Here is a 105,555-nt window from a genome sequence, read left to right on the forward strand (position 1 = left end):
TGAAATATCAATACCATCATCTTAAACCACAAGGTTTCATGATGTTAAGTGACTTTAGAATGTAATACATAGTTATTGCATTGTAACTACACAATGACTTTGGATAATTAGTGTGTAATTACAAATGGTGCTACAAGCAACAAGAAAGAAATCATAATACAAAAATGTTTAGTGTTAGGGCTGCAATGATTTCTATTTGTAAATGTGTAACCAACCTTCCAATAGCTGAAAGGCAACATTTAAACAATGGGCAAGACCATCTCAAGCAAAAACCATGGTCTAACAATTAGGAATTGCATGACTAAAGCATTAGTCGCTCAAACTGTACTGCATTGTATTAATACACTAATACATAACACATTTATTTCCAGTGATAAATACATTATTTAGAAAATGTTATGTGCACGGGTTCTTTTTGAAGAGTGACCCTCCAGTACAGTGCACAGCTTTTTTCAATGCACAGTGTTAACCGATGATAATAAAGTAGGACATATTGTAATAATAAAAAAGTAATTCAATACAGTTTTTTTTTTTTTTTTTTTTTTTACAAATAGCCGCCAACTAATTTGTACCATCGACAATACTTTATGACTAGAGCCCTGCGAAATTCACGGTTAGATTAGAATGACAAAATTAACCTGCAATTCAGTTCTTAACCTCCTGATGTCCGTGTTGCCACTCCAGCTTAATCTAAATAATAATTAAGGAATCAACACATTACATAATTAGAAAATACAGAGGGGCAATTGATGCGTTTAAAGAAAACGCTTGCCTCCAGACTTGCTGTTTTAGAAAAAATGGATGCACCAACAAAATCAAAAGCATTTCTTTGAGAGATCGCACGTGTCAATATCCAGCTAGCTCTCCCTGATTGTAACGCATGGTAAGGGACTAGCAGATTTTATACAGTGGTTTGAAAGCCGCAACGTTAGAGCTGATCAAACGTATAATAAATTTGCAGTATTAAAAAATACATACCGAAGACTGCCACAACAGTTACACAGCAAATGCCACTATAAACAGTGTGCTCATACCTTCCATAAAGTTTATAAAAAAATACAACCCTGATCAATGCAGAATAAAACCACATTCTATTCAACTGCTCACAATCCCTTTATACTTATTCACAGGGATGTACAGTTAAATAAATGTTAGTAGCCATCTACAGCATGCTGTTTATTAATCTGCTCATGCGTACTTTGTAGTAATGGAATGAGCAAATCAAATGGGTAGAATAATGTAATGTGATGATTGTTGAATGGTTGCTCATTACGTGGCAAAGGCTGCTACCCACCAGACGTGATGTGGCAAGCGAAACTGTGCAGCAATGCAAGAAAATGAATAGAACCTGTACTTTTGATAAGTATCTTTCACACCACAAGATTGAATCCTATTTTTTGTGATTTGTCGCGCATCAACTAGGGCACTGAGCAATCAGAGAACAGCTTCAATCACGTGATCCAGCAGGGTGAAGCAGCATCCAGAATGACGGAGGAAACAATAATGCTTGCCGTTGAAAAAATACTCAGAGCTTTAAGACAAAGGTCATCACAATTATAACATACAGATCTGAAAGACAATGTATGGGAGTCCATTTCGAAGGATAAGCCTGGATTGCCATATATGTTGAAATACCATCAGAGAAGACACTCATAATTTCCACATCATGTTGATGAATGTGTACCAGTTTTGATCATAGTTTTGTCAATAGCAATTTGTAATAGATGTATAGATCTGGCAGTTTTCAAACCTGTCACACCGCCTCTGTGTCGCTTCTGTTGCGTGTGGTCGTGTCGCTGCGAAAGTGTCGCGTCGCCAATTAAAAAATCTCATCGCGTCTGCTGTGTGGAGACCTTTACAGTGCAGGCTATATCAACATCATATGGCTAGAAAACTAAACTGCAAGTTAAAAAAACAAGTGAAAAACGCAGGGCCCCATTTAAAGCTACTATTGTATTCTATTTCTGTTGAATAAAAAATTCTGTGTTAAAATATTATTGTTTTTACCTTTTGATTGTCATTTTTTTGTAACTGCTTTTCTGGTGCATGTATTTCCACAGACACTGCCATCTGTCTGCAAGTCAAATGACAGTACTGTACAGCTTGTGCTTCACCCTATAGAATTAACAAATGTTCCTTCATAAACTCACATGAAACCTGCTAAATAATGTTATGCTAGCATATTGAATGACACACTGTTTTGTAGTTTTCCATATACTGAACAAAAAACTGACAAAAAATGAAAAATGTGGTGTTTTTAAATCTAACGTGAAATACTGTACTACTGTTATGGCTTCTAGTAGACTTTTACAATATAATTGTATAGTCTTTTTAATTAAATAAATGATCTATCTATCTATCTATCTATCTATCTATCTATATATATATATATCGTAGTGATAGATAATATATATATCTATATAATATATATATTCAAAGTTTATTAATGTGAAACATTTGGCCATATCTGCACATTCAAACAATGAAAGATAAAATGCTGTATGAGTAGCAGGATTTTCTTTCAGCTTTGGACAAGTCAGTCAGGGGCAATTCAGTTTGGAAGTGAAGTGATTAAACTGTAATTCTTACAAATAAAATAGTAGAAACTAACTAACATTTTATAAAGCTTGATAAAAAAAAGTTAAGAAATGAAAGTACATCCTGAAACATTGACTACAATGATTCCGATGGGAAAATGGGAAAATGTATGGCTTAATTTCAGCTCATCACCATGATTTCATAAAGAGGGTCTCTCGGAGGACTAGTTACCTCGCCATATCCTCTTTCCTCTACCATCATTCTATGAATCTTTACAAGCAGGCCACCCCCGTATCTCAATCCTCCACTCCCCACCCCCAGCTCTGCAATTCCCACCCAACCAGCTTCCCTGCCACCACAGCAGTTACTACCAGGCTCTCAGCCTACCTTATTAAGAGTAATGGAACTAAGTATGCAAGAACAAACACAAGGGAAATAAAAACCTTCTTCCATCGGTGCCGCTCGTAATGAATTGTTATGAAAACCATGAATATCCGTTGTCTGTGAATATTGCTCTTTGATTTGAAAGGATCATTATAAGCAGTAATCTTTGTCATTAAAGCTGTTAATCAGTTCGGCACAAGTTTTTTATGAGAAAAAAAAAAAAATCCCATCTGCGCGCACGTCCGTGCAGCAGGCTTCAGCGAACATTTGCAATAATAGTTTTCTTCTGATAATTAGCAGTAATTATTGTTGATGATGCTCCTAGTGGCACCTCCCCTGTGACAGTGGTACCTTTGTGTGCAAAAGAAACCCAGGAAAGCTGCTAGCCCAACATTGCTGTATCATACCAGCCCTGGTGATTGATTGTGACAGCTGATGCAAATGCAGAATAAAAAATTAATGTTCTGTGGTTTGGGTTTTTATATCTTTTTTTTTAATTTCTATGTAAAGCTTGTAAATACCTCAGCCAAGCAGAAGGCTTATTTAATACTTTAAAGCCAGTGCTTTCCTTTTTTTCCAGAATAGACATGTCAGCACAAAGTCCTGCATGTGCATGCTTTATTGTTTTTCTTCTTTACACTGCTGATTACCTTTGTATTTTTATGACATTTTCTCTCTATGGTTTACGAGCTTCTGCAGAGAAATCATATAAGCTGGAGATTTCCTTGCAATACGAAAAGATGGTGCAGGTTTAACAGTATTGGTAATATATGCAGCTTTTGTTATGCTAATGAGTTATAAAAGATGCATCGGGTTGTGTAGGTGACAAAAAGACTCCATAGCTTGAAATCTAATGAAAAGCCTGACGGTGTCAGGTTTGGAAGTTGAGCTTTCTTTTTTCCCTGCTCTGTTTTTCCCTTTGCCTTTCTTATACAAAGTTTTTGTAAAACACTGAAATATTGTGCTTTGTTCTGTCAGGGAGCACTCACAGAAGAAGAATTCACAAAGAGAAACCTAAAAAAAGAACAGCAGAATTCCACTGCTGCGGTGCTTCAATCAGTGCTATTTGTTTATCTCATATTATTATAAGCAAGTGTGTAGCATACTGAATGTCACATACTGTATGTCAAATATACGTAACTCAGATTTTGGGAAGTAAAAATTCTGCTATTTTAATCAATTGCCTTTGAAACATACAAGGAACCTGCACACCTCCAGTCTACTCTTCTGATGCTTTAAGCTTTGCCTCACATGCAACCATGTCACCAGCCCAGTGAATTTTCTGAATACAAATTATACAGGTTTTACCTTTCTATTATTATTATTATTATTATTATTATTATTATTATTATTGCTCTGTGCCTGCATTGCAATGATTCATTAAAAATGATAGGATAACTAAAACATTAGAGGAATTAATTCCTAATTATTCAGTGAACAACATCAATATTAATAAAGAATTAGCATTTTCCAGTTAAACATATATTTAGTATTCCAAACGGTATATCTGATTTTACACAACAGAGTATCATTATATCGGACTGATGAAAAGAACACAATATGCTTATGGGTTGCAAATAAACAACCACAATCAAAGGTTCAAAACAGGCATTAGCAAAAGCAGCAAATTACTGAGGGAAGTTCATTTTGAAAAGTAATTACAAGCACCTTGTTAACATGTCATCAGGAAATAATAGTCATCACAAAAATAATAGCCATCGGAAAATTATAGCCATCAGAAAATAATAGCACGCATTGTTATTTAATAAGTATGATTGATAGACAAGGGCTCCTCCATTGCAGAACAGTACACAGCATTATGCAGAATTATTGATTCCATGTGGTAGGTGAATAACCAGGATAGTGGTTTTAAGGTATGGCCTGGAGTCCTGGTGTGTAGACGGTAAAGCAAAGTCATTTGCAATCAAGGTCTGTGAGCACCAAGTGAAAATATCTGCCCCACTTGTGCCTTATTTATGAAGGATTAAAGAAGGGGGTAAAATAAAAAAAAGATCAAGTCGAATGTGTGCTGCCAAAAGTTTCAGATCACCATGTTTTCAGCATAATTGGGTACCTTAGCTTATATGAAAAGGAATATCCTTTTTTAATGCATTTGTTTTTATTAAAACTCCGTTGTTTATTTAATTCTGCTTTCACATCAAATGCAGTTTTAATTAGTACTGTCATTTTAAGACGGTGGAAGCTGTTCAGCTCTTTTAGTGGTAGTTAGTTTAATTGAGTGATGTTGTTGTTGCTTATCCTCCCACTGGGGTCCTCATTGCCAGTCAAGATTTCTAAAAATGGCCAATTCCCACTGCTGACCAAACACTAAAGAGTACTACATGAAAGTTCAGTGATAAATGATCCAATCACTGTGTGAAGTTTCAGTAATCCCTGTAGGAGCACGCAGTAACCACACTGGAAAACTTTATACCTATGATTAATTCCAAAGATGTTACACAGGTACGCAGGTTACAAAAAGTAATTTATGAAAAATAATTATTACGCAGAAATTGCATATTATTCCAGTACATTCCTCTACTATATTCTTACATGTTTTTGTGGTTATACAGCACTTTGTTATAAACTTTATTAGAGATATTTACCTGAGGGAGGTCAAGCAGGAATTGCTAAACTAGTAACTTTAGCGGCAGGAATGATCATCTTACTTCTTCAGCTAATGGAAGGTCTTGACTATCTCAGCTCAGGTAATCTCTTAACCCCCTTTGAATTTGTGTTAACAACTCCTTGTGTGAAAATCGGGGGGAAAAAAAAGAAATGTGGGAAGTTTTCCATACGTGCTCATTGGCTCACAGAACCAACCTGGAGGATTATTTTTAGGCTCCTTACTTTTAAGCACCACTGTCTTAATGTTCAGTATACAGACTAAACAGTTTCAAATATCCCTGTTCGGTATAGTTCTGCAATTTGAATTTGGCTTCATGTACATAGAGAGTTTAAGTAGATAGACAGATATTATGTTACTTATCACCGACAGTGAACGGCATAAGTAGTATTTCTCTCCAAACACCTTGATTAAAAAGCAAATGTGAGCTTGTAAACTTTACACTGTGTAAACTTTACACAGTGTAAAGTTTAAAATAACAACAGGTTTAAATGGTGTGATGTGTACATCCTCCAAAGCAAGCACAGTTCTGCAATTAGTTTATACTAGAGGTTGGGAATGAATGAGTACTTATCCCCATGTTTTGCTTACATGAAGAAATGTCTCAATTGAACCGGATTGCTGTGGTTTGCTTGTATTTATTTCTGTGTTGCAATCCATTGTGAAAGCCGCTGGCAAAAGGTAAGTATGAAAAAAAGGGATTTTCGGTAAGCCCTGTATATCCTGTATGTGTGCCATATATTTAGAGGGAGTCAACAGTAAGCTGAAGAGTGGACTGCAAAACCTAAATCGCGTCTCTGATTTGCTCAGTCAAGGGATCCTTTTAATTGTGCGTGATTGACACAAGTGGCTTGTTTCACTCACAAACATGCGGCTAAAAGCACAATGGGGTGGTCTCACTGCAAACCCAATGCAACTAGAACTACAATGTCATTGTTTCTCAATGAGAAGCTGATTTATAGGATTTGTGAGTTTACTGCAGAAGTAACCATCAATAATTAAACAAATCATCTTGAAAACTCACCTTAAATCTTGATGCAAAAACCATTGTAAAATACAGTGGTGACAAAAACATCAGACAGTGAATCAATGTTTGTGTTGCTTTGGGTGCAATCGGTTCACTTTTTGTTTTGTCAGTAGTGTTCTGTCTTTAAAACAGTCCTTACAAAATTAATTGTTCAATTGTTGATTTTATAAGATTCAATATACACCCCCACCCTTTCAGTATCAAAATATCTTGATATTGAAGGGATACAGACGTCTGAAATCTTTTTGTAACAGACAGATAGAAATTGTATAACTATTTATTAGATGTTTTAAAAAGTATGGTGTGGGAACTGGGGAGGCAGGATGCTGACTGTCAGTCTCAGTTAATGCATTACATCTGGGCCGCTTAGAAATGTTCATAATGACCAATGCATGTATAATATTGGACAGGGTGCTGTAAATACAAGCTGATTTACAGCCCACTCAAGGCCATTTAAAAGCAGCCACTGTGACCTAGGGTGGAAATCATTGGGTATCATACAGCACCCAAAATGATATTCTACATGTATATTACAATATGAATATTTCTACATAGCAGGCTTTATTTCAGCTGACCACCTAGCCCTCTAAATGGTTAAAGGCTAAAGTGGTCTGTGCTGGACAGTAGTGGGTTGGGTCTCTCTCTCTCTCTCTGTACAGATGCAATGAATTAACCAAGGCTGCCAGTCAGCATCCTGTCTCCCCCAGTTAACTCCAACACTCCTCCACAGTTCTCATAGCCTTTATCACTAAGATGTTCCATTGAAACATTTCAAAGAGACATTTTTTGGACCCTCACGGTCCTTCCATTCAACAGCTGAAATTCATTTATATCTTTTTTTTTTTTTGGCACTTGATACTTTCTTTTTGATTTCCATTTAGAAAGTGTGACTTTCGTACACCTGACACCACTGTAGGCCAATGATGTGGGGGGAAATAAATATAATATAATAAAATATAATTTAATTTAAAAAAATAAGTTACATTCTAAATTCCTCCCACATGATTGATTCAATTGCTGCACAAGTTTGATTTGAACACCTCTCCATTAGTTGTGGCCCTACGGCTGGGAGGAGGATTTTTGTGACGTGGGCGACTGACCTCTGAGTCCATCAAGCTTGTGATCATAGCCTGACTCTCACTCTAGCCTGGATATGGACTGTATTCATGAGCAATACTTGCTTCTATTCTGCAATAAACCTCGAAAGAAAATGACACGTTTCTGGAACATTTCACTGCAATGCAATAACGGAAAACTTTCTGTGCTCATGACACACTTTGAAATAAAAAATGAATTCAGGGGCTAGCACATTCGTGTTTCAATGGTGATGTAACCTCCATCATTCTGTGTCATTTAGTGTTTAGCTCATACTGTGACTTCAAACAACATCTGTAGTCAAGCATACGGGAAGGGCACCAGAGTAGAATTTGAGATTTTCTGCCAACTCTCTTGCTTTTTCCCAGCTGGTCTATACTTCAGTATAGTTTCCCCCAGTTACATCTTCTAGAAAGTTCCTTGAAATGCCCTCCAACTTACTCTCTAGCCGCTGATGGGAGTGGCCTTGGTTATATATTATATGTTTCAAATATACCAGGCCATATTTTATGTTTTATGTCAGTGTTATCATTGCACAAGGATGTATTCAATGTAATATTGTTAATTCATCTCAACAGGTAAAAATCCCCTGACCAGTTTATGGGGAAAATGCAATGAAACTTAGCAGGCCATAGTTAAAGGGCTGTGAACTAATCGACTGATTTTTTAATCATCTTCAATGTAATGATCTATTAACAATATACATACTAAACAAGCATACAAATAGCACAGCTGAGCTCAGAAACTGTGTTTGGTACTGATAAGGTCAGCTGTAAAGTGTTTTTATTTTTATTTTCATTGAACTGACACAATAGCACACGTCAAAGGGCTGATACGCTTGCTGCACAAGTGTGTTGTTTTATTAAACCCGTGTTTAAATGCTTTAAGTATGTTTTAGTACTGGCTTTTGTTTTAAAACAGACTAACCGTGACATACAACCTTTTTCACCCACTGGTGGGAATGGTTTATAGCCTAATGGATATGAACTCAGACCTCAGTCTTTTATCCAGATGCTTTCTGACAGCATTTATCACCACCCATTATAACTGTCCAGAAGAGCCAAGGGTTTCTGTTTTTGTAACGAGGTGCTTATTATGTGGTGTGTAATTCAAACGGGACTGCAAGTTGAGAACATCTATACAATAATCCCAAAATTCTTACAGGAAAATATGCAAAGATGTATTTTTATTTTGATGGCGAACATTGCTCAACATGGTTATGAAATAGGGATCCCTTTTAACAATTCTGTTCTTTGTGAAGAATATTAGAAAACCATCTCCAGATTTAACTTTTGGCAATACCCACATCTTTATATTGGCCATGCTCTGTATGCATTGTTTGCCAGGGCAATTAGAGCATTCTTGCATTTTTCACATGAAACTTTACATGATGTTATGTTTGTTGTTATCCACAAATTAATTTCTGGCATTGTGATAAATTCTAAGGGAAACCAGAAAAACCACTAACTGACAACAGCATTTCATTTTTTGCTGTGGGAACCTGAGAAGTATTTTGTATCCATAAATGTTGTTCGATATCTAAGGTCGTTTCGTATAGCATGTCGTGCAACTATTTATATTATATATATATATATATATATATATATATAATATATTATATATATATATATATGCTATAGATATATAAAACTATATGCCTACGGTTTGATTTCCAATTTGTAAACATTTTCATAGGTCACAAGTGAAATGAGCTGGCCGGTCTCAGCTGGTCTGTAAGGAATTGAAAGGGGCGTAGAGATTTGCAATGAGGCTACACTTCACGTCTTGATGGATAGGCCTGGGCTCAGTTCAACTGGGCAATCTTTAGCAACACACACTGTGTTTAGTTCTCCAAACCCTCAGAAACTAAAAGTTGAGTTTATTTGGAACTAAGCCTTTTCTATTAAAAGCTATGGCTGTAAGCTGTTTAACTAGTATGAAAATATATTAAATGTAATTTTTATTTAAGAAAGTAAACTTTTACCTTTTATATTAGGCTGGCATATACCATTCAGAATGCACTAGCAATGGAGCTGGCACATTTTCTGAAGCAAAGCTCTATGTGATTTATATATTGACATTCAAAATTAACCTAGAACCTTGGTTGACTGGTTATTGTAATTAGCATAGTCCCCTAGAACCAAAAAAACAAATATCCACCAGTGCCCCTAATTTAATAAGAGCCTCATTTTGAGAGGCATGTAAAATTAAAGACCCTACTCATGAGATAAAGAGTCCTAGCACCTATTTAATGGAAAGCTGTCATAATAAAATATGTCTCTATTTTTCATATAATTATTATTGATCAAATCTCACGAAAGAAGATGCTATTGTAGTATTACTACAATTAGTTTTTGTTTTGTCTTTTCTCACTGTTAATTGGATAATAACTTAAGATGCAGTGCCATCTAGTAGCTGAATGTTGTAATTGCTGCTTCTTTAAAAGGGAATGGTACTTAACACATCGTACAACATGGGTTGGTTTGGTTATGGCTAATAAAAAAGTAGTTTTGTGGCTAAAACTAAGTTCCCTTTAAGTTGGCCACAGTATGTTTATTTAGTAGTTGTCAAGTCTAAATACCTCAAGTCTAAAAAGTGGCATTTTTTTAGTTAATGAACTGTTAACAGCTAGCAACAGATTTTTTGTTCATCTATAGCTACTTTTTTAATAACTAATAAAAAGGTCAGCTAAATTTCACAGTCCATCATATTGAACAATTCATATTGAACTGGGGCCCATCTGTTTAAAAGTCTACAGTCTTGAAAAGTTCTCTTTGTCAATTCTGTGATAAGTACAAAAAAATGTTTCTGTCTAATTAAAAATAAGCTGGTTTTAGTGAATGCCATATTCCTAACAAAGTGCAGAATGACATGTAATTGTGGCAGGGAAACTGTGGTGACGACATGCTCCATACTGAGCTCAAGGTTATATGTGACTCCGCGCTTTCTTCTTTTTTTTGTGTGGTTTCTATTAAGAAAGGGTGATTTGGTTTCTAACCCCAAAATCTCTGGAAAAACTTAGACATTCTTGCAATAATTTGCTATATTTTACAAGTGACATTTTGGTGACATGCTTTGATGGCTAATGATAGTGACAAAGAACAATACAGGTTTTTTTATTATTATTATTTGTTAAACCTATCCTTGTAACTGTACCACCTCATTCCCCAATGTAAAGCAAACTGTTAAGAACGACATTCTAGCATTTGTGGATGAGGGATGTTTCTGGATTGTTAAAAGGTTAGAAAGCATCTTTCACATTGCATTGTGTAACATGGGCCCTGATTCACGAAAAAAAGGGACTGTTATCTGGATTTAATTTTTTATTAAAAACATTATCTTAGGTAAAACAGTGGTTTGAAAAACGAGGTTCAGCTTTTAACCCTCTATAAGACAGTTTTAAGGAACTGCAAATATGATTTAATCAATCCAAATGCACTTTCAAGAGACAGTCCATAACAAAGCATTCCTTAAAACCTAAAGTTTTGTGTATAGGGCCTATTTGTTTGGATGTTATAATATAATAATAATAATAATAATAATAATAATAATAATAATAATAATAATAATAATAATAATAATAAAGTAGAACAGCACATATATCCCTAATATATTATAGTTTCACCAGTACTGTATATTATTTATAGTCTAGTTCATGGTATAGTCCTTGCATTTAAATGTCCGTTTCCATTGAGAGTACATTGTGTATTTGTATTTAACAGGGTCGCTTGGCAATGTTCTGTAGGAAACATTACAATCAAATTAACGTATTTATATAAAAAGGAGAGATCCTAGATCCAAGTGATTATTTGTTAATTTCTAAGCCTTTTCATGGAGCGGTGCTGTTTACCCAGATGAATTTCCCATGACAAATGTGGTCAGATCATCATTTGTGGTAGGGAACATGATCCAACCTTCTTTATAGAATAAAAACAAGTAGAATAGCGATTACTCTATTTCGGCATGTGTTTCCACTTTTTGCAAACACTGTGAAGTTATTTTTACAGTGCTATTAGAAAACAATGTGCTTTGTTCGTGATATTAGCTTTAATTTTACAACATTAAAAGTTCCATGCCCACGACCAAGTTCTCAGGTCTGCTATCACACAATTAGCCACTCATATTTTTTCCCTTTCTCTGCTGTTTTATTTCAGGATGTTTTTGTTGGCTGCAGCACAGACCATAATCAGTCCTAAGGTCTTTTTCCCAAGCGAGATAGCCACCCACGTGTCATACATCATCAGACCACTGACTGCAGGACATCTCACTTTTTGGACTTCTTTAGTTTTCCATTAAAGATTCTAGTTGCAATAGTAAAAAAAAAAAAAAAAATCTTTCTATTGATGTGTGTGTGTATGTGTATATATATATATATATATATATATATATATATATATATATATATATATAATATAATATTATATGATATATATATATATATGTGTATATATACACTACTCTAAGTTCAATTTTTTATTTTTAATATGAAACAAAAAGTAGTAAGAAGCGTTGAAATATCTATTCTTTAATAACTTTGTCATAGCCAACACTTCAACATTGAAAACTTTAATTTTATCTATCCAACGTCATAATGTCTGGGACAATCACACTGTTACATACATTGCTAAGCAGATGCAGAACGTGACAAAAGTAATTCAACTGTTTAATTAATGTTTAAACAAACTTTCTTTTTTATACACTGTGTTTCTTATTTAAACTGCAAACTACAAGACTACATGAACATACATGTGCTGCTGTTTTTATTAAAATAACCCTCTTCAGTTACTCAGCCCTTCTGATTAGGGGAAGAGCCACCGTAATAATTAGAATTATTCTGAAATAACTACCAATAATAATAATTATTATTATTATTATTATTATTATTATTATTATTATTATTATTATTATTATTATTATACCAGTACAATTTAGACGTTAAAAAGAATGTCACTAGAAGCAGAGAAGTATTTTGTTATCCCATTAATAGTGTATGATGAGAATGATTGTAAAAAGACTACAATGCTTACACAGACTTAGAGCTCCCCCTATTGGAATTCTAATGAGTTTCAACTCTCGTCTCTGTTTCTAGGCTGCTGTAACACCCTGCGCAGTGTTGTTTAACGGGAATTACTTGAATGGAACAATGAAGTTCTGCCAGAGTGGAAGATGAAAGTTACTCTTCTGGTTGAATTATAACTATAAAAGAGCCATGGCAGTTTAACTGTATGAGTGTTTTTGAGCAGTAGTATGTAATGCATTTTAAGTACCCTTTCTGGTTTGTATTGTTTGATTCTGCAGATCTACTGTGATCTGAATACACTTTTTTTTTTTTTTTTGCTCTTTTCTCAAAGGTAATGCTGAAAGCGTCATGATGACATTTACCATAATATTTCCTGTATAGCCGAACAGTTTTACCATCTTCATTGATGCTAGCTAATACTCATAATATAATTCTAGTAGTATAAAGAATGAAGTAAGAATTATATTAAGTCTACAAAGGCATAAATAAACCATAGCCTTTCTCATTTTTTTTATTTGTAACGATACCCAGTGCTGTACAGTGACTATCTAACCAAACCAGATATGTACTGTTCAGTTTGCTGCAATATCAAATCTATTATGTTTTTATTGACCAGTGCCAGCCACGGCCCCCCCAGTGGAAATGAGGTATAAGGGATCTAGTCCAAAATATAACCTACAAAAACACATTTCAAAAACATAATTGTTTCTGTTAATAACACCCTGTTCTGAGTCATTAATTATTTGCAGGTTATGGCCACTGTGTTGAGCATTAATGCTTTGAACTGCTAACGTGACACTGCTCAGCTTTTATTTTACATATACAGAGTTAAACAGTGCTTGAGGAGTATAAAGGAGCTGTGAATTGTGTTGCTTTCTTTCAGTTTGATAAGAATCTAGCTGTTATTGTAATGATGTTGGTTTGAATGTTGTTTTCTTAGGGACATTTCCACCATATTGTGTATCAAAGCAAAAAGCTTGAAACTCAGCCACATTCTTTGTGGCCGGGATTATGACAATAAATGCGCTTTGAAGTCAATGCCCATTTATTTATTTATTTATTTAACTTTGCTACCGTTTGCTTTATTTGTGCATTTAAACTTGGGGGATGAACAAAGAAATGTGACCGGGACCTGCAAATTTTAAATATACAGAGTGGCAGGAGAGTCGATGCAGGTAGCATCGCAAGGAAGTGTGCTTGAGTGCTTTCAGTGCCATTTTATTAAATGAACTCAAGATAATGTGAAAATAAAAGTAACCTAAATACAGGCGTATAACTTCTAGCTCTCCGTTTCAGGGCTTTGTGAGGACACGGGAAGCTCTTCTCCCCTGTTAAGCCTCACCTGAACCAACCTGCTGACCGAGTCAGGTTAAACTGGTATTAAACTGCTGTTTAACCTGACCACAATTCACACCTGTATTTCTAGTTCCCTACAGTTAGGGCAAGCTTTTAAACCAATACATTTTAACACATAAGGTTGGTCTACCAGAAACCACACAATAAATGCCGCGTTTGTGTCACAGGAAGACCAAAATGTTTATTTATTAATCATTTATTCTTAATATAAATTACTAAGCTTGTTTTACCACTGCAAATCTCAATACATTTTACATTATATTCTCTATTTACCCAAGTATATAGTTTGCCCCATTTATAATAGTGATTTTCCTTTATCTACAGGTGTTCAAGCGAGGAATCTGACTGAGGTCATAGACAATACCAGCAAAGTGGATGGTTGCAGGATTATCTTGGACTATGTCTTGTACTGTATGTCAAACCAGGGAGCAACATATTTGTATAGTGTAGGAGAGGTCCACGAAGAGGCATGGGGACTTCACCTTCGAACTGCAGGTAAACAGGGGGCTCTGTGATCCAGAAATTAGCTACCATGGGTACTCCCTAAGCACATGCAAATTGGGGCCTATTTGCCTTTGTTTGAATTGAATGCATGCAGGATCTGAAATTTGATTCATTTGAAAGTGCCTGTGAGTAGCTCTGTGTGGGAGGTTAAAATGAATTAGTTGGAGAAGCTAATAACAACGCATTTGAAGGGATTGTGGTCTATTAATGGCCTGAGCTCTGTCATAAAATGACAGCTGTGAGACTCTAAGCATAATGGTGCTGCAAAAATCACAATCTTACAGTAGTTGAACATTGATTCTTGTTTCTGTACATGACTGTTCAACCCTGCTTTCAGTTAGCTGTATTACAAAAAAAATCTGAATCAGATCCTTGATTAGTTATTTGCATCTTAGCAGGTTCAATTAACTATTTTAGAACCTGCTTGGAGTAGAAACTTGGACTGGTGTGGATCTCGAGGGTCAGAATTGGGGTCTTTCTAGTTTCGGTCTTCTAAATTGAGTCCTTCTAGTGTGGCGCATGGAATTGCAGTTCCTCCACAAATTTCAATTCAGTTGTGTGGCTTCTTTTAAAATTCAAGCTATGCTGTCATTACAGGTTTCCACTTTAACCGCTGTAGGCAACTAAAACACTGCCCTGCCCCTTCTACATTCCAGAGGACTGAATAAAAAATGCCTGCTAATGAGATACGCGTTCTTGAGAAATTGATTGTTTAGGACTGAGCAAAATTGTTTCAGGGCACCGGAAGTCGTCACTGAAGGAATATCTCCAGGTTCATTACCTTGTGTTGGTCTTCTACTATAACAAGACCAGGGAACCAGCCTAACAACTCCAGTGTGTATTAGATATTACTAGTCTGTTAGTACTATGAATATGGCCCTGAAATCAGCTCTTGGCATCTTACAAAAACTGAATCAAATATTAATTAAACTATTGGGAGTATGGCACTTACAACCAGTCAGAATGAATGCAGAAATCCTACAAATGGCACTAAACACTTGTACTATTCACTCTTTTATCAGCATGTAGATCTACTCGAGAGCAATGCTTCCAAACTCCAGTTCTTAGGGATCACTGCTAGTCCAGGTTTATTTTTTAACAGAGGGTTTAATAGTTATTTAATCTGCATTGCTTTCAAGTACACCCAAGACAGCACTTGCAGCCTCTTCAGTTTAGATAGGCTATGCTAATTAGTTTGTGTACACGACCAGACTACAATACAAAACAAAGTGGAAGCAAAAACCTGCTCTGGAACTGAACCGAGCCATGCATCCTTCCACAACACCGAGAGACTCAATCCACCTGTTGGATAGAACATGCAGTTTGGCAGAAGTGGAAATGCAGAATTATGGACTTACAAGTTTTATTGTTTGTTTGCTTGTTTCGGTGCAGAGTTTATTGTTTTGAACACAGTATTGGTTTTTTTTTTTGTTTTTCTTCTTTCAGGAATAGTTTGTCTAGCCAAGTTTCGGAGATCACAGCTGGTCAGGCTTCCGACAATACCATGTCAGGTGAAAAGAACTGATTGGCCGAACCGATAGAGCAGAGGGTGTCTGTTTATCCTCAACACTGCTGATCAGTAAATGTACTGTAGTGGTGAAGCAACATTTGTATTAGGCATTTCAAATTGGGTGGAAAAAATGCAACAGAGGAAAAAATGTAACAATCAATATGATGATTAAAATTAAAATAGTTTAAGACCATCTTATTGTAAACAATAAAGAGTACACCTCTGACCTACCACTGGACACAATGCAACAACATTTCTAAATACATTTTTTAAAAAGTTATATGTCATGAAATTGTTCAGAGTGAAAAAAACATGGTTATTTTTATGAGGCTGAATGCTTTTTCCTCGGGTATGTTTGTGAAAGCGTGCACAACTTAGAAGGGATAGCGTCTTCTTAAAGTGAACCAGCTAATGCAAACTGCAAGCAAGTCTCTCACCTGAAAAACACCCAGGGTTTTGACTGGAAAGTGCATAGCTTAGCCCGACTTTTATTGACAGTGTTGAGCCGGCTGTCAACTAAGTGTATTTGAAAGACAGCATTTACTACTTAAAAACCCTCTCGTGGTCTCAGCACTTCTGAATACTTTATTGAAGGCTGGAACAGTTTTGTAGAGAAGTGCATGTCAATCACTGCCATTACTCAGTGGCAAAAAGCGAAATTGTTTTTGAAGGATCTGATTACCAAATGGTTCCCCCACTTTTAACAATCTCTTTATCCGTGGGTTGTTTCATCGGATGTGCAGCTGTAATTGAGTTGGCTCCCGTGGGTGAAGCACATTCGATGGCTTAAAGTGCTGTCTCTTGTCACGTTGTGTTTTTCCCTCACAGTTTTTTTTTTTTTTTTTTTTGCTTGTTTTTGTCTGCTCTCCGGAGGGAGACACATCAAGTTGATATGAGCCCACATCTGAACGTTACCAAAAATCAGTCTCATATTTTCTATGAAGCGTTGTTGGCTAGGAATCAATGCTGACATGCACCTGCTTGTCTTGAGTTCCAGTGCTGATGGCTCCACTCCCTTTTGAAACCTGTGTGATTTATTCCCCATGACAAACTGTGCTATTATGGACATATTTTGATGCGAGCTAGGAATCTGCTGCCACGGAGGATTTATAGAATAAAAATGCAGTTTTTCTCTCTCTCTCAGAGACCTGTTTATTTGCTGCTCTGCCTCCTTATAGAGATGGTGTTAATCACAGGCTTCTAAAGGCCATTAAGACACCCATTGATGTGACCTTGGTGGCGTCAGCTCAATCACTAGAGACAGCGTGTCACATTACTTTTACTCAAAAACCGTGAACTAGTTCAAACACACTATGATAACATCTTTGGGTTTATTTTCTTTCAATTTTGTTGATTTTTGTGGTAACTGAAGTGAAACTTAGCAGAAATGAACTGCACAGTCTTAGGGATTTATGATATATTTCTGTGTATTTTTTTACTGTATCTTTCTTAATGTAGTTTCAAAATGCGGGATACAAAAACACAAACAAACACTGACTGTTATGAACCAGTTTGCTGTGGAAAAAAAAAAAATTCCAGAAACTAAACTCCGTAAAGCAGTGTCCTGTGTCGCTGCGGAAATGCCACATAGTGTTTTAATGCTATCGTGATGACGGGAGCCTTATGGCCCACAGCAATCCATTTTTTAGTACCTCCATCTGCTAAGTTTCATTGCGGTAAATATATTCTCCAAAAATAAGTTACAAGTGGCGGAGTTCCTTTATAAGCACCCTGTAGATTTCCCCAGTTTATTTTTTAAGGTTAGGATTGTAATGAATGCAATTAGCATAACTTTTTGTACTTCTTCAATAGGCCTCCTCCACGTTGGTCTCATGTTTTCATTACCTGTACTAGAGCCTGCTGATAAAATGCATAATAATCAACAAATATCTTTGTAACCGTCGCCATGGCTGTGCATACAACACTAGAGCAGTATCATGAAATAGATCAGCATCCACTGTATGTATATGTAAACATTACTTCATAAGAGTAAACAGGTGGATTCCATGACTTAACCAAAGACAGGACTGGCATCTCCTTATACCCCACATTCTGACACTCTCAAAAACGTAACCAGGTTTCATCACAATTGCATATGCGGTTCTCTAGTTACAGAAGTACATGTAGTCACCTCCACTATACTTGTGTTTCAGTGGGGGATGAGAACATGAATTTAGTTTTTGTGATGTATTTTTCACCAGGCTTTATTAGTTAAACAATGGTATTGGAAGTCAATACCATTAATGGTTTTAAATAATGATAATAATAGCAACACTATATATATATACTGATGTTTGTGTGTATAGTTTTCAAAATGAAAGTCTTGAAGAATTTAATGCAAGACAGTTGAAAGCTGGTTGCTGTCAGCTAAGCCAGTTGGAGAAGCCCATGACTTATTGATGACCTGCATGCTTTGGGTGAGGGGTGTGCTTTGTCAGTGTCTGCTCTCTACAGTCATTTCAAAACACAGTCAATCTTCTAGCTTCTGAATCCTTTGGCAGCTGCTGAGCATGTCCAATTTGCTCTTTTATTGGTGTTATAATGGTTATGGCCAAGCTCAGTACAACTTGTGTTCAGGTTAGATTTATCCATGCACATTTTAGGAAATTATTTATTTCTTACAGTAATTCATTATTACTTTTCTAAAGGCTCTATTAAAAGTTTGCGTGACAAATAGGATGAACCGAGCAATAATTTTACCACTGGCATTGTAGGATTATTCTTGCATTTCATCACTTTCACATAAAGTGCAACTCTAACAGCTGTTACCGCTTTCATTGGACACTGGTCAGGTATTCCGATTTACTGTGTCAATGATATTCTAAAGGAACACACAGGTACAGTGAAATGTTTTTTTGGATGGGTGTGTTATACTGGAATGTTGTCACGGTGCAGGTAGAACAGTTTAGGTGCATAACAAGGAGTGAATTTAAACTCAGATAACACCATCATCAGTGGTGGGATATTTTCATGAGGCTAATTATGCAAAAGGGAATTTACAAGAAGACAGTGTGGCTGCTCTGAAACCACAGGAAAGAAAGACAGGAAACACACAAAGCCAATCCCTTCATACACTTAATAGGAAACATTTTAGTTATGGGGAATGGGCTGCAGGGAAGTTACAATAATAAGCCAATACCATAGGGTGTGAAACACACTATTTTACAAATCAATCAACTTTGATATACTGAATATGTATTTGGAATTACTGAAAATATGTGGATCATCTGCTGGATGCTTGTCATGTTCTTTCTGCTTGTTGTGTTCACTTTGTATGCGGGGGAAGTGGTGCTATATCGTCAAGACCTTTCACACCAGCGCTTACTGTAAATACTGCCATAGTCAGTGCATAAAAATAAATACATAAATAAATTATAAAAATCAGTAATAGGCATCTAGCTAGCTAGTGGACATGTGTTTACAGTTCATTCTAGTTAGAACTAAACAGTATCTGCAGAATGTTGTTATTTTAACTAAGCCACTCACCTCTCAACTTGTTCGACAAACTATTACGTCAGAATGACGTTTTTTAAGTGCATATAAAACTACAATTCCCAGCATGCGCGGTATTATTGTAGTGCACGTCGATACGCCTCCCCCGCCCCTGAACGTCTATGACGTTCGAGGACGTATCCGTAGTAACCTGACCGGCTCTGCTGCCGCTGTGTGAGTTGGAGAGTTTCAGGGGAGTCGGTGCGGGAAATCCAAGGCCATCGGCTGGTTTTGACAGCGGGTTACTGAGGAGGAAAGCCCCTTTTAGAGAGACGAGATGTTGAATATGTGGAAAGTGAGGGAGCTGGTGGATAAAGCGTGAGTATTCGTGAAATTTCAAAGCCGAAGTGTATTCTTGTTATTGTGAGGCCCCTGGTTCTACCTGTTCAAGAGAGACACGTAACCAGGCGCTGACGTCACACCGTAGACTCAGCTGATACAGGACCGTCATGGCTACCCCGATAGACTTTCAGAGGAAAGCACGGAAGTGTTGTAACGTATCCTATCTGCGCTCCAGTTGTTTTAAACTTGAATGTATGCATAATTATCCCCCTATTCGAATAACAGCAAAAGTAAACACTCGCACAATCTATTAACCATTGTATTCGCCTATTCTGTTTCAAAACTCGTGGATTTATTCTAAACGTTATGAATAAATAAATAGCCCCTGTTCTGTATGTAAACGAAACGACACTTTCCGTTAACAATCACACATATTCTGTAACGTTAGGCATTAAAGTGGTGTTTAGTTCATGTGTAGCAGTGAAATATTGACCAGTATGTAGTAAATACCTGTAATATGTATGTTTGACCTCCCAAGTTCAGTTGACATGAAATGTGAAGGGGTGTTTTATTATCAGTTAAAAGACACTTCAGATGTTGTTATCGTTTAAGAACATCTCAACGTCGTTCAACATGAACTGATAAGAATGAAAAAAATGATTAACACAACTTTCATTATGTATGTACTTGTTACAAGAATACTAAACCTTGAGAATGCTAGGGGAAACACGTCACATACCGTTAGTTAGAAAATAAATACATTATGTTTTAAAAATACGATAACGGGGCACTGAAATCTGTGTTGCAAAAAGCTAATGTCATCAACTTGCGGTATTGTAATCAGTTGGGTAAAGGATTTAAAACGTCCCAACAATATGAAACCCAATTCAAAAGATGTTTGGCACGCTGGCATTTTCGTACCAGTCTTGGTTCTTTCAAAGTTGCACAATTATACATAAATAACAAGTGTAGGATTACAACCAGTGGTTTGATTTAGATAACATTCAGCACAAATATTCAGTTAAATACAAACTTTGTTCCTGTTAATTCTCAAGGAAATTCTTCCTCTTCACAAGACACAGAGCAGATGATTAGAATGAATGGCTTCAGAAGCACATTATTCTGTTATCTGCTAGGTTTCTCTTTTCAGTGTTGTGGGGTACTGTGCCATTGCTCCCAAGCATGTAGGAGGGCTTTGTTAAATAACTGACAACTACTTCTGACGATGGGTTTCATAATCCAAACCCCAGCCTGCCGTGTATTCTGATGAATTAATATTGAATAGACTTTCAATAATGATTTGTCACTGTGACCTTGGCCTTGTTTTAAGAATGGAGTATTATCACTATTTGCCTCAAAGCCCACAAAGTATATTACCAGCTATTGGATGGAGAGTGCTACTGGGCCATTTGGTCAGAATAGTATGCTTTCTATACTGATAAGTCATCGATATCAGATAAACAAGCCTAGATTTGCGTGGTGACAACAGTATCCTTATTCGGAGGTCTGTGACTTGCCAGTAGTCTGATATCCTTTTAAACTTTCCTGCCCTGATCACCACTGTATCTGGATTGTTATTCAGTTTCATAGAAGATGACATTCAGCAGTAACCAATGTTTTTATATTTAAACTGATCCTGATGGCTTATATTTGTCTGATATGAATTTCACCACTTCTAGAATTGTTTCTACATGTCAGCATTCTGTTTAAACTGTTAATGGGAGCTATAATTCTCTGTAAAATTGAAATCCAGATTTTAAAAAGAATCCAGTTTTCCCTGTTTAACAGAGCTGCTGATTGGACAATCAAGATTAACAAAGATGGCTCTTGGGTTACATTTAGCTGGGCAATAACAAAGGTTTTGTTTTAAGGAGGTGCAAATCACACAAGCTTGCTTTTGAGAAGTGTTTCACCATAGTGTATATAATGACCTAGGCATTAACAGTTAATGACACACCTTGAAGTTATTCTTTTGTATTTTTTTGTCCACCCCAATGTTCCAGTCTTTATTACAGAGGCAGCGTTTGTTTGCTTTCTGATGTAATGTATTACCTTTTGTTGTAACAGAGCACCTGTAGGAGCCCACTGAATTGGTTTGATGCTAAAGTAATTGAATCAAGGGACTCAGCAAACAGACAGATTGATTCCTTTATGCTGCATCAAATTTTGCAAAGCTCAGTTCTAGGGCAATGCTGTTTACAATAGCGTACGATATGGTAAACCGGAAATGGTTTGAGGTAAAAATAAACACTTGCTCCACTTCCTCTTTCTCACTTATATCCAAATCACTTAGCAGGACTACACTTTAATGTATATTTATTTTATTTATTTATTTTTTCAACTTTTTTTTTTTTTAATAAGGTCTGTCTTTTTTGAAGACCTTGTCAACAACATGTACAGTAATAACATGCTGCGATTGGTTTTCAGTTAAAAGAAGGCCCAAAACCTTGAGCTTTACTCCCCGTGTTAAAGTGAGTGATTTCCTGTTAACAAAGGGACTTGATGTACCAAGTAGTATCGCCTTCTTCTGAGAACGTTACAACATTGTTACTCTAACGCATTTACAATTTAATTGTATTCTATTTCTCTTTTTCTGTTGAACTGTGAAACTCAGGACTGGTAACTGTTTAACCCCAGTTAATGTAGCCATAATTTCTGTTGGAACATGGCATTGAAATATTTTGTAAATCTACTTTTTTTTTTTCTTTAATCTTTTCAAAGTCATTGTATTTATTTTGATAACTAGCTGTGTATTTGGCATTTGGATGTTATCGTCAGACATACCTGTTAGTTTTGTTGTTAAATATTTAAAATACAGTAGTTTTTGCACTAATTAGCATATTCTTTCAGCACAGAATCAGTGTTAGAATCTGGATTGTCTATTTATGTACAAACATGTTAATGAAAAATTATGGAGGAGTTAACGTTTATCAAGTGCAATAACAAGAGGCTGTCTGCACTGAGCGTTCTTAGCTTGGCATTCAGAGTGGTTATTTTCTTAGACATTGACCCTTGATATTTAAACTATTGTAACTGTCTTGGCAGTAAGATAACTTTTTCAAGATGTAATGATTCTACTCGAACCAAAAAAATTACCTGAACAAAAGTACACACTGTCTAATGCAGTAGTTCAAAAACATGCAGTTTGTAATGACTCCCACTTCTGTTCAGTTAAACAAAACCTGGTTGGAGCATGGCTCAGGACTACTCAATTTAATAGTTAATCATCTGGTTGGAACAAGGTCCTATATTGATCGGTCAATGGTCTAAAGACTACTTTTAATTAGTCCTTAATGGTTGCTGTAAACAGGTTTGGCTGTATATGGCATTTTAAATAAACAAATTATAGTATTTTTTAGACAATACAGCCACTACAGTAGATCTGCAACAGTAAGAGATTGTGCTGTTTTAATTCAATTTTAAAGTTAGTCTAATAAGACTGTATCTGTTGTCCTAACTCTTCGATGATGAGCATTTGTTTTGTGCTTAAACATTCCTTGCACTCTCAACAGTATGCTAACGTTTTGAATTGTGTATTGCAGTTTTCTTTCCTTTTTTTTTTTTTCTTTAGGGGTTGGGGGAGCAGTTACCTAACTATTAAGTTCCTTTGCTGCAAAGGCTATTGTACCTGTTAGGTGTTGCAGAAGCATGTTAATAGTTGTCTTGAGATGGGTGTGGTTTCTTTCACTTGCTGCTTTCACAACTTAACAGCTAGTGTTCTCCCACAAGGGCCACAGAGTACTGTGCCCTGGAAACTGAAGCATCCATTTTCAATCCAGGTGAAGTCAGTTGTAGGTATTTTACATGTTTCCATACAAAGAGATGTAGGTAGCAGTCCAGATAAGGTTTTGGGTATGTGACTAAAATGTAATATTACTTTGAGTACTTTCAATAAATACTGTCCATACTTTAATGCTAATGTATGAGTTATGCATTAACTACAAACTTACATTTTAACTGTAATGTTACTTTGCATTAATGTACAAAAATTTAGACATGCAATAAAACTAAAAAAACACAATTATTATTTTCTATTCTATTTCCTTTATTGACCAGAAACAATATGGCTACCAAGCAAAAAAAAACACAGAAACAGAACATATTTTCCAACACTGCAGATGGAATATAGGCCTACTTACATACTATATATTTATAAAGACGCGATACTATTGTATTCCCTATTGATCGCCTGACTTTCTCCAAACACAGAATATTGTATTTATGATATAGAATTACCTCCCAATAATGTGGTTGACAGATAGGTACATTGGTAGGTTAAGTTGAGGGGCTTTGTTTCTTATTGTTATTGAGGAGAAAAATTGTCAATTGAATGAAGAGAAATATATTTTCAGTGGGAGACCCAGAATTTCCTCTGGGACATAAGAGCATAAGAAAGTTTACAAACGAGAGGAGGCCACTCAGCCCATCTTGCTCGTAGGTAAAACCTAGCCCTGGTCCAGACAGGGGATAAGTTCTGTTTGAGATTAATTATCCCAGGTTTTCCACTTCTTGGGTCAGATGGATGCCTCTGTTGCAGGGCAATCTGTCATGTAATAGCTTGGATAGTCTTCCGGATACTGCTCTATATACAGTAAGTCCTTGGTGGAACAGCCTCAGTACAGCATTAACTGTTAATGTACACTTGCTTTATTCTATTGTCCTGCTTCAAAGCTGTTCCATAACGTAATATATATATATATATATATTTTCATTTTCTAGAGAACTTTGGCTCTGGGTAGATTTATAAATGAATGGTTGCTATCTCTGTATTTTCATTTTAACTGAGGGAGCAGTTCAGTATGAACCAGGAAGTAGCTTTCTCATTTCCTTCCCTGCATTGCTGTAACTCGCCAGTGGATAGCAGGATGTTGTCTTTGGCTGTCTGTCGCAAAGTGTAAAGTGACTGTATTACAAGGCTCTTCTACTTTTTATTCATTGGATTAAACCATGACGGAGAGCCAAAAACCTTTGAATGCATAACATTCAGGAGATGGAACTGCAGTGCCTCACGACGGCATGGATTCTGCCTGCATTGTGATTTCTTTTGGCCAAAGGCGTGTGTTAAACGATGGGAGAGATGGAGATTCCTTCAGAATAAAAGAATGATTGAACTCCGTGGTGGATACAGCAGTGTTAGGAACAAATATGTACCCGAGTAAAGGCCAGTCTCAGAAGTGTCTGTGTTTGGGGGCCCTTTTATAAGACACTAGAATACAACTGGCCAAGAATAATAAATTAATACACATACTGTAGCATAAAATAAGTATATCAAGTAAAGCTGCAAGGATTGGTTTGCCTATTTAATCGATTAAAGACACTTGACCCTTGCTTTGTAATTGGCTGAACTATGTCTACAGTGTGTGCAACAGCAATTTAAGCCAGAAGACCATCTGTGTACTGTACCTATTAATAGGACCAAGACAACCTGTATGCATATTATTTGAAAGCTGTTTCTTAAGTCAGAATTGTGTTTGGATACCTGAATACTCCTATTTTGAAACAGTTTTGTTTGTGTCGTGACTTTTGTCTTTTTTCCTATAACTGTGGCAAGTATACTTATTTAATGGTATGGTATAGACCCAGTTGATGCATTACCTGACACCTTTTTAATTAGTTTTTTCATCTATAGTGAATAGAAAAACAAATCTTTTAGAAAAAGAATAAACTAAATCATTCATATTTTGTAAATTGATTTAGCTTTGCTCTCCTTGCATTCACTATTTAAAATAAATTATTTTATTGCAAAATTATTTTGCAAATGTAGGTTAAAACATGTTTACGTCAGTGTTTTGCAATGCCCTGGTTTTATTCTACAAGCAGATTAAACGATCATGATGAGGTTTTTTTTTGTTTGTTTTTGTTTTTTTCACAAAAAATAGGCCTGCATTGTATTTGCAGTGATACATCACTGGTGCTTTAATCTGACATTCTTTTTAGGCTAATGTTCCTCTGGGATGTGTGTACGATAGGAGGGGAGTGTTGTACTACTTTTACTGTAGTGAGGGTCGCCATGTCCATTAATGGTGCTGTGTATGTGTTGCTGTAGTTGGGATTGACAATGGTAGGACTTTGGCTAATGTTTTATTAACTGTACAGCGTTTTATTTTGTTCATGGAATTATTTTTTTAAATCGCTTTTGTTTTGTTTTTAGATAAACAAAGTTCATTACCACTTCTGAATTTTTTTGCCTTAAAAAAAAAAAAAAAAGTCTGTTGGTCTGGGCAAGACATTTCACCTGCTGCATTTACAGTACAGCTTGTCAAAAGTGGGCAACTTTCACTAATTTAAATAATTAATAAACCTCTTGCTGCTGTGCAGGAAGTGGGAATAAATGTAAACTTTGCTGTACAAAAACATTTGAGTCATGCAGTGAGGGGTTTGTGGTTAAGTCACAGTGCAGCTTTTAAAAGATTAAAATGCTCATACCAATATACCATACATGTAAGAATAATTCAGATGCTGCAGTAATTATTTTATATAATTGAGCATAACATTGCATGCAAGCTCAGAAAATTGATGCGAGTCCTGCTGTTTTATTTGAGAACTGTAAGGTGGCACAATTTGAGGCATCTGACACTACTGTACAGTAACAGACCAACTTGTTTGCCTACACACTGTAGATTGACATTGTACAGTGCTGTAGTTCTGACCCTCATGCAACATAAAGGGTGAATTGTCAGTAGATTGGATGCTCAAGTATTATAATTAATCCAGTTAAACAATTTTATATTTTTCTTTAAAATATTAGGTGCATTTAAACAGCCAGCATTTGCTTTTGGCTGTCTGTTGTACTGTATGTGTTGTGACAATTGCGGGTCGAGTTTACTTTGTTTTTGTTTTGGTGGAGGATGTGTCAAAACAGTAAAACCATAATTCACTGGAAGAATCCCAGTATAAACTAACCAGAGTGCTCCCTCTGGCCTCAAACTGTCCTCCAATATTACATTTCTATCAATCTCAGGAAGTCTCACAATCAAACCAGTAATTTTTCTCCTCACATCTGGTCGAGAGAAATTATTTTCTGGTGAATAGGTCACAAGAATTGTGGGTAGGGTGCAGAATAAAAGCTGAGTAAAACATGGGGAAAGGAAGAATAAATCTACATTGCCACCTATTTTTAAAACTTTTTTAATCTTCCTGGTTGAAAGCCAAGCTAACTTTTTAATTTGTTAATAAATTAACTTTTTGTGAGTTCAGACAACCATGTCTGCATGTTGGGGTTCGACATTAACCATGGCCGATAGAGATCAGTTTGGCCTGTATTTATAACGCACCATAGGCCCAACTGGGCCAGTTACATTTTGAACTGTATTTAATACATGTTTTAAATCTTAGTGTTAAAAAATGAACACGAGAAACCGAAATACTCAAACGTAGAACTGTTTACTTCACGTGTGTGTAAAGCAAAAAAAGTGTAAGTAGTACTACATAACAATGTACTTCAGTTGTCCTTACAATGAGTAAAGCAAACATAAATGTGTTCTTACAATCAATTCTAAAGAACACACTTTTAAAATAAGAAATTGTCCAACGTTGTCAGCTTTTTACAATGTACCTCCTCCTGCTGTAAATCCATCTGTTTTGCGTGCAGCTTCATAGCCAGTTTCAAAGCCATGATTCTGCCTCAGTCCGCCAGAAATACGCAGTTGTGTAGTCAGTGTGTTATAAAAGCTGCATCAGTATATGCACAAATCATGCAAGTGTGCTCTAGCACTAGCAACTAATAATAAAGCGGCATGCAGTTGCTAATATTAGAATTCCATTCCCATTAAAGTCTATGGGACAACCGAAAGTTGCCTTTATCATAGTTGCTAACAACCGGCATCTACTGTGGGTGGGTGGATGGATACAATTTTTCTAGCTATACATTCCTTAAACGAAGTTGATCAGTTTACTGTGTAAAGACGTAGTCTACACAACACACTATTTGTTTCATAAAGACATTGTGCCTGGAGGTACACCTTGTTAAATTTAGCAAATAAGGTAGAATTAGCAAAGAAACAATTGGGAGGATTAATTATGTGTTTTTGTCAGTGTTTCATATTTTATCCTGGTTATTGTAATGCCAGTAAAAAGATAATATTAAAATGTGGAGTGCTATACATAGGATTACCCTCACATGACATTGCTGACTGTTATTAAACTGTTACATAATTTTTATTCTTATTGTAATGCCAGCAGTAGGATAAAGTATTATCATTTGTATCATTTGTAGATTGATCTGCATTGTTAGTGGAAGACTGTAAATATGATTCTCGCAACACTGCTGGACATTTTGTATTCTGAACTGTTCTAATATAATTCTTAGTTTTCCTGTATGTTTTAATGCCAGCAATGAGACAAATGATGTCTATAAACATTGACAGGGCTGAATTGTCTTCAGCTGCTTTACTTAATATTACAGAAACAAAAGTTTTAATAAACAAAACTTTAATAAAAATAAAGAATTGTGGTAATGTTTTTTAATGTACTTATTTTAACTGTCAACATTCATATTTATGTTCAAATGCTGTGTTTAATTCTTAATACGTTGATAAAAAGTGGGGAGAGAAAAAATGGAATTGGCCATTTCTGAAAAATGGAATTTGCTTTTCCCAAAAATGGAAAATTGGTAGGCCTAATAGTGGTTATAATTGAAGGCAGTGCAGATGCCATTGTTATATACAGTGCTATAAAATAATTATATGCAGACCACCAGTTAAGCATGCAGTCTACTGACAGGGCTACATTTATGATAAGATCAGACAGGCTTCATGAAGGTAAATGTACACATCATAAAAATTCTATATAATTGGAGGATGATTCAGAATCCCAGGCAGAGCCTCAATAAAATGCCTTGTTTAAATTTAAATCAAATTGTAAAAGTATTGAGATACTTGTGTTGGAATTAGTTTAAAAATTCTATAATGCAACAAAAATAATATATTAAAGGTTAATGCGTGGCTGAAGGTTTCTCACTGTTAATTTGCCCTTTTTCAGTCAAAACGGCAAGTTTCTCAGTATCTAAAAAGCTTAGAGGGAGCACTAGTGGTCAACAGGGCCACACCAGGACTAATGCAATCCCCTGTCACTGTTCGATATTCTCAAAGGGAATTCCAAGAGTAACAACTTAGACAACTTAAATGTGTTGTGAATGATCCTTGGAGTAAGCCATACAATTTCCTAATGCCCTGTGGAGATATCTCATTAAAGCATGCAGTATATGGTAATTAAGATTTCATGGGGTTGTGTGTTTTGATGTTAATATGAAATGTATGGTTTGCTTCTTTTACCAGCACCAATGTGGTGATGAATTATTCAGAAATTGAATCACAGGTGCGAGAAGCTACTAACGATGATCCTTGGGGACCTTCAGGGCAACTCATGGGTGAGATCGCAAAGTAAGTGGTATTTCTAATAAACTGTTTGCTGGTATAAAACCTTTGGACTAGGTAAGTTGAATTTGTATCAAAATAAATGGACAGACACACACACACACACACACTGTTTAATCGGAAGTTCATGCTAGATATTTTCTTTGGTGGGTCAATTTCTGTAGACAGTAATTGGAGTGTTTTGGAGGCATTCCTAGATTACATTTCTGATAAATCCAGATTTTAATTAGTTAAACTCATATTAGTAAAGTTGTTTACTATGTTAAGTAAAATATGTGTTAAAGCAGAATACTGTGTATTAATATCCCAGTGTTTTGATTGATTTCTAGGTCTACCTTCATGTATGAACAATTTCCAGAGGTCATGAACATGCTTTGGACCCGCATGTTAAAGGACAACAAGAAGAACTGGAGAAGAGTTTATAAGGTTTGATATATGGCCTTTACTGCTACAGTAGCTGCATCTACAATTAATTTACAATAAATTAGTAATAAAAGCTTATTGAAGTCAAATAGATCCTTTTTACTCATATACATACATACATAAAGTAATCCCTTGTTATACGAGTGTAATTCGTTCCTTGAAAACTGCTTGTTATGCGAAATCTCATATAACAGAAATTAAATCCTAATTGGTTCCCATGTTACCATCTTCGATTGGTTCCAGAACACACACAAAATTCCTCATGAACACCTAAAATTCCCGTTAATAAAGGCCAGAACGGTATCTAAATATGAAATCAGTGAAATTATGTATCAATTATTAAATAAATTAACCTAAAGTTGTTAATTAAATGACAAATAAACAATCTTGCGGTATGCATGAGTCCTCCACAAATAGACGGGGCTGACAGTTTGCTTTCATGCGCTTATCATAGTGTTAGAAAACGTACGTTATAGTAAATATTAAGTTATAAAAACGCTAACAAATAACGCACAGTTATGAAAGGAAGAAAATTAAAACAGAATATTAAATATAAAACAGAAATTTAAAAAGCACTTAAGAAGAGATAGAAGAAGCAACTGACAACTGCTACACAGACAAGACAGCACGAGAACGGTACAAAGACAAAGAAGGCTCACAGCACATGCTGGGATGGCTGTGGTGGTGGTGAATGCTGTGACGTACGCCTTGCGCAGACGCAATACGATCATCCACTTTGCAAGCTCCCTTCTCGTAAGAGCGAAAATATGTTTGTTTAATGGAAAAACAGGTATTTGTATGTCTCGAGGGATTACTCTGTGTGTGTGTGTGTGTATGTATGTACAGTACTTTTGCAAAAGTTTTAGGCAGGTGTAAAAAAAAAAATGCTGTAAAGTAAAAATGCTTTCAAAAATAGACATGTTAATAGTTTATTTATCAATTAAAAAAATGCAAAGTGAGTGAACAGAAGAAAAATCTACATCAAATCAATATTTGGTGTGACCACCCTTTGCCTTCAAAGCAGCTGCCTAAAACTTTTGCACAGTACTGTGTGTGTGTGTGTGTCTGTCCTCTATATATATATATATATATATATATATATATATATATATATATATATATATATATATATATATATATATATATATATATACAGTACCAGTCAAAAGTTTGAGTACACTTGCTGAAAACTAGCTTTTTTTCATAATTGACAATGTTTTACGTTGTATACGTTTCTGTAAATACTTGAAAATGAAAACACATGTTACAATGTACAAAACAAAACATAAGGCGTATCAAAGCAATGTTCAAAAAAATTCTTTAAATCTTGGATTCCTCAAAATAGCCACCCTTTGCCTTAATAACAGCCCCACAAACATGGTTAACATGTTTCAGCAGGAAATCACCCGACATGTCTTCCCAGCTCTTCTGCAGCAATTCCCAGAGATGTAGGGCACTTGTGGGTAGCTTTGCTTTGACTCTTCTGTCCAGTTCATCCCATACAAGTTCTGTGGGATTGAGGTCTAGAGACTGGGCAGGCCAGGTCATTAGATTGAGTTGTCCTTCACTTTCCTTCTTCGCCAGATAGTTCTTGCACAATTTTGAGGTGTATTTCTGGTCATTATCTTGCTGAAGAATGGACTGCCCAACTAGCCGTAATCCTGATGGAATGGCATGCCTCTGAAGTATGCTATGATAGCCATGCTAGTTGAGCTTGCCATGGACTTGGTAAAGATCACCAACTCTGTCACCAGCAAAGCAACCCCAGACAATGACACTGCCTCCTCCATGCTTGACAGTGGGAACCACACATGCAGAACTCATCCACTCACCCTCTCTTGGACCCAAATATTTCAAATTTTGACTCATCAGTCCATAAGACCGACTTCCAGTCATCAATCGACCAGTTTCTGTGGTTTTTTTTTGGCCCTGGCAAGTCTCTTCCTCTTATTCTGCACACTTAACAATGGTTTTCTTACAGCAATTCTTCCAGTTAGACCAGCTTCACGCCATCTCCTCTGAAAGTTGATGTTGAAACATCAAACTTGTGCCTATGCTACCTATATTTATGGTAATCATGGACCCTTGCCTGTTAACAATAATTGGTAACAAAAGGTTAATTAAGTAACACGCTAGTTAACTCGGAAAACATCTAACAAAGACACTTTTATACTGAGGCCAGTGTTCTAACACTGTTATACACATTTCAGATTTTTAACTGACTTGGGCTTCAGACTGAAATCCCCTTGCTTTGGGTGACCATTTCATTGAAATTGGCAAGATTTACATTTTCATTTAAAAATGTAATGATTATCAGCTTATATAAGTACACATATCGTATAATGAAATAGTGTTTTTAGACAAGTTTATACAGTTAAAAGCATAGGTAATCATGAAAAACCTGGTTTCAAGCAGGTGTACTCAAACTTTGGACTGGTACTGTGTGTGTGTGGATGGATAGATGGATAGATAGCACACTATCAGCAATCGTTGTACAAAACAACAATTATGATTTTTACAAAACTTGAACACCTTTTTATATGAGCTTCAAACCAGTGTCCTACCACTTCTGAGGAGAGAGCATACACTTTCAGCATTTTTGTAAACAGCAGCACGCATTTCTCTACCCAGAATGCACTTTTAATGCCCGATTTAAAATGTAAAAAAAAAAAAAAAAAAAAAAAGATCTGCGATCAACTCTTTAGTTGTTAGTTGTTCATATGTATATCTTTTTGAAATCCATCAGTATAAACACATTCACATTCTGAGAGGTAAGAGTTAAGATAATCATAGATGTGTTTTCTTGTGTGCTGTTGAGTTTGTGAGCGATATGTGGTTAAGTGGGGGCTGGGTCTCAAGTTTCAGCCAGTCAAGGTTCGTTTCCCATAATGCTTTTTCACAACATTCTGCAGTTAAAAGATAATGTGGCTTTTTTAATGTTTCTTTACCCAAATGAAAAAAAGAAAGCAATTGCATACCACAAGAAATGACGGAGAATCCAAAATGATTGAAGTATAGGAATAAAAACCCATGTTCATTACAGCTGCTGCTTTGCTTTATATTTTATTTTATACACTGTTTTGCAATGTCGGCATATGATGCAAGTGGGTCATCTTAGTGACATTGTTAACCACTAAAGTTTTTCTCTTCAGATTATTGATTTGTAGGAGCAAGCTGCATCCTGTTTTTATAAACGCTGGTTTTTTTTTTTGGTTTTTTTTTTTGCATGTTAATTAAACTTCGCGGCAGGCATTGGAGTGAATTATTTTTGTCAATATATATTGACTTACTTTTATTAACATAGTCAGTCATTCAGTGATAACCAGGGAATATCTTAAGGAAAGTAATTATCTTGAATGGATACTTGGGCAATTTTGCATGTGAGTTACCTATGCAATTACAGTATGTATTTTAATGCTGTTCCATCATTTCTCCATGCTGTTGACATTACAGATCCTGTAGCTATGGCTGATTTTAAGAAGTGTTGCAGCTTTGGACTTACTGTAAACAAACCTAAACTTGTATTGAAACACACACTTTGAACATAAAAAGTGTTCAGTGGTCTGCTACCCCAAAAGTAATTGGATCAGATATTCATTCAAGTCTCAAGCAGTGGCCATGCACACGGCTTCCTGACCCTTTTCATGTTTATTTTGTTCATTAGAGAACTTATTAATCAGAGGATATAGTTCTGTAATTATATTCAACTGGTAATCCAATAATACAGTTGTTAATTTTGATTTGGCATGGAAGTGTCTGCCTGTAGAGTTGTTAGAATTTGCAGCCATTTGTTTTGTGCAGAAAAAAACAAGCATTAAGAGTGTAGGGAGTGTTTGTTTTCTGACTCTCACAAATGATTTCTTTCCTAGGCTTTGCTCCTGCTGGCATACCTCATAAGAAACGGGTCAGAGAGAGTTGTGACGAGCACCAGAGAACACCTCTATGATCTGCGCTCTATAGAAAATTATCATTTTGTAGGTAAGCATTAAATGGGTTGGGGGACTTGTGAGGAAATGAAAGCAACCATTCGAGTTGTCAGTCACCTGAACTGCTTTCTGAAGATAGGCTTCCCTGCTCCAATTAGAATGTGACCGCTGTCGGCTGTGTGAAGTGCGTGGAATCTAATATGTGGACCCTAGAGGATTAATTAGTGAAGACAAGAGCTCGCAGATCGGATGTGGACAATGAAACTGGCTCAATGTGAGCATTTGGGTTTTTAGTTTTAAAAAACTACCCCTGTAACAAGTCCCCTGAGGTCACCGATAAAGGAATTGCTTTAATTACATGGGAAGAAAAGGTTTGAGCTAAAACAGATATGTTTGAAGTAGAAAGTGTTTCTAGTAATACAGTACCAAGATGAAAACATTTTATTTCAAATCTTCAGTTTCAGATAAATGTAATCATTTGCAACCTGAAGATGCAAGCTTTGTTGGGATGCAAATGACCTGACTTTCAGACTGATTCATTAGTCACTTCACAAGTTCAACCGATTAATGTGTTAATCCAATACCAAAAACATCATAACCATGTTTTTCTGATTTCTTTGAGTCCTATGGGACTACAATTTAAACACATTTGGAGCCAGGGGCTAAAAATATTTTCCCATTTCATACAATCAACATTCCTGCACTGCTTTCCAGGCTAGTCTCTTTGTTTAATGCAGCTACACCACAGCTCCAAAACAGTTTTGACATATAATTCCGTTTTCTTACATGGGATAAAGTCTAAGTGCCCCTCACTGGCTAATAGTATGTAAGCCCTAAGGAAAGCTGTGCAAGAGCCCCATCATGTGTTCAGAAAAGGTGATGATTCCAGACTGCAATTTTAGGATGTTTATTTTTCCAGATGAGAATGGGAAGGACCAGGGGATCAATGTCCGGCAGAAAGTGAAGGAGATGGTGGATTTCGTACAGGACGATGACCGTTTACGAGAAGAGAGGAAGAAGGCAAAGAAAAACAAGGACAAATACATTGGGGTGTCCTCAGACACTCTCGGAGGGTTCAGATACAGTGAGTACTGTGGTCTGTGGGACAAGGAGATCGGGGAGATGAAGCATGTGGAGCACTAGTGATTTTAGCTTTATTTCAGACACTCGTGCTGTAAGGATAAAGAACTGTGCTGCAGTGAGGGACGGTTTGGCCCATTCCAAGTTACGCAACGAACTCAGGAAACCACCGTTTTTATGAGTTTTTTTGAAAATTGTAATCAAGAATATTTTCTTTTTGGAAGCTTTTGACTATATAACTTTAAAAATGTGTTGCACCAAGTTTTCAGCCTACATTACAATGCCCCAATACGTTAACACAATGTAACGTGGAATGGGCCATTTCCAAGTCAAACCAGGTAAACCAATGCTGTGTTTAACTGAAAAGCAATGCCTAGTTAACCTTTTTTCAAACTAAATGTTGCATTACATTGTTGGTGCATTAAATTACTGAATATAAGAAAGAAGTGTGAAACAGTAAATATCTTTCTGTTTAGAATATATTTAGTTTTTTTTTTTAGCTTTGTAAATCATGTACATGTCCCCTCTTTGTTTTTGCTTGTCCACGGCTGAAGTCTACCTGAGACACACATACCTAGGTCACTGTGTCTGCTCTTTCTACAGAGTGTTCTCAAACCTATTCTTGTGCCAGTTCTCATGGACTGCTTGTTTACTGTGCACAGGAAGTTAAATAAAACCAGTATGAGAATACCCTCATTTCATACTCAATTAAACCTTATTATAAAGTCTGTATATCTGATTCATGGAAGACATCACTATTCTAGTTGGTTTATTGTGTGGTAGATATAAGAAAGCTTTGCTTGCATGATAATTTTATTAATGAAATTAGGGAATCTAACATTGTGTTATGTGAACAGAAAACAAGCTGAACATAAGTTAGTACGGTACAGTATTTAATTATCAATTTTTAGCAATACTAATTTGTTTTAAGAAAGTTTGATAATCAGTCATTTTATTCAGATTTTTTGAGTAACTTTGCAAAGGTTACTTATTTATGAAAGACAATCTGATGCTCAATTTTCTTTGCCTCCTATTTCAGCACTAGTAAAATCGAAAGACAGCTGGTTGTGATGTTTTCTTTTTCTCCCTGCTGATTTCACTATGCAAATGACTGATCTTTTGATTCTAGTTACTCAGATTTTTTGTGTGTATGGGGCTAACCATTTTAACTTGCTATGTTACATCTGCAGATTTAATACTGTGCTGTCTCCTACATCCATGGAAAGTAGGAGTTCTCATTGCACAAGTTTTACTGTTGTACATATTGACCTGGGCAGTCTTTAGTTATCTGTCCATTGCATTATGTTTCTTGGAACTGGTTAATATACTTCCTTCATATTTCCCTTTGGCTAATTTGGGAAGTAAACCAAGTGAATATTGAAGCAGGTATATCCTTCCTGATTTTAATCAAGGTTTTCACAATAAGCTGGCGACCGGCACAATACACTGCCTAAAATTTATATTTGTGCCTGCTACTTTTATTAAAAAATATTAACATCTGGTATTCTCATTGTCAATTTATTGTCGTATTATCGCACTGCAAGATATGTTACGTAAGTTATACATATTGCATAATAGTTAACATGTGCACCAAAAACATAAAAAACAAAATATTCTTTTCGTTATATCGTAAAAATATGTACCCATGTACCCATGGGTCTTGTCATATTGGGGGTTCAGATGTAGAAGCTATACGCCGTGGGATATCAGCTCGGCACTTGTCAGATGATATACAAATTCTTGCAAGTGCAGAGAGGTGCTGTATATTTACACCAGCATAATACTGCAACAGTTGTGATGGTGACCAAACGTGTGTGAGTACTGTTGTGTAAAAATGTAGCTTAAAATGAACAGTTGCATTCAAGAAATTTAGAACAATAACAGCTCAAAATAAAAGCACACTTAAGTTGTGTGTTGCACACGTGCCATTAACAAAATGCCCTGAAATATATATATATATATATATATATATATATATATATATATTTTTTTTTTTTTTTTTTTTTTTTTTAAATGAAGCGCTGTAGTGCAGCAGAAGCTCAATAATTAAACAAACAGACTGTTGCATCTTCTTTAGCAGCCGCGAATATCCTAGCTAAACAAGTAGATTTGGTTACGTTGTTTACCTTGAAGGGTTCATAATAACTTAATTGAACGGTAGATTCCCTAGTTAGATGAGCTGATAATGTATCTTCAGCCAAAGAAGCAGACGCAGTGATGTTAAAACATTACCATAATGAAAAACACTATAGTATGTTTTGTATTAAAGCAGGGTCAGCTGTTTCAGGGAAAACAGTTTATTGCTCAAACTGACAATTTTAAGGTGAAAACAGAACGCATAGAAATAATTGGGACTGCAATTAGCAATTGTACTGCTGAATAAAAAAGCTAAACATTTAAGGAATTAAAATTGAAATGCACTGCGGCTTACTTGATTGCGGTAATAAAAAAATAAATAAATAAACTAAAACTGCCATTCATTCATAAATTCAGCTCTCAGATTGTGCTATGAAAATATCTAATATATGATAATGTGCTTGCTGTGGTGTATTTGATGTCATAATAACAGAACAAACTTGTTGCAGTTTAAACTTGTTTTTACTGAAAACTAAATGTTAACACGTAATCATAAGAGCGGTCTGTTACATGCTGTCAGATCAGGACTTCACTAATGCTGAGCAGGGGACCTGCAGCATGGTGTTTCCCGTATTACAACTGTACTCAATTAAACATGCGGTCACCAATTCCATACACATTTTCAGCCGGTCTTGTATTGCAGGGGCATTGATGCTTGAAGTCAGATTTTTTTCTTGTTGATCTTGCCTTGCTGTTAGCAGTGTTGAAATAAAGCTCCTTCATTGCATTTATGGAGTAATGTTGTAAGACTACAAGCAGACCACTAGTACTCTAACACATGCTTAAGCCATGCAAACATGCTGCTGAATGCATCATTTTACAAAAATGCCCCAATGGGAGAATGGACACACTCCCCCCTCAACACTATGTTGACTTTTTTTTTTTTTTTTTTTTTTTTTGCTGGCCTAGCATGGCTTCATGATCCCTGTTATTTCTATGTAGGGGAAATTCAATAAAGCATACTGCTGCATTAGCAAAGTTGTAAAAATATTAACATTCTGTAAGCCTTTAATTTCATTATAGAATTGGGCATGAATGAGGATATTTGTGAATCACAAATATCTTTCCAACTATTTTGTTATACATCTATTCAAGTGTAGACATTTGACATAAACACTAGCTGACCCTTTGTACAGCAACTCAGTACTCAAAAGCGTGTCTGCTTATTTCTGTTTTATATATGCTTGGTGTAAGATGATTATTAGTGACAAGAACTAAACCTTACTTGGTATATTTCAGTTTGCCTGCAATGTCTGTATTTCTAGACTTGGTGTGTTTTATCCTCTTCCTCTGGAATAGCTTCCTGGTTGTGCTGGCAGTTGCAACAGGAATGGCATGTTAGGGCACAGTTTACCATTATTACAAAGCTGGCAAAAGCCATTTCATTTAACTTGCATATGCCAGGTGTTTAATGTCTTTTGCATTTCTGTTATTATGCTCCTCAAGGTTGTCCTGATGCATATTGCTGAAGTGGAGACAAAGTGATCTGCATTAAGTGTGTGCAGTTGTCATAACAAAACCACTCTATCTGCACCCGTGCCTTTTTAATGAAGTCCATCATCTGCTGTGTTGTGCCTCGAGTCTGCAAGATTTCAGGAGCTTTTAGCCTGCCTCAAAACTACTGAGCTAACAGTTCTGATGAGTTTGTGGACAGTGATGCCTCTTGAACCTAATATCTTTTGTATTGCTTGTAGTATTTATTTATTTATTTTTTTTTAAATCAACCTTAAAGGTGGTGACAGATATGACTCTGAGCCCAAATCAAAATGGGACGAGGAATGGGATAAGAACAAGGGCATCTTCCCGTTCAGTGAAAAGCTGGGCGAGATTGGTGACAAGATTGGAAGCACAATTGATGACACGATCAACAAGTTCCGTAACAAAGAGAGAGAGGAATCGCCAGAGAGGCTCAGGTAAAGGGCTATGTTTGCTGTTCTGTATGTACTGCTGCTGCTGCAGAATGATGTCTAGAATGTTTTTTTTTTTCTCGATTGTAAAAATCTAGTTTAAGCATGTATCCCTAAAGTAATAGTAACTATATTATCAGATTCTAAGTTAAATTTGCAATTGAGACTTCTGTTTTTTTTTCTTCTTAATTTGTGCTTCAGGCACAGACTGTGATGCAGTATCCCAGCATTATAAATATACTGTAACATAAGATAGATTTACTTTGTGTGCAGATTGTTTTCAACCAGTCTTGCCTTGAAGTTGTAATAGAAGTATTGACGTATGTCTCGCATGAAAGATTCTAAACTCGTTCTAATTCCAGTTCAGTCGCATCATTGTGAAAAAGGCATGCCTTCGCTACAGTGTTTGAGTAAAAGTAGAAATGGAACAAGTCATTTTAAATTCAACCTTGTATTATGTTTGCTGCTAACAGTGACAATGAAGAAGAGCGAGCATCCAGAAATGGCAGACCTGGAAAGTCTGAATTTAAAGATGAGGAAGAGACCGTGACAACCAAAAGCATTCACGTCACACAGGCCACAGAAACCACCACAACCCGGAAACGTGGCGTTCCAAGCAAAACCGTGGACCTTGGAGCAGCCGCACACTACACAGGGGGCAACAGCAAGCCTGACCTTGTGGGGCAGACTGCAGTCAAGGTAAAGGGGTAGCCAGCATCTTGCCTTAGATATTTTAAGCTCAGCCATTATATCTGTATGGTACTTTTTATTCAATATATTAAACAATTGTTTAGATAGAGGTATGTCTGATGGAGTGTTCGATTGGTGTTTAGTTTTTCTCGTCATACACTGGCCTCTGCTGCCCCCTTGTGACTGCTGTACAGCACTTACTACTTTGAAGTGAAATCTGCTTTCAAAACAAGAATCTCTAGTTTTGTTTTCTGCCACACAAAGCTCATGCTATCCATTTACTTTTGTCTTGTTTTTTTTAGACTCAAGCTGGCATTACATCCTCAAATAGTGGCCTGGAAGACCTATTTATGGTAGACTCTGGAGTGGGATCTAGTCATGCAGCACCAGCAGGTAACATTTCTACAGAGATCTGTCTTCTCAAACATAATGCAGCAGTCCTTCTCACAGAAGCAATGCTATTACAAAATAGCAGTGGTTTTACTATAAACAACCTATAATACAAATACTTCATGGGGAATTATCCATTTTTAGATATTGAAAGCACTCAATTGTTTTGCATGGTAGTATAGGCTGACTTGTGGTGGTTATATTTTTAAATAAACTTGGATTTGGGGGTGCGGGGGGGGGGATTTAAACAGCATAGCGAAGTGCAGCAGATGGGACTGAATGTCTTGCAGCAATAAGACAAGTTATCCCTGGTGGTGCTGAAGTGCTGCACAGATGTTGCTGTCCCATCTTGCCGATTCCTGGGCACTGCAGGCTAAACAGCTGAGATATGTCCAATATTAGCTGTACTTCATAGAATTTTCAATCACTGCGTTTTTATAATGTTAGATTATCAAAAGGTCTAAAGGCCGCATTTAGCGATTTTCTACTTTTTGTTATTTGATGTTCCACAAACAAGTTATGTTTGCATATTTCTTTATTTATATTTGGAACCAAAAAGGAAACAAGAATATAGGCAATTTTACATGTGGCCTGAAATTAAGAAATGAAAAGACATGTTGTCATTGTGTTGTATTATCTGTATTTAGGTGGAAGTGCTGATCTTTTTGGGGGATTTGCAGACTTTTCTTCGCCAGCTGCTTCAGCAAGCTTGCCTTCAGGACCTGGTATGTTGTAAATAATCAGACCTTTGGTTGACCTTCTCCTAATTTGTTTTGAATAAATATGCTTCCCTCCTGGGGAATGCATTTTGGATTTAGATATTAGAAATCAACAGGTTATTATCATACTAATTCCTACTGCTGTAAGACTGGAAATGATCAGCTCTGCCACAGACCAGAAAGCAGAGGGATCAAGATGTAATCTTGAAATCCATTCTTGAATTACTTGCAGAAAGTAACTGTTTGGACAAGGGATAACTTCATTAGGAGTAAAAATATGTATGGTGAACTCTGGACTTACACACAGTCAGTAACGCTAACTTAAAAATCCAAGCTTAAACCTGTATGTGTAAAATCATTACCCTTGTGGAGGTATTTTGTTCATTTGTGTAAGCTAAAACATTTACATTCGTATGTCTCTTCTAATGTGATTAATCTGGATTGATAGTTATTTCACAAGAGACTGAAATTGTTGCAAAATGATTAATCAGGTTTGAAAATTACTTCTAATGGGACTTTTGCGCTTCAGAAGTGATTAATCATGTTTGGTAACATTTGCCAATGGGGACGCTGTTTTCAGTAGAAGTTATAAATTCAGATGAATGAAAAAACATTATATATATGTATATATATGTGTGTGTGTATATATATATATATATATATATATCTATATATATATATATATATATATATATATATATATATATGGTGTTTTGTAACATGACAAATGCCAGATATTTGATAGTTTATGGCTTCAAATTTGTTTTGGCCACAAAAAAAAACAAAACTATGCAAGCACAACGGAGCGCTTCGGTTTATTTGTACCATTTGAACTTCTTCAGCAGGTCAGGGAGGTTTTTGTTTTGCTTTTAACTCTTCTGAGAAACATTTTTATCTTCATTTATTTTCATTGCTACCTTGTGAAAATCTAATGAAATATTCATTAGGCAGGAAAGACATCCAGATGGAGTTGCAACCTGCAGACAGTAATCAGGAAGGGCACAAGTCAGCTCATGTTAGTTCTGGTTCACGTCATGTTGTCCTTTTTTCAGACACTTTCAAGTCCCTAACTTTCTCCTTCCAGGTACAGTAACAAGTGGCAATAGCGAGTTTGGAGGGTGGAATGCTTTTGGTACAGGCCACACTGCTGCTCCTCCTGTGGCGTCATCCAGTGCTGATCTGTTTGCCAGCATTCAGCCTGCTCCAGCCCACATCCCTGCTGCCCCATCCACCGACTTGTTTGACCTGTTAGGGTCGACTCAAGCAACCATGACCTCCTCCCAAAGCATGAACTTTGCCATGTCCAGTACAAACACCGTGGGCATGACCACAAACTTGCCCATGTCAAGGTCACAGGTACGAGAACCTTTTTCTATATGTTGCTAAATTGAACAGAGGGAATAAGACATGGTGCCCATGGTCTTCTCGGTTCAACCTTTTAGCTCAATTTGCAATAGTTGTATGAGTTAATGCTTTAAATTGATAAAACTGTATCAAAAGCTTCTGACTTTAGAGCAGTGATTTGTGCAGGAGAAAAAAAAAACTTCAACCCTAGAAATGTTTAAATTTGTATTGTCTCAGTTAAGTAATGCAGGAGAAATAAATATGTTTCACATTGGGTCCTGAGCATTTTACATTTTGCATTCGTTTCTCCTTAGGGAAGCTCATCAGTGGTTTGGGCTGAATGAGATGGAACAAGTTTAATTTGGAAAGCATTAAAATATAACCAAAACCTACAACAAATATGACATTTGCATGTAACAACCATGACCTAGTTTTTAAATTTCAGTTTATGTAAAATGTGTTTTTGGGTTGTGTTTTTGTTAGTGTGTATGTATGTATGTATGTGTGTGTGTGTGTGTGTGTGTGTGTATATAAAATGCATTCAGCAGTATGGTATATTGCTACATTCTTTAAAGTACTGGTACAGTGAGTTTACAGGGTTAAAATGTTAATTTTGGGGAAAGTGTGGATTTTTAAAAAACTTTTAATAGTAATTAGACATTTTGTGTAGTGTAACAAATGTGTGGAAATTAATTTTGTGATAACATGAAACCTTTCTTTTCTGCTCCAATAGCCTTTGCAGAACTTGTCTGGACCAGTGCAAAAAAACTATCAAATTTCAGCTCTCCATATGCAGGAGGCCCAAAAGGATGACAAGATCACACTACCTTCTACCTGGTCTGACCCCAGTGTCAATATCAGCCTGGACTTTCTGGGAATGCAGCCCCCCAAAACTGCACAGCCATCCCTCAACACAATGATGCAACAACAAGGTAGGGGTGAAACCTCCAGACACTAGTGTTTTTAAAACGATGTGTGCTGTCTTATCCAAATCTAATCTCCATCTTTTTATATAAACCAAACTGCAGTACAGCCTTTCCTGATTTCCTCCTTTTTCCTAGAATCATTTTCCTTTTAGTTGGGTCCTTCTCCTATACACAGTTACATGATCTCTGAATTTAAAATAAGCTACATCTTTATATTATATACTCTGCATAGATGATATGTAGTGTGGACCCCAGTGGATACAAACAAGCATTTTTCAAGGAGACTCCGCACTTAGGCTAGGGAGGCCAAGGGTTAATTTTTAAGGTCTGTGTTCTCTGGAGACTTTAGATGTTCACATCAGCATCCTGGATTACATCCAGTGATCTGATGCACATATAGTATATGCTCCTCCAACTGTATCTCTAAATAGAAAATGTCATTTTTAATTGCAAACCTTCGCTTGATAGTCCCTTGGCGTTCTTGATTTTTCTCTAAATTCCACAAGGGGAATTGTTTGAGGCAGAATACCTGATCTCTCGGGGACCCTCGACAAAAAAAGCCATCTGGAATGTGGTACATATCTTCTCAATGCACCTAATCTCCTTTTTTTTAATATAATATTTGTGATCTTCCTAACCGTACTGCAGTCATGCAATATCCTTATTAGTTTTATTTTGTATTAGAGATTGATCTAATGTATATGTGTTTAGTGGTTTTCTGTACCCACTAATAGTACCAAACAGTTCAAGGGCAATGGAAAATCACTACTTTAATTGCCTAATTAACTACTAATAAGGTGTGTGTGTGTGTGTGTGTATATATATATATATATAATATAGTTACAGTATTCTGTTGTGAATCTGTTGGATTATTTAAAATGTTTTAAAATATGTAATAGCATTGGGAAAAATTGAATATTTTACCAACCATTTATTTTACAAAAAATGACTTTCTGTTTGACCAGAAGTAGCTACTATAATTCACATGTGTTAATGGTAAAGCCTGAAATTGTATAATCTTAGAACTAAGAAGGCAATAACTGGATAAAATGTCAGAGTTTTGATTTGCCAGTGTTTCTGAAAATGCTTGTTTTTTCACTGACTTGTGCATTGCTTTTTCCTTATTCTGCAGGTGTGCAATCGCCCATGAGCATGATGGCTCAAAGCTTTTCAGGCATGAACCTCAACATGCAGTCTGGTTCAATGCCAGCCAGACCACTCACGAACCCAATGGCTGGAGGAGGTGGCATGAGCATGGGAATGCCCAACGTCATGGGCACTGGCACACTGGGTATGAACCCCATGGGCATGCCTCTGGGCCAACACAGCATGATTAATCAGGGAATGGTTGGGATGAATATAGGCATGGGTGTGCCAGCAACTGGAATGGGCATGGGGGTTCCTTTTGGAATGGGTATGCCCACTGTGGGCATGAACCCCGGCATGAGCTCAACAGTAGTTCACCCTAAACAAGATGCCTTCGCAAATTTCGGCAACTTCAACAAATGAAAAGCTATGAAGATCCTGTCTAAAAATTGAATGAAGGATTAAGAGCTGCACACAAAGAGTACTTGAAAACATTGTATGCTGTCACCTTTTTTTTTTTTTTTTGTATTGATTGATCCAAGAACAAGTTTAGTGAAATGTACTAGCTAGTTTTGTATTGGGGCAAGATCTTGTGTCGGAAAGCTCTAATGGTGTGAGCGTATGCAATGTTTTTTCTTACAAAAAAAATCTTAAACCGTTCCCTTCACAGATACTTTGAAACACATTTTAAAAACATCAGAGGGATTTTTAGTGTTACTCTGTATCCCAGCTGAGGAGGCTGCAGTGGACAGAGCAGAGCTGGTGAAGTTTAAATTTTGTACCTGTTTTGTTTTTTGTTTTTTTTTCCCAGAGCCTTCATTTATTTTTCCCTTGTAATTTTTATTAAAACTTATCAAACTACTCATTCCATATATAACCTCACAATGTCCATAGCTTAAAAGAAATGACTTGCTAAATGTGATGGTTAACTTTGTAAATATTCTTTGGGTGTGCAACATTATAAATAAATTGTGCTCAAGGAGCTTATTGGAGGGTATGATAAACTGGTGGGTAAATTAAAATTCATTGGATCCTTTTAAATTGTCTCCTTATGAAAAATCATTGATTAGAAAAGGCAAAATATCAACCCCCACTTTTTGCCATGCTTAATTAACGTGGTATTTATAATTTAGTTCAGCAATTTTTAAAGTGGGCTATTTAATAAAACATTAACATTGAAAAATAAAATGAAAGGTTGTTTTAACTATGGATATTTCTGAGGCCTTTCTAATGGGTTTATTTTTTTAAAGTATGATCTGAGTTTTACATCCAATTGATAAATATTTGTAGTTTGACAGATTAATTCCAGTGCTCTCATCATAAAGTTCTCAACTAATTCAGACTCCCGAATACTTTGGTCATTGCCTTTTGTATTTACGAAAAAGAAAATAAATAAATAAAATGAAGTTACTACATCTATTTATGAAAAGGCCAACATATGCACAAATATATATTTTCTGTTATTTGAGAAATATTAGATTGTTTTTCACAAATGTAGGATTATCTATTTAACTCTAATTAAACTAACAATAGTATAGTTTGATATGCGGTTTCCTGGTTCTAGCCACTAGATAGACCAGCTGTGAAGTGTATAACCCCAAAAAACAGAATATGAAAATAATTAATCTTCTGTGTCCAGTTAGAAAATATGAAATTCTTATTATAACTGAAATAAATCATATTCTGCAAAGGAAATACAATAGCACCAGTGTTATGAACTGCGTTCAAACTGTATAGAAACCCTGATGTATAATAACTCGGAAGCATTTGCAATTGTGTTGGTGTAAAAAGAAGAAAATGGCCTTCAGTTTTCAGAGGTTTATACTTTATTGATTTTGACCAAGGGATTTTTGTTTTTAAATATTATGAATATTATGGAGGGGCTAGTTTGTATTGTTGTGTTTTCTGTTTTCTTTAAATCATGACCGTTCTATAATATTAAAGCCATGGGATGGGAGCATTATTAAAAAAAATAACACTATATATTAGTTATGCAAAGACATGCCTTGTGCTGAATATTTACTTTTCTATTCAATCCATTAAGTCTGTTTTGATTGTACTCATTATGATTTTATGTAACATTAAACAGTCCATTAAAACTTGTTTTAATGTCATGTTTTTAATACTCAATAGTTTGTCTGGATTTTATTTAAAGTGCCACAAAACACATTTTGTGCATATTTTTTTTTTGTTTTTTTTTCTCACCATTTTTTCCAAACTTTTTTTTTTTTAATAAAAACTTAGAAATAATGAATTGCCTTTCTTTTGTATATATAATTTTCAATAGTTGTAATACTGGGGTTAAATTCATATTTTATCTAAAAGGGAAATAATGAAACTGGAATCATATATAATCTCAAAACACTCAAATATAAGGTAACATTTATAAGCAATTAAGTTGTGTAGACAAGTTTCAGCAAGTTCCTACATTAGTGTCCTGTCGAAGGCAGTAGCTGTTATGCCTTAAAGTATAATCAAACAAAATTCATGGAAATTTATTTCTTTCCAAAACAAAGGGTGCTTGTATGTTTTAGGAAAGTGATTTTGTCACCACACTTTCAACAAGTCATATTTTGGAAGGCAATACTTTAGGTTACTGACTTTAGATCAGCTGTTTGGTTAAAGTTTTACATTTGGAACGTTTTCCCTGAATTTAATGATAGTTTGGATGGATAAGAAGTTACGAACAATTACATTGTAACCTGGCCTGTCATGAACTTAGGGTTTGACTTGAAATACTTGCAACCAGATTGCATTACACGCAGTGGAAGTGCAACTCATTAATATATTTAGCAGTATGTCCTTATCAAAAATTCCCAAATGCTTTCTGAAATATGGAATTGTAAAGTTTCATTTAGCAGTTGTGTGTGTATTTGATCCTGGGCTATGTACAATGACAGAAGTAGTCTTACATCTGGCAGCCCCTAACAGCTGGTCATCTAATGAATATGCATCTGCTTAAGAGGCTGTGTTTCGTTAATAATCTATCAGATTCAGAGCAGGAGCAGTCTTAGTCTGCAGTAACAAAGATCTGAGCAATGAGCTGTAAAGTGTCATAGAGGTGTCCCCCAAGGCTAAGTCCAGGGACCCCTTCTTTTTCTCTCTACAGTCATCTCCTTGTGTCATTTCTACACTCATCTCCCCTCATCTCCTTGTGTCATTTCTGTGCTGACAATACCCAGATCTTCCTCTCTTTTCCCCCGACTCTCACATTTCCTCCTGTATTTCTACCTGCCTCTCAGCCATCTCCTCCTGGATACATTCGCATCATCTTAAACTCAGCCTCTCCAAATCAAACCTTTTCTCACCCCTTCCTCCCCCACTGCTGGTCTCCCTATCTTTATTCCTCTTGAATCCACCACCCTCTCTCCCTCCTCATCCACCAAGAACCACGGTGTCACCCTAGACCCCTCCCTCTCCTACTCTCAGCACATCTCTACTCTGGCATGCTCCTGTCACTTCTTCCTAAGCAGCATATGCAGAATTCGCCCCTTCCTCACCGACTACTTCACTCTGCTTAGTTCACGCCCTGGTACTGTCCCATCTTCACTACTGCAACTCCTTCCTAGCTGGCCTCACTGCCTCTGCTATCCATCCACTCCAGCTCATCCAAAACTCTGCTGCTTGCCTTGTCTTATTCGTTCCTCATTTCTCCCACGCTACACCACTGTTCCGCTCCCTCCACTGGCTCCCTATCGCTGCTCGCATCCAATTCAAAACTTGTACTCGCCTATCACTGTCTCAGTACTTCCTGTATCTTGTACTTGATTTTACTCATGTATCCGTACTCACGTTTTTTGTAATTGTTCTTATTTGAAATCTTTCTCATCCACTTATCGTACTTACTATGTGCGCTTCATGGACTTTACTCGTACAAATATTTTTATTATAAGTCAACTGCTCTTAGTTGAACCTGCTATTGCATGTGATTATTTACTGTATTCTTTATTTTGCTCTTAGAATTAGATTTTATTTTCTACTGATTTTACTGTACCTTATAACTGCACTTATCTGTAATGTGATATTTTATAATGTTAGTTTGTAGGTTGCCCTGGATAAGGGTGTCTGCTAATAAATAAATAATAATAATAATATAATAATAATAAATAATAATAATAATTAATGCCTGGCTACACAGACTACATAATGTTACCTGGGTTTGGGTCATTTGTTAATAATTATAATATTGTAACAGTATACTTAGGGCTTTTTAGGATTGAATATTAAAGCAATGCCACAACAGATTGAAGAAGAGCCTTTAGATGATTATTAATGCTATAAATCATACATCACTTTTTTTTTTTTTTTCATTTACATTGCTACAGAATAACTAATGGTCCTATATGACTAGGATGCATGACAATCACGCACAGTCCTTACTTCTGTATACACTTATTAGAGAAGTGAAATATGCACATGATAATTACATATACTGTTACTAGAAGAAAAAAAAAAGATTTGCTTAAAATCTTCATATTTAAGTGTGTATCATATTAGCATCAAATTCTTACCCCCTATGAATAAACATGCTTTACTGCAGTTATCATTATGAAATATGAGCTACGCAAGACCAGCTGTGCACCGTGGGAAATGATCAATGTCAGTGCCTTAGCAATAAGTGCCAATTTGCTTTAATTACATTATTGGTCAAGGATGTTTTGTTGGATTCTGGAAGTTATTTTTCAATGCGTACAAAAAGAATATGTACTGTATATATATATATATATATATATATATATATATATATATATATATATATATATATTTTTTTTTAATCAAAAATCTGTAATGTAAGCTTAGAATCAGGACAAATACTTTCACCTATTCAACAGCAGGGTTACTGTTAAACCCATGCCCACATGAACAACAACAAAAAGACATTCCATCGATAAATGCCATGCTTCTGTGGCAAGGCTCTGAGGCTTTGAATTTCAAGCAACAAAAGTAAAAACAAAGCTGGAAGTTTCCAATGAAGCTGGTTCGATTTTGAAAGCTTTTAAATGGTTTTGGGGAATTGTGTGCATTAAAATATAATCACAACCAGAATGTCACAAACAAGAACAGTAACCAAACGCCATTTCAGCTTATTTGCAAACAGAATAATTAATGTGACATTTTATGAAATCCTGAGAGGAAAAACTGACATCAAGAGAACTTTTTTTTGAGGTTTTGATTTTGTTTGGGGTTTTAAAAACAGGTCATGCCATACCGAGTGATCTAAAGCCTATACATTTTGGATCTGGGATGTACTGGTCTTACAGATTTTCAGTAAGATCCCCCTATGCAAGTAAATTTTAAAAAATCAGATTAAACACATGTGCTTCATTACTAAACTGTATATTTGGGCCACATGCAGCCCTAAAAGAGATTGCAGACCCTTTCTATATTGTGATACCAGAAGAAGCTTTAGAAATAATTGCTTTGTCTTAGCCATATGTTGTAAACAGTATGAAGCTCCAAAGACTTAAAAAGAAATCCTTGAAATCACTTTTTCTTTTTTTTTTCTTTTTTTAAACTCTCCAAAACTTTTGGCCAGAATAATTATTATGCACACTTTGACCAAAAAATAAATAAATAAAATAGTTTTCAAAATGATAAAACTCCAGAAATGTAGGTCACTTGATTTTAAATGACTCAGTGCAAATAGGAAACCATATTTGTTTTCTTCAGGTTGTCTACAGTTTTCAGCCCAAGGCACAGGCACATATTCCACTGGGCTGCCGCATGCCCTAACCACGAGAAAAACATTGTCTGTTAAAACTGTGGCAATCCCATAACACCTTCTGTTCAGTCACCCAGGAAACTGTCCCTAGGGGCTCAGAATGGGACTGTGAGGAACGGCAAGAAAAAAAAATATTGCTTGTTTGGTTTTTTTTGTCTCCTTAACAAATACGGCTTTAAACATTGTAAGTCTATCTGATTGCTGCACTCAATCTATTAATTAGTTCTTAAAATTCATGTGTTACATTCCTTCATCTTAATTACATAAATAAAACCTCTTCAGTGTAAAATCAGTTTGCAGAGCCGAAACCAAATCAAAATCACGTTGATTAGATTTAATGTGGAAATATTTTTCGGTTAAGTAATCTATTAAAAAATGAGAAAATCACATACGATTTATAGACCAAAATCATTCAAAGTTACCAAACATTCAATTGTTGATGCCATCTACTGGAGATAACTAAAAACTGCAACAGAAATAAAAGTTTACCAAGTATAAGTTTTTCGAAACCTTAAGCATCTGCATTAACCTCATCAAACTTTATGAAATCTGATGGATTTGATGTATACAGCACTGTTTAAACCAACTTCACTTTTATTACAAACCACTGGGCTTTGTGTATCAGCATATATTCCAACACAGAATAATGTGATCGGGTCTTTCGCCTTGCCCCTGACATTTTTACTGTACAGTTTACAGATTGCTCTACATTCTAAAGCAGTCAACACAAAATTACAGATCAGTGTGTATGAAACAAACATATTACAATGTTACTGAAAGTAATAGCACACAATTTATAATATACATATACTATAGGACTGAATTACAATAAACAGGTCAATATATAACAGTTATTTTTCTATAATCCCTTTATTTATTGATCCATCTCGAGTCATCTAAACCAGTGGTTCTCAATCCTGATCCTGGGGTAACACTGCCCTGCTGGTTTTTGTTCCAACCAAGCACTCGATTACATAAATGAACCCTTAACTGAACTAATAATTAGCTTAATTTGACTTTTTAAATAGAGCAGCTTATAAAAAGTTTTAATTATACAATTGTATACCTAAAGTGAAACCTCCATGTTTAAAATAATTAAAAAGCTCAGATTAGACAAATTAAGGGTTCAATTATGTAAACGAGCACTTGGTTGGAACAAAAACCAGCAGGGCAGTGGTCCACCAGGACCAGGATTAAGAACCACCGATCTAAAGTATTACCTTATAGTCATTTGATATCCTCTATTGAAGGGGTCTCTAACCCTGGTCCTTGAGAGCCACGGGGTCCTCTGGTTTTCCTTCCAACCAATTTCTCAATTACTTAATTGAACCAGTTATTCCAGATCTTTAGTCACTTATGATGTAAAGACACTTAATAAAACATGCAGGACCGGGATGTCTGCCTCCCCTCCCGCCTCCCCTAAAACTTTCACTAACTACATCTCCTAGAATATAATGTCTTCAGTTACTAGGAAACTATGCACATGAAAAACCAGCCCAACAAACATTATCCAATCTCAAGTCTAGCCCTGTTGTCTTTGTAGCCAATCACAGTAAGAAAAAGAAGAATTCAAAGCAACACAGGTCGAAGCGTAAACACCCAAGTCCAGCTACAAATCCAGCTGGAACAATTGTCAGAGGCAACCGCTAATAAAAAGTTCCTATAAACTTACTGTTTTATAACATATTAATGCATTTCCTTATTTCATTTATCTGTATGGGGTTATACTGAAGTTTTAACACGTTCAGAAGTGTTAAAATAAAAGTAACAATTAATTTGCAGAGTCAGTGCGATACCTCGAAAAAAATGTGCTGACCGATAAAAACCTTGAGGAACACATGGGTGGTTGCACAGGACTTCAGAGTAGCATTGCAGTTAATATGGAAGGATCTTTTTTAATGCCTACCCCCATTACCATTACAGAGTGTTCAGTATTTATCAAGGTTACTTATGACCAAGGTAATGCTGCATTTTACCCCCTGAAAATACATTTTAAAATTACAGACCCCAAACCTTATCTGGAGCGCTACTAGCATGAACTAAAAAGAGTGATTGATATTTTTGACTTTGTAGCGATATCAAAAACTCCAACTACATTATTCTCAAATTGCCAGGCGCTTGATTTGTGATGAAGTACTATACTAGTAGTAGGCTGTTTACCACCAGAGAGCTCTCTGGGTCAATCTGTATACAGAAACTCTGACAACTTATATAGGAGAAGGACACCCATGTTTCAATACCTGCAGCCAGTTGATAGAGGAAAATCAGCCATTAGCAACTCCGATCTGGGAGGGCTATTCTACACAAGGCTGCACGACCTGGATTGGGGTTTAATTTGCTCAATTAAGAACAAAGACCTGGTAAGGAAGGTTCAGACTTGCCACGCCCTCAGTTACATAATATGTACATAGCCTTTAGTATTTATTCCACTAGATTAACAAGCAGCACATTCTCTCCCCTTATAAAGAGCTGGTTCACATGTCTGCTGTGCACCTGCTGGTAATCTGTTGTGGGCTTGTCTTTTGCCTTCTTTTCTTTTCTTGTGTCACTTTCCGTGCTCGCTCCCTTCTGAGTCTCCCTTTGCTCCCCAGCTTCAGCAGCCCTTTTCTCTGCAGGCTTTGTGTCGGTTTGCCCTTTGGGGTAAGAGGAAGACTTTCTAGGCGATCTCCGCAGCTCCATCCCCGGTTTGTCTTCCTTCCTCACCCCTTGTGAAGCGTCCGTCTCCTTTGTTAGGGTCTTATCGGGCTTCTTAAACTCGGGCGATTCAGATTCCTGCAGCTTTAGTCTGTCAAAAAGCTGACAAACAAAAACCATTGTCATCAGAGTCTTAAACTGGTAATCAAAACTAAAGAATACAGGCTGCAGTGGGTGTTGGGCGCTAAATTATTAACAGGTGTAAAACCAAACGTCGTCACAAAAGCAAACTGGGTTATTTAACATTTGAAAATGATCTTGATCCTGCCCTAAAAAGCTGCAGTTAATAAGATGTTAATTTAGGGTGGCTGTGCCCCCTTGCTGTGCGGTACCCTTGTGATGGTCAGCGCAGGTTCGTGGTAGAAAGCTTTCCCCAGCACTGGTTTCCGGTAAGTCTCATCCACATCCACAAGGGCCTGTGGGTAGCACAAGGTAGATTCGTTAGCAATCTGGAAAGGTGCAGGTTTGAATCTAAAAATGAGTCAAGCTGTAGATGGGCACGTTTAAAAATACTATTCCCACTAACAATATTAATGGTAATTTACTGAGCTTTTTATACATGCATACTGCCCCGGAGGCATCAAAAAACGTTTGTGTACACGGGAATTGGGATAACAAAGATTTCAGTTTGGGGATTTTCTTACACTTGTGGTAAAGGAGACACGCTGCCACTGCTGTTTGTTTTTATACTTACCATGTTCCAGAACTTGTCAAACGCGACCAGGAATCCCGAGCACACCCCGCGCAGTCCTTTAAACGTGCGAATGTGCACTTTGATCTTAAGCCTTTCTTTAACGCAGCGATGCAACTCTCCCAGGGGACTACCAGCGTGAACTGAAAAAGAAAGGACGAAAATGAACAAGTTTGTCCAGCTCACTTCAAATACTGTAGCGGCCGTGTCTATTGAAAAAGAGGGCTTCTAAATAAATCATGAGTAAACACAGGTAGGTGGACAAGGTTGCTCGTGTTTAGCTAGTATAACCTCTAGAGAACCGTAACAGCGTTACTTACGCGGCATCCGGGTGAGAACATTTTTGGGTGCCTTTGCCCTGCGATGAAGCCTCTTACCGCTGCCCCCCTCTTCTTCATTCGCAGGATTATTAACCATAAGCTTTTTCAAACGTTCGATCCTCTCTGGATCCGGGACGCCCTTCTTCGACTTTTTGTTTTTCTTCTCTACATTCTCAGGTTTAGCTCTCCCCCGTCCGCCTTTTAAAAAGCTCTCGTACTCTGCCAAGTTATTAAAACATTTCACATTGGGATACGGCAAAGGAATATCGTGGGAGTAAAGAGCCAACAGGGGGTCAAACTGATCAGAACTGACATCCAATCTGGCCCTCTGACTGTCAGCATCACTGTCCGCTTCTTCCTCCAAATCTTCTTGTCTCCCCGTTCCAGTTGCAGCGCCGCTTGCTTCTGCTTTGGGTTCTTCCCTAATTCGCCTTGTTGTTGCTTTTTCTCTCTCCTCCATGTTTGAAAGACCCGCAGCTGAGCAGCATGGGAAACTTCTCTAGCGGTAGAGCGTTGTATCATGCACTGTTTACCAGCAGGGGTGGCTACAAGGCACAGTAAAAGTTGCTTGATGCAGTGCCTAAAAAGGTACCACGAAATGTTCCGGTCAGGACAACTGAGGTAACTTTTTTTTTTTTTTTTAAAGTAACAAAAAACGCATTCACTGCCAAACATGAACTACTTTAGATTGGCTGTAATATAGGATACTGACCTTAGGTATAGGGTCTCGGTGTTGGGAGAGGATTATTATTCATTGTTTTATTAACAACAATATGATAACCAATCAGAGTGCAGTGTCCTGACAGGAACATTTGGTGTTACCTTTGTAAGGACAGCTTTGTAAGCTTTGACACGGCTGCCCAGTGTATAGTTTTTAGTGGACGTGGTTATGAAGGTTTCTTTTATTTTTAAAGGTAAGGAACATTCACTATGTCCATACTTGAACATAATTTAAATATGCCTTACGGTATTTAAATATTTTTTATGACACTTTCGCATTTAAAAAAAAATCGGTCACCCTTCTATTTTTATTAATATACGTTAGCCGTTTCAAAGGAATTCCTGTTATATATATATATATAATATATATATATATATAATATATATATATATATATATATATATAATATATATATTTATATATATATTCCGAATCTTAGAATTTTAAAATTACGTGCAATAACCCCGTTATTGTCCATTATACTGTTTCTGGATGTTAATGTAAACTGAGAACAAAAAAAAGAAAAACAAACAAAAAAAAAAAAAAAAGCTCTGTTTCTGGTACGACATGTATCACGTAACACCACTTGGAAACCAACGTTTTTCAGCAAGAGCGCAGCATGATTAAATAATTCTAAGTAAAAAGAAAACAAACGAATTGCATAATTATCTACCAGTGTCCTAGTAACACTGAGTTACATTATGATTCATTTCTTCTTTCGTCAAGAAGGCTGAAGGTAGGAACACTGCCGATTTGTACTAGTGGTTTGCTATATTCCGCTGTGTATTCCACGTGGGTATAATGAAGGGGAAAGTAAATAGTACATAATAATAATAATAATAATAATAATAATAATAATAATAATAATAATAATAATAATAATATTGTTCTGCACATTATTTTCTGGCTAGGCACTTGCACATGTTTATTTGTGATTTTGTGATAATTCATTATAAGGCTAAGCTAACTAACAGCCTAAACGTCCTGATGTTTGCATTGCTACGATATTTTAATGCAATTTGAATAAACTAATTTATTGGTTTAACATATCGTATGCGAGGCTAATGTACTACAGTGTGTGTACACTTAATTACGTATTTTAGAATACGATTTCTATATTGGTCTGAACCACAAAGCAGCCAAAACAAATATACCGACACCTAACCAACTGAAGCCAGTGTGTGATACCAAATGCAGCATCACAAATGAAAGCATTACGGTCGGTAGCGCAGTTCGTCCATGAAAAGGGTTAAACAAAGACGAGAGTTCCAAGGCCTGGAATCAGTTGTGTGACTTGTACCTTAGAACACCGACCAGGTCCTGCAGATTACCATTGTCATGGTGTTATACACCATACAGACCATTAATGATGGCACCCCTATGCATGTTCAGACATCTACCTGATGCTCAGTGTTTCTGGGCATTCCTTCGAAACACTCAGTGGTAAAACCTTTGTCAAACTTAGAGGACTATATTCTGGTATCTGTAGCCATTACAGTATTATAACACGTCAACACAACTGTATGTCTGCAGAGTAAAAGTACTGCCTGTTTGGTCTTTTGTTTCTTTGCCTCAGAAAGCTGATGTTAAAGAGCAAGCGACTGGCCCCTCTCTACAAATCATTAGCGTCGTATTTCCCGAAGCCTTCAAGAGGAAGCACCGTTTTTGCAAAGACTTCATCAGTCCGCCTCATCAGCCTTAGGACCATGGCAAAGAGCAAATTCGAATACGTCAGGAATTTTGAGGTGGATGACACCTGCTTAAGAAACTGCTGGATTGTGGTTAGATTGGATGGGAGGAATTTCCACAAGTGAGTTAAAAAAAATATTTAAAGAAATACAGTAACATCTGTCTAGGCAGAGGCAGGTTCATTTTCATTCTACTGTGATCAGTTACCGGTGTAGTTTTCCTTGCATTTGTAAGTCATATCTAGCAGTTAGGGTGAAGTATAGCCCTGTTTTTTATTGACATTCCAAAAATTGCAAGGTCGAGTTTCATGCTGTAAGTTACACTGTGTGTGGACACTAGGCTGCATCTAATTTTGTCAGACTCTCATTTTTTAACCCTCTTGTAGGTTTGCAGAGCAGCACAGTTTTACAAAGCCTAACGATGACCGTGCATTGAACCTGATGACAAGGTGTGCCCAGGTAGTGATGGAGGAGCTGGAGGATATAGTGATCGCTTACGGGCAGAGTGACGAGTACAGCTTTGTTTTCCAAAAGAAGTCTAACTGGTTCAAAAGAAGAGCCAGGTAGGATTCAGAATGTGTCGATTTAATAAGAAGAATAAATAGAAAGTCCATCAGTCAGATGGTTAGAATATGTGATAATGAAATCGAAATCATTTTCCTCCAGCTAGTTCTCATAATTGCAAAACAGCCACTGGTCTCAGAATTATGTGTATTAACAGTTAAGCGGTGATTAACACTGACATATATATGCGAGAGAGAGTTAGTTCACTGTTAATCAGCTTTTGTTTGTTTGTTTTTACAGCAAATTCATGACGCATGTGGCCTCCCAATTTGCTTCAAGTTACGTGTTTTATTGGAAGGATTATTTTCAGGACCAGACTCTTCTGTACCCACCAGGGTTTGATGGGAGAGTCATTCTGTACCCCAGCAATCAGAATCTGCGGGATTACCTTAGCTGGAGGCAGGCTGATTGTGAGTGTGCTTGATTGATCACACTTTAGTTTTATCCAGGGCGGGGTTAAAAACCTTGTGGTCTGTTCTGTTGCAGACTCCAGTCTTAATTGTTTAATTGACCCTGCTGCAGATCATTTAAGTAAAGCATTTATTTTATTTAATTCATGGTCTGGAAAAGTCATGGTTGCTCACCCCTGTTTTAAGCATCTTTTAATAACCAATTTTTGTAATTCTTGTCTTATCTTTCCAGGCCATATCAATAACCTTTTCAACACAGTGTTTTGGAATTTGGTGCAGAAAGGTGGACTGACAACGTCTCAGGCCGAAGAGAAATTGAGGGTAAACATGTTTCTCATCTTAGTTTTACAACAGACAACAACTGGAAAATGTAATCTAATGGCTATATAACCTGTTTCTGTAGACTGGGATTCAACATGCACTCGCTCACCAATATAAACACTTAAGCCCAGCGATTGTGACAGAACGCAGAATTCTATCATCTTATTTCTAGAAAAACACAAGTGCACTGTATTTGACTGCATTGTTTGTATCTGCTAAGTGCAGTAATTACCTAAACGCATGGTAATCCTTTTTAACGAGGGTTTTTCTCAGTCTTTGCTGTGCCACAGGTGCATCCAGCTGAAAGTATGCAGTGCAGGTAATAGCTCTCTCTCTCTCTCTCTCTCTCTCTCTCTCTCTCTCTCTTTGTTTTTCCTAAAAATGTATATAACAAAAACCCTTGATATTTTGCTTGGTGCGTTTATTATACTGTCTGTAATACGTACTGATTTTCTTTACTCTTTTGCAGGGCACTCTTTCAGGAGATAAAAATGAGATTTTGTTTTCAGAGTTCAACATAAACTACAATAATGAGCCTCTGATCCACAGGAAAGGCACTGCTCTTGTTTGGAAGAAGGTAACACAACTGCATTGTAGAGCAGAGGCATTATTAAGGCTGGTGTCATAGCAGTGGTGCAAATATTTGCTATGTTATATACACAAAATAAATACAAAACAAAAACGGTGTCACTACTTTTTTAATCAAGCAATTACTTGAAACCAGTACATTTTGTTTTGTTTAACTTTTTTTTTTTTTTTTTTTAAAGATTGATGAAATCACAACGAAAACAATAAAACTTCCTAATGAAGAGAAAGGAAAAGAAATTGTAGTGACAAGAACCCGGAAAAAAGTCACGCCTCTGCATTGTGACCTCATCGGGGAGGAGTTTTGGGAAGAGCACTCAGAGATTCTGGAAGATGACAGCTAGCTGATGACTCAACTGACACTGCAGATTAGAAAGTGCTGAGAGCTGAGTACAGAGCTCTGTAATGTTAGGTTTGCAGGACAACAAGGGAGGAGGCATTTAGTCTAACCACCTGTTAACATGGATTCACAGAGTTTACAATAGGTTTTAGCAGTAATTTTCAAAAGACTTCTCTGTAATTTGTGAATTCATATTCCTGATGACCCCTTGAATAATCATTCCTAGAGTAGAGGTCAGAGACAAAGCTGTTTATCAAAATGTATTTTTTAAAAATGTACCAGGCGTGTTGTAGAACAAAAGCAATATTTTGGAAAACTTAACAAGGAATTTTGACCAACCAAAACAAGGGAAATTGATTCAACAAAGATTTTAGTTTTCCTAAGCATTTAGACCTTATCTGAAAGCAAATATCCATAGACAATACGTTGCAGACTTTAATAATAATTAAAAAAAAATTGTGAATATTGTATTCCATTTTAAGTTTTTAGTATTTTATTATTGCAGGTGTTAAGTTCATTTTTATTTATTTATTTTCTGGGTTCTGAGAAATAACCATACCTTTAAACAGATACTGTTTTTCTTATATCGTGTACAATTTCAATTCCAATAAAAACAAGTAGACATATCAGTTGTGTCAGTTTAGTTACTTGAACAGCGATTAATATTATTTAATTATCAATTTAAATACAGAGCCTTTATCACGTTTTGGTTGTCAGGGTTTCTATTATGACACATTTGCACGTCGTTGTTATTTATATAAAGTTCCTCGCGCCTAAGGTTGTCAGTTTGAAACTGAAAGTTCCGAAGTTGTTTGTTATCAACCGAAACAAAGCTAACAAAAGGTATTGAGATCACAATAAACTCAATTCAAACCGATCATAATCTGCGCATTACCCACAATGGACAGGCACCGTAGACAAAGTCTTACCGTAGAAACGTTTCCGAAAAAAAAAGATGGGAATCAAAATGAAGTTAAAAACGAGGCGATTCAAAACACGCCCGAGACTAGCGAAAGCTGCACGAAAAAATCCGGTAACTTTATACAAACGGAACATGTTTCCAAAAAGGACGGCACGCCGTCATTGGGCAATGAAAAGCAGCAACTACTGGAATCAAAAATTAAGAAAATACGTCTTGCAGATATAAAGGATGAAACAATCATGGGTACTAAAAGGCATGGTGACGTGAAAATTATTTTAAAAGCCGAGAGTTTAAACGAAATTAGTGAAAGAAGAGCAGTTGTCTTTTTATCGAAAGAGAAAGATAATAGAGCAGGTAAACTAGACACCCACCATGGATCAGCTGAAGAAAATAGTGGGAACAGCGTCCGGGTGTTTTTTACCGAACAGAGCGACAGCACGGGAAATACCGATATGAGACAAGAGGAAAATAGACCGGGGCATTGTGTGACTACTTTCACTGTAACGCAGCCTCAGCAGAAAGAGGCGATACATTTGCAACAATCCAGCGGACCCAGCGCTCAGAATCGAGGTGTCCCAATAATTCTTCACCATGTTACACCAGACACAAACTTCCACATTCAGAGTCCAATAGCTGCCCCCGAAGCAATCAGGTTAACACAAGTGCCGTTTAATATCAATCTAAAACCAATCCTAGAGCCGTCTGTAAAAGTTGAGACTAAAGACGTGCCCCTCACTGTCCCACCATCAGATCCAGGTAAAACCGTTTAACTATTAATGCACTCACCGAAAATGTTTTATACTCTTATCAATACAAGACTAATATATAAAAACAGTATATGCGCAACATGAACATTGTAAGTAGGTCTGCTAACGCTTATCTTGTGTGTTCTTAAAGTTGTGAAATTAATTGTTATTCGTTCATGTGCCATGGAAATGTTTATATTATGATAATCAGATGTACTAATAACCTGCTTTATTGTACTAATTCACGTTCACTGTGAATAATTCATTTTGAAAGAGTTAACAGGAACACTTGGGTAGGCCATTAAATTAAAAGTGAGAAAATAAATGTCTAATTTATTTATTCTTTTAATTAGGAGCATTTGAAACAACCCAGATTAAAGACAGAAATGGGCACATTAAACGTCCAATGAATGCTTTTATGGTCTGGGCCAGAATCCATAGACCAGCACTTGCCAAGGCTAACCCTGCTGCTAACAATGCAGATATAAGTGTGCAGCTTGGAATAGAATGGAACAAGCTCTCAGAGGAACAAAAGAAACCTTATTATGATACAGCTCAGAAGATCAAAGAAAAACACAGAGAAGAATTTCCTGGTAAGAGCATGAACAGGTCAACAAGATTCTCACATACTGCAATGAGAAGCTGGTCACTTTTCACTTTTTCAGTGTCACTCTGAAAACAGAAACTAACATTTCTGAACATATATATCAAATTTGTAGGGCATTTTCTAATATCTATTATTTTGGAGGGACTGACATTGGAAACTAATTAACTACTAGAACAGGGTTTAAAATACAACAATGCATTAGAGGGTTTTATGATAGGAGCCAGACAACATGCAGTATCTTTCTCACAATTTGAATCTGGCTGAAAAAGGCTACAATTATGTCTGATTACTTAGCTATACAATTTTATTTACAACATTATTATTATTATTATTATTATTATTATTATTATTATTTATTATTATTATTACCAGTGAGACTATTTCACAGTCTTGCACTGTTGGCAATTTGATAAGGGGCATCGCTAAATTTGGCCACCAGGGGGCACTAAAAAAAAAAAGGATAAACTGGAGAAAAGCATTTAATTATATTCGATGTTGGCACCCACAAATATCAACCCACACTTTATCTGAGAAACTATAAAATCACATTGTTGGTGGTTAGCCTGGTTAAATTTGCATTGCAATATAAATTTATAAAGCATTGTAATGCAATAAAAAGGCCTAACATAAAATTGCTGTGCTGAAATGTAAAAGTGGTTAAAGTTTTACCTTGGAATGTACGATTCAGTGTTTAAAGTTACAGAAGACTTTAATTGTTGCCTTGAATAATTGATAGGTTGGGTATATCAGCCAAGACCTGGAAAGAGAAAGCGTTACCCACTAGGCCTTTCATCATCTCTAATGTCAGGTGTTTCCCAAAGTGTCCTCAGTACAACTCCAACTCCAATCATGCAACCCACCACCTATTCTGTAGTGATCCCTAATATACAGGCAGGTAGCTGCTGCTCTCTAGCTGCAGGTGAGTGCAGAAGTGTGATAGAGTAGAACTGATTTAATCAATAAGTCATAGAAGAGCTTTAAATCTAGTCATATTTAAAAACAGTAAACCATAGAAAATGACTGGTGTATGGACTTGCATATTTATATATATATACTTGTATTACAATGTTTACTATTTCCTGTATAATACAATTGTAAGTTCCATGTATTTATTCTTTTATTACACATTCACAGGGAACAGTCAATCTCCTGTTCAAACCACAAATGGCACTGTCCAGCAGTCAGCCCCTGTAACCATGTATCAGCAGTCCAGCCCAGTCCAGATGATTGTTACAACAGCCAACCTGCCGGCTCGTCAGTCAGGGCCAGCCTCATCTTCAGTGATGTCTGTGAAGACTGATGTGCACCGCAGTATCCCCATGCCAACCTCACTCCCAAGCCACCCTGAGACTAGGTTTCAGTGTGCTCCAGTACAGGCCATGCCCAGAACCTTTGAGAACAATGGCATTTCCCAGTACCACTACAGCACCCCCTCTGAGCTGCTGATACCCAAGGAAATGCAGCCCAGTGTAGCCAGCTGTTCAAGAGGTCCGCAGCTTCCTCCACCACCCCTTCCCCACCCACACGTTTACCCCCCACCCACCATGGCTCACCCAGCCAATCTCTTTGCACCGGCACCTCGCTTTCCATTCCCTCCCCCCTATTTTATACCGGGACCACACTACTTCCCATCAAGGTAACACATGATTTGTTTGATTTGAACTAAACCATTGATACCAAAAATACCATCTAGTTTATAAAAACTTGTGTGGCCATTACCTTTGAAGCATGTTGCGTGTTTTCTATCAAAATGCATCCTTAAAACGTGTTCCTTTTCATTTTACAGCCCGTGTCTTTACAGTCGCCCTCCATACGCCTACAGTGATTATCCAAACCCAATGTCCGACTACCTCGGTTACTATGAAGACCGCTACCAGAAGCACGAGGCGATGTTTTCTGCCCTAAACCGGGACTACTCGTTCAGAGACTGCGCAGATGGGGGCCTGTACAATAACGAATCTCATAGCAGCGAGGGCATGAATGAACGGGCTTACCATGGCAACCACGCAGCAGAGTATCTGAACTCGGTGCCGTCGCTGGACGTGGTCGCCTTGGAGAACGTCTTCACAGCGCCTGTAATGGCTCCAGCACGCCTGCAGAAAGTCAACGTGACCGACACTGACGAGGAGGAAGAAGACAGAGTTTTGAGAAATTTATGAAACAAAATAATAAGTAAAAACAAATTAACTAAATTGACTATAGCTTGACTGCAAATGAATAAAATGTATTGTTTTAATGAGAAAGAATGGAACTTTGTTTATTTTACATGTAGCCTACAGTATCAGATTCACTCTTTTCAAAGCTCCCTTTCATGTTGTTGCTCCCCACCAATTTTCACCCAAAGCCATTATAAAATCATATGACCAGATCTATTTTAGGAGCTTTAACAAGGTGGACACTGATAATCTGGTATCAGAAAAGTATTTAATGAAGGTGTATTTAAAAAAGAAAAAATCAAGATACTGATTTAGTCTAATACATTCCTTTTCAAAAGTGATGTTTAAACATTTTGTTACAAAATGAACTGTATGTATTATTTTTGTTACACCTTGTAATTAAGTGTGTGTTAACTGTTCTATTTAATATAGTAATCCCTGGGCTATTACAATATAGAACTCGATTTTTAGTCCCTCGAGATGCTGAAATCGGCCCCCAAACAGTATTGCGCCGGTCTTCATTTCAGGCATAATATTCCTGCTCTGATCACCAGAAAGGGGAGGTACTATAACATACAAAACTAGAGAGAGCAGTAGGATGGACAATTGTGCAGCTTCAGCTAAACGGCTGCAGGGAATAGAGCATAATACTGTAATTCAATTTATTCACAGACATTCGTGTGTGCCCGAACTATTTACATACCGTTTTTTGTTAAAGCAACATGTCGCTCACATAACTGAAAATATTTATTTTTGTAATTCATATGCAGTACTGTAATTATTTATTTTAGAACTAGTGTCACTTTATAAAATGGATCGAAGAGCTAAACAAAGCAGTTGTTTTAATGCATTGCCGTTTAAAGTGCAATATTTGACACATTTCATTTCTATCACCATTTGGATTCATGCTGGAGCTGGGTATGCCACAATTAGAGGTGAGTAAACTTTTATTTACCGTTCAAAATGCACAACTCTATACTGTTTTCTTTTTGGTTTGTTTGTTGAGACATTTATATACCGTAAATATGTTGTCTTTATATTTTCATTGCCAACCAAAAGCTAAAAATGATCCTTCAAAATATGTTTGTTTTCTAGTCATAGTATAATCATGGAACCACCCAATGTTGTACCAAATAAAGCAGGTTTTATTTTTTTATGTACAGTCACATACAGATCAGTTGAAATTGTAATTCATTAAAATCTGTGACTCACTTGAAGATGGTAGGCTTGTAAAATGTCATTAAGTAGAGGCAGTTATCTTCATCTCTCCACAGAAAGTCGTGAAAGTAGCCACAAGGCTTATGGTAATGAAATAGTTAGTCTTTCCATTATCATTTGTTGTGATTATATTTTGCTTGGATGGGCACTTTTATGGCTACTTCTGCTGGAAGCACCTGAGAGCTTCCAGCAATATTTGTAAAATGTTGAACCATATGTTCACTAAAATGCAAATCTGTTATTTTAAAGTCCAAAGTCTTTTCAATGGATTTATGTTAGTGGCTCTAAATATCAGCTCCATTAAGGTTTTCACTGGGTTGGCCCTTCCAGTCAGTAGCATTGTTCTAACATGTTTGAACCAATTAAACCTCCAGCCAGGTTTCTAAAGTAACTAAATGTTTCATTATTAAACCCGGGGTTGAATGGCCCTCTTTTGCATCTATCATACAGTACTAATGCAGTTTAAAACAAAGTTCTAGTGTGATGATCTAAATGCCAGCTACATTACAGATTTCCAAAAATGTGATCACCTGGAATAGCAATTGGGACTATGCTATTCTCTTTTACAGTGTGGAACTCACACTGTCATTTTGGATGCAACTTTTTAGTACATTATTACCCATAATCTTAACTGTGTTTCTGTATTTCTGTTTGTAGATAGTGGATGGCTGGACCATCAAACACGCAAGCTAGATCACATAGTGCAATATGAAACCATCATCCCTCAGTGGTTGACTCCTGCACGCATAAGGAGATCAGTCTTAACAAATAAGGTTTGTTCATTTCAATTGACTTTCATTGTCAGACACCTGAGTAGGACTCCTGTGTAGAGTCTGTGGGCTGTTTACTTTCACTGTGGGCAAATCACAGGAAAATTGCCTCCTCTAGAGTTGATGTAAAATACTTTTAATAGACTTTGTGGAGAAACAAGTCTTCCTCACTGCTGCTTTGCTTCAGGACCACATACAGCAACACTTCTATTACTCAAACTAATTGGGATCAGTGGGTGTTCGGAGAATCCAATTGTTCTGATAATCGAATTTTGACCATGGATAAACGTGAGTTATCCACCGCCATGTTTTCAAATTTGAAACAAACCCTTTTAAAACCATTTTTGAGACATTTCAACAGGAATGGATAGATTTTAATGTCATCCTAAACCAGATTGTATTTTAAAATTTTCTTTTTTATTTAGTATCCTTCAGCAGCAGAGATCAAAGTAACTGCCCAAGGAAAAGATCTGATTTTACAGATCGAAAGGAACGAGTAAGTAAAATCTTTATGTAATAGCATTTGCCTTTGTTTATGTGTTAGGCTTGCAAGATAGTCCCTTTGTTAGTTGTGATACAGGAATCTCATTGAATTATATATGAAAGCAACGCAATTGGACTGATAGCTTGGCACTGAACATCAGGAGGTCTGAGCCATGAGCTAATGCTTTGATCTCTCCCGGATGGCAGTGTCTGAAAAGTCCAGTGGGAAGGGAGATCGACAGAACTGTAAGGAGCAGATTGATGTACAGTGTGATGTCATTACAGTTGTCTTCCTGCTGGAGCGTCCCCCTATAATTACAGCTTGTGAGAGCCAGCATTATACTGTACATTTACACCCATTAGCACTGAACCTACAACAGTGTCATTGAATACAAACTCATTGTATTTCTTTTTCAATACATACATGTTGTACACTCCAACTGGATAGATTACATTGAGATCATTTAGTAGCATTTTAGTGGCAATTGCAGTTACATTTTTTTTTTTTTTTTTTTGTTATTGTGGACTTTATGTAATTTAGGATGAAATAATGCATTACAGTACTTCTTTAAAAAAAGTCAGCAGCCCCAGGCTTCTATTATTCTTGCCTATACATTGTCATAACAGGGAATGGGATTGGCTTTCCTCATATCCAGTTCCAATGACAATAAATCAATATCAGCCATCACTGCTCCCCATAGATTGGTGCTTCCTTGGACATGCTGTGAAATTAAAATGCATGTTGAGTTTTACAAGCCTTTAAATGATTCTCTGAATAAACTGTGACCCCCTGAATTAAAGTGTCACACTCTGCCTTCTAAAGGGGTGTTGTTAGCAGTTACCTAATGAGCTACAATTCTCTATGGGTTTATAGCCATTGTGTATCAGATTCTTTGACTCACTGTCAGGAATCAATTATCAACCAGCAGCTCATTGACAATAATAACTTCTTGCTCACTACCCATAGTGCTGTCTGATTTGAGTGGTACAGTATATGATATTTTGTCTCTTTGGATATATAATAAACTAATGCTTGCTTTTGGCGTTGTTTGAAATTACTACAGTTTTTATTGTGAATACACTGCTGTAGAATTGAATTCTCATCTAATGGCAACTACAGAGAATTTTAGATTGAGGGTGGGATAGGAAACTGTCCTTATCAGTTGTTTTTTTCACCCCAGGCATCCTGTTTTAAAGGTAAAGTTTGACTTTGTAAGTCCTATGAAAGCCAACATTGCAGCAAGCATCCTCTGTGCCATTCATTTCCTGCTGGTGGCATCCTGGCCTCAATATACTACAATTTAAAGTGTCAAAACATAATGACATGATAAGTATTTGTAAGTTCTCTATATTATTCCTAGAACAAGATACAAACAAACAGAATAACACAAGTAGAACTGACGTATACAAAGTATCTGTTTCATGTAATTTGTAAGTTTTACACAGGTATATATATATATATAAATCTAAAAGATTTCGAGAAAGCTCAAGAATGTTCGTTCAAATCGACATCAGATAGCTGGAGGGGGGGCCCTCCCCCCGTCCCCCCCGGGAAAGGACAGATATATCAAGGGCAGGTCCTGCTTTAATCCCAACTCTTGAGTGTTATTTTAACAGCCGATTTCCCTCTCCTGTGCCCTTGATGTATGAGCATCAGCCTCACAGGAACAACTGCCTAATTGTGTATCTTTATGGACTTTAGAGGAGGTTGGAGCTTGTTGGTGAATCCTATGTGTCCACTTCTCAGTGTGTTTGTGGAAGTTACTGACATGTCTCTCACGAGAGGGAACAAGATAGAACATGTGGGCCTGGCCATTTGTTATTCATTAAATAGACACATGTTGTTTGGTCCTTTTGTGCTATACTTGCTTTTTCCTCTTTTTTGTAAATTTTAACGGAATTACATCTCAAACAATCTGATCCACAGTTAGGGTTTCAAAATAATCTCTTTGCCCTCTTTTTCAGGAGTATGGTAAGGTAGAGCCTGCATTCTTAGCACTCACAGCCACTGGCTGCTGCAATTAACTTGTAAACTAGGGTCAGCTTGGACCAGAATCCAAAGCAAAAAAGGATTTCAGGCCCTTCCCCCATGTTTTTGATTTTTGTTCCCTTGTTGTAACCCTAACCCTAACAGCATCATAGAGTGCCTTTTTATGTCAAGGGTCAAGGCATTGTCCATCAAATAGCAGGGTCATGTCTTCTGCAGAGCATGTTCACGATCAATTAAAAGCTAAAGAAAACAAAATGATTGACAGCGTCTGCTTGATAGATCTCTTGGGTAGACCATTCTAAAAACTAGTAGGAGTGTGTTGGACAGACAAGCAGTGTTTCTTGTCTAGCCACAGAAGGCGGCTGGTGTCTGAGTATCTCAGCGAACAGCATGGAGTGCAGGGATCAGTGCCCACATTTCTAACCTCCTTAATCACATTTGAATCAATGTGAAAGTGCATAGGAAGACAGCAGTGTGAAGCATTGTGTTGGGTAAATCAAACACACCCCTTAAGGTTCTTGTTTTTAATCTATATTAAAATAGTCATACTTTTCAGCTTTTCTAACAGCGTAGGAGTTGTGTCTCTAACCCAAGGATTACAGGCATATATGCTGCAGACATGACAGATAAATGACATAAGCCAATTTATGGATTCGTTTTTGGTAGTGGGAAGCATTCGCGTGCATGAAACTTGCTTCTCTTACAGTGAGAGCATTCTAAATACTGTTGAACTGGAAAGAGACAACCTGGGAGGATTATACTGTTCAAATATTTATATAGCTGCATTAACCTCGACCACTCCAAAAGATATTATATGCAATAAAGCGGTGTTGTGAACCATTTCCTGTGCCATTTCTACCATGTCAATCTTTAAATCTTTCATTTCGGGTGTTAAAAAAAACAACAGCTAGCTTTTATAGAGACAGGCAGCACATAAACCTGTTAAATTTGTACAACATACTTCATTGCAAATCATGCCAGACTTGAATCATCCAGTTGGTTTATATCTGGGTCACACTGGAGGAAGGCTGATATGCATGTAGTAAGTTTAATTTCTTGATGAAATACAGAGGCCCTGTATCTTTGTAGATTTCTGCTATGAGCAGTTCTTCATTTCACTGCGGTCGCTGGTAAAATAATAATAGCTGGCTTTATTTTGGACAGTGATGTCATACATCAGCACAGTACGTTTATTCTGATCTCTTCGAGACCTTTATTAGATCAGAAATGCAGATTCAAAGATATCTGCATCTTTCCAGTGCTCCACACATTCATATGCAGACTCTGATAATAGATCTCCCCCTTCCCAGTGCTTTCATCCTAATGAAAATGGTTGGGGTGACTACAGATTAATCAGTTTAAGTCAAGGGCACTTGCTGACTCAATAAGGTCAAACTTGATAGATTAAACAATTAAGCACCAGCTTGGTTTTGGATCCAGGGGGTAAAGTATTATCCCCAATGTGCTATCAGTGGACATTTCTTCCAAAATGAATTAGCAGCAAATGGATACTTTTGCTGTATCTTTTCTAATTACTTGAACACCCCTGGTCTCAGATGGAGATTGTACAATAGACATATTTAGAGGCGAGCTGGACCGTACTACAAAGTCAGTTTCCAGTAGGACTCTGGGAAGGAGAAGCACAGGGCCCTAAATCATGGCAGCAAGCCAGGACTCATTAGGCACTGTACATACTTTTAGATAAACTGAAAAAATAAGGGCCATGCCAAGATAGAAGAAAAGCAGAGTTAACCAGGGAAGCTGAAGACAAGTACGATTGAATGAGACTTCCACTTTAAAGTGACTGCCTACCAAGTTACTGTATAATGGTGACATTTCATCGTCAGGTAATCTTGGATAATGAAGAGTAGGTGCTTGATGCAATCTAGCATGATCATATTAGTAATAATCTTTATATAGTGCCTTTCATAGTGGACCACCATCACAAAGCGCTTTACAAGATACAAGACTAGGGTGTGTGAACTATACATAGTTACTTGCAACAATGTCTCTCTCACCCGAAAGGCGGAACACAAGGAGGTTAAGCTCAGGGTCACACGATGAGTCAGTGGCTCATGGCTCATGGGACCTGGTTACAAGCCTGTTTCTTTAACCACTGGACTACACAGCCTCCTATATTGACCCCTAAATGCTACTATGCATACTGTACCTAAGTAGTTTTATGGTAATTTTGAAACCCAGTTTGCAAGAATTTGCTTTCCTTAAACGTGGTGCAAGAATTTTGCACTGGAACAAAAATTATTTGGAAATGGTCTTGCTAATGCATTATGATGCATCACTTCCCTGTGAATGTTAAGTAATTCAGTACTCTAACAGAATGTGAACCACTGACCTCCGTGCATTAGCTCCCTTTGCTTTGTGTTACATTCACAAAACTGATCCTCTGTTTCAGAAGAGCTAGACATTTACGAATCAAATCCTGCATATTTAATCAAAGCCAGTGTCTGAACAAACCCTAGTTGTATATGTAACTGATAAATGATTCCTCTGTGTGTACAAAGCAGCTACCTAATAGACCTTTGACATGAACATATAAAATAATTAGGACGACAGTATTTCTATTGTGATGTGGCAGGCAACAGCAAAATAGATATATGTATAATACAGTATCAGTTTCTGCTCTGCAAAATGTGGTATACAAAGAATAGATAGAAAATACAGATGGGAAAGTAAGCTGTCACAGGGACATATACTGTATATTGGTCATCTGTTTAGTCTCAGCAGAAGCACTTCATAGGAAGCATTGAAACCAGAAGACCAGTTTTGTCCTTTACTAACTTTGAAGTTAAATAGCTCTCTGGGGTATATATCCACCAGCGAGGTCAGGTCATGGTCTGACTCACCCCTAATAGTATGAAATATAGTCAAAAGCTAGCTGTCTTGCTTGCCTAGTGGTTTGTATAATCTTATTTTGCAAGTACGCCCAGTATTGATTTCTTCATTGAGAGATTTGCCAGCCTTTCTTAGAAACCTCAGCAGGTGTTTGACTTGCATCATTTAATCTATAGACTAATTGATGACTTCTCAAATGATCTGGAAATAAAGAAAACAGAATAAGGTTTGATACTGTTTAACTTAAGACCTGTCTACAAAACAGCGGAACCATCTAGAAGTATAGGAACAATAACCTCAATCAAAATAGCCAACCAGTAATCTGATATACGTATACATTTACTCATTTTTCTTTATTTCCCAAACCTCTGTACTAGTTATCCTAGGGCAGTTTCTTTAAGAGTGTGATGTACAGTGTGGAGATTCATCAATGCAATGCTTTTGTAGCATTTCATCTCATGTTCACAAATGAAATTGAAGGCATTTTTAAATCTTTTTATTAATGTAAAAGGAAAAGTTTGTTGAGTGGAGTGCTGTTTATTTGTTTTGTTTGTTTTGTTTTAACCATTCAGTCCTGGTAAAGTTGTTAATTGGATCTACTTTTCTAAGATATATTTCTTGCCTGCTGTCCCCTGGGTTGACCTTAGAAACAATATGTTACATCTTTTAGGGCCTTTCCCATTGTAAAAAGTTTAAATAAATACACAAAGAGGCTTAAACTCAGCTACTTTACTGCAAATCACATTCCTCTACTAAATCAGAGTGGCGTATCTAATATGGATTGAGGCTGCCTAGGCACATCCTCACTGGTTTCGCAATCAGGGACCGGATTTTGATGACACTGCACGTCACTAGATGGACAGGGTCTTTAAATTTTTAGTGCCAGGAGGTTGTTGTGGCAGACAGGCATTGTCCTTTGTTTGGCATTGATCTCAGATTGGCTTGAAAGTCCCTGGGGTGGATGAAACCGTCTGCCTGGTTAAATACTTTTTCTGCTGGGGAGGCTGCTGGTAAAAACAGACAGCCATAACATTAACTGATAACATTGTTACAAATTACTTCAACTTCAAACATCTCTAGCAATGCCACGTGTTGTACTGAGATCCAGACAAGGCACAGTAATGGAAACACTAAGATCTAACACTATCTGTGATTTACAGGGGTCTTCATACACACCAGCCCACATCATTCTCGTATGACACCTCCTTTGGATCAAAAAGTACCATACAAAATGGAGCTGCGATTGATGTTCTCGCAATATAATGTTACTACACTAAGCAATACCTCTTTGAATTTCAGAACACAACATTCAGAAACGATATACAGAAACATGATGCTTTTCAGTCTATAGGGGTGAAAATGATCAATTACACTGTGAGGTATGCTAAACTGAAGAAATAGAGAATCATTTTTATTGCAGTTCTGAAGTTGGTATGTGGCGCCAGACTGCTGTTCATCTTAAGGACTGTATAAACACTGAACACCAAAACAGCAACTTTCTTAAAAGACTAAAGACTAGAGTTAGATTTGTGGATCCATATATGTATCAACAAAGAGTTTTTGTGCGTGTGTTTCAAAGTTGAAGGCTGTAGCCAGAACATTTGTTAATTTAATGTATGTTTCACACATTTTTTCTCATGTAAAGACAAAAGGTCTATTAAAGTGGACGTTGACAGCAAGGCAGTAACCTTGAGCTTTCAGAAAGGTATACACAATCAGAAGAAAGCCTGACAGTTACATTCACCATTCAGGTCCATGGGAGGCCTTTATTATGCTTAGACTGACATTGAGTTATATTAAGCACTTTGCAGGCATAAAAAATGGAGCCTCCCTCAGTACCTTTGAGAGCTGGCAGGCCTGTGTGTAATTCCATTATGGTTCATATGGACTGTCTCATCATGTGATTTTGGAGAGAGAGAGAGAGAGAGGATACGTTCCTTGGTTGCAATTTGAAAAAGAGCACAAGCTGTGGGATGACCTGGTGAGCACGCTTATGTGGATACCCATGGTGAACATGTAACATATCAATCCTGCCAATACTTCTACGCTTTAAAAGAAGGCTATACAGAACATGAACTGCTATCCTCTTTTCAGTGCTTTTCTCATTAGGTCCAAGGCATTCATTCCAAAATGTATAAAATAAAATGCCAGGGATCCTTTCAGCTGGCACAACTTTGAGGACCACCGCTGTATACTCTCGCAACAAAATGGAAGCACACAGCTTAGGATCCATATTTCCGAGGATTGTAAAAGCTGTCCTAGAGCAGTATCGCCATAAATATTTTATGAAGTTAAAACCCATTAGCAAAAAGTGCTAGCAAGCTCTAACCACACGGCGTGGAGTGCTGTGTGCCATAAAGCTTAGCAATGCACCACGTATCATTGCTTGGTTCTCTTTACGAGGCTGCATTGGAATTATACTATAATAAAAAGGAGCAAATTCAATTGGATAAAGCATGTCAAAGATCTCTAGTTTACTTGGTCTGTGGCAGAGCCAGAGTTAACTTTCTGGGAAGAGCAGCACACAGCAGTCTCACACTTTAATGGGGTTATTGATCATCAAAACTAGTGTGGCCAGGGTTTTCTTTGTATGATCAATTGCTTATATTGATTTTGAAAACAAAACAAAAGCCATGTACAATTTAACAAAAGATGTACAGAAACTGTGCCTAGACATGCTGGTATGTTTGAAATACAGAACTGTATTTCAAGTTTAGGCTGCAGCTTATTTCGATCAAGATATTTACTGTGCTGCCAGTTTCATTGTCTGATTGCTGTTAGGTCATTAGAGGGAATGTGAACTCCTGCATAGAAAGCGATTGGCTTCCAGGAAAGAGAGATTCCAGATGCCTTCAGCTTAAAAAAACAGGGGATCCGCATAGAAAATAGTGAAGAAGAGAAATGTCTATTAAAAAGGACAGAGGTTCATGTTATACAGATACATTATATTTCCATCAGAAACACACCTTGCCCATGGTTATACTGTGCATTTACAATTGTTTGCCATGGTTTACTCTGTTTTGTAATATGCTTTACCAAACCTGTCTGGGCTTTACTATGCTTACCTGTGGTTTACTTTAATCTCACTATGCTGTATTACACTTTGCTACTTTACTACAGTAGACTTTTATAAGGGTTGTTATAGATCTATGGTTTCAGTCTGATGTGTGACTCACAATGTCTGAACACTTTACCCTACCTTGGTTTTCCACATGCTGCCAGTAGTTTGCAAACACATGCCATTATGTGTTCCTCTACTCCTCTTATGTCTTTCTAAATGACGGAGTCGGTTATCATTTTTTTCTCTTTTTCTTTTAGGCAGCTTTTCGCACCTGAGTATACAGAGACTCAATATAGTCCCAATGGAATACCACAAACATCCTCCCCACAAAACTCTGTAAGTATTTATACACTTGATTCTGTGGTTCTGTTTCCTAGCAAGGTGGTTCATAAATATTGTCTATTTGCAGCTCCTTCTCCACAGAGCACACTGCCCAGAGTTACATTGAAAGTCTGATTGTTGTGTGTCAAACTGTCTATGGATGTTTTTACTCTGAAACCTGCTTTCTTACTCTGTACTGTACATATTCATTGTATTGTTGTTACTGCTACTGATATTTGTTAAAGAAGTGGTTAGGATTTCCAAGCAGGAAGGACTCATATTTTATACTTGGGCCAATGCATTTAAATCTGTAGACGATGGACAAGAGGACAGGTTGGTTGACACCTTGCATTATAGGGCTGCAATCGCAACTTGTTTGCTGTGTTCAGTGGCACCCTTTTTTGTTTCCACAGATTTCTCTATGGTGCTTATTTTTCCCCTAGAATATCCAGGGATTTGTGACTTTTTGGCCAGAAATGGTTGAAAAGCTAATTTGGGATCATCTGGAAAGTTTAGCATGAAAAGGGAGCAAGTCAGCAACAAAGCATTCAGACCAAAAGTGCTGTTTGCTTCACACTGAGTGCTGTTGTACTTCTGTATCAAGAAGGCATCTCGTCTGCCGCGTCTTCATTCATGCTCGCTGAAATTCATGAGATGTTATGTCATAGTCTCCCTGACTGCGTGGTGCCTAGAGGCGGCTGTTCTCCTTGAAAGACGCAGCCTCAGTGAGACGCATTTGTTTTCAAGAAGTCTGCAGATGGTTTCTAGACAAGTGTTTTATTGTGCAGTCTAGAGGATGCAGCTTCACTGCTGGGACCTTCCACAGTGGGGCCAAGAATAACAGTACAAAATGGTTTGTGCAGCATGGCAGCGGAAGCTAAAATGAACCGATTGAACCATATGGGCAATTTGATAATACTTTGGACACTAATGCTTGAAATCTGTTTTACTATGTGCTACCTAGTGGGCATACTGTAGGTGGAAGAATCTACACTGTAAGACAGTTTCCATGAGTCACTAAGAATTATCCATGTAGGATTTAAATGTTAAACTTGGCCATAGATCATTTAAAGGTAAAGGCCTAAGAGCAAGCATGAGCTAGTAACACCTCTCCCCCAGAGCTAGACTGAAACATTGACATATGTAGTACAACTGTGTTATTTGAGCAGGTTCTCAATCTGTTGCCTTTTTCTGGTTTTGCTATACAATCGGCAAATATCTATCGGACTACTGTCGGCAAATAAATGCACTATTTATAATTTCAAATTGGGTGTTCATTTTTAGTGTGTTGTGCATTTGATATACAAGGTACTGTATGTTGCTAGCTTTTTTTAAATGTATATCCCAGTTTATTTTACAAGAATTGAGTAATACAGGTGTGCCCAGTTTTGTCGGCCTTGGTCTATTCTACATAAGAAATACAGGCAATATTTTTGTATATCTTGTCAAACATAACCTAAACCAAGCAAAATGCAGAAGTTACTCAAATAGAAGGGGCTTGACGTGCAGAGGTCTTGTAAAAATAGATAGTTTTCTTCCAACTTTTTATAACTTGCATTCATAAAAAGGCTCACTGTGCAATGTCACTTGTGAAACAAGCTGTGCTTTAACTGCCTCTATATGGTAATACCCTCTGTTTTTTAAAGGAGCATTGTTTTTACCATGGCAGCGTGAGGGGAATGGAGCACTCCAGCGTGGCAATGAGCACCTGCAAAGGCTTACGGTAATGTTCATTTAAGCCCAATATCTATTTATTTATGAGCTCTTGCTGTTATGGGTTTCAGTAGAACTGTTTATGTTAGTACAGATGCATATCCTATTCAGCTGTACTAGTGTGGTCTGGGTCAAGCTGAGCGGTGGCTTTTATTTTAAGGCATGAGTAGTGCATGACCTTTCTATACCTACTAGTCCTTACCTTCATGGTGCTTTCTTTTCATTGGAGTTTAGTAAATGGACCCAAATCCTCTTAATAGCCAGCAAAGCCAGATGTAATGACACTATAATGAGTTATATTGTAATGTATGGTCATTAGAGACAGGAAATTATGAAATATAAATATATACATTTTGGAATATAGGCATGTCCTGTTAAGTACCCAGGAGTGCCCTGCCGGAACAGCTGGAAATGAAAATGTAACTATAAAAGTAACATCTGTGGTCTCAAACACTGCAAAATGACATCTTCGGGAATGCAGGAAAGGGCTTGTTAACTGTGTCTGAGGATTTGATTTGTACAAAGTCTGGAGATCTTATAATATATAAAAGAAGCAGCATTTGTTTCTATGGGTACAATAGTGGAAAACATTTACCACAGATGCTAGAATAAAAAACCTGGCTGAATTTTCTGCACAGTTGTGAGCTGAGTTTGGCACAGGGATCATAGCCAGTCATTTCCACATTATCAAATTTTGACTGCAGCATCAGTTGAGCTTCAGTAGCAATGAACTGGTGTTTCAGTGTCTACTATGACAACTGAATTAGCCAGATGTCATTCTTTATTTTTTATACTGGGGATGACAGTGTTTTCAGTTAAATAAAAGTATAATTAAATAAGTTGATTATATCTTTTTTTAGTTCACTATTCTCTCAATACAATAAACCTTTAGAGAATCACACACAGTGATCAAGATGCCGGCAAGTGTTGTTATACTTGCTAAAACTGTAGCCTTAAACAGAAAAGGTCACCTGTGTAGAAAGCAGCAGCATCATTTTAATCTAATCCCAGACCCAATTTAAATGCTGTATTTATGAATTCTAAATGATCATCACAATCATAAGGACTTGAATGCATATCAGGACAGTTCCATTAACAACAAGTCTACTTACAAAAAGCATTTCCAACTTTTAAAAGCGTTGTGTGTGCTCACAAAGCATTCTCCCAGAACACAAAAAATATATACACACCGGCTATTAATAGATCTATGGACACACATTGGCGTGATTTACAAATCCCATCCCCATAGTGTTTCCAAGCATACTGTGGTCTGTCTATTTAGTTGATCTAAACTGTGGAGAATATAAATAGCCTCACTATTTAAACACTCAAATATTACTAGTCATGGTATTTTTTTTTTAAACAGACTCGCACATTTATACCCCTTTTCCACTGGCACATCCGAGCAGAGTGTGAATCAAACCATGAAACGAGGTATTGGAGAGGTTTTGGTTTTTAGAATGTTTTAAACTGATTTAAAAGTTGGATCTCTCCCAGTTCAATTGAATAGACCCCACAGTCTCCTATGGTGATGTGCAAGGCTGCTGATGCTGTTTCAGGGGTCTGATAGTTGTGAACAGCAGCCTGAGTTACTTGATAGAGCCCCTGCATGAGGGTGAGGAGCAGCACCTGATCTACCGTACCGAGCACCTAAGCTTGAGAAGGGGGACCTGCGGACACAAGCTTGAGGGGCAGGAGGGAGAGCCATCCTGGGATATCACTGGATTCACACACAGGACCTCGCCTCACAGGGTGGGTTCATGCAGCAGGACTGCCATGGACACACTAAGTCCTTTCATGCATTTTTTTTTAGCAAACTGCATGATAATTTCCCTACAATTGCTCATTAGGGAGAGAGAAAATAAAAAATTGGTTACATCAAGATCACAAGATAGATCTCTATAGGTCTCTATATTTCAAATGTCTACTATGATAATACAGTTTGCCAGATGTTAATCTTTAATGAACCACTGTACACTATATCCAGGGGACAGCTGTGTTATCAGTTACAGTTGTTTGTTTATTTTTTTTGTTAGTTCACAATTCTCTCGGAACAATAAATTAGCATGGTTCGGTCACTGAATTACATTTTAATTATTGTGCCACTATCTGTAGAGACCAGAGCATTTGGAGAAGTACAGTGTAATTACCAGACACAGTGATAAAGATAAAGGCAAGTGTTGTAATATTTACTGAAACTGCTAATGTTGCCTAAAATATAAATGATCTTTACCAGAGTTTTGATTGTTTTGTCCCTTGGTAGTTCTTTAACGTGCATAGAAGGAAAGCAGCAGCATAATCCAAATGTAATCATAGCCTTTGTGAGTAAACCTGGGGCTTCACAGAGATACCAGTTATGCTGAGGTCCCAAGAAAACACTATCTTCATATTTCAAGATATTTTCAGATTTTTTTTCTTGCCTTCACATTCAAAGTAGGGTGTTTTGCTGATATTCAGTTTTCCTCAACAACAGTATCTTAATTGCACTCATATTTTTCAAATACAATATGTATTTTGTAAGACAAGCATCTAATTGGAACATAGAAATTTTCCCTTGCATTTTGTAAAATGTATAAGGTGATTGTATGCAGTGCCTGCACCAGCAATAAAAATGCTCTTTTATTTATTTATTTTTTAAACAGGAAAAGAGAGATGTTATGAAGAACATGAAATATGTTGAGCTATTAGTGGTAGCGGACAATGCTGAGGTAAGAGTAATAGAAAAAAAGTATATTAATAATGTAATAGTATCTAATGGTTTCGAATTAGATAAATTCATTTGGGAGCTGGGTTAGAAGACATATGATTTTTTCAAGTGAATTAATCATATATATGTATGTGTGTGTGTGTGTATGAGATTGGAATCCACAGAATGTTTTTTTTTTCATTTGCTTTAGTATCAGAAGCTCAATTCTGATTATGAGAAGACCAAGATGAAGATTCTGGAAGCTGCTAACTATGTAGACAAGGTGAGGGGAGGCAAGTGGGCTCCATGCTGCACAGTCGTGAGAACTCCTGGTTTTATCAGGAATGTTCCACGGACTTCCATCTAATGTGCTTTGTTTAAAGTGATCTGATGATGAAGATGATTTGGCGGCCATTTCTCTTCCATTTAGTTTTACAAAGCTCTCAATATCCGGATAGCCCTGATTGGCCTGGAGATCTGGACAGACAGAGACCAGATCAGCATCTCTGAGAACCCCTACAGCACGCTGGGGTCCTTCCTGACATGGAGAAGGAAGCAGCTCATCCACAGGAAGAATGACAATGCGCAGCTCATCACGTCAGTGCCTGTTATTTATTAATACTGAGGGGTGGTTTTCACGAAACTGTTTAAAAATATATTTACTTTGAAAAAACAATGTTTTGGCTTTGTTGCTAGGCATTTTAATGGGTTTCCTGTTTGTTTTTCAGTGGGGTTGCTTTCCAGGGCACTACCATTGGCCTGGCCCCTCTAATGGCCATGTGTTCAGAGTACCAGTCCGGAGGCATCAACTCAGTAAGACATTCTCATACATACAGCATACACAAGTATTTCTACTAATAACAGCTGTTCACATGGATTATGGAGCTACAGCGTTCTTCGAATATGTCATATCAAGGTTATTCACAAGTGCAGCAGAGCCCTTCTTTGATGCCTAGATCAAATTTAGACAACCGCAGGTCAGTTATATTTAACAAGTAACAATCAGACTTTTTTATTAACAGTTTTTTTTTTTTTCTGTTCATTTTATTTCTGGCCAGGATCACTCCGACAATGCGATTGGAGTGGCTGCCACCATGGCCCACGAGATGGGGCACAACTTTGGGATGAACCATGATGCTTTTGGCTGCTGCTTAGCAAGCCCTGAGGATGGGGGCTGTATCATGGCTGCAGCCACAGGGTGAGAACTGATTCCCAGCTTGTTTTCGAAGTCTGTCTCAAGACATCTTCCAGCTTTCATGACCCTGTCCAACAGCATTATAAAACCCTGGAGTACAGCGGTCAATAGTAGTCCTAAAAAGAAACTTGGAAGTAAAATTCAACAGAGGCTTTAACAATCAATCCTATAATGATATAGTAAAAGACTGACCCCACCCATACACATTTCTTTGAGGTCACAGAGAATGAATCTGTGCAGAAGGCCAGCTTTCATCACTTATGTTTCATAGAGCATTTCAGATGTGCGTTCTGGGGGCTGTCAGATTGCCAATCACCACCAAGTCCATACCGGCCTACACATACCTGTAGATTTCTTCCCCAGGCATATATATATATTGTATCTCCAACCAACCCTGTATTTGTTTCCACCTGCAGCCATCCATTCCCAAAGGTTTTTAACAGGTGCAACGAGAAGGAGCTGCAGAAGTACCTGGGAACGGGAGGAGGGAAGTGCCTCTTCAACATGCCCAACACGAAGGCTATGTATGGAGGGCAGCGGTGTGGGAATGGATACTTGGAGGAGGGCGAGGAGTGCGACTGTGGAGAAGTGAACGTGAGTGAGATATTTCAACAGAATAGTAGCACTGAGATATAGCAACAGCAGTCAGGTTGAAATGAAACAGTTTGACAATAATTCCAATGGTTGTGTTTAACCTCAGCGCCTGGTGAGTGTACAAGGCAATAACATGACTTCCAAATAGAAGGCTATCTTACCAGTAGTCACATTTATAGTTGAGTTTACCTTTCTGACCCTAATACTATCCCTATTATAGTGTAAGTAGTAAAATATCAATGTGTATATACAGTATATACAGTACCCTGGAGAAATTATATTTTGATTTGAAAATATGTGTTCTGTATTGAATGTTTCTGAAACAAGCTTGTATATCTAAGGAAATACTGGTATTCCAATGCTGTAGTTCCATAGTTCAGCTCGAGTTCAAGAACAGAGCATTTTAGAGTCTTGAATATTCATGAACTGTTACATGCTTTTCGTAAGGGGATTCTCTTGCACCAGTAAAACACCAGTCTATGCCCAACGTATGCATCCAGAGAAGTTTTAAAAACATGTCCATTCATTCGTATACACTGATCAGTAAGACTTGAGTCTTGAAACACACCAGCAAGTAAGTAGATTGCACATTCTGAATAGTGTTTGCGAAAACATTTTTATTGCACTGGTAAAAAAAAAAAAAAAGGGAAAGCCATGCCCAGTGAAATGAATTCCAATGCTTTTTGTAGATAGTTGAATGTTCCTAGTGAATCTGTTCTCTTTGAATCATTGTAATGGTGTTCTCTGTATCAAAGGAGTGCTCCAGCCCCTGCTGCAATGCCAATAACTGTACGTTGAAGGTGGGAGCAGAGTGCGCTCATGGAGTATGCTGTGACAACTGCAAGGTGTGCTGGTCTCTTCCTAAACTGTGTAATCAGCAGCTTTTTTAGGGTTATCCAGTAATCAGTTCGTCATGTATAGTTAACTAGACAATGCACATTTCCGCTGTGATGGTTTAAGAATAAGTTCAAATAAACCACCACAAAATGTTTACAAAATGATAAGGGGACAGTCTGACCAGAATGAAAAAGCATTGCAAAACCTTTTTAGACTGAAAAATTGTGTTAGGACATATTAACAATTATTGATAATCAGGCAATGTAAATGATCGTTATCAATGTAGATTTAACCCACCGATTCCCATCACAAGTAATTACTGAGTTAAGAGATGGTTTAACCAAATGTTTTTTTTTTTTTGTAATTGCACTTTAGTTGCAGGTGTGGCGTTACAATGAAGTAGCTATAATGTGACTGTGGTGTGTAATTCCACTGTAATTAATAGCAGGCTACAGTAGTGTTTGATTTGTGCCCCTTCAGCTGAAGAGCCCAGGAAACCTGTGCAGGAAGCCGTCCGGGTCATGTGACCTCCCGGAGTACTGCAATGGGAAGTCAGAATCCTGTCCTGCCAATTTCTATCTGATAGACGGCAATCCCTGTCAGGGGGGCGGGGCTTACTGCTACAACGGCATGTGTCTGACTTTGGAGCAGCAGTGCATGTCGCTCTGGGGCCACGGTAAGAACAGGACACTTGTGTTTCTTTACATATAGGAGTACAATGCATTGCCATTTGGACAGACATGCTGTGTTAATATTTACATTTTGTGTCACTCAGGAGCTAAGCCCGCCCCGGATGCCTGCTTTCAGCTTGTTAATGAGGCTGGCGATACCTACGGGAATTGTGGGAAAGACATGCATGGCAAATATAGGAAGTGCGAGACAAGGTGAGAGGTCAAACAGGTCTATATATATGTGTGTGTGTGTGTGTGTGTGTGTGTGTGTGTATATATATATATTTATATATATATATATATATATATATATATATATATATATATATATATATATATATATATATATATACAGGATAAAGCCACATGAATTATATAATAAGTTCCTGTTATCTGGATGGAAGTCAATTCAAATCAGTAGAAAATTTTACCGGGTGATGTAACATCATTATAAACGGTTTTCAGAATCTATTTGAACTTCTCTTACTAATTACAATTTCTGGGGAAAATGTTTAGACTGCTTGTGTGTTGCAATGGACAGGCTTTTGTACCCCTACAGAAGAGAAGAAGTCAGTTTTTTCTAAACTCAATAGAAAGTGTGTTTATCTCCACTAAGGCATGCAAAATGTGGGAAGATCCAGTGCCAGACCTCGGCTACTAAGCCAGTGGAAACCAATGCCGTTTCCATAGATACCACGGTCACCCTCAATGGACAGAGAATCAAGTGCAAAGGGACCCACGTGTACCGATCAGAACAGGACGGAGACACGCTGGACCCAGGGCTTGTCATGACTGGAACAAAGTGTGGGGAAAACGAGGTAGGGCATTATGTGTAATTATGTTTAAACCAAGTGGGAATTTAAATAGCACTGTCTCATAGGGATTCACCATCATACTGTATAATTAGTTTGATCCCCCAGGTCTGATTGTGTTGCGTCTCTGCTTGAGCTACAAGACCTAACTGAATCAGTTAAAGAGGTGTCCCGTCTTCTTGACAGATATGCTTCGAAGGGGAATGCCGTAATTCCTCCTTTCTCAAAGCTGGTGAATGTGACAAGAAGTGCAGCGGACACGGGGTATGGTGTTTTTTTATTTCACCCAGCTGGAGGCTGGAGCCAAAACTGTTATCTCATTGAGATCCTTATAAATCTGGCTTTATTTCTGTCTATCTTTACTTACATTTGTATATGTATATATACATTGGTTGAAATGGACCGGTATACTACAGTATGCCATACCGGCACTTCTCAGAACACCAGTGGTGTAGTTGAGGGTATACGAAGGTCAACGGCATTTACACACTTTTAATTTAGGCAATATAGCATTTACCCACTTCTCATATAAGGGATACAGAGTTTACTCAATTCTACTCTCCTGTGATATGCAAACCCTGAGTTAAAGACAAAATACTGTAATGTTGAGCGTCTGTGTTGCGTTGCTGCGTGCAACACTGACAGCTGAGTGAGTTAGGGTTAAAACTTCTGACATTAAGGACATATTAAGGAACATGCCTTTCTGTAACCTATTCCCATGGTTACGTAATCTATTTTCCATGATACTGGTAGCTCTCATTTTTTGGTATTTCTACCTGAGGCTGGGGATGAATGTCACTGTGTTTAAACCTCAGTGCTTTTGCAGTTTGGTAAATGCTTGTTTTATTTTTATTTTTCTTAGTTTTGCAACAACAATCACAACTGTCACTGTGAGGCAGACTGGTCCCCTCCGTTCTGTGACAAACCAGGGCTGGGCGGCAGTGTGGACAGCGGCCCTGTGTCTTCACAAAGTACGCATGCTTTACTACTATCTTCCCCATTGAAATTGTGCATTTAGTTATTATACTGACAGTGAAGGACAGGCAAGTGCAGTGCTTTTGGAACTTGTTAAAGTTGTCTCTGCTCATTTACACAGGTGATTGGCAGCTGCTCCTGTTGCTCATAGCTCTGGTGCTGCTGTGCCTGTGGGTGCTGGGAATCAGCCTGTACTGCTGCTACAAACACAGGGACAGCCTGCAGAAGAAACCTCCTACTCCCCTACCCAAACCAAAGGAATTAAGGTAACTAAAGAAGAGCAGTAATCCTGGCAAAAACAAAGCAAATAATGCTGTGTCATTTAAGTGGCATTGAAGAGTAGCTTGGTATAGATATGAAATATCAAACCTACCGTCACACCCTGGTGACTTTGTAAACCCCAGAAGAATGAAAGTATACACAATAAGAACACAGTGCTGTGATATTTTACACCCTTACCATGCTGCTTTACTGTCTCCTGCAGTTAAGCTGTAATTACGTTAATACGGTTTATCTACCCCCATTTTTTAACTAAATGACAAACTAAAGTGTGACTGACATACTGCAGTTATTGAAATGCTTTCAGTCCTGTTATAGGGTTAAAAAACCTTATCTTTCTCCTGCCAGCAATGCTGTTGCCAGGCCTGATCCACAAACTGCTGTCACTGGCCACGCTAACCCCACTTTCAAACTGAAAACACAAGACGACAGTGACAAGGGGGTAAGTAAGCCACTTAGTTACACAACTTCTACAATCAGTCACAGACTAGACATGGGCAGCGATGGCTATTACTGCAGGAAAACAACAACTAAATGAGCATTCATAAACACAATAAAGCCCTAAATAAATAACCTCTGTCACAAACTGTGATGAACACCATCCTTAACAAAAGAACAGCAGATCTGAGGGAGTGGAGTAGCCTTGTTGATTAACGGGCCGTCCGAAAAGACCTGGCCTTTTACCTTTCATATGTGGGCTGAAGCTGTAGAAAGGACAGGGCCTGTTTAGCTTCTGTCTACCAGCTGAGTGAGAGGCATTGAAGCTGTTGTTGGTGAAGGATCACATGTAAAATGAGTCATGTTAGCCTTAGGAAGTGGATATGGGAGCCACCTCATTTTTTTCCAGCAGTACATTTGTCAAGCAGAAGTGTCAGAGTCTTAGAATTCTAATGAGACAGAGCTGCTCTGTTTGTTACATGTCTTGGAACAGAGGCACATCATCTATTCCATTGATGTTCTTAACAAATGCACTTTTTAAAACCTCATATAATCTCTGTTTTATTTTTTTTTAAACTATATATTGTATATAAAAGCTGCTGCAAAGAAATGTCCTATTGCCTTGCATTTATTTATTCGTTTTACTTTAAACAGTTGTAATTGTGATTTCTACATCGTAATGTTTTCAAGTGAGTAAAATTATTTCTCATTCTTTCTTTTGCTTTGAGAGCTCTTAATACTCCAATATGGCACTCTCCCCAGTCTGTTTCCGCAACCAGTGCATGTGGTTGACATTATGTCCTTCCCCAGGCATGCTAAAACCTTATTTCTGTTCTTCACAGACCGGCCCTCCCTACAGTCCTGCTTTCCTTCCAAAGGGGGGGTTACCCATTTCGAGGCCAACCTGCAGTACCCCAGAAGTGCCTTCTTCGTTAGTTAAGCTGGCTCTGAAGAAGCTAGTGCCCCAGCACTTCCCAGTCAAAGCTCTCATGCCTCCCAGAGCCCCACCCTCGACAGCCACAAGACAGAGACAGGCTCCGCCCAGCAGACCACCGCCTCCCTGTCCGGTGGTCAGACCTCCTTGGGTAAGAGAGGTGGCAGCTAAGCACAGTGAAGTCAAATCTCATGCTGAATTCTTGGCAACATCCTTTTGGAACTATTAGGTAGTAAATTTGATCAGCATCTGAAATTCAGAAACAACACTTGAGGGTTAATCCAAACTTAGGGTGCTTTCCCAATATCAAAATCCAGTAACCTGGCACACTTAAGTGACCACTGACACTCAGATGTTGTTTCTGAAACTGGTTTTAAGTACTGTGTTTTCTTATTGCATACATAGGTGTGCTGTTATCCTAGAGAGTTCTTATCTTAAAGTACAGTTCAGTAGTGTCAGTTAATGCCAAAACTCAGTCAGGATTGAAAGTTAGTCTAGAGCGAGTAATATAAATGTAATTAATACTGGTTCAACAATGAATCCTGATTATATTTTTTGTTTTCTTGTAGCAATTTGGTCTCAATTTCCACAAGTTTTGTCTTTTCATATATATTTTAATATTTTATTTTTCAGGAATCCCAACAATCAAATGTACCTCCTGCATTGACCAGTGAGACCAAGTTAAATACTAAAAAAGCATTGATGCCACCTGCTGGTTATATCCAGAACAGCCGGTAATCACAGGCGAATACCAGTAACATCCAAGCAGAATGTGAATATCGACTCTAGTAAAAGTTAATCTTATAGTTTAGCATAATAATATGCACTAAAATAACTTAATTGTATATATCAAGACATTAGACTAAATGACCCATGCACAAATTCCACGATAATTCCAGTTTTAAAAAGTGAATTAAATGCGTCTCTATGAAATTGACGCTGGTATGTGTTATCACTGTTATCTTATGTATTCCTCAATCCACTGGAGGCAGTGTTTCAGGGGAGGCTCGATAATAGTTACACTATGATGCACCGGCTGTTTTTGCAACAAAAAAAAAAAGTGAAATGTACTCATCAATAGAAACTTATCACTATTATAACACAATTATTTTAAAAAATAAATAAATAAATAAGGTATATAAATTATGGACATTGATTAAATGTTTTTGGTTTCTTTTTAATCACTCGATCATTCATCCTTGACCATGACACGCTTGAGTGACTATAACTGAAGCATATGCACTGAATCACTTAATTAGTGAAACAGTTGATTGGACACTGGATATGGAGTGATTTCAGCTGTTGAATTGCAAGCTTGAAAAAAAAATCAATCACAGATATATATATATATATATATATATATATATATATATATATATATATATATATATATATATATATATATATATATATGCCACGTCTGTCAAGACAGCAGCATCTTTGTGCAATCGACATGTTGGAGGCTGGACTAGGGCAATGTACTGTGACTCGCCATCATGGGTGCTCATAGCTAGCAGTTTCAAAGCTGGCGGGACGGTATAACCTGACACCCTCTGTCAATGACAGGCCACGAACTGGGAGACCAAGAGTCACAACACCTGCCCAAGATCGACAGATCATTTTACAGCATCTTCGTGATGTCAATTGTTAATCAGCACAATAAAATGTCACTGCACCTGCTCTAAAACAGAGTTTGTCATTTTTCAATCACATCTAGTTAATTTTATCAAAATATAAGTGATATGTTTCTTTTGATGCTCAGTATATATAAGGATGGAGGGAATGCTAATTTAAGAATGCTTACTGTTTAGGATAGTTGGGAATGTGTTTTGTCAAACCTGAACTTGATATCTAAACTTAAGTCTTGAAACTGAGTATGAGGTTAAAATACCTCATTGGGGTTAGCATTCCAGATTTCTGAAGCTGGGCTGCTTTACTAACTCACAATACGCTGCTGCATTCCTAAGAATTGTTTATATTGTGAAATCACATTCAAACAAGGGAGAAATGCCCTTGCCCAGTCAGGTTCTGGGTAGAAATGTACTGTTTCTCAGTCTGTTCCTTATCTTTTTACTTGCATGCTTAATGCTTAATGATGTATCACAACAACTTTGCCCATCACTACCCCGTAGCAAATTGTACCAAGTTTATTGCAGTACCAACTTTATTCCTATATTACTTTTGTTTTTGGTCTCATGTCAACACAAGCGTCTGACAAAAAATCTTATTGCATTTTTGTTTGTTATTTTTTTTAAATAAAGAAAAGTGTGATTACACTTACACTTTTATAAAAAGTGAAAATATGAAAAGTTATATAAAGAATTTAGGCACCATTCAAATAAGAGCTTCTGTAGATGTGCCAAAGTTTAAACCACAGTGGATGTTCCAAAACTTTTAAATGTTTTAAAACATTCTAATCTTAATCTAATCAGACGCTGCAGACTAAAGTCATAATTCACACGACGGTACGTTTTTCGGATCCAGTGCTAGTAAAGTGCTGTGGCTTCTGCAGCTGAGGATATTTTAAAAATTGTATCAGAAAACGGGAATACTTGACACTTTGGTTATCAGTCACTTCACCACGATGTTGTACTTTTGTGTTTTATATAAAAAACACTTCAGGGAAATGTACTGTATATATTTGTGTCATTGTGACCATGTATTTAAAACATTTTTTTTTGTATTATTGCTTTGTTCAAATTCTCTTTTTAACTATCTAAATGCAAACTGGGTAATGCATTGTGCCTTTCCGTTTATTTCCAAATAAAATGCTGTTTTCGTAATGTTTTGTTTTGTTTTTTGTTTCACTGTTTTTTTACTTTTCTGGTTGCTCACTTGACATTCAGTTTTACACTGACCAGCCAAATGATCACAAATGATCACAAAATGATGCGGTACGTCTTCATACGCCAGGTTTGGCATATACGGCCAGGGCGGAAATGCCTCAAGTGGTTTGTGTGGAAGTGTGGACCCCTCTTAGTAAGAATGTGCTGTTCGGTGTCACCCGGGGGGGGATAAGTTACTGACCCAAACATATCTGGGACAGTGATTGGTACTTACGTTGTAGGTACCCAAAAGGGGGAAGGGGAGGGGGGGGGGGGGGGAGGGCATTATTCTGCAAGTAACCCATAAGCCTATCTTGAAATTTACGGAAAAACTTTAAAGGTTTTCCTCGTTAAGGAACAGTTTGCATCGGACCAAAGTTTCAGTTCTGTTAGTGCTAGTAGAAAGAATTAAATTATATATATATATATATATATATATATATATATATATATATATATATACACACACACATAGATATGGGTCAAGGCTAGATTATAAATTGGATTAAAAACAAGATCTGCAAGTGTCAATGCTGCAACTTTTTAAATGTTTATAGAGAAAATACGTATTTCATACATTTAGAAAGAATGGCAGTAAATTAGGTATGGTACCGAACATCTATGTAAAGAATTGCTTTAGCCTCTGCTTGGCAATTAAATCTGCCATGAAAGTCTAGCAGTTCTGGACCTAAACACAAATCCTAAATGAGCAGGAGCTTACTGTACTCCACGTGGGAAAGGATCTGGTCTGGAATTAAGGTCTGCTTTCTCGTTATATCAATGACACGGAAACCACTGCAAACACGCCACATAGTTATATTTTAGTGCACTGTAAACAGAAAACTATTACTACGGATATAAAATTAAGCAAGGCATTGCGGCAGAACTGAATTATCCTTTGTGGGCATAATACATTATTTAGGTTCAAACGTTTTGAGAGATAATGACTAACACATGAATTTAATAATCTTTAAACAGCTATTTCGACACAAAAAATAAATAGTGACACATTTAATAAATACTGTAAGCTAACCAAGCGTGTACACTGCATTACAAAACCGCATTCACTATGCAGTGTACTCGAACGGTTTTCAATAAAGCTATTGTTTTTAAAAAAAAAAAAAAACAGTCACGTGACGTTCTAGCGCTTTGTTTCCTGTTTTCAGGTAAACGCCTCTTTAAAAGAGAGCGAGGGAGAAACATCATTGACTAGAACTTAGGCCAATCAGACGTAAGAATGAGCTAAACTTTGTCCAATGAAAATCTTCATCCCGCCCATACTCTTGATTGACAGACGAAAGAACAAATGGGTTGTATCAGCGAGAGGCTGAGTCGGTGCACTGGAAGGTCAGCACAGAGTGTGTTGTGTTCCTGTAATGGCGGATCGCGGAGAGGCAGAAGAAATTGGAAGATTTAACGACAGCAGGTGAGAGGCTGGCGAACAAATGAAGCAGCTGTTAGACAGGAAAAATAGCCAGCGCAGAAGAAAGGGTTCTGTGTATCTATGTAAAAAAGAAACATAATATGTTCCTTGGACTTTATGGTTTCTCTTTAATCTCAGTAGTGTGAGCACAGTTATGTTTGGATGTAACACATCGGCTGCACACAGACAGCGTTTTGTTACACAGTTGTCGGAGCCGGTTGACAAAATTAAATGCATTACAGTTTAGTTTTTATTGTCTACAGTTAATATTAGATGTGGCATTTTATGTACAGTTGCTTCCAAGGGAGCCGCTACGGACGAATGAATGAGCCGCTGTTTACATGCGCAGTCCACAACAGTGTGTGCGTTTTCTGTTGGTTACTGAAAACAAAACTATAAGTTTTTAAAGAGTTGGAGAATGCACAGCTGTAAAATCACATTTCAACTGCTTGTATAATAGTAAACTACCAGTGTATAAAGTAATTTGCGGTAATACATTACAGTGAAAGGTATTAATGGTAGAGTACCATATCGTAATCGGTGAAGCAGGATTAGTATTACACTTTTCATTAACTGGCCACTGTCGAAACTTGCGATAGCTGTAAGTTTCTCTAGCATGTTTACTCCCAGCACTTTGCATATCGGATGCCTGCTGTGACCCTGGGGTACGGTATGTCTATTTTGAATTTAGATTTCAAAATTAAAGTAATGCCCCAGGATAAACCAACATTTGAATAACCAAACCCCCATATACTCAGTAAAAATGTGTAACATTGTTTGCTGAGGGTTTTAATAATGCATTCGTCCTGCTGGGCAGGGATCCAAGAGCAGTTAGGCCAGAGACCCTATGTGGTTAGAATTACGTGTTCCATCTCTTTTGAGCTACTGTTCTGTAAATGTGGGTGACTTTACTTTAGTTGGGTATTCTGTCAGAAATATTTTGCAGTGTTGATCACCCTAAAGTAAGCTCATGTTCATGAAATATGGCGAAATATAACCTCAGTTTGTTGGTATTTGAAATAATCCTTTAAAAAAATTTAAAATAATGCCCATACCTGTCTTTAGATCTTGCACGCTTATCTCACTGGCTGATTTGTCCAAATCCTTAACTTCAGCAAGGTACTATAAACTCAAGGTCTGACTTGACAGCTCAGATAATTTTGCAACATTCTCATCCCAGGATGGCACAACAGCAAGCGTTACGTTTTCGAGGTCCGGCTCCACCACCCAACCCTGTCATGAGAGGCCCGCCGCCATTGATGAGGCCCCCTCCCCCACCCTTTGGAATGATGAGGGGCCCTCCCCCACCTCCACGACCACCCTTTGGGCGCCCGCCTTTTGACCCCAGCATGCCCCCCATGCCGCCCCCCGGGGGAATGCCGCCACCCATGGGTCCCCCCCACATGCAGGTAAGGAGTGGCGCAAACTGGAATGTGTGTTTGGTCAGGGATCTCTGTCTTACTCCTCTTGATATAATGTTTAATAAAACTGTATCTAATAAAAGCACTAGAGCAACTCTGTATTTTGAAGTTAAGCAGTTGGGGTATGCTTCATTTTCAACTGTGTTCAGATTCTGCCTAACCAACATTTTATAACTTTGTAACAATATACACAGAACAATGTTTTCTAGTGAATCCTCAATACATTTTCAAAAAAGTGTTGTCGCATCAATAATACTTTGTGTGTGAAGTTATATTTGCTGAATCCTCATATTTGCCTGGAAGCTGGTGTGTGATATTTACCAAAGATGACTCCAGTCATTAGGCATAGGATTGCTTCTCAGTCATGCAAAAAGCAAAAATGTGTAAGCATTGCTGTAAGATTTTGCAAAATATGTTTGAGCTTGCAGTTTGTCTGCTAGCATTAGGTACCCAATTCTGTGAGGATATTTGCCCTTTTGATATCCTAGAGACCACCCTTTATGCCGCCACCAATGGGGAGCATGCCCCCTCCTCCTGGAATGATGTTTCCCCCGGGGATGCCTCCTGTGCCGACACCTGGGGCACCGACATTGCCCCCCAACGAGGAGATCTGGGTGGAAAACAAAACGCCGGAAGGAAAGGTACGCTCTCTCCAATTGTTTTAGTAGCTTATGTAGTTTGGCTTGGGTTTCTTTATTTCACGGTGTTGAGGTATGTTCGCTTAATATGCGTAAAGAATGTACATATCTGTTTGCATTGTGTAGTTAGATATCGTTAAAGACGTAAACCTCATGCTCGGAATCTATTAGTGACCCAATTATGATGCTCTTTTGTTAGGTGTACTATTACAATGCTCGGACCCGTGAGTCTGCTTGGACCAAACCAGATGGGGTGAAGGTAATCCAGCAGTCTGAGCTAAACCCTATCATGGCGACACAAGCTGCAGCCGTATCCTCTGCCAGCTCCCCTGTGATCAGCACAGTGGCAACTCCGGTCTCGACGCAGGCAGCTTCTACTGCACACTCGACTAGCCCTTCTTCCACAGCCACGCTCACAGCTGCTACTGCCGTCTCGCAGGCGGTATCCTGTAAGTAATGCAGCTTGGTGAAGTAAGCAAACCGCTAACAATCTGTAACAATAAAAAAAAACATTATAAAAATAATTAGTTATAGGAAATTTACGTTATTGTATTCATTATGCCGAGTTTTAATGACAGCTGAATTTCTTATGCTATTTTTTGTTTAATTATTCCACAAGTAATTATAATTATGAACTAGTTTGTTTTGTGTATTAAGTAGTTGGATAAAAAGAAAGTGTGCTAAATTCTATTAGTTTCAACTTAATCTTCTTTTATTCCAATTTCTACAGTAATGTGTACAGAGAAGGTATGATTTATTTTGTGTGTTACTGTTATTTACAGTAGCATATAGGCTAAAGAAAAACAAATGCACTGGGTATTCATTTGATTTTACTATTTGTATGCTGTATACAAATACTGTACATTCATTCTTAATGTAATGTGTACAAATAACATTACAGAAATTGTATTTTAGCGAAAAGGAAAATAATTTAAAATAAATTTGAGCAGTATCAATGTACATGGTTTGTTTTTTTAAACCAGACACTTAATTATCCCAGGTAACCTGACCTCGGTTTAGCGAGGCACTACTGTATTTTATATTTGTATAGCCAGCGGAATCTAAATGCGCAAACACCACTCTAATTGCAATTATTGTGATTATTATTATTTTTTTTTTTAATCCTGCAATTATCATTTCAGATATTTCATACTGTCCCAACCGTACTTTAGTCATGAATTGCTTGAACTGTCAATAGGACATTAACTAGTTTCTATTAAAAAAAAAAAAAGTTAACCTGTAACTTTCTCCCCCTCCACAGCATCCTCCAATCAAGACCTGACATCAACAGTTACCTCATCGAGCCCTACGTCAGTCAGTGCATCAACGGTCACGGCGACAGTGACCCCGGTGCAGGCTGCACCACAGCCCATACCACAGAGCCTGCCCGCAGCTGTGCCACAGCAGGTACCACACGCTGTGCCACAGCAGGTGCCACACGCTGTGCCACAGCAGGTGCCACACGCTGTGCCACAGCCCACCACCACAATCCCTGCCTTCCCTTCGGTCATGGTGCCGCCTTTCCGAGTGCCTTTGCCTGGCATGCCTGGCATGCCTATTCCTTTACCTGGTAGGTTTGTCAGAATATTAATGGTGTCTACTGTTTCACATGTCCATCCGTTTACTTTATTTCAGTGTTCTTTTCTTTCTAAAACCCCCGTCCACTTCAGAACCACAGGCACTGATCAGAACACTAGCTCCTAGATTCTTTCACCAGTTAGCCACATCATCCTTCATTTCACATCTTCAAAATGTGATCATCTAGGATTAACATAGTTTACTCCTTTTATGACAGAACACTAGATTGATTACACTATGTAACACAATTTTTGTTCCTGGGTAGTAAGTGCTATTTCCTAATTGCTTATGCCTCAAAAGTATAGAAAATGGCTATTATTCCCCACAAACTTTGCTTTTGTGACCAGGACAGTGATATTTCAAAATATCACTATTTCCAATGGGAAAATGGGCAAATGTGTGTCTTTTCGTTCACATAGTCAGAAAAAAACAACATATGAATCCAAATTAACATGTATTTATACTAAAGTAATACAAAGATGACTACTAAAGATTTAGAAGTGAGTTGTTTTTTGAGATTTACAATTATACTGTATTTACAGTATAATTGCAAATCTCGAAAAACTACTCACTTCTAAATCTTTTGTAGTCATCTTTTGTATTACTTTAGCATAAATACATGTTAATTTGGATTCATATGTTGTTTTTTTTATGACTTTATGTGAACGAAAAGACACACATTTGCCCATTTTCCCATTGGAAATAGTGATATTTTGAAATATCACTGTCCTGGTCACAAAAGCAAAGTTTGTGGGGAATAATAGCCATTTTCTATATTTTTGAGCCATAAGCAATTAGGAAATAACACTTACTACCCAGGAACAAAAAAAAAAATGTTTTTTTGTTACACAGTGTTAGTACAGAAGATAAATATGTTGCGACAGATTTCAGTATTTGCAGTCTTTATTGCCAGCTTGATAAAGCTAGTAATCTTTCTGTTAATGCTTTCACTTAAGTAAAGAATCTCCGTCACTATGGAAACTGTTAATCACCATGTTGTAAAAAAAGGAAATTGAGTTGATTTTAGCCAAATGTTAAGGATTTGGTAGGGTGATCAATCTGAAGATACCAGCAGGTGGCAGCCAGCGTATGTGAGTTTAGTAACAGTAGAAAGCAGTATGGAAAATGCCTACTGTGTTCATTAAAAAAGCAGTGGACAATGGTATCAATAAACAGTATTTTTTGTTTTTCATTTTCTGTGTGTGTTCCAAAATAGCTGGGATGTTGTTATTGTTTTAAATGTTATCCTGGCTGATATTAAAGCCAAACAAATCAATATTGACTTTCACTTTCTCTGCTGTAGGTTTTGATGTTAAACTTTTATTTTCAAATTTGTTTTTTTTACCGTAGTTATTTCAAATTGATATATGTGGCAGTCTCCTGTGAAACCAAACCCGCGTGTTGTTAGTCGATTAAAATGTTTTTCCCTGAGATGCTGTGTGTAACTCCCGCACAGATTGCATGCCTACTTATTAGTCAGGTCAAGAGATTCCCAAATAGATGTGTTTTTGTTCTTGTTTTTTGGCAGCTGACGTTTTTCTGTGTCCAATATGCTTGCTTATCCGTTCTTGCAGGTGTAGCAATGATGCAGATAGTCAGCTGCCCGTATATAAAGACAATCGCTCCCAACAAGAACGGTAATTCTTTAACAAATATCAAGTCAGTATTCTTTGTTAGTTGGCATGTTAGTGAATGTTGTAAACTCTGATTAGAAACACATCACACCTCAGTTAAAGTATTAAGTCGACCCAGTCTTTGTTGTTTAAATAATTTAACATGCTGAATATCTGACCAAAACCTTTTCTGTTCTCAGAGCTGTGGTACTTTGTTATAGATTACCCATTATTTTAAATGACAAATATCTACCATTTATTTTAAAGTTTCCATTAATAAATTAGCAGCCTGTTAAAAGCTAGGGACTTAGGAATGTCTAGCCAAATGTATCAAGGTAATTAATAAAATAAATACGGTTAAGAGCCTGAGTTGTTTGGAGCAGTCGACCTTGGGTTCAATTACAAACACATTTCACCACTTTTTAACATTGCCCTGACAAAGACAATGAATCCTTACATTCCAAACACACTGCGCTACACATAAATAGTTAATGTAGGTATACAGTGTTTCTGTACATAATTTCTAAGCTTCATTTGTTTCAGCTATTTTGTCAATGTACCAGTTAGCATTTCAGCTAGAGGGATTAGATCCAATTCTTATTGCTTTGCTTTGCTTTTATTTTTAATTTTAATTGCTATAAGGCAGGTAGTTCTTGTGTATCATTTATAATGGACTGGCTGTTTTCATTTAATTTTTACTATTGTCATGTGTTTCAGAGCAATATGTTTGTCTAAGGTGTCATGCTGTACAGTATTTGGCTTATTTGTGTGTTGTAATAACTAGCATCACTCGTGTTGTGATGTTTACATGCTGTGGCATGTTGTTATATTAGCATCGATACTAACAATTTTGTTAACATGTTTCAGCTTTCTTGTCTTTTTTTTCTTGTAAATTAAAAAAAAAGTAATAAGAACCAAATGCTGTAATGTTAGATTTGAATAGAAGTCAATCTAGTTTACATACGTACAGATAACTGTCTGTAATTTATCATTCTTAGCTTACTCTGTCAGTTTGCTTGCAATACTAACTATGTCACGTTAGCTGTCATCCAAGCCTGACATCTTTTGTGTTGGAGAAATCTCATGTAGAGAGGACTCAACTGATGCCGTTGCATTTTGTACTTTTGGAATGAAAATATTTCAGTAAAATCTTTCTCAAATGCCATAGCAGTAGTTAATTCCACCCAAATATACTGAACCGCACAAATAGGTAGAAACAATCTGCTATATCCCAGTTACATCTGTAAGACATGATGTAAAACTAACCTCATGCAAGGGGGCATATGAGACTTAAGTTCAGTAATTGGATTAGCAGTTTGGAAAAATTTTAACTTTCAACTCATTCTTGCTAATGGTAGAGAGGGGGGGGAGGGAGGGCACTTGAGGATGCTATACATAATGAACTCTAGATCGTTTAGGTTATGTAATAGGAACACTTGTGAACATTTTGCCTTTCCCAGGTATGCTGTCAGGAATGGGTCCTCCTCTTGTGCCAATGATGCACCCACAGGTTGCAATCGCAGCTTCCCCTGCTGCCCTAGTAGGGGCAATGCCATTCTCAGAGTGGTCCGAGTACAAGACCATGGATGGAAAGACATACTACTATAACAACAGAACACTGGAATCCACGTGGGAGAAGCCATACGAGTTAAAGGAGAAAGGTAGGGACCAAAATAAATGTTTGTACCACAGAAGTAGTTATACATGCGCAGTGCCCAGTGTCATGATCCATGGCCAATGTAAAACTGTCATAACTTCAGTGAATACAAAAATGCACACAAATTAATAACTACTGTATTTTTGTACAGAGATGTTTTTAAAGGAAATGGAAAAACCCAAAGAGGCAAGCAAAGATAATTTTGAAGAGGCAGAGCCAATGGAAATGGAAGAGGAGGAGCCTAAAATGGAACCACCAAAGGAGATCAAAGAGGTAAATCGCTCTCATTGTCTCTGTCTTTCGGTTAAGCTGTAAAGGGTTAGTTAAGTATGTTCATGAAGACTAGGAACTCTGTACTGGGAGCCTGAAGATACTAATTTCAGTCTTCTTCATAGCCATTACCTTGCTGTTTGACAGTGTAACCCAGTCTCGCTATAAGGAAGATGTAGAATATTTAGTTGCCTCTGTTTTTTGTGATAAGGTTGGTAGTGGTGGTTTTAGTGTACGTACAACTTAATTATGAGGTTTGTTTTATATGTATTGAAAAACCTGTGTGCAACCAAATCTGAACCTAGACACGATTAGTACAGTATGTTTATGTATTTATGCGGTGTATACATTCACGTTAATGTATAACTAATTACTTCATAGCTGTCTACAACAAACTGTTTTTTAAATTCCCATTCATCCAGTTGGCTTGCTGGATGCTAGTTTTGCTGACCAGGAATAAATGCTGTTCCTGTTCTATAAATTCAACATATTTGAAGTGAATAGGTTACGAGCACAAATGATGACACACAGGATCTGTCTACCTCTTTCTTTTATTGTGTGATACGCTTTTCTGTCAACCTAAGTGCATAATGCGGTTATATCAGAATGGCAATTTAAGGTGATTCACCTAGTTAATTAATAGTAAAAGTATTCTTCTATTGCTGGCCTACTTAAAATGTAAATCCTTTATGAATTACTTACTTTCAGTAACTTCAAACACTTATACCTAGATGTAATGCAGTAAAAGTCTCTAACACTACAAGTTCAGTTTAAAATATGCAGAATGATGTGACAGATCTGTCTTTTTAGGAGCTGAAGGAGGAGGAAATGACTGAAGAGGAAAAAGCTGCACAAAAAGCGAAGCCTGTGGCTACATCTCCTATCCCAGGAACTCCATGGTATGATTATTATAATTTTTGTTTTATTGAATCGCAGGCTTGTCATACTTTTAGTCTACTCACAAAAGGTTGCTTAAGCTTATTTCCCTTATAATAACCACCCTGTCTTAAATAAACCATAAAACGGAACTTTTAAATTCTTCATCTTGCCTTCAGTTAAAGGTGTGTTTGTTTGCAGGTGTGTGGTGTGGACGGGTGATGACAGAGTGTTCTTCTATAACCCCACGACTCGTCTCTCCATGTGGGATCGCCCAGAAGAACTGATTGGCAGAGCTGATGTTGACAAAACCATCCAGGAGCCTCCTCACAAGAAGGCCACAGAGGATGGGAAGAAAATGGGTGAGTATTTTTTTTTTCTTCATTTTTCAGATGAGGCTAGATGAAGCTTGCCAATCTCTGGATACCATTTTGCCCCTACTTCTGGGCTGTCTCAAAAGGCTGCTGTTGACATTTTAGAAGTGATATGCATTCTGATAGGTGGCAGTGACCTGTACTGTGGCTGACATCCCCTTAAGCTCAATTCTTTTGAATGCTATTCAGTTACTCCCTTATTTTCTGTTTGGTGCTGACAGAATTCTTAAGGTTTTACTTTAATTCGCTATAGGCAAAGAAGAACTGGAGACATCAACAACAGAAGATGCGATTGATGATGAACCTATCAAGGCAAAGAAAAGAAAGTACGTTAATAGAGCCGTCTTCCTTAAGTACTTTGGGACTCATTTTGGTTAATTATTCTACAAGACATTTTAACTAGATTTAAATAAAATCAATTTAATATAGAACACCATGATGCTTTCTAATTATGTGCCTTCTGTGATTCAGCGTCCACAGGATTTTAAGGTAAAACATCAGAATGCAACATTAAACCATGCACCTGTGTAAGCCGTTCTTGGTTGTAGTAAACCGATCCCTGAAACACCCATTCATAAGATACAGAGAAGTACTACAGTTTGTTTTTTTAGTTATGAGAATCTGGCTGACTTTTTAGTGTTGTATATATTATAACACATATATACAGCTTTTGTTTTCTTTTTTACTGTCATTCAGAGATTATGTTTAAGGACTTGTGCTGTTACAACACACATGTTTTAATATATATATATAATATATATATATATATATATATATATATATATATATATATATATATATATATAAGATATATATATATATTTCTAAAAGCAAACCATTGAATACATGGTAACCTTAAAGTAGGCAGGATTGATTTTAATAAATGAAGATAGTTCTTCAGCAAGATACTGAAAATTAAAGTGTCTACAGCTTATAAGTCATAGCGTGCAAAAGGAGTAGTGTGGGGACTGTTAAAGCAAGCCCTGAAGTATCTGTGTTGCAGGAAGGACGACGTGAAAGATGTGGACTCTGAGAAAGAAGCAGCCATGGAGGCAGAGATCAGGGCTGCCCGGGAGAGGGCCATCGTCCCTCTGGAAGCCCGTATGAAACAGTTCAAGGACATGCTGCTGGAGAGAGGGGTAAAATACTTCAATCCAACCGCAATTGTGTAACCAGCTCTTTAATGTTATAGAAACATAAAACTAAATGGAAGCCATTTAAGGTACAATCTTCAGTTACAATTTATAACCTTTGGTATTTTGTAATCTTGTCTTTTTTTTTTTTTTTTTTTTTTTTTTTTTTGTGAAAGTTGCAATTTTACATCTCAGTTCAAGGTTTGAGAAGTATTTTAAATGCTGGCCAATTAATATTCTGCTTTATCTAATTTGATTTCAAGTAGTAATAGAGATGTGTCTTGCACACAGACAGATTAAGTGAAACAAGCTGAGAACTATACTTGGTTCTCCCTTAGTCAGTTTGTAAAAATGAAGAAAACATATTTTACTACTGAAGCTTTTGTAGGATATGTCACATTAAATTAACAAGGTTAGTATTTGAAATAAGCATTTACCTTGTTCAGTGTTTTGGTAGATGTAAACATTGTATAAGGTGTTTTTTGTTAGGTGTTAGTCAAATACTTGAGAGAATTAGACTTGTTGAAATAATAAATACATACAAATCTAAATGATAGACATTTACAATAATTGAAAGTGGATAATATCAGGAATATACAACATGTATTTAACTATGGTTATTAGTTCTGTAAGTTTAACTATAATGCAACCTGTTTTAATGAAATCTTTCTTGTTTTTTTTTGTCCACAAACCACACAAGCTGTGGTTGTGCAGTGTTAAACACAATTATTATTGGCAAAGCTGTCTTTGCAGTCTGCTATGGAGTACTTTGATTTCAGGTGTCTTTTGATTTGAAGTCGATGCACTCTTAAATTCTTTATCTAAAAGGCTATTTTTCTAAACAGATAAAAGGAAAAGGTTTTTAAAATATCAAAAGCCCAAACTTCAAGGCTTAACCTCTTGTAGACTCTTATTTTTTATTTTTTTAAATGGCGCTCTGCGGTAGGTATTTTAATAGGTTATTAGGGAGAAATCGCTTGGTTATATAGCGACAGTCCATACCAATTAGAGAGAGAAATTCACAATTCCACCTCCCACTGCTTGTCATTTATTAGAGATGGAAACTTCAGTTGGGGAAATAGACATGACAGAAATCCACTCTAGTATCCCGCAGACTACAAGTAAAAAGAGGTTACCTGCTGCAAAAAGTGGTTGTTTTTAAGTGACTTGGAAAATTAATCCTTGTGGGTTTTTTTTTGTTTGTTTGTTTTGTTACCCTTTAGGTTTCTGCCTTTTCAACATGGGAAAAAGAGCTTCATAAGATTGTGTTTGATCCTCGATACCTACTGCTTAATCCGAAGGAACGCAAACTGGTAAAGTCTAATAAATGACTTGTTTTATTCTACTGCTGTAAATAATTTCAGTAGAAGAACTCAACTGTTGAAATTCACTCTTCAGGTTTTTGACCAATATGTGAAGACCAGGGCAGAAGAGGAGAGGAAGGAGAAAAAGAATAAAACAATGCAGGCCAAGGAGGATTTCAGAAAAATGATGGAAGAGGCGAAATTAAATACAAGGTGGGGAGTAGTTTTTTGTTGCTGATTTGGTAGAGGCTTGGCTGGCTTTGAATTCGATGCAGTGGTAGTTTCTTTGGAACTTCTGCTTGTAGTGAGAAACTTTTATTTGTTTTTCCATAGGACCACCTTCAGTGAGTTTGCATCCAAACATGCTAAAGACTTGCGTTTCAAATTAATCGAGAAGATGAAGGACAGAGAGGCCATGTATACAGAGTTTATGACTGCATTGCGCAAGAAGGAGAAGGAGGACTCCAAGAACCGGGGAGAAAAGGTTAGGAGTTTAGTCTCAGTGGGTTTTGAGAGAGTGTGTTGAAGCATGACTGGAACGGGACAAGGTCAAGGCTAGGTTTCCAAATCATTTAGAACAGGCTTGAGTTATAGTTCATGTTTCTTATAAAACCTGCTATATTGCATTTTACAGTACATATAGCTGTCAAGAATTCTTTCTTCTAAATTTGTTTTTTTTTTATTTTATTCTAGCCCATGTACAACCTTTATATATAGTTATATAGCTACTTGCCTTTCTTTATTTTAAACAACAAAAAGGTACATATTTAAAAAAAAAAAAAAAAAAAAAAAGTACCAGTACTTTTTATCAGTGTAAAGGGTAGATTTAAGCCAGTGTTTTTTATCTTTAAATAAACAGTTCTGATGTTTTAAAATGAGTACTCATCAGAAGGAAAGGTCATATATTAAAGATTAATGAGTTTTAAATGTCGCCTGATTGAGATGGGAAATGATGTGGTAAGGGCTCCCTCCTGGAGAGTTGGCTGGCAGGATAGTTCATCCAGACTTCATTATTAGAGAGCTGAGCCTGAGGTCCTTCCACATTTCTCTGTGCAGCAAGAATGGTGAAAAAGTGACTCGGAAGCATAATAATTCATGGCATTTATATAATTATTTTAATACTAATACTAGATTTGAAACTTATTTGAAAAGTAGTTGAACTGACTTAAGGCATACACAAGTATAGTATTAATGTGTGTGCTATGCTTTAGTTTGTAATGTAATATAATGCATTTTCGAAGTGCTAAAGCTTCATCACATTTTTAAAGTATTATGTTTACCGAGGATGCATTATTTTATAAATACAATGTATACAAAGTTATTGTTTACATTTAAATATAACCTTAAGACTACAGGAATGAATGTGTTCCACTCATTGGAGACTTTAGTTATATGTAAATGTGTTCTTGCTAAACTGTTTCCCTCCTTTCCTAAGTGCATACTGTTTAACCCTAACCCAAACTTTCATCTCTAACAAAGTCATATAATTTTTAGAAAAGATTTAGTTTGTGGCATGAATTCCATTTGTAAAGAATGTGACATGTATGTTTTATTTTTGTTCATCTAATGTTATGTTTTACCATTTTCATGTATTCTGTTTTATAACAAGTGGATAGACTTTACAGTATTGTGCTGTGCCGCCTGTCAATCTGTTCAAACTATCAGCTGTCAATCACTGACACACAAAGTATTATGGGATTCCCTATTGAGGAACAGAATTGTGAACTCTATGTGGTGACTTTAGCCTCCCACAGGTCCGGTATAATATTATTTATTTATTTATTTATTGCTTGTGAAGTGATTTGAGTTGTGCCCAATTTTTTTTTCTTAAATCTATGTATCTTGAAAATGATGATAACATAGTTGGTTAACAGGCTATCACGTCTCATTTAAAACAAACAAAAAAAAAAGGTACAAATGTGATGTGAAGCTTTGGCAGTCATTTGTCATTATTGAAAGTCTTTTGAAAGATGATTTAGGGAAAGTGGTTCATTCTTTCAGAATGTCAGTGGGTGGTGCTGAGCTTTTACTTTGCTGCCAACCCTTGGTACAGCCTGTCTAAATTGCACAATTAAACTTCATTTAAACACTTTAAATGGTACTTTTTAGTGGATTTTAGTCTGGGTTCTCAAGTACAGTTTCTAGAAAACATAATTGCATGCCTTAGAAAGCTTTAAAGATGTTAATGTCCTTTACTGTAATTCTGATATTTACATATTATATGAGTATAGATTAGGTAAGGTAGCTTTTGGCATAATTTGTACGATGGGTACAATTTATATTCATAGAATTAACAGCTGCTAATTTTTATTTATTTATTTATTTATTTATTTAACAATGCTAGTCTAATTGTGAGTGCATTTTTGCTTTACAAACTTAAGGCTACGTAGTCTGGTAAGCCTTACAACATATGTGTGTATTTAAAACAGCAAGTAGATAATGAAGTGTTTTATATATTCCTATCTGAATTGTACAGTACAAGAGTAGATCCTTTTAGTTAAAGTAGACTATAAATATCATTTTTAAAGCACTTCTACATTCAGGCAAGGTTTAGTGCTTTTTGCTTTTCTTGCAAACCTCTTACAGTGCGTTATTTGTTACTAACAGGTCCTTCGTGTGTTTTTGTTGTTTTTCTCCTTCGATTTCCTTGTCCTGTATCAACCTTTAGGTAAAACATGACTTCTACGAGTTGCTGTCTGACCACCATATTGATGGTCAGTCTCGCTGGAGCAAAGTGAAAGATAAAATAGAAAGTGACCATCGTTACAAAGCTGTGGAGGGCTCTTCCACAAGGGAAGAACTGTACAAGCAGTATATAGACAAACAGGCAAAGGTTTGTATTTGCATAAGAAGTCTTAAAGTGGCTAAAAAAATCAACTACGTTATTTTTTTATTAGAACCTTTAACACAGACTACAAGTAGAATCAGTCTAAGAAAGATGGTTAGGATTTACTTTGTAAATTGAGGTGATCTTAAAGATTTTTAATTCTATGTATAAACTAGTCTTTGTACTGTGCTTCTAAAATTCCTTGAAGGTGATTACCAAGAGATTTTTTTTTCTTTTTCTTCCCTAACCCCATCTTTTCTCTAGAATTTTGATTCGGACAAGGAGAAAGAGCTTGAAAGGCAGGCCCGTATAGAGGCAAGCCTCCGCGAGCGTGAGAGAGAAGTGCAGAAAGCGCGCTCTGAGCAAACCAAGGAAATCGACAGGGAAAGGGAGCAGCACAAGCGGGAGGAGGCGATGCAGCATTTTAAAGCTCTTCTATCTGACATGGTGAATGCAGTTATTTTTAACATGCAACAGGAACCTGTCAAACAGCCCAGTATTACTGGGATGACAGTATTGGAATACAGTGATTATAGATTGTAGAATATGTTTTATTAAGTGCCATGTATTACCTGGCTGCGTGAGAGGAAATGATCAATAACAGCTTTGCTGTGACTCTTGTCCCCCTAGTGTCAAGATTTTAACCCTGTCACGTATTTGTTTTGCCTAGTTGTTGCAAAAACTTCAGGCATTTTTTATTTTATTTTTTTCAGTAAAGGGTGACTCTTCAGCACTTTCTCCACTATCTGTAGTTTAATATGATGGAGGGTATTGAGAGAACTCTTTTCCCATGATTTATAATTTCTAATGCATTTTTCTGCAGGTCCGTTCCTCGGACGTTTCGTGGTCAGATACGAGAAGGACACTGCGCAAAGATCATCGCTGGGAATCTGCGTCTCTCTTGGAGCGAGAAGAGAAGGAGAAACTTTTTAATGACCACATCGAGGCTCTTGCCAAGAAGAAGAAAGAGCATTTTAGGCAGCTCCTAGATGAAACGTCTTCTGTAAGCATGCCATTCCCTTAACTTTCAATGCTGAACAGAGACACCAGAGGCAATGTTATGTTTGATATATAATTGAACATGCTGTATGTAAAAGGACTTGCTAGCAAGTGAACAGTTTTGATGTCAAGAAAATCTATGCAGTTTGCTGGGAAAAAGGTTATTTCGTCATGTATCATTTTAATATATATTTTTTAATTTTTAGATTACTCTAACCACAACATGGAAAGAAGTTAAAAAGATTATTAAGGAAGATCCTCGTTGTATCAAGTTTTCATCAAGTGACCGGGTAAGTCTCTGCAGAATACACTAATGTGTTTTGTTTTGTTTTGTTTTTTTATACTTCAGAGCACTATAATTACTTAGTATGTTGTCCTTGGGTTTGCTGACTTGCAAGAGTAGGTGACTGTTAGCTTAGTATTTATTTATTTATTTATTTATTTATTTATTTATTTATCTTGGTACCTCAGCAGATTTGCATAAATACACAGTTGAAAATGTATATACACTGTAAGCAGTAATCAGTAAGGTTTAAGCTTTATGCATATTTGTTTGTTTTTGCTGTTTTTGTTAGAAAAAGCAGAGGGAATTTGAAGAGTACATCCGAGACAAATACATAACTGCAAAAGCAGACTTCAGAACTTTGCTCAAAGAAACAAAGTTTATTACATACAGGTTTGTATATATATATATATTTTTTTTGTCTTGCTGAAATCTGTTTGTTAAAATGTGTAATAGTGTTTACAGGGTTAAGTAAACCTGTATTGTATTGCCTTTTATTTAGAAAATGAATGACGTGCATAATGCAAGTGCACAATTTTACAACTTTTGTTTGAGGAAAAATGTACTATTTAATGTTACAAAGAAACTTCTTTATCAGCAATTACTTTTTTTTTTTTTTTTGGATGTGCTCACAGATCCCGAAAATTGATACACGAGTCTGACCAGCACCTGAAAGATGTAGAAAAGATTCTTCAGAACGACAAGCGTTACCTGGTACTAGACTGCGTCCCTGAAGAGAGACGGAAGCTCATCATGGCTTACATTGAGGACCTGGATCGCAGAGGTCCTCCACCGCCTCCCACTGCTTCAGAGCCCACGCGGCGATCTACAAAATAATCCATCGCCTTCGCAAAGGCTTACTACAGTACATCTACCGGAAACCAATGCATGAGCCATCTAGCAGACGTCTAAATGCACAGTATTGCCTGTATGTTGTGAAATAACATGCAATATCCCTGTATTTAAGAAAAGTGGTCATCATCACCAATAGAGAGCGCCTTTCTGGATTAAATTGAGCTTTTAAGCTTATTTTAAAAAGGGATCTATTCAATGCAAACACAATTACATCTGTGGCTAAAATGAAGGTTCTGCAATCTGTTTGTAACATTTTTAGATAGTGAATATATATTCGGTGGTTATTCATGTGACTGGGATGGCTGTGCAAGTGACCAGCCTTTTAAAAAGGGCGTCATTGTAGAATACAGGATACGGTTTGATGAATGTTTAAATGTTTCTACAGTTCAATTGAATTTGGATATGTTGCTATATTTCTGTACATGCTGAGTTTACTGGAATAAAGGCAACCCCCTTTTTTTTTTTTTTTTTCGCCCTGTGTGGTAAGATTGTAAATTTTAAACACAAGCTTTTGATGGTTTACTTCAGCGAGAAATGATGATGTTGAGAATAGCATTCACAGCAGTAGAGTCTCAGCTGATAAACGCAGTATGTTATGTGGTTTTTAACTGTTAGCAACAGGAGTTCAGGCTTTAGCCATGGTGCCAATTAGCACACTGCTTTTAATGTCAGCCAGCGCACCTGCATACCTGTGCCTTCTAACAAACCCCAGCATGAAACTGCAGAGTATGTGGTGGAGATCAGTATTTTCACACATTCTTGTATTTCAGGTTGTGTTCAGTGGCTGTCCCGTCTCCCCCCACACACACAATGTGTTTTATAAATGTGTCACACATTTTAGCCTTAAGGCTACATACCAAAATTTTTGAAGGTTCTGTTTATCCATACCTTTTTGTCTGGAACGTGGCACTTGCATTGATAATTGGCTGAAGCACCTTTCCATACTACTGCACCAAGTTTGCATTACAATTAATTGCACTAACATAAATTTTAATCATAATCTATTTTATTACATACATGATAATTGTGGTTTTAACATACAAAAGACAATGGCCTGCTGTTTTAAGTAATGTATATAAAACAAAACATTACATTGATACTGTAACTGATAAATTAAACAACCTTCCAATAGTTTACTTTTAATTTACCCTATTTACAGCATATGAAGAAGATTATTTTATTACTTGTCCTTTGCATGAATTTATAGAGGGCTATCAGGCTAGGTACAATGTGATAATGTTCGGCTTTGTTACAAAACAGAATTATTGATTTAAGTACTTTAAAACTAGACAGGATTTAGCTTTAGCAGCTACAAATGTACAAGGCT

The 105,555-nt window shown here is 37.0% G+C and overlaps 6 protein-coding genes across 8 annotated transcripts; 5 read left to right on the forward strand and 1 right to left on the reverse strand.

Moving 5' to 3' along the window:
- The first annotated feature begins 19,692 nt into the window (after positions 1-19,692).
- On the forward strand, positions 19,693-45,938 carry LOC121296990 (clathrin interactor 1-like). Its single transcript, XM_041222973.1, has 12 exons — positions 19,693-19,870; positions 29,110-29,214; positions 29,538-29,634; positions 33,501-33,609; positions 34,477-34,641; positions 38,506-38,686; positions 39,154-39,379; positions 39,673-39,763; positions 40,408-40,485; positions 41,564-41,835; positions 42,557-42,755; positions 43,882-45,938. Exons 1-12 carry the CDS (start codon positions 19,830-19,832, stop codon positions 44,256-44,258), a joined length of 1,941 nt encoding a protein of 646 aa, XP_041078907.1. The 5' UTR covers positions 19,693-19,829; the 3' UTR covers positions 44,259-45,938.
- A 4,603-nt stretch (positions 45,939-50,541) lies between these two features.
- LOC121297290 (U7 snRNA-associated Sm-like protein LSm11) lies at positions 50,542-53,778 on the reverse strand. Its single transcript, XM_041223527.1, has 4 exons — positions 53,263-53,778; positions 52,946-53,085; positions 52,584-52,667; positions 50,542-52,353 (listed from the first exon to the last, which is right to left on the reverse strand). Exons 1-4 carry the CDS (start codon positions 53,720-53,722, stop codon positions 51,979-51,981), a joined length of 1,059 nt encoding a protein of 352 aa, XP_041079461.1. The 5' UTR covers positions 53,723-53,778; the 3' UTR covers positions 50,542-51,978.
- Positions 53,779-54,080: 302 nt separating this feature from the next.
- LOC121297291 (probable tRNA(His) guanylyltransferase) lies at positions 54,081-58,517 on the forward strand. 2 transcript variants are annotated; one of them, XM_041223529.1, is made up of 7 exons: positions 54,081-54,176; positions 55,560-55,793; positions 56,058-56,234; positions 56,476-56,645; positions 56,878-56,966; positions 57,436-57,543; positions 57,734-58,517. In XM_041223529.1, the coding sequence occupies exons 2-7, from the start codon at positions 55,567-55,569 to the stop codon at positions 57,893-57,895; spliced, it is 933 nt and encodes a 310-aa protein (XP_041079463.1). In that variant the 5' UTR covers positions 54,081-54,176; positions 55,560-55,566; the 3' UTR covers positions 57,896-58,517. The 2 variants fall into 2 exon arrangements, with proteins under 2 accessions (XP_041079463.1, XP_041079462.1); XM_041223528.1 differs by lacking the exon at positions 54,081-54,176 and adding an exon at positions 54,556-54,719.
- Positions 58,518-58,609: 92 nt separating this feature from the next.
- LOC121297500 (transcription factor SOX-30-like) lies at positions 58,610-62,358 on the forward strand. The gene is made up of 4 exons (XM_041223848.1): positions 58,610-59,577; positions 59,909-60,152; positions 61,301-61,802; positions 61,953-62,358. Exons 1-4 carry the CDS (start codon positions 58,792-58,794, stop codon positions 62,323-62,325), a joined length of 1,905 nt encoding a protein of 634 aa, XP_041079782.1. The 5' UTR covers positions 58,610-58,791; the 3' UTR covers positions 62,326-62,358.
- Positions 62,359-62,979: 621 nt separating this feature from the next.
- Positions 62,980-85,231, forward strand: LOC121297192 (disintegrin and metalloproteinase domain-containing protein 19-like). The gene is made up of 22 exons (XM_041223318.1): positions 62,980-63,257; positions 64,198-64,313; positions 64,736-64,806; positions 72,955-73,033; positions 74,665-74,741; positions 76,291-76,483; positions 77,374-77,439; positions 77,629-77,700; positions 77,848-78,014; positions 78,146-78,230; positions 78,476-78,615; positions 79,029-79,206; positions 79,962-80,051; positions 80,524-80,719; positions 80,819-80,927; positions 81,331-81,532; positions 81,713-81,790; positions 82,389-82,497; positions 82,623-82,767; positions 83,129-83,222; positions 84,061-84,303; positions 84,786-85,231. Exons 1-22 carry the CDS (start codon positions 63,134-63,136, stop codon positions 84,888-84,890), a joined length of 2,739 nt encoding a protein of 912 aa, XP_041079252.1. The 5' UTR covers positions 62,980-63,133; the 3' UTR covers positions 84,891-85,231.
- A 3,092-nt stretch (positions 85,232-88,323) lies between these two features.
- On the forward strand, positions 88,324-104,705 carry LOC121297191 (transcription elongation regulator 1-like). Of its 2 annotated transcripts, XM_041223316.1 has the most exons (21): positions 88,324-88,403; positions 89,581-89,809; positions 90,310-90,462; positions 90,659-90,908; positions 91,721-92,029; positions 93,612-93,674; positions 95,111-95,311; positions 95,459-95,580; positions 96,388-96,476; positions 96,655-96,815; positions 97,081-97,153; positions 97,831-97,966; positions 99,184-99,273; positions 99,359-99,477; positions 99,598-99,748; positions 101,933-102,097; positions 102,356-102,538; positions 102,915-103,094; positions 103,297-103,380; positions 103,666-103,766; positions 104,009-104,705. In XM_041223316.1, exons 1-21 carry the CDS (start codon positions 88,354-88,356, stop codon positions 104,208-104,210), a joined length of 3,111 nt encoding a protein of 1,036 aa, XP_041079250.1. In that variant the 5' UTR covers positions 88,324-88,353; the 3' UTR covers positions 104,211-104,705. The 2 variants fall into 2 exon arrangements, with proteins under 2 accessions (XP_041079250.1, XP_041079251.1); XM_041223317.1 differs by lacking the exon at positions 93,612-93,674.
- Positions 104,706-105,555: the final 850 nt, after the last annotated feature.

Source organism: Polyodon spathula, chromosome 22, assembly GCF_017654505.1.
Source record: "Polyodon spathula isolate WHYD16114869_AA chromosome 22, ASM1765450v1, whole genome shotgun sequence".
Lineage (NCBI taxonomy): Eukaryota > Metazoa > Chordata > Actinopteri > Acipenseriformes > Polyodontidae > Polyodon > Polyodon spathula.

What these genes read in the sequence shown, in the direction of transcription:
- LOC121296990 (XM_041222973.1), top strand. Translation starts at nt 19,830, where the DNA reads ATGTTGAATATGTGGAAAGTGAGGGAGCTGGTGGATAAAGC. An exon ending in AGGGAGCTGGTGGATAAAGC is followed by an intron (nt 19,871 to 29,109) that starts GTGAGTATTCGT and finishes TTCTTTTACCAG; the next exon opens with CACCAATGTGGTGATGAATT. An exon ending in CACAATGATGCAACAACAAG is followed by an intron (nt 42,756 to 43,881) that starts GTAGGGGTGAAA and finishes CTTATTCTGCAG; the next exon opens with GTGTGCAATCGCCCATGAGC.
- LOC121297290 (XM_041223527.1), bottom strand. Translation starts at nt 53,722, where the DNA reads ATGGAGGAGAGAGAAAAAGCAACAACAAGGCGAATTAGGGAAGAACCC. An exon ending in TGTTCTCACCCGGATGCCGC is followed by an intron (nt 53,086 to 53,262) that starts GTAAGTAACGCT and finishes TTTCTTTTTCAG; the next exon opens with TTCACGCTGGTAGTCCCCTG. An exon ending in TTGACAAGTTCTGGAACATG is followed by an intron (nt 52,668 to 52,945) that starts GTAAGTATAAAA and finishes TGCTACCCACAG; the next exon opens with GCCCTTGTGGATGTGGATGA.
- LOC121297291 (XM_041223529.1), top strand. Translation starts at nt 55,567, where the DNA reads ATGTTAAAGAGCAAGCGACTGGCCCCTCTCTACAAATCATTAGCGTCG. An exon ending in TAGCTGGAGGCAGGCTGATT is followed by an intron (nt 56,646 to 56,877) that starts GTGAGTGTGCTT and finishes TTATCTTTCCAG; the next exon opens with GCCATATCAATAACCTTTTC. An exon ending in AGGCCGAAGAGAAATTGAGG is followed by an intron (nt 56,967 to 57,435) that starts GTAAACATGTTT and finishes ACTCTTTTGCAG; the next exon opens with GGCACTCTTTCAGGAGATAA.
- LOC121297500 (XM_041223848.1), top strand. Translation starts at nt 58,792, where the DNA reads ATGGACAGGCACCGTAGACAAAGTCTTACCGTAGAAACGTTTCCGAAA. An exon ending in CATCAGATCCAGGTAAAACC is followed by an intron (nt 59,578 to 59,908) that starts GTTTAACTATTA and finishes TTATTCTTTTAA; the next exon opens with TTAGGAGCATTTGAAACAAC. An exon ending in ACACAGAGAAGAATTTCCTG is followed by an intron (nt 60,153 to 61,300) that starts GTAAGAGCATGA and finishes ACACATTCACAG; the next exon opens with GGAACAGTCAATCTCCTGTT.
- LOC121297192 (XM_041223318.1), top strand. Translation starts at nt 63,134, where the DNA reads ATGGATCGAAGAGCTAAACAAAGCAGTTGTTTTAATGCATTGCCGTTT. An exon ending in CATGTCGCTCTGGGGCCACG is followed by an intron (nt 80,720 to 80,818) that starts GTAAGAACAGGA and finishes TGTGTCACTCAG; the next exon opens with GAGCTAAGCCCGCCCCGGAT. An exon ending in AAGACGACAGTGACAAGGGG is followed by an intron (nt 83,223 to 84,060) that starts GTAAGTAAGCCA and finishes TGTTCTTCACAG; the next exon opens with ACCGGCCCTCCCTACAGTCC.
- LOC121297191 (XM_041223316.1), top strand. Translation starts at nt 88,354, where the DNA reads ATGGCGGATCGCGGAGAGGCAGAAGAAATTGGAAGATTTAACGACAGC. An exon ending in CATGCCTATTCCTTTACCTG is followed by an intron (nt 92,030 to 93,611) that starts GTAGGTTTGTCA and finishes CCGTTCTTGCAG; the next exon opens with GTGTAGCAATGATGCAGATA. An exon ending in ATCCGAAGGAACGCAAACTG is followed by an intron (nt 99,274 to 99,358) that starts GTAAAGTCTAAT and finishes TTCACTCTTCAG; the next exon opens with GTTTTTGACCAATATGTGAA.